The sequence below is a fragment of the Populus trichocarpa genome, chromosome 4, assembly GCF_000002775.5.
Source record: "Populus trichocarpa isolate Nisqually-1 chromosome 4, P.trichocarpa_v4.1, whole genome shotgun sequence".
NCBI lineage: Eukaryota > Viridiplantae > Streptophyta > Magnoliopsida > Malpighiales > Salicaceae > Populus > Populus trichocarpa.
Window position 1 is genome coordinate 23,075,759 of NC_037288.2, and position 138,037 is coordinate 23,213,795.

Below are 138,037 nucleotides of genomic sequence, written 5' to 3' on the forward strand. Positions count from 1 at the left end.
CCTCCTCGACAGACTCTAGGACAGCAACCAAGTTAAATGTTAGAAATTCATAAGATTAGGTAATAATTTAATGAAACCACAAAGTCAAATAAAAACGTGGGACCAGAACACAACAACTATTATTATTACAAGGAAAAAAAAAGAAAGGTAGTAATTTAAAATAATTTGAGTCTGTTCTGTAAAACACAGTTAAAATTATATTTTTTTTAAATTTAAAATTTAAAATTTTAGATTATTTTAATATGTTAATATCAAAAATAATTTCTAAAAATTAAAAAAATATTTTTTTAATATAATTTTAAATAAAAAACACCTTAAATTATATCTATAAAAACAAGCTGCAGACAGCGACCAAGTGAGGTGTTAGAAATTCATGAGATTAGGTAATAATTTAATGAAACCTCATAATCAAATTAAAATGTGGACCACAAGCAACAACTATTATTATTTTTATTATTACAAGGAAAAACAAAAAAAAACAAAAAAACAGCATCTGGTTTCTTATCAAACGAAGGCTTCATTCAAGCTGTGCACATTATATCAAGATCTCCATCTTCCTCGCAAATCTTTTCCTCTCCAAACCCATTTTAGCCTTGAGTCGACCATCTATATAATCTTACATCTCTTTCTTGAGGTTAGTTTTCTTCATGCTCTTCTTCTATCTTGATGCAGTTCCAGATCTTCCAAGTACTGTTTCACAAGCATATATATATATTGCTAGCTAGCTCATGATTCCTTGTATTTCTCTCTGTGTTCTGTCAAGGCTTCATTTATTCATGTGAAGTATGCATCTATGCTGTGATTTCAATTGGAATATGTCTGTCATGCAGTTCACTACAAGAATTCACAGACCACACATGTTCATATCAATCATTGATGTATACATGTGTTTGTATATTTTCAGCTATTTATATCTGGATACTGTCAGAATCAATCAGCGTTCTCTGAACTTTACACATTATCAAATTCAAACATGTTTAGGTCCGGCCCAGTATTTCTAGGCTCGGTAGCATGTCAAGCTTAATTTTTTGAACATGCTAAGAGTGTTTTAAACCCATTAAAAATAGGTTAATCACATATTAATTATTGATGTGTATGTATGTTTGTATCCGGCCATTGGTGAACCTAGTATTACCATGTTTAGGGGTCTTCTTAACTAATTTTGTTTGAGTGATGGATGTTAATTTAAGGTTTGTGAAAATAACTATGAATTAAACTAATTAATAAATCTATTATAATACAATGGAGGTTGCTAGTACTGTTGGGTATGACTGTCGGTGGTCACTGTGAAGGTGATGATTCGAGGATATATATATATATATATAGGTTTTTTAATTTTCTAAAAAACAGATGGTATAATTTGGTACTATTTATTAAGGAAATTCAGCTATGAATTCTACATGCACAAGAGCAAAGGATAAAAAAAGCTCGTTACATGTTAATTTTTTTTTAAAATAAAAAGCATTATGAAAATTTTTAAAATACTTAATTTTACTTCTTCAGGTTTCTACTTATTAAAAGGTTATTGCAACATTTTGTATATAAAAAACTAGAAAACCCTAATAATATTTAATTGAAAAAAATTAAGTAAAAAAAAATTATAAAAAAATTAAAACTAGAAAAGCATAGCAAAATAATATTAACCAATAAAAACATTTATTTTTTCTAAAGAAATTAACTCTTGCATCTTATTTTGATTATCTAAATTGATATTGACTGAATTTCTAGTTATTGCAGGAAAGATGACGGAAAGAAAGATATCAAGGAATGGTTCCGATGAAGAACAAGGAGAACCTTCAAATTCTCCGGCGGATAAGGTATATATGCTGTAGCCAATTGAGACATTGTCTCTGCGTGGTTGGAAGGCTTGTATTGTGTTTGTTAGACTTAAACAAGGTTTTTAGTTGAATTTCTTACAACCTAAACAGATTTTCTTCTGCAACTGCAGTTATTTGAGTTTATAATCGTTTTTTACCCTAAGTATTTGGTTGACTCGGTTTAAACAAAGTCGGGGGGTCATCATAGATGAATTTCATTTTAAAAATAAAATAATATAGTTTTGATTTTTTAAAAATAATTAATCTAGATTTTATCAATTAATCCATAAATACTAACATACACTTCCAACATGCTCAGATTAGGGAGTGCGTCTCAAGCCTAACACACTTGAGTTCAGGCAACACGCCTGGATCCGTTTCTCATTTCTAACAGATCTGAACCCAACACTTGCTATAGATTTTTCTAGGACCCCATGTAGGTCACTCAATATCTTATACTGATCCAATACGTATTATTTTGAATAGGATACAACTTAAAATATCACAAAGGTGAAATTACATTCCAGTCTCTTCCCTCTACAAAAAGACAATATTAATAAGCTATAAATATACCATGAATCATTCAAGTCAACGGTTCACAATCTCTTCATTCTTAATAGTTTTAGTATACATATTTTCAGAATCTATCTCTTTAAAATATTATTGTACTTTCTCTCTCTATGAAGTTATTAACTTTACCATCAGAGAGTCTCACGTCTATCATCAAATAAGATCTTTTACAAGTACTAGCTACCGGTCACCACATGCTGCTACCACAATTACCAATCATCTGTCTTATCAGACATCACCTGCTATCACTTACTAATTCTCTAGACTTTCCGTATCAAGTCATCAAATACCTTGATTATAGAAGATGGATCAGATTACTTGAATTAAAAGATTAGTCAATTATCCAATACATTATTCTTAATCTTCGATTTGAGTACTCATAAAATGTAATTATAAAGTTTCGCCAACATATATAATTATTAGGGTAATCTTTTTTATTATGCTTACTCGAAGACATTAGAATTATAATATCTTTATAGTATTATGTAATTTACTTCTATTTTCTTTCAAGCACTCAAGATTACATGTATGTATATTATGCAATGAACATGGAGGACAGTTCACATGATCACCATAGCTTCTCATCTTTCTTGGTCTCTCCCCTTTTTTCTTTCGTTTCTAAGTAGAGTTCTTCGATACTTAGACCTTTCAATGCTAATCTTGTATATGATTTCTTTTTGAATGTCTAGATTAAGGTTGATCCTGGCAAACCTGCACCACTGACTTGGCAGCGGAGATTAGACACCAGTGAAACTGTCCTTTCACAGTTCACTTTAACTTGGCAAGAGATACTTCGTATGGTAAGTGAGTGTTGTTCCTTCTGCCCTACAGATCCTAACGTTACTTACTATTATGTCCATGCCAAAGCACTGTGATGGAATCAAGGCCCAGGTCTGGAGTGAATCTCTGTAGAAATATTTGAAATACTGTGCGTGCAGCATTGGCAAGTGAAGCAGTGGTGAAAAGTTGTAGATATGCTAACTCAAGAAAAATTAAGTTGAAGGTAGTTTTGAGTCGGCACGCCTGAACAGTTCTCTTTTGTTCTTGTGGTAGTAAGGCATAATCCACTTCATGTAAAGGAGAAGCACAAGGTTGCAGAAGATGGAGGAAGATAGAAGAGAAAAGGGATGTAGTGATGGACAATATCTCTCTTTATGGCTTTGTTTTTTTTTCTGGAATTTTTGGTAGAAGATTTGAGCTTGATATCCCTTTACAAAGTAACATGGAACATAAGGAAAAATAGACAAAAAAAACTATGCAAAACTCGAGGCAAAAGAGGCTGAAAAAACAGAAGAGAGAATAAGGCAGAAGATATTGCAAGATTTTTCAGAACGTCTCCCCTTCAAAACCAGAACTGATCCCGACATTTTTCCTTAATTGCCCGTCATAAAAAGAAAAAAAAAAAACGACACGTGCACCAAAGGCTGTTTATACAGAGTGAAAATCTACACTTCTGAGACTTCATAACATCCCTTGTTATTACTCTATCATCAATATTTTTTAGGTGGGAAATCCTTGTCCTTGGTATCTATATCCATGAAGAGATGGTTTCTTTGTTTTGGCAGGCCCCTATAGGTATTCGGCTATGGCGTTATGTCAGAGAAAATGCCAAAAAAAAGGTAGTAACTTTTATCACAATCGCCTCATTGTACCTCGATATGTTATCTATGGTGAGGAACCACAAAGAACAGACTAATCTTGGCTTTTACCTTTTGCAGAAGGGTATTTTTATCGATCCATTTGCAAAGCGCAATGTTACATCTTCTCATGGCATTCCAGTAGGTGGTGTTGGGTAGGTGCCAGTTCCTAAAAACAAGAAAGAATTCACATTTATGTTTGTTCATTGTATAGCTAGGAACACAAGTATAAAACCAGGCTTGGCTTGGGAAGTCAACTTGGTGATCGGTGGACCTATAACCTATCTCGGGCTGAGTTTTACTTCAAACTGAGTTCCTTTTTTTTTATCAAAACGATGCGATGTCTTTTTATGTGGAAGTCTTGTGTAATAGGCAACATATCATAGGATGTTCATAGGTAAATTTGCACTCATGGTAACCTGTACTGAGCCTGTGGCTTTCAGGAGTTTATCAGAAGATGCAACCTGAAATCAATGCATCATCTGTGTTCATTGTTGTTGTAAAAGTCCATTGATCATTTAATGAATTCTCTTATAATGCCTGTTTTCTTTTAATAAAATCAACAATGTACAGCTCAGGAAGCATTGGAAGGAGTTACAGAGGTGAATTTCAGCGTTGGCAACTGTTTCCCAGAGTAGAAGAAAAACCTGTTTTAGCAAATCAATTTTCTGTAAGTTTAACACGAATCCCTGGAAAAAAGAATTGCCAATGCATCTATTTTACACTTCATCTCTTTGGGAAGTTACATGGAAATTACCCGATTCAGATGGCAGACACAAAATGGACGAGGAGAAGCCATGGTTGTTGAGTCACTCTACATAAAATAGTGTTGTTTTGTTCTCTTAAAAAGATCTCCTTGGAGTTTTACTGGCCAGGTTTGGCTATATCACTAAAAACTTGTTAAGATGATCTGGGTTTCACTAGATCAATGCTTTTTTTGGTTTAACTTAAAATTCAGCCAGTTTAGATCACGGGTTTCTTGGATCAATAAGCCGGGCCGGGCCGGGTCTAATAACTGCGGGGGGAAACATGTTTGTTTTGCCTTTCTATTTTGGGATCAATGACACTGTTAGTAGTTTGTCCAAGTAAGACAAGATGGAGTGGTTGGTTACTTGGTTTTCCTGTGTTTGATAATGTCTAGCTGTCTCAGAACACAGCAGTCATGTTTGTGTCTCTCTATGCCAGACTAAAGACTTATACGCTACAATTCCTGTGTTATCAGACTAAAACGCATAAAACTCTACTTCTTGCCTGCATGTGACTTGGTTTCTTAATTTGAATGCTATTGCGTGCAGATTTTTGTTTCCCGCTCAAATGGTAAAAAATACTGTAGCGTACTGTGCTCAAGGAGTCCAGACAAGCTTGAGTAAGTGATTGCATTATTGCCTGATTAGCTTACAATTGATACATGAATGTTGTTTCTAATTCAACTTGAAAATCAGTTAAGATGAGTTTGAACTTTGATAGAAATATAGACAAAGAAATGGAAAAACAGTCACCGATGTTTGTCCACGTACTCAGAGAACCTGCAGGTTCAGGGATTGAATCTTGGGAATGGAATCTGAAGGGAGATAATTCCAGATATCATGCTTTATACCCCAGGGCTTGGACTGTATACGAGGGTAACCTACATTTGCAAGTAGTATGTATACATCTGAGATTATTATGAACTCTGTTTTGGATATAATATCATATATCTGGATGCCTTTCTCCTCAAGCGCAGGCGAACCTGATCCAGAACTCAGGGTTGTTTGTCGTCAAATTTCACCTGTTATTCCTCATAATTACAAGGAGAGCAGCTTTCCTGTCTCAGTTTTTACCTTCACGGTAGGAACGGGAAACTTGATTCTTGGACATTAAGTACAGTCTGCCCTGTTACTAAGAGTGGAATGTTTATTTCAGCTCTATAATTCTGGAGAGACTGCAGCTGATGTCACCTTGCTTTTCACATGGGCAGTAAGTACTTTGATTTTTTTAACCTCTGCACTGATGCTTTTGTGTTGTTTCTCCTGGTTTCTTTGTTTATTTCATCTGCAAATGAGTGCTAAAGATGTTTCTCAAGATCCTTTAAAACAGTCTGACAATTGAGAAGCAACTGAAACTCATGTAACTTACACCTCTGTGTCGACTTGTGCCGATTCAGAATTCTGTTGGAGGGGTTTCTGAATTTTCTGGCCAGCACCTCAATTCAACAAAAATGTAAGTCGTTGTGTGTGTGTGTGTGTGTGTGTGAATGTTATTGTATTGCTCTAATTTCCAACACTACTTGCTAATACAAGACTTTTCTTTTTTGCTTCTATGTGTATAAAGCATTTGGATGTGCATGTAATGGTTGTAATCAATGCTAATCGGCAAGATAATTGATTTTCTAGGATGGACGATGGTGTGGATTGTGTACTTCTACATCACAAGTAAGTTCCTTTCCTTGGAGAGGAATATTGTTTCTGGATTTGGTGGGATTGATTTGTAAGTTTATGGCATGTGTCAGGATTTTCTTATAATGAACTCGTCTTGTTTACAATACAGGACAGCAAACGAGCTTCCCCCATTGACATTTGCAATCGCTGCACAAGAGACTCCCGGTGTCCATGTCTCAAAATGCCCTTCCTTTGTGATATCTGGAAATTCGCAAGGTCTTACGGCAAAAGAGATGTGGAATGAAGTAAAAGAGGTTGGCATACTCGTACCTTTTGTTTTGTGAAAATGTTCTCAAATGCTCCAGTCTGCATCTTCTGCTAACAAAACTTACCTAAACTTCCACTGATTTGTGTTTTAATAGCATGGATCCTTCGACAACCTCAACTCATCTGGAAAGCCAGTGCCTTCAGAACCAGGATCATCTATTGGGGCAGCCATTGCAGCTACTTCAACAGTTCCACCAGATTCTGTGTGTACAGTTACTTTTTCATTGGCATGGGACTGTCCTGAAGTAATCTTTGCGAGTGGAAGGACTTATCACAGGTAGGTTGCCAAATGCTTTATCTGAAGTGGACTACAAATTGGAAGATTATCGGTGTGCTAAAATGTGTCCATCAACAGGCGTTACACCAAATTCTATGGTACTCATGGAGATGCTGCTGCAAATATTGCGCATGATGCTATTCTCGGTAAAGTCTTTTTCTGTCCTCTTTGATGACACTGGTTGCTTTAAAAAGTGCAATCATGGAACAGAAATATTTTAAAGCCAGACTGTGAATAGGAAGTGTGGAGATTGATTTTACGTTTGGAAACCACAATCCTGCGCTGGAAAGCTAATAAATTCATTTGAATTCCTTGTTTCCTTAAACTATAGGACATGGCCATTGGGACTCCCAGATAGAAGCCTGGCAGAGACCAATTCTTGAAGACAAGAGGCTTCCTGAATGGTGAGCTTCAGTGTGTAGTTTTCTCATTTCATGTAAACCCAGATTCTGAAGTTACTTGGAAGATTCCTTGCAGGTATCCTGTCACTCTCTTTAATGAGCTCTATTATCTTAATTCAGGGGGAACAATTTGGACAGGTATGTGGATGATGGAGCCTCTTCTCTCATAGCCCAACTCATGTTTATGAATGTCTTAAACATACTTTAGTAACATTTTGTTTATTTCAGATGGATCTCCTCCGTTGCATAGTTTAGCAACTGTTGGAGGAAAAAAGTTCTCTCTCGATAGGACAGGTTCTGATTTAGGCCACCAAGGCGATACTTCTGTTGACATTCTTGGAAGGATGACTTCTGTGCTTGAGCAAATCCACACTCCTTTAGCAACCAATTCTGCTTTAGGAACGAATTTGCTTCAAGAAGGAGAAGAAAATGTCGGCCAATTCCTTTATCTAGAAGGGATCGAGTATCCCATGTGGAACACCTATGATGTTCACTTCTATGCATCTTTCGCATTAATTATGCTGTTTCCCAAACTTCAGCTCAGCATTCAAAGGGACTTTGCAGCCGCGGTTATGATGCATGATCCCAGTAAGATGCACCTTCTACTAGATGGACAGTGTGTCACCAGGAAGGTTCTTGGAGCCGTCCCTCATGACATTGGGATTGATGACCCATGGTTTGAAGTAAATGCCTATAACCTTCACAATACTGATCGCTGGAAAGACTTGAATCCAAAATTTGTTCTCCAGGTTTACAGAGATGTAGTTGCCACAGGAGACAAGAAGTTCGCACAAGCTGCTTGGCCATCAGTTTATGTTGCAATGGCTTATATGGATCAGTTTGATAAGGATGGTGATGGGATGATTGAGAATGATGGTTTTCCTGATCAGACATATGATACATGGTCTGTGTCTGGAGTTAGTGCATATTGTGGTGGGCTATGGGTGGCGGCCTTACAGGCTGCATCAGCCCTGGCATGGGAAGTAGGAGACAAGGATTCTGCAGAATATTTTTGGTTTAGGTTTCAGAAGGCAAAGGTTGTGTATGACAAGTTATGGAATGGTTCTTACTTCAATTATGACGACAGCAATGGTAGAAATAGCCCATCCATTCAAGCTGATCAGTTGGCCGGACAATGGTATGCTGCAATCATGCCTTGTTTAATCCTTTTGAACATCAAATTCCTTTAGATCATTAATATAGACTTGATTGATTAAAGTTTCCAAAGTATTTGATAAGCTTGTAGCAAAGATAGAACTAGGGTTTTTATAAGTTTTAAGGTAGCTTTAGCCTTAAACTATAGAGAAAACTTCGATATATTTTGAAATTCAATACTTCATAAATTAATAGATTGAAAACAAAGCACACCAACTGATTATATGGTAGCTAAACCGATTTAGTCTATAAAGGAAAAAAAAACTAAACCGATAATTAACTATCAAGATAAGAAGAAAATCCAAAAATGAAAATGAAAATAAAAAAAAAAGAATCATTTGGGCTTATTTTGTGGATAAAATGACCTCTCATCTGATTACAAAGAGCTGACCCTTTTGAGAAAAAGGCTTGAAGAATGTTCTGACAAAATTTCAGTTCAATCCAATGATTGAATTAAGAGTTATGGTTGTTTTTGTCGGAAGATTGTTTAGCGCGTTCAGACTTATTCTTAGGCTTCGTTGTGTTTATTTGATCCATGAACTTATCCACTAGATGTTCTACCTCAGCCCCCTCTGCTTGCTTCTGAAAGCAGTAGAAATAGCTCTGTGTTCTTTCAAAAGCACAAACGGTAGATAAGAAATAAATTCATATTTCTGTAGATTACTTGCATGACAATGAACCATCCAGGCTTCAGAACTGTAGGTTTCTAATTATGGGGAAACGCATTATTTTGTTACGGTAAAGGTTTAGCTACTAATCGATTGTGGTGGTAGGTATGCACGAGCATGCGGACTTTTGCCGATTGTTGACGAGGACAAAGCACGAAGTGCATTAGAGAAGATTTATAATTACAACTTCCTGAAGGTGCATGATGGGAAACGAGGGGCTGTAAATGGGATGCTGCCTGATGGAACAGTGGACATGTCAGATATGCAGTCGAGAGAAATATGGTCTGGGGTCACTTATGCAGTTGCCGCAACAATGATGCAGGAAGGTTTGATAGATATGGCCTTTCATACCGCAAGCGGAGTCTATGAGGCTGCGTGGGCTGAACAAGGACTTGGGTACGTAGGAAACCTTCACCCTTTCCTTCTTCTTCTGTCTTCATGTTTTTCAATCTGATATCTGCAGACAATTAAGCATCAACCCGGTCAAAGGTTTAGATCACGGGTTCAACTGATCGACTTGTGGGTCAGCAAGTCAATCAAAGCTATGATCTTTAAAAAACAAAATGACATAAAAAAAGGAGCCAAACCAGGCTCCTGGATCAGCCAGTACCTAGCTTGATCTACCGAGCCGAGCCGGGCCGGGTTTTATAACTGTGGAAGTATGTAAGAAGCCATGAACCATGGAATGCTGAGTAACAGGTTGGTGCTGTGTTAATTACAGGTATTCTTTTCAAACTCCAGAAGGTTGGAACACCAATGGCCAGTATAGATCTCTAGGCTACATGAGGCCTTTGGCCATCTGGGCAATGCAGTGGACTTTATCAAGTCCAAAACTTCACAAGCAGGAAATGAACTTCCAAGTCAAGCTGGAGGATTCTCTACTAGGGCACCAGCACCATGCTGGATTTGCAAAAGTTGCTCGTTTTCTCAAGTTGCCAGAAGAGGAATCATCTGTGAGTTACCTGCAGGCCTTGTTCGACTATGCTTGCAAGAAGTTTGGTTAAACTTAGATTTTTCTTCCTCTTTTTAAGTATTGATATGTTTACATACTATCATATTATGCTGCAATTTTTATTGTTTTTTACTGGAAAACAGGTTAAACATCAGAAATAAGAAATTATTAAATAAATTTAGTTTATTATACCATTTATAAATTAAGCCTGACATGATAGCATCCAGTATATTATTATGAAAATGTTCTATTTAATACAATTACGATTTGGATAGAAGATAATAGAATTGTGCTTGAATTGCTAATGTTGTAGTTGATGGTGGACGGGTAGAGTGTTGGGAAATTTTGCAGCCAACACACGATATAATTGGATGATTGGAGGTGCTATCAAACAAGCTTTTTACCATGTATGTTTGTTTTTGTATTATAAAAGTATTTAAAAAAAATTAAAATTGTTTTTTATTTTTTTATTTTTAATTAATATTTTTTTTATTTTTAAATTATTTTGAAATCAATATTAAAAAACTTATATTAAAAAATGACATGCAAAACTTGTGACCTACATCATGAGACCGTAATAAACTCATAGAAAAAAATTAAAGATAATCATAAAATCAATATTAAAAAAAAACTAATTCAGAATGATCGCACGAACCCGAATCCCCAACAAATCAAATGTTGAAAGATGAAATCATGAAAAAAAAATCAATTACACAAAAGGATCTAAAAATAATTAAGGGTAAAAATAACATTAATTAGAGGGCAAATAAAAAATTTCAATTTGAGGGTTAAATTTAATTGAAAAATAACTTTAACAAAAGAAAAAACAAATCAAAAAAATGAGGGTTAAAGTGGTAAAAAAAAAAAACTTTAATTGAATAATAAAATTGAAAGCAAAAAAAAAAGTTCAACAAAAAGGCCAAGAAAAAAAATTAAAATTTTAAAAAACAAGGACCGAAATGAAAAACAAAACATTTGAGAAATTGTAATTGAATGACTAAATTGAACAAAAAAACATCTATAAAAGAAATAAGAAGAAAATAAAAAAATTAAAGAATGAGGAATGAAATTAAAAACAAAACAAATGATAAATTATAATTGAAGAACTAAATTAAAAATATATAACCGAGTTAGGTCTAAAAGAAAATTCGATCATGTTATGTCAGATAAGCATAGTAATTAAACGAGGTCATAATTTTTTATCTAATCATTAAATTAGGTTTAAGTTTTTGCATGAGATTTCTAAGACCAATTCTATAAGGGATTTACTTTTCTTGTCTATCCATCACATGGGTTTTCTTAGATTAGGCTTTGAAGATTCTGATTTGTTATTTTTCCTTGATTGATTATTCCAGATTATATTATTTTTAGCTATGTTTTTTCATGTTTCAGGATTCTAATTCTGCATACCTTGTTAAGGTCGGTTTTTTACTTATATAAAAATTTATAAACCTTATAGAGAGACAAACTTTATCATATCAATATTTCAGAAATAAAATAAGATTTCAGAGTTGTTTGTGTTTTAACCCTATTTCAGCTTTTGCTGCTGTCCTTGATTGTGCTTCCCCTGCATCACAAGGTTTGCAAGGCGAATTAGAGCCTGGAAGAAGCTTTTTTTTTTTTAATTGATGCTATTCTCCAGGTTTTCTCTTGTAAGTGAGTGCTGACAGGTTTCTGCACCCAATTGCTGTTAAGAAATCTCAGAGCCAAGCAAAACGAATCGCCTCTGCTTCCTAAAACAACAATGACTTCATTTTCTTCCCTTCCAATCCGATCATCAAAATATTGACAGATTTTCTTTGGCAGACCCACTCGCACTTTTGGCCTTGGTTTCTTGTATTTCTTTCTTGGCTCTCCCTTCCATACCAGTTCAAATTTATTGACCATGTCCCTCCAACCCAGTTCAAGGTCCTCAGTTGACTCCAAATTACAGAGTCGACAGAGCTCTGCTTTCCACTCATTATCAGCTTTAAACCAGGATGGAAACTCTTCTACAATCATCCATTCACAAAGTGCACGTTTCATTGCAGGCATCTCCTTAGCCATTTCTCCTTTCAGACACATATTCTATTGTTTGTGGGGCCTTTCCATAAGGACTTTGACATAACGATAACAAAAACAAGAAAATTCAGTTTGGGACCAATAAAAGCTCTTTGAGAAAGAACATGGGTGTCTCTGACTGTGTATGTGTGGCCAAGGATCATTGACAGCAGTGAAGCCACAATTACATCATTCAGGGAAGGTATAACTGCAGGGGGACCAGACTAGTTGGCAAAAAACACATATCAAGAAGCTCAACTGGATTTATTGGAAAATCTAACAAGCATGTGGCAGTCACCTGCCAACCAAAAAGAGACAAAAGGGTGAAAAATTTGAACCTTATTTATCGAGAGACAAATTATGGGTATAACTGCAGGGACCGGACTAGTTGGCAAATAACACATATCAGGAAGCTCAACTGAGAAGTGCAGGGCATAACGTCTAGCTAGTTTGGATTGAACTTATTGCAGTTTTGGATGAAACTAGCTTGGAGAGATTGAAGGCAGGTTGGCAGACTCGGTTGCACTTTCGGCCTTGGTTTCTTGTATTTCATTCTGGGCTCTCCCTTCCTTATCAGGGCATAATAATGTATAATCAGGTCCAGGATATAGAAAGGGGGTGTTTTACATCTTGTGAACATAACTAACAGCAGCCTGCATGCATGATCTTTGTGGTGATGCTTTTGACCAGGCAGAGGCAGGCAGAGGCATCTGTGGTATCATATCAGATCAGTTTTGTCTAATAAGCTGAAATTTTAAGGGAAGTAGGAAACCAGAAAACATCCTTTCTGCCTTCTGATTGATTAGGGACTGATTTTTACTGGTTCACGACACAGCATAAAACCCGGACATGAAATTTACATCTAGTAACTGGATTTTGTTCATGAGGATATGCGATGGGACCACAGCACATAAAATAAGAATGTAGAGTAACAACCTGAAATTGCATATTGTCATCTTAAATCATTCTTGAAAGTGCCAGGCTGAATGAAGAAATATGACATTATATTGCCCACAATATACCATGGATCATCTGAATTCTTTCACCATCTTGCAGTGATATATGTATTGTTCAATGCATGGGTCCAGTCATACACTAAATCACTTTATGCATTATATTCACGTTGCAGCCAGCGGACAAAATTTCATCTTCCAGTTAATAATTACGCTTACACAAAGTTGCTCTTCTCAGGACTTCCCTCAGCAGCTTCCTTCCTTAATGCTTGAAGCCTTTCCTTAAGTTTCTTGCTTTGTTCAAAATTCGCCTTACGCTTCACGGCTTTCTGAGAAAAAAGCTTAAGGATTTACTGCCAGATCAAAATGGTATTTTAGCCAGGAAAAAAAAGGACAAACATAATGCTAACTCACTTCCTCCCGAAAACAGCGATCAAGTTTTATTTTGAGTTCTGTGCATTCACCAAAGAACTTAGCAATAGGATGGTCCAAATGACACTTTTGAAACTGCTCAATAATCTGCAAAATATTTTTGTCGCCTGGTTCAGCAAAAAGTTAAGATCACAAGTTCATTCCAGAAAATAGCACACCATAGACATGATGTTATACTGACTTCTCTTCCCAAACATCTGCATTGAAAATTTCGGAAATGGTCACCTTATTCTTAACATATTATGGCTACAATCTTATACCCACCCTCTTTTTCTTTACTAGCCATAGATACCAACTAGTTTTAAGTTTTGTTGTACAAGTCCTCGTTAGCATTCTGCTCTATCCCTATGGTGGCCTTCCATCTACCACAAGCAAGTTGCAACTAGAAGCATCAAAAGATGATGCATGTTACTATGGTGGAGAGACGCGACCATTTCCCAACTGATCTCCACTCCACCACACATCAAAGAACACACGGAAAAAAAAAATCCATCCAAGGATATGAGCATGAGACCCCCTCCCTACTTCAATGGAAAGAGGGAAATAGCTGTTAACAGCCGTTCATCTACAACTAGAGAAATAAGGAATTCCAATTCACATCAACTAAAAGTAGTTCAGGGGATATATCATAGCATATGAAAGGAAGCAAACTCACTTCAACACACATCGGGTGCCTATGTAATGTCAAAGGAGGATGCATTTTCCTGCAAATAATTCAAGCACTTTCACCTGCAAAACACATACAAGCCATTTTTTAGTCTCCCGCAGACATGCAAATTGAAGGAAAAAAAAAGTTAAATAGGGACATGAATATTAGTGAACAGATTGAAACATCACCTGAAATTCATAAAATCCTTGCTACATGCACTTTTACCATGGAATTTTTTTTTTTTTTCTCATTCTTTATAAGCCAATGAAAACTCATTAAACACCTTGGGAGCAGAAGGCAAGCAACCAAGGAGAAAGAAAACTCAAAGCAGACAAGGTTATAAAAAAAAAAAAAAAAAAAAAACAGAGGAATCCAAGAACAGACAAGTAACCAAGAACAAAAGAACTTCAACTAACAACAGGAGACATAACAGACCACCACCGCAATGCACAAACTGCAGAGACCAAACGAAACCAACTAAGAAACCAAAATAATGACAAGGATTACTGACTTTAATTAGAGGTGCCATTCCAGTTCCTTGGCTAGGGTTCAGTTCAGATATTCTCAGGTGTGAAGCAAACAGGATTAAAGGAAAATTATATGGTAACTACCAATTTTTACAGCATAGGAGAGAGTCAGAGAGATACAACAAGGAGAGAAAAGATATATTGTTTTAATTCCCTTTCGCCTGATTTTATCTCCTTATGTCTTTCTCTCCTGAGCTGTAACCATTTACAGCTTGAGCATTTTAAAATTTCTTGAGGATTAAAGCACCAGTCTTTAAGAGGGAAGGAAAAGAAAACAGCACAGCATTCATCCCAAGTGATAAACAGTTAAAAGTCCCACTTACACTCCATCCTCTCCTTTATCGGATGAAGCTTCAAACCCTAATCCCACAAGACATGCTTTAACATGATTAATGAACTAGTATCTTTTTACCCTTAAAAAAGAAATATCTTTTGAACCCTCTTAATTGAATTCAATTCGGAAGTTTTAATGAAATTTCGTGTTTGGAATCATTTTTAAACATTATCATTGAATTTAATTACATTAGAAAATTGATTACAAATGGTCTGTAAATGATTGAATTCAAGAAAAATCCCATCAAAAGAAATCTTCAAAACATGGACTCCATATCCAGCAAGACCAACACTATCACCAGAAAAAAAAAATACAGTTACAAAGAAAGAGAAAATCCGTCAAGAAATGAAAGAAAGAAAACCCAGATCAAGATGAACTCATGATAGATTAACTGTCTCTAAAGTTGATGGTTTGGTAAGAAACGCACCGTTTTCAGGTGATCTGCAGCTGCAAGGGTGACAGCTTCTTCCTCCTCCTTCTTTGGTTGGGAAACTGAGCCAGAACAGCGGCAAAATGAAACTCCAGGGACAGAAGAGCCAGTCGTTATCGCTTAGAGAGTTAATTATAACTTAGTCCCTATAGTTTAAAAAATCTAATTGCATTTATAGCTAGTAATAAAATAAAAATTAATAGCTTAATTATTTATAGCCATTTTTTTATTTTATTAGAATAAAATAAAAATAGAAATCATAAATAAACAAGAAATTACCAGGAAAAAAAGAGTAATAATTTTGAATTTTCTTGGCCTTTTAAAATAAAATAAAATAGATAGATAGTATATATATTAATAAAATTTTAAATCAATTATCCAGCTTAAATAAATTAAAAATTAACATTAAAACTTAATTATTTTTGTATTTTGTCTTTTAGATATTTTTTTTATTTTCTAAAAGTAGATCCAATAGAAGACATGGAAAGTTAAAATTAACGGAATATTAACCTTTGGATTGAAGGATAAACAATACCTTAACATTCAAATTTTAAGTATCTAATTATTAATTTGTAAAAATCATACCACAAATCATCATTTAGTTACTATCTCAAAATGAACATATTTTTTTATTTTAAAATGATAAAAAAAAACTCATTTTAATCTCATTTTAAAATGGTAAAATAGAGAACACAACCTTTGTATTTTAAAACAGAAAAAATTAGTCTAAAATGATTTTAAATTCATATTTCTATTTTCATCATTCCAGCTAAACACCACTATCAAACACAGGTGTATGTGATAATAAAAGTGTTTTGGAAAAGCTTTTGCTCCTGATTTTAGATACTTTTTAAAAGTGTTTTTCTTTAAAAAAAAATATTAAATTAATTTTTTTTAATATTTTTTATAGTTTTTATGTTCTAATATTAAAAATTAAAAAAAATCATTTAAATATATTTGTAAACAAAAAAAATATTTTAAAAATTATCTGCATCACAAATCTCAAACACCACTACCAACAAAGTTTTAAACTCCTTATAACCTAGAACCAAGAATAATTGCACAGCCTTATTGTTGAAACAAGAGATTAATGATAATCAATTGCTCTCTTGGATTTAGGAGTTATTTTATCTGGTTGGAAGAATTTCCCTTGTGAAAAGAACATGAATCTGCTTTAAACAAGAACACGATCATACATCAATATCTATTTTTTTTCTATATATATGGAACATTACAGAACCCTCAAGAAACTTCTGCTCCACAATGAAAGCCGAGCAGAAGGCTGTCAGGGAAATACAAAACCATGTGCAGTCCTTATCTGCATGAATCGAGAGCAGAAGGATTTTCATGCAGCATTTCAAACTACAAGCAAGAGCATGCATTTACAGATTCAGCAAACTTGCTTTCTTTAATAAAGAGGTGTGCTTCCCTCGGCTATCCACAAGAATTCAGTCACTGCTGAGTATACGAGGCAGGGCTACTAAAGTTTTCTGTGAATGGAGGTAAAATCTCGTATACCTTGTGATGGAACTGGTTGATCTCTGATGCGAGATAAAAGAATAGAAACTTGCTCGGTTGCAATATCCAGTCTCTCCTTCGACTTGGCAGATTCAGTTATGAGACTTGATACCATGTTCTGCAATAACTGAATTCTTTCACCATGATCATTGGAACTGTGAAGAAGCTTTGCACTAGATGTGTTAATCCGACGCCAACGCAAAGGAAGGTACCTTTCTGGGATCTGAAAACAGTTTCCTGTGGAAAGAACTCGAAGGGCATGTCGACAAAGAATTCCAGAGAACTCAAACTGATTGCAGCTGCAACTAATAATTCCTTCCCTAGGAACCCAATATACTATCCGGCCTCCCTCACGTTTGGTGTGGTGTCTCACATGAAAACCATCCTCCATCTGGAATGATGCGTAGTGGGCAGCCAAAACAAGTTGTTCTTGGAGCTTCGAGAAGGCATAAGGAGTAAGGACTGTGGCTGCATGGGATTCCATAGGTGCCCCAGTTTTTAAACTTATGTTTTGCAGATTCTGCTGCATTGTTTGCTGTTCAGCCGCTTGATCTTTAAAATCTACAGCTACAGCAACCTGCTTGTGCAGAGATGAGTCAAGAACATGGAAAAGTTTTTCCACAAAAACTATAGTGGGATTTCCGCTGCACCAATGGTTCTAGTGGCAGAAAGTTCCAATGTATCATAAACAATAACTGGAATCACAAAGTGGAGTTTCTAAACCAACAGGAAATCAAGGGAAATTCTAAGTACATATAGAAACCATCATTTTTGGCAAGAAAGATCAATATCCAAATAAGTGTAGATTCACAAGTTAAACAGCTTCAATAGCACATGATTATGAAGATTGTAAGTTTTGAATTTCTAAGATGGAAGACCAACCCAGCCTAGCTGGACTAACTGTATGATTCCATTGATTTATCGAGTGTAAGAAATGATCATGATATTGTGTTAAAATTGGAAATCTAAAGAAACTAGGGGAAATAAACTTGAATATCCCTTTTGACCATTGCTTCAGCAAGCAGCATGTTTCTTTTCAACATCAGCAAAAAAAAAAATCCTTTCTCTCTCAAGGAAACTATTTTTACATGGACAAACATCACTCTCGCATGACATCTCAAGCAAAACAAATTGACAAGATGGCTGATTCCAACAGTTAAAAAAACCTATCATAGAATTGGGCATGTCATCTACTTGGATAAATGATAGATAGATCAAATCACAGCACTGGATTGTTCCACAAAAACTCTTTAGAAAGATAAAGGAGCCCTTTTGTAATTATAATAATAGTTTGCTTTTTAGGACGTCTATACGTAAAAATCATTCCTCATGTCCTGATATAGCAAAAAATATAAATTAAATCTGATGTGCGAAGATATTAGATCCCACATGTGTATTCTGCCTCAAGTAAGAGCAGTCCAAGGGCCAATACATAGCATATTGAATCAGGCATGTAACTTGTAACATACCTGTTCCACAAAGTGTGCAAGCCGAGTTTGAGCACTCAGAAACCTTTGGATGAAAGCGTTAATTGATTTTGAATGACCAGCTGCAGTCATTCCCGCGAAGAAATGGCTTCTCAAGTATGGAAGAGCCCAAAGATTGCGTAAGGCATGCAAGTTGGCAACGTGCCTGTTTGTATGCAGCCCAAAAATATTGACCATGTCCCTCCAACCCTGTTCAAAGTCCTCAATTGACTCCAAATTATAGAGTCGATAGAACTCTGCTTTCCACTCATTATAACGTTCCCCCAAAACAGCATTAAACCAGGATGGAAACTTCGCCACAATCATCCATATGCAAAGTGCATGTTTCGTTGAAGGCATCTCCTTAGCTATTGCGTCTTTCAGGCACATATTCTGGTCAGTTAATATTGTTTGTGGGGCCTTTCCATTCATGAATCCTAAGAATGCCTTTTGACATAAAGATTACAAAAACAAAAAATGTTAATTTGGGACCAAAAAAAGCTCTTTGAGAAAGAACACGTGTGCCTGTGATAGTGTGTGCGTGACCACGAATCATTGACAATAGTGAAGCCATAGTTATATCATTCAGGGAAGATATAATTGCAGAGACCAGACTAGTTGGCAAATGACACATATCAAGAAGCTCAACTGAGTTTACTGGAAAATCTGACGAGCATGTGTTGGTGAATGTCTGGCATACCCCTAACATTCAAAAATGAGTCAAAAGGGTAAGAAAATAGAACCTTAATTTATGTGCTCAATCTGTATTTGTGAATGTTACAATAACCTCTTTGGCCAGTTATTTCAAATGCCTCATCAACTATCCCTTGCCAAACATCCAACTAGTATTGCTATTTAGAATCTATATTCCTCTGCCTCCCCATTCTTTTTGCACCCGTGAATATGAAAAGGAGAGGGGCAATTAATGGACTGGTCAAAGTAAACTTAAAGGCACTACATGTGCAATACAAGGTGATATGGGTAATTAATCGACAAGAGAGATTATTTTTACTCTATTACCTTTAATGCCCATGACAGCGACCTCAAATTTTCCTCTCGTGAAATCACACATCCGAAGAAGCAAGGCATACCATAGTTGTTCATTCCAACCCATATGCCGAGAGGCAAGTCAAATGCAGTTAAGCGATGTGTTGTATCAAATACCACTGCATCACCAAAGATCTCATATGATTGGACTGATGACGCATATGACCAAGCAATGTTCTCTAACCTGTTGTCAGAATCGAGTGTGTATTCAAATTTAAAGTTGGGGTCCTTCTCCTTTATATTTCTGCACATTCTTAATAAGTCTACGCTCTCATCCTCTGGGTCCAGTTTTCTAAATGACTGAAGCAAGTTCCTCACATCCTTTTCAGTGAAGGGCAAATATCCTGGCTCTACACATTTTTCAAGCTCCATGAGTCTCATCATTTGCTGCACTGAAATTCCTGTTTTGGCAAACATGAGGATTCTGCTCTTGTCCGTATCTGATATGGTCCGATATGCAGGAAGGAACCGAACTTGATTCGGTTCTAGAAGTTCATGATTATGGTGATTATCAAAACCTGTGACACGCCATTCTGGTGCTCCTAACTCTGTGACCTTGCTAATCCTCATGTATGCTTGACACCCACATCGAGACGATTTTCTATTCCTTTGAGGTTTATTTTCGTTTGAGGTTTTGACAGGGGTGTTTCCAGCACGGTGGCAGACAAAATAACGTCTTGTTAGCCCTTTTCCAACCCCATCTTTGCCTTCTGTGCGGTGACGACGGATTGAGAATCCACATCTTTTTGCAAATTCACTGTAAAATTCATAGCCTTCATCATGAGTAGCAAATCTTTGTCCAATATATGGAATTGCATCATTAGGTGTTTCTAGTGATAGTCTGGTTTCATCAGGCGATTCCTCTGCGCTGCTTGTATCATCCAACGACAAAGATCGCTGGTCAGATGGATCATCATAAACAACCAACATTTGGCCAGCCTCTTCAGACATCATATTTTCTCATTAACCTATGAAAGATCAGCTTAAGGGCCTGCATCCAATATGCCAAAAATATAAACAACCAATTCAATTCCGATGTGCAAATAAACACTACAGTATAGAAAGCAACAACATACATGTGCCAACACAAGGCTGCAAGCACAAAGGCAAACTGATGAAAACTAAAATTACAATATTCTCATGTTCTACAACCAAATTCTGGGGCATCCATAAAATGATGTAAGAACTGGACAAGTAAACCTGCCCCTTTCAAGCATTGAAAAGCAAGAAAATGTTTTATCCCATCCAATGATAAAAATAGAATATGGTGCAACTTGTAAACTTGACAAGGTCATAGCTAGGGAAGAAGATCCACTCATATTCACTCTAAATTCCCAACCTTCCACAGTGCTCAACACTGGATGCCTATTTCCAAGTTCAGAGATTTCAGCCATTTTCTCTTTCTCCTTTCCTCAGCATCACAGCCATCTCAAGTACAAGAATTATTTACTCCACATGCAAACAAAATGATTCCCATTTTTCCACATCACCTAACAAAAAACACTAATTTCAAGATGTTCCAACCTAGAAAATGAATGCATTAAAAGGTTCCATCTCCATTTTTCCCCTCTTCACTCCCTATGTTACACAACAAGCATTTACACAACATTTAACCCATATGAATCAAAAATATCAACTACCCAATTCACCAAATCACTCCATCATTCCATTCCACCTTGCAATCTCCCTTCTACACTACAAGAAAAATGCAATACAGACATGTGCAGCACAATACAATACAACAAAATCCAATCATATTAGCAATAAATTCTCAAACTTGAACACTACCCATTATCAACAACACTAAAACAAATATGGGTTTCGTGTTTCATTTCAAAAATCACATAAGAAAATTAAAGAGGAGAAGGAGGGTACCAATCAATTGTGGCGTGAAACTACAATTCTGGAAAACGTTTTTGGCAAGTGACCAGCCCTAATTTGCGCAGGGAGGTAATGAGGACACATTTCTATATCGTGCGCACATTTCTTATCCTACGCCTTCTCTGTTTCCAAGCAGATTACCTGTCTGTCCAAGTGAAGGGTTCGGTTACGTGTATGACCAAATACCCTCCTTCGCAGCCCCCGTCCTTTTTAACTCCAGATTTACTCAAATACTAGTTGCATTACCCGCGCGATGTCACGAGTTAATTTTTTTTGTATAAAAAATATTAAAAAGTACTAAGATTTAAAAGTGTTAGGTTTTTCTGCAAAGTTATACCTAAGAGTCTTGAGTTTGGCTGCAACGCCTGACCCAAAAGTAATATTTATAATATTAATAATAACATTAAACTTGCATGACCCAAGTTTAAGTGGGTCTGGCTGCAATATCAGACTCAATAGCCTTGGATGTGGGTCTGACTGCAAGGTCGTGTCATAAAAATATGATAATTAAATAGATTAATTAAAAAAAACAAAGAAAAAAACCAACAGGAAGAAAAAAAACTAATGAAGAAAAAGAAAAAAAAATATGAATTAACTGGGCAAACCCGTCAAACCAAGTTAACTCATCAAATCCGGGATCCGTGTAATGAATGTTTGATAACTAAATAGAAAAAAATTTAACATTAACAAACTAAATTAAACGAAAAAAATTAATTAAAAAGAAAAAAAAACAAAAACAAACAAAAGGCATCAACCTTTTCAATATGGACTGCACTGTGAAGAAAAAGGAAAAACATCTGAATTAACTGGGTTAACCCTTCAAATCAAGTTAACCCGTCAAACCTGAGATTTACGTCATAAAAGTTTGATAACTAAATAGAAAAAAAAAATTGACGGGTTAACCCATAATTAACTTGGTTAACCCGTCAAACCAAGTTAACCAGTCAAACCCGGGATACGTGTCATGAAGGTCTGATAATTAAATAGAAAGAAATTCAACATTAATAAACTAAACTAAACGAAAAAAAAAATTAATTAAAACGAAAAAAAGCAAAAAAAAATTCAGGTTAACTTGTCAAATCATGTTAACTTGTTAAACTCACGATCCGTGTCATGAAAGTTTGATAACTAAATAAAAACAAAATTAACATTAACAAACTAAATTAAACAAAAAAAAAATTCATTAAAAGAAAAAAAAACAAAAAAAAACCTAAAAGACATTAAAAATAAAAACAAAAAATAGAAAAAAATTAAAAACAAAAAAAAACAGCTCAGAAAAAAAAAAAAACTAAAGGCATAGTGTAAAAAAAAAACAAAAAAAAAACTAAATCATCAATGTTTTACTGTGGACTGCACTGTGCAGTCCACAGTAAAACACTAATGTGTTTTAGTATATGCTAGTTACATGCCCCACGCAATGCCGCGGGTCAATTATTTTTTTCATTTCATAAAAAGCTAAGATCTAAAAGTATTAGGTTTTTTTGCAAAGTTATACCCAAGAGCTCTTAGGTTTAGTTGCAACGCCTAATCCAAGAGTAATATTTATAATATTAATAATAACATTAAACTTGCATGGCCTAAATTTAAGTGGGTTTGACTGCAATACCAGACCCAATAGCATTGGACGTGGGTCTAGCTGCAAGGTCGTGTCATAAATGTGTGATAATTAAATAGATTAGTTAAAAAGAAAAAACAAAAAAAACCAACAGGAAAATAAAAACTAATGAAGAAAAAGAAAAAAAATATGAATTAACTGGGTTAACCCTTCAAACCAGGTTAACCCGTCATACGTTGAATTCGCATCGTGAAAGTTTGATAATTAAAAAGAAAAAAAAACAAACTAATGGGTTAACCCAGAATTAACTGGGCTAACTCGTCAAACCAGGTTAACCTGTCAAACCCGAAATCCGTGTCATGAAAGTTTGATAACTAAATAGAAAAAAAATTAACATTAACAATTTAAATTAAAAAGAAAAAAATTAATTAAAAAGAAAAAAAAAACAAAAGGATGAGCCTTTTCACTGTGGACTGCACTATGCAGTCCACAGTCAAATGCATAAAAACAACAAAAAAACAAAAAGAAAAAGTAAAGGCATTAGCCGAGAACTACTTAGAAAAAAATTTAATATTAATAAACTAAATTAATTAAATAAAATTAATTAAAAAGAAAAAACACCTCTAAGAAGAAAAAAAACTAAATAGAAAGAAATTTAACATTAACAAACTAAACTAAACGAAAAAAAAAAATTAAAAAGAAAAAAAAAGCAAAAAAAAAAATTTCAGGTTAACTCGTCAAACCAGGTTAACCCGTTAAACCCGGAATCCGTGTCATGAATGTCTGGTAACTAAATAAAAAAAAGTGAACATTAACAAACTAAACTAAACAAAAAAAATGAATCAAAAAAAATTAAAAAAAATTCGGGTTAACTCGTCAAACCATATTAACCCGTTAAACCTAGGATCTGTGTCATGAAAGTCTGATAACTAAATAAAAAAAAATTTAACATTAACAAACTAAATTAATCAAAAAAAAATTATGAAAAAAAAAAATTGACGGGTCAACCCATAATTAACTGGGTTCACCCGTGAAACCAGGTTAACCCGTGAAACTCGAGATATGTGTCATGAAAGTCTGATAACTAAATAGAAAGAAACTTAACATTAACAAACTAAACTAAATGAAAAAAATTAATTAAAAAGAAAAAAAGCAAAAAAAATATATTTCTGGGTTACCTTGTCAAATCAGGTTAACCCGTTAAATCCTGGAAAACGTATGATGAAAGTCTGATAACTAAATAAAAAGAATTTAACATTAATAAACCAAATTAAACAAAAAACTTTTGTTAGAAGAAAAAAAATAAAGAAAGAAGCAAAAAAAAATCTCGAAAGGCATAAAAAACAGCTAAAAAAATAAGACAACTTAAAAAAAAAAAACCAAAAACAGATCAGTGTTTTACTGTGGACTGCACAGTGCAGTCCACAGTAAAACTACTGATCCGTTTTAGTATATGTTACAATTAATTAAAAAGAAAAGAAAAAAAATTCGAGGTTAACTCGTCAAATCAGGTTAACCCGTCAAACCTGGGATCCGTGTTATGAAAATTTGATAACTAATAAAAAAATTAACATTAACAAACTAAATTAAACAAAAAAAATTCATTAAAAGAAAAATACACAAACAAAAAAGCAAAAAAAAAACCCATAAAGGCAATAGAAAACCAAAAAAAAATAAAACAATAAAAACAAAAAAAAGAAAAGAAAGGAAGAAGACAAAAAAAAATGGAAAAAAATAAAAACAAAAAAAAACAAAAAAAAAACGAAAAAAAAAAGAGGACGGCTCAGCATTTCACTGTGGACTTGCACAGTAAAACACTGAGCAGTTTTAGTTTTTTCTTAATGCTCATATGAAAAAATAAAAAAATAAAAAAGTAATTTTACTCGCAAATCAAATTAATTTTTTTATATAAAAAAATATTTTGATTTTAATAATATGTTTTCTAGTAAATAAATTTAAACAGTATAAAAATTGATCAAATATAACCCGGTTAATTTGACAAATCTAAAGATAACTCAAAAATTATTAAAAGCGTAGTTTGATTAAAAAAAATTTAAATAACATGTTTTTTAAAAAAAATATTAAAACGAAAACATATTGAATAGACTCGGATCAATTTGGGTTAACCTACTAAATTTACGGCTCGGATCATGAAATCAGGATAACCCTATAGAAAGCAAATCAAAATCAAATATAAAACTCAGTTCTCAATTAAACTAATATTGAATCATGAAATTGAAAAAAAAAATCTATTAAAAAAAGAGATAACAAAACATATATCTCAAGTCAACTTGGGTTAATTTGTCAAAACTACAATTCGGGTCATATGACTATGATAACTTTATAGAAAATAAATTAAAACAAATTATGAAACTCAATTTTCAATCAATCCAATATTGAAGGATTAAGTTGAAAAAAAAATATCAATTAAAAAAAATTAAAAAAACATGAGTCAATCAGGGTTAACCAGCCAAACTCATAATTTAGGTTGTAAGCCCTTGAAAAAAAAAGTAAATAAATAACTAAATAACTGGGTTAATGATTAATAATTAAAATTAGAGTTTTAAAGACTAAAAAAACCATCAATTAATATTTTTTAAGCCAAATCACTTTTCAAAAAATCATCTAAAAAAATAAAAGTTGTGCCAAACACGCCTTAAGATCATTACCCTGCCTCGAGCAAAAATTGGCGTTTTACACTAGAAAGAAAAAGAAGGAAGACTTTAAACAGGAGATCCAATTGAGAAACGTACGATACAAAAGAAACCTAATCGAGAAAGTTAATAATTTGAGGACTATATTACAATAAAAATTAGGAAAATGTAAATAAAATAAAATAAATAAAGAAAAACTGGGAGCAAAATAATAAATAAAAAAATCGGTCTTTGTCTCTTCTCCAAACTCTTGTCTGTTAAGTTAGTTTGCTTTGGCTTCTTAAATACGGTGCCGTTTCTGGAAGGGAGAGTAGTTTGTTTTTGGCGGTTGTCGTTTTGCCTTTTTTTTAGCATTACTTCTCTCATCAACTTTCTTTCATTGAGATATTCTTTGCTTTATCCAACTACATAGGCTTCCTTTTTTTTTTTAGTTTATCCAATTGCTAAAATCAATAATTTGAGGACTATATTGAGAATTGGTTCGTAGTTGGGAAATTTTGTATTTTTCATACAAAAAAACTTATCCAAAATGAGTTTTTTTAAAAAATTCATCTAATTTTTTTCCTAAGAAATCATAATTTCCAGATAAAAAAATTATATACAAGAAAAGAATTCTAAAAGCCTTATAAATCGTGTTCTTGGACTTCCTCTAAGAAATAATAATAATTATATTTTTAAAAAGCATGATAAATATCTATTTCATGATTCCAAGCTTTATTTTTTTTCCTCCTTGGACCATGTTCTAAATTAAGATTTAAAGTCTACATTTCCTAGCCATCCACATCAAAACTAAAAAAAAATAACGTCTCATATTAATTAATAAAACCAAACTATAAAATGCAACTAATTATAACTTATTACCATAAATTTTATTTATATGTTCAAAAAAATTAGCCAAGCTAGAAAATTCAAAGACTTTGAGCGTACTTTAGAGGGTAGTTGCGGTTGCTTTTCAAAGTGTTTTTTTACTCGGAAATGTATTAAAATAATATTTTTTTTATTTTTTAAAAATTATTTTTGACATCAGCGCATCAAAATGATCTAAAAATATAAAAAAAAATATTAATTTAAAATAAAAAAAATAATTTAAATTTTTTCAGAAACATTTTTAAAACATAAAAACAAATAGAGCTTTTAACTAGCCCTATCACATACATGCCTAGATGGGCTAACCTAAGCTAACCATCTACCAATTCTTATCAATTATCTTAATTGAGTCTCCAAAGTAGTAGACATTCTTCAATTGAATCCCATCATCAATTCCTTTTAACATGAGCAATGTTGTTTTTTGGAAAAAGAAATAAGAAGCAAGATTTTAAAAAAGAACACCCAATAAAAAATTACATTACACTTTAGGGATTGAGTTAAAAAAATGAATAATTGGAGGACCATATCGATACTAAATTTAAACTGAAGGACTAAATCAAAACTATACTTAAAATGGATTTCCACTACCATAAAGCACGCCCACTACCCCCCTTGCATTCTCTCTTTGCATGATTGTATTTTGGCACTTAAGAAAAACACCAAGGACCACATCGAGACTAAATTCAAGATTGAAGGACTAAATCGAAACTACCCTTAAAGTAGATTTACACAAAAAACGCACGCTTCCCCAGCACTCCCCTCACTCTATCTTGCATGCTTGTGTTTTTGGCACTTAAAAAACCCCAAGGACCACATTGAGACTAAATTCAAAGTTAAAGGACTAAATCGAAACTATCCTTAACATTAAACTCCAATAACGCACGCTTCCCCACCACTCCCCCCTACATTCTCTCTTGCATGTTTGTGTTTTTAGGCACTAAAAATAGCCCCACAATCTCTATTATACTATAAACACGAACACAAAAATCCAAACTTTATTCGTTGGTCATTGGATGGAATCCCATCTCTCTTTCGTCTCCTCTTGAAAGGGAGGCTGCTTTAGGCTTCTCAGACACGGTGGCGGTTGTGAAGGGGAGTTTGACAAAGTGGGTGTGTGTTTGATGGGGTTTAGTTATTGCTGTAGTTACCCTTTTAGCATTACTTTCCCTCGTCAACTTTCTCTCCTGTCTTTGAGAGAGATATTCTTTGCTTTATCCAACTACACAGGGCTTCTTTTTCTTTTTTCTTCTTAGTTTATAAAATAAATCAGAAAAGGGTCTCCTTTTTTCCATCTTTTGGGGTCTCTCCTGCTGCTGCTCTTTTGTTCCATTACAATGAAGACTCTTAGTTGTGTAAGCTCTTTCTATCCCTCATGCACACACGCAGAGTTTGGTGGGTTTCGGATGATTTCTTCCCTTTCTTTTTGTTTAAATTTTGGGAACTGGTTGTGAACTTGACTAGTTGTAACTCTCTCTCTCTCTCTCTCTCTCTACGTGTGTGTGTGTGTTGGTGTTTTCATAGTTGATGATGGTTGCTTTTGTTTTACTTTATCTTAATTAGAAAGGGATAACTGGGAAAGTATGACTTTCTGTCCCTTCTGTGTTTGGTTGCTGAGAAAGTTTGAAATTCTTGTATTTTTATGGTTTTTTTTTTTTGTTTTTTATTACAAGATCCCTTGGAAAAAGCCTCAAATTTTTATTGTCCATGTAAATCCAAATTGAACTTCCAAGTTCAAATTTTTTGAAGGCCAAGTGGTAATAAAACAAAGACCTTTTCTTGTAGCTGTAATTGAGAGGTTTTGCTTGCAATTCTCTCTGTCCCTCTAGTTTTCTTCCTTTCGTGGGTGGGGGATGGTTGGATTCGAACTGTTATCCCATAGGAATTGTAATCTCATGAAGAACTTTAGAATGTTTATATGCTCAGTTGTCTAAACTTTGTATCGTAACTGACTTGTATGCCAATTTCAAATTTTGACAGAAAGACTTGGTCTCTAGCTATTTAGTTTTCTAGTTGATGGAATAATCACAATGATGATACTTGCTATTCTTAGATTATGGGCTTAAAGTTTAGAAACCAGACTATGGATTTCGAGCTTTAGAACAGTCGTTTTCTACTCTGTTATTGAAGTTCTTGGATGACAAGATGAAGTTGTCCGTGATATGCTTCACTAGCTGACCATTTTACTTGATATCAGTTCAAGATATGATTTTTATTTTTCTAACAGTGCATTCCTTTGCTAATATTTTCGTATTTCGGTAGTCTATGGCTTGATGATAGCTTTCTGGTTCCGTTAATTGTTGATTGTTTGGGTATTAAGGCTACCTTTTCTTTTCTTTTCTCTTCTTTTTTCTTTTTCTTTTTTGGCCGTGGAAAAATAGCATGAAAGATTTCCGAGGTCACCTGAACCTCAGTATGTTTCTATCGATTGTTTCGTTACAAGTAGTGTCACTTAGTCACTTAGTATTGATTATATTGACTTTTATATTTGGACACTGATGTTACTCAATGGGTTTGCAGCCAATTTTGGTTCTTATTTTATTTTATTATAATTAAAGAGGGATAGGAAATGGATGACATCTTGTTTGGAAATTAGGAGATGTTTTCTTTGACCTTCTGTTTGGTTGCTGAGAAAAAGGAGGAGACGCGGAGAAAATTGAAAATTTTTGGTCTTACATGTTTGTTGTTTGTGAAGTGAAAGTGGAACTTCTTACAGGGTTACTTTTCTCTCTTTCTTTTATATCAGAGGGTTGAGTGGAAGATATTTCAAGTTAGAATTTCTATTGCTTATGCAAGAAATAATCTTTTTTGGTTTTCTTCACTTTAGATTTGACCAAAGAGGTTTTTGTCTACTATATAAGAAAGAAAAGAAAAGGGGGTCATTGTTTGTAAATTGCCTTGGTGCTTGAATTGAGACGTTTATTTTAGTGACTGGACATTTTTACAAAACTTGTTCAAAGAGTTATGTGTTCAATTCTCTAAACTTGTTCTATGATTGATTACGAGACAATTTCAAATAATTTTGAAAAAAAATATATTTTCATTTGATTTTGATTTTTCTGCATGTGAATGGCTTGGTTATATTTTCATTTTTGGGAGTTGGTGACTTGATGACTGCTTTCTTAAGTTCTTGATTTTCTGGGTGTTAAGGAGACTTTTTTTTTCTTTTGCTTTTTTTCCTGGCCATGACCAAATACTAAGAGAGATATGGAGGTCACCCAAACCTCAATGTGATTTTTAACGGTCTTGCATCATTATATTAAAGCAGACCCAGTGAATTTTGAGTTTGTGTTGATGGACTATCCTCCAGAAAGTATAATGCTGTCACATCAAACATATCTGGAAGAATGCTTATAATTATAGGACTTCTTTTTCATCAACATAACCTCGGTTTAATGCACCTTTTTATCCTTTGCATAGCCACTTACGGCAGTGCTTCTATGAAACAAGATGAGATTATAACTTTTCATGTTTCCATGTTACATTATCTTTTCAGGCTTCTGCACCATCGGATCCCAAGAGGGGATCATACCTCTGCAGTCTCTTAATTGCACTTTCTTTGATATGTAGTGTTTACTTTGTTGGTTCTGCATTTTTTGGGAAGCAATACAAAGAAGTAAGTGTATGTTATGGTGGTGTTTTGTTAAAATTTAATTTTGCATAAAACAATATCATAGGCCTTGTTTAATCTGTAGATTTGCAAAAAAAATTTAATCGTGACATGATGGCGAATGTTCTTTTAAGAGGATTTTAATATTCTAGGGAAGATCTTGAATGAGGTTTACTTACAAATACATGAAAGATTTTTATGTTAGCTTTGTTTTGAAAATATAAGGTACCATTTCTTCTGAGTTTCTACCATTGTTTTGTCCCAAATAGTGTGTCACTTAGTACTGACTCAATCGATTCTCATTAGAAGCTGAAATTGAGTACTTTTGGTTAAAACAGTCAATTGTCATATGACAGACTGTCCTATAAATGAAGAGATAAAATTACATAATGAAGTTAGAAACACTGGAAAGAACTGAAACACTAGAAATTAAAAGCAAGGGGTATTGTCTGGTATCTTATCAATTCTTGTGTAGTTTTTTTTTTTAGTATGAAAGTTACCGGCAAGAGGCTTAGAACTATTGCCTCTATGTAAATTGAAAGCACCTGGGATATGTGAGTTTTGAATTGGGAAATCTAGGCTTGAACTGCAACCATAAAATGGAGTTACGGTAGCTTGCATGTGCCTGTTGTAGACTAAAATTGTGTCTGCTCTAGTTGTAGACTAATCAAGCTGTTCTAGACATAAAGATCCAAGTGATTGAAATTTTATCTAGTCTGGCCTTAGTTTGTTTCAAACGGGACTTCAAATTTTTAGATGATTTAAAAACTTACCTACAAGATGATTTTCTATCCATGCAGAGAATAACTGCATGGGGAGTGATTGAGGCGATGCAGACATCTGACATATGCAAGGTTTGTCCATTTTAGAAAAGTTTAAAATGAAAAGACACTTTAAAGTGGCTTACCAGTGACTTGGATTTCTTTCTGATTTCTATCATTTTTCTGCTTAGGATCGTTGCAGGCCATCTGGAAGTGAGGCATTGCCTCAAGGAATAGTGACCAAAAAATCTAACTATAAAATGCGGCCTTTATGGGGTTCTTCTTTGAAAAATGTAAGTGAATTCCATTCAGATGCTCAATATATGTGAGAAGGAACCTCATGTTCATCAGATTTGTTAGTGGGTGCACGGAAACCCATTGTTAGGTTCATCAGATTTGTTAGTGGGTGCAAGGAACCTCATATTCATGAGTTAGTCTTCATGTTCTGCTCGTCATTTATATCATTGTTTTCTAGTTCATTCTATTTTGAATTGCATTACTCTGAAGGGCCATGGGTATTGTTCCTCTACATGAGAAGTGTGATTTGGTGGACATTGAAGATCTTGCATTGCATCATAGGCCAGGGATATGATATCATGAACTACTCCAAGTTTTATTAGGACACTGCAAGAACAATCAACATGCACAGTGTTTACTTATATTAGCTCAAAACTTAGTTGATTATGTTTTGTTTTTATGGTTGGTCTGATCTTCCAGACTAGATCTGGAACATGAACTTGAGTAAATAGGGCATCCAAAAGTGAGAACGTGGTCCTCATTAAACTGACTCGGAAAAGTAGTCTTTGACTAACTTGTAAAGTTTGTTGAGATCTAAAATTGAAATGAGTATTTTCTTCTAGTAGGCAGAACTAGACAATCAACGTTCACATATGGTTTCTTGTATCCCTGTTGGAAAATCTTATCTTTTGTCCTTATTAAATGTGGCTTTATTTTTTGCCAGGACAATCCACCACCTTCAATGAGCTTGTTAGCAATTGCAGTTGGGATAAAGCAAAAGGCAATAGTGAACCAAATTGTTGAAAAGGTGACTTTCAATCTTGATATATTATTGGCTTCATAAAATTTTTGTGCTCATTTGTGCAAATATTTATCTTTCTCCTGCAGTTCCCTTTAAGTGATTTTGTTGTGATGCTTTTTCATTATGATGGTGTTGTGGATGAATGGAGGGATTTATCATGGAGCAACAGTGCCATCCATGTGTCTGCAGTAAATCAAACAAAATGGTGAGCTTGATTCATCCCAAGTTGATGTTGCCTTGAATCACAAATGGAATTGGTCATGTGCACAGAGACTGGCACATATCTGCCTACATGCATCCCAGGATTGAATTTTTGCTTCCATGCATTAGTTCATGTTGATGTGCATGTGTTTATTTATGCATGGTCCATGCCATCTCATAACATCCATCCTTAGATGAACAATTACTTTGATTGCACAGGTGGTTTGCCAAGCGTTTCCTGCATCCAGATATAGTTTCTGAATACAATTATATATTTCTTTGGGATGAAGACCTTGGAGTTGAGAATTTCAATCCTAGAAGGTAAGCATGCTTAGAAATGAAAATGGTACCGTGTCTTAATTTTGTTTCCTAAAAACAGTACCCTACTGTTTAAAACTACTACTTTGATGACCATCTTTAATGGTCTTGGTGCCTGCCTTTTAAAATACAAGGAGTAAAATATTCACATCTAGTGAAATTCTTAAAAACAGTGAAAACTCTGCTAGATGCATTTTTCCTGTCGCTCTTCTTATTTTCTTCTAGTAATGGACATAGGTGTCTTTTCACTACTGAATGCCCCTGCTACTTAGGTCAAACAAGTTAAACATCTTAATACCAAGTGGTTAAGTGGGTGTCCTTCTATTTTCTTCCTTTTCTTTTTGAATTGGACTACAAGTGGTTTTATGGAGTGTGATTTCATGAACATTATCGAATGTGTTGAATTTCTTGCAGATATCTGTCAATTGTCAAGGATGAGGGACTAGAAGTATCGCAGCCAGCACTTGATCCTTCTAGGTCTACCGTTCATCATCAAATTACTGCTCGTATAAGGAACTCCATCGTGCACAGGTTTGTGGAAACTAGCTTAAATTCCTTTCTGGGATGATTTAAATGGTTACACTGATCATCATTGTATTGCTATTGGTTACCATCAATTTTTTATGAGCAGATGAAGAGCATAAAAAAGGAGTTTGCTTGGATATGAATGTTTTAATCAAATTCTACTTGGCGTCTTTGTTTGCAAAGAGCTTTGATTGTTAATATCCAAGAGTTTCAAGCACACTTGGTGTTGAAATTACTAAGAATCTAAATTATTGCTGGTTGAATCAAACACAAAATTTTCTTGAACTTATCCAGTTGTGTTTCAGTTACCTACTTTTCAAGGTTATCCAGCAATCACATACTGTGGATTTGTGCTAATGAAGGAGGCTTTTAAGATGTGAAGTGTTTTTTCATATTCTTCTTCTTCATCTTTAAACTTCACTCATCTGTCTGTGCTGTTATTTTCCCTGATGAGATTGTTTTAAATGTTAGGAATATCTATGAAAGGTGCAGTCGTTCAATCTTCTAATGCTACTCAGTCTATGAGAATTCAAAATAACAGGTCGATGTTTAGGAACATGCCAATTTTGAAAAGTATTCCACAGTGCAGTAGGGTTTTGGGAATCATTGTAATCTGTTGGGCCAGCTTGATCATGGAGAGCTAATGATTCTGAATTCCTTTGTGCTTTCAGCAACAAAGACTATTTTCTTGACATTGTGATGGTGTTACTGTTGTGTTCTGTGCACCATGAATCCAAAGGGATGATTATCAACTAAGGGGGGGTAGAGGACCTTAGGATCATAGAAAAAATCCGTGTAATGTGTTGTGGTTATGGTTGTACTGCATGATTGCCATAGTATAGAAAAAAATTCTAGCTTAACTGTTTTAGGCTGATTTTTTCAACAGGAAAATATTGAAGTTCAGAGGCAACACAAAGTGTTATGGCAACAGCACTTCACCTCCATGCACAGGGTAAATCTAAAATGTTGACCAACTCTGTAGTTTGCAGAAGGGTAACCTTTCTGTTGGAAAAAAAATATTTTTTTCTTATCAAACTGCTAGAAATACGCTGTGCTAATGTGGTGAAAATACTCTCTTTCTGTGCAGTTGGGTGGAAATGATGGCACCTGTCTTCTCAAAGGCAGCTTGGCAATGCACGTGGTACATGATCCAGGTATTGAATCTTTGAATGATCGAATCTTTTCCAGAGATTGCGTCATGGCACTTGACCAAATTTTGAACTTAGTAGTTAACATCCTACAATAAATTGAAAACTTGACCACTTTGTCACAGTAAGAAGAGCTTATCTTGCTAATTAGATTGAATGCATCGTAATAGGAGGCTGGTCTTCTTTGTTTCTTAATCATTATGTTAGAGCAGAGTGCTTAGCCTTTAAAATGACACCCCATACTTGGCTTGGCCGTATAATTCATCACAATTTACTTTTGTGCTTGACAGGTCAGCTAGTACTTAGCTGCTTCGTTACCTCTAATTTGCCTTTTCACCTGTGCAGAATGACTTAATCCACGCATGGGGTCTGGATAGAAAACTCGGTTATTGCGCACAAGTAACTCTTTAATTCCTATTCAATTTGTGATTCTCTTGGCTTTGCTGCTTCTCAACAGGAAAAAAAATAAAAAATCTGCTTGGCTATGGTAGTGACACTTTTACTATTTTAGGGTGATTGGACGAAAAATGTTGGCGTGGTTGATGCTGAGTACATAGTTCATCTGGGTCTTTCAACCCTTGGCGTCTTCAATGGAAGTGAGGCAAGTATTTCTTATGTTCCTTATGATAGAATAATTGTAGTAATGGATTGCTATAACTGCTTATTCTATCCTGCTCCTCTTTGTTCTTGAACTCATCAGCAAAGGCTTGTCTAGTGTTACTTACTCTTCCGCTGTCCAATTTTACTGGCGTGCCACTTACCTCCTGCATTAGTTAGACCTTCATATGGGTCAAAGCCTCGTCTGGTGTCATGCTTTGCTGTTTTAATGCTGGGACAATATATATATATGTTACATGAATTAGACATCATAACATTTATTTAACATTTCATGTTAAATATTACATGTATAAAATATCAAAACAATCATTAATTCAACATGCTGGATAATCTGCTGCACTGATGTTGAACATACCAGGATTCTCCCTCATGTTGTCCTATGAACTCATTCATGCTGTTAAATTGTGATGCCTGAGTTAATTTTTCTTTTGAGTATCATTCTGAAAACATGGTAGCTTAACAGAGTTGTCTGAACTTGCTGTTGTCCCCCATAATTCTTTGCCATGAATAATGACTGTTCATGTTTTGTATATTGCAGGCACTGCTATCCAAGTCCAAGGAAGTTGATAAAAGACCCGAAGTATGCTTCTTTTTTCTCCTTTTTAACCAACTATAGATCTTGTAACCTTATGTTTCTCCTTCTCAATGTCTATGCTCATGATCTACTTTCCTCACCTACAACCATTTTGCTAAGCAAGCACGGTTCTTGTGCAGGTTAGGACACAGTCATCTGTTGAAATGAATATCTTCCACGAGAGATGGGAAGCTGCAATAAAGGAGGACAGATGTTGGGTTGATCCATATCAACTTATTTCAAACCAAACCAGACACTGAACTTCTGAACTTTGTTTTATTAACCGAGCGTCACACGACTTTCATACATAGCCACAAATGTTAATACTGACACATTTTCTGCACAAGCAAAAGATCTCTGAACCGCCAAGCTCCAGCACATCAAAGCCACTGAGGATCCTGAGATGTGATTGATGATTGTCTATATTATAATGTCGAAGAATGCCGAACGGTTCTCAATCAAACATTGAAACAGCTTGTTGCAATGTTGTGATTCTTCGGTCCCTTCTTCCCATGGCTAAAAGGATATGGAAGATACACCAGATGTGTTTAATAGTTGATTTTCATAGATAGGGGATTGATTCTTTAAATGGTGTAATACAATTGGTCTTGGAGATGCATATAGATTTGGTTTTGAAGGATTGGTTTTTGACATCTTTCTTGATGATTTATTGGAACCAGTCATCTCATTCAAGCCTCTGTGTATCAAACTGTGTTGTTGCTTATATGACCGTGAGGAAAGTGATCTAGCATTTTTTGAGGAATGGCTTGGGGTGTGGCTAAATCCAAATCCCTCGAGTGTTGCAACCCTGTCTGACTAAAGACTATTGGTTCTTTATCAAGATTCAATTTCTTCGGTCTTGTGTGGGGATCTAAAACTAATGAGTCTTGCTCTAATGCTTTTAGATTTTGTGTCAAGATTTAATTTTTTTGGACTGTGCCAGATTCAATGTTCTTGGGTCAGCTTTAGGATTCAGGTCTCACGTCAGGTGCTAATTTTTTTTGGATCTGGTCCAGACTAATGAATTCTATATCAGGATTCAATTCTCTTGAGATCAAGTGTCTAATTTTTTTTGGATCTGGTCCAGACTAATGAATTCTATATCAGGATTCAATTCTCTTGAGATCAAGTGTTAATTTTTTCCGGTGTCAGGATCCAAGGTTTTTGGATCTTAAATTTTTAAATATAATTATTTGTATTATAAATATTATTATAATTAATATTATTAATAAAAAAAATTAATAAATTTTTTAAAAAATTATTATCAATATTAAAAAATAATCATAGACTTCAAATTTAAAATTATTATTATTAATAATAAATTTTAAAAAACTATTATTACTATTAAAGAAAAACTATAATTTTTTTTTAAAGATAAAAAAAATAATTTGACAAACAAGTTAAATATTATTATTAATATTATAAATATTATTGTTGAGTTTAATGTTATAGCCGAACTTAATGTTTTTGGGTCCGATGTTGCAGTTAGATTTAACACTATTAGATATTAAATTTTTTTGATATTTTTTTATGAAAATAAAAAATAAATCCACTATCACAAGCCATTTATTTAATAGATTTCTATTTAGTAATGGAGGGATGAGATGATCCCATATTAAATTAATAAATGAAGAGATATTGAGCTCAAATACAGCTAAAATGTAAACATCAACTCACCACTCAAGACACTGTGAAATTCAAACAGAAGGCAACATTTCAAAATCATTTTTGCCAGTTCCAAGATTGAGAATTTTTTATGGGATAAAAAAGTGATTATTTTTTGAAATGTTTTTTATTTTAAAATATATTGAAATAATATTTTTTTTATTTTTTAAATTTTATTTTTAACATCAATATATTAAAATGATCTAAAAATACTATAAAAAAATTATTTGAAATAAAAAAAATAATTTTTTTTAAATATACTCTATATTGAGTTAAATAACAAAAGAAAAAAAAACTAATAAAATCAACTGGGCTAATTTTACTTGTTATTGTTGAATTTATTTAAGAAACAAGCGAACGACATGACACACAGTGGCGTGTTAATCCCACTTGATGTTAAATCCTCACTTCAGAGTTCAGGGTTTAAGCACTCCTCTCTGCCCCTCCTCCTTCCACCTTCCACTTTTGGGTTTAATTCCGCTTTCACAAAATTCAAACCCCTCACCAAAAAAAAAAAAATGTCCCTCCATCTCCTCCTCCTTCGCCGCTCCTCTTCCACTCTAACAACCACCAATCATCCTCTACTACGAGCTCTCCACCACCTCATTCTCTCTCCCCTCCATCATATCCCAAACCCTAACCCTCCAATTTCCACCACCCCACTCCTGCCATCATCTCGCACATTCTCCTTTTCCTCAGCCGAAGAAGCCGCCGCAGAACGTAGAAGAAGAAGGCGCCGACTCCGAATCGAACCTCCACTCCAAGCAATGCAACGCAACCCGAACCCTCCCCCTCGTGACCCCAACGCTCCTCGCCTCCCTGACTCCACAAGCGCATTAACTGGTAATCGCCTTAACCTCCACAATCGAGTCCAATCCCTAATCCGCGCTTTCGATCTCGACACTGCATCCCATGTTGCTCGCAATTCTGTTTATTCACGTACTCGCCCCACTGTGTTTACTTGCAACGCCATCATAGCTGCTATGTATCGCGCCAAAAGGTACATTCTTTGATTAGAGTGTAAATAAATTGTGAGCATTTGCTTTGTAAGTTGTTGTTTTGAATGTAATTTGTGATGTCGAATTATTGTATTGTGATTGATATGCAGATATGACGATGCGATTGCGCTGTTCAAGTTCTTTTTTGAACAACATCATATAGTGCCTAATGTTGTTTCATATAATAATTTGATTAATGCACATTGCGATGAGGGGAGAGTTGATGTGGGGCTTGAGGTTTATAGGCGTATAATTGAGATAGCCCCGTTTTCACCGTCTTCAGTGACTTATAGGCATTTAACTAAAGGGTTGATTGATGCTGAGAGGATGGAGGATGCGGTTGCTTTGTTGAGGGAGATGTTGGTTAAAGGGCATGGTGCGGATTCGTTGGTTTATAATAATGTGATCAAAGGGTTTTTGGAGTTGGGGAATTTGGAGAAGGCTGATGAGTTCTTCAATGAGTTGAAAGAGAGGTGTTTGGTTTATGATGGAGTGATTAATGCCACGTATATGGATTGGTGGTTTAAACAAGGGAAGGATAAGGAGGCTATGGAAAGTTACAAGTCTTGGCAGGATAGGAATTTTAAGGTGGTACCTGCAACATGTAATACCATTTTGGAGGTTCTAGTTAAATATGGGAAGAAAGAGGCTGCATGGGCTTTGTTTGAGCATATGCTGGATAATCATACCCCACCGACCCACCAAGGTGTAAATTCAGATACATTTAATACAATGGTGAATGAGTGCTTTAGGGAAGGGGAGTTTGAGGAGGCAATTAATACATTTAAAAAGGCAGGGACAAAGCCTGGATCTAAGCCTTTTCAAATGGATGTTGCGGGGTACAACAACATTATCGCAAGGTTTTGCGAGAATGGGATGATGAAGCAGGCGGAGGAGTTCCTTGCAGCATTATCTGCCAAATGCTTGACTCCTGATGTCACGACTTTTAGGACATTAATCGATACATATTTGAAGATGGAGGAGATTGATGATGTTTTGAGAATGTTCAATAAAATGGCAGATGCTGGTTTGAGGGTGGTGGCAAGCTTTGGGACTAGGGTGTTTGGTGAGTTGATCAAGAATGGCAAGGCAGTGGAGTCTGCAGAGATTTTGACCAAAATGGGAAACAAAGATCCAAAACCAGACTCCTCAATCTATGATGTTGTGGTTAGGGGGCTTTGTAATGCTGGTGCACTAGACATGGGCAAGGATATCGTCGACCAAATGATGAAATATGGTGTTGGTGTTCCACCTGTATTGAAGGATTTTGTACTTGAGGTTTTTGAAAATGCTGGACGGGGTAGTGAGGTTAAGAGTGTTTTGGATCAAAGTAAGTGGATTAACAATTCAAGACCTGCTTATCCAAGACAGCCTCAAAGTCAACATGAACCTACTCAAATGGCAAGTGGGTGGCCATTAGGGCCTTCTCCATTGATGGGAAAATCAATTTCAGGTGAACCTCAGATTTCAAGATCACAGTCCTTTGGAGTCCATCCAATGTCAAGACAAACACAATTAGGATCTCCTCAGATGACTGGGCAGCTGCCACTAGGTTCTCATAATAGGCAACAGCCATCAGGATTCCACAATATGGATCAACAACAGCCATCAAAACCTTACCAAGGTAGTGACTATCCAATTGAAGATTTAACTTTTATTGTCTTGTTATTTTCCTTTTTGTTGTTGTATTATGAATAGTGATCTATTTATTTATCTTACTTTATTCTGTTTTTTATTTTTACTTGTTGTTCGTAATTTTTAACTTTTTTAAAAAAATGTAATTCTTTTGTTTTCCTTAAATCTCTTTGAATGCTGCTCATTTCAGCTACAACGAATTATGTTCATTCTGTTTCTTTAATCATTGATTGATATTGGCAACTACAATGGCAGAGCAACAATCTTCATGGTCTTCTCAAGCAGGAGGCCAGCATCCACCATGGTCTCCTCAAACAGCAGGCCAACAGCTATCGTGTTCTTCTCAAACAGGAGGTCAACAGCCGTCATCATGTTCTTCTCAAACTGGACAGCAGCTGTCACAATCTTCTCAGACAGGACAACAAAGTGGACCGCAGCTGTCACATTCATCTCAAACAGGCCAGCATCCTCCATGGTCCTCTCGAGCAGGAGGCCAGCAGCCATCATGGTCCTCTCAATCAGGAGGCCAGCAGCCATCTTGGTCCTCTCAATCAGGAGGCCAGCAGCCATCTTGGTCCCCTCAAACAAGAGGCCAGCAGCCATCTTGGTCCTCTCAAACAAGAGGACAGCAGCAATCATGGTCCTCTGATAGGGGAGGGCATCAGCCATCATGGTCCTCTGAAACTGGGGGACAGCAGGCATTAGGGTCCAGTAATATGGAACATCAGCCACCAGGAACCTCTCATATGATTAAATGCCATCCAAATGAATCTCCACAGATGTCAGGACAGGCAACTTTTCAATCCTCACAGAATGGTGGACAATATTCCTACGGGTCACCTTCAGTGGTCAGAAACCATCCTGTAGGATCCTCACCAGATGCACCTTTTCAATCCTCACAGAATGGTGGACAATATTCTTACGGATCACCTTCAGTGGTCAGAAACCACCCTGTAGGATCCTCACCAAATGCACCTTTTCAATCGTCACAGAATGGTGGACAATATTCTTACGGATCACCTTCAGTGGTCAGAAACCACCCTGTAGGATCCTCACCAAATGCACCTTTCCAATCCTCACAGAATGGTGGACAATATTCTTACGGATCACCTTCAGTGGTCAGAAACCATCCTGTAGGATCCTTACCAAATGGAGGACAATATTCTAATGGATCACCTTCAGTGGTCAGACACCATCCTGTAGGATCCTCTCAGATGGCTGGACAACAACAAGGGGAAGACAACCAGCAGCAGGTAACAGCTTGAATCCTTGATATGAAATCCTCTCTGCTCATTGTTTTAATTTTTGTTTGGACAGAAAATTCTAGATCATTGTTGTTGCTGAGTAGATATTGCTCATTGAGGGGAAGTTATACCTCCCCTATTTGTACCAAATCCTTAGACAAGACCCTGGGAGAGGATTTAGCAGTAAATTTGTCACTTTTAGATGGAGTTTCAATCCGGCCTCGCCAGCCTCTTTTGTTTCAGCCTTCAGACAATTATCTATCTGAAAAGGAATTGCAGATGGATTTGACTTCCTCTATGTGTTCCCTTAACAAAGTCAAACTTCACTGAAAGTAATTATTTTGAGATTATGTGCAAATAGCAAGAAAGACAGTTAAAACATTGTGCTAATTCATTTTCAGTACACTTGTTTCGTCTACTCATCTAACATTTGGTTCATTTATCTTTCTGTAATTTGTTTGTAGTTGACCATAACCATGTTTATAAATATAGCATACAGAATGGTGTATCTACAAACCTCTGTAGAAATTTTATATAATTTGTCATTCACTTCAAAATCTGTAAGTGTAGATGTGCATGCTTAGATTCTCTTAGGTGTTGTGGAAAGTGACCTAAATTTGGCCTGGCTGTTCTTGTATGTTTCCTGGATATTAGATTATATTCCCTCATGCTACTTATATTGTAATGGTTCTTCTTCTGTGCCAGCCAAATGGACCTTCAGATATGGCTGAACAGCATTCATCGGGAGCCCTTGAATGGCAACACAGCCACCAGCAGGCAGCAGCATGATTCCAGGCACGGAGTGACTTGATAAATTTCCTGGTTCTTTCAGGGATTGATCTTGAGTTGGGACAGGAATGCTACATCATCGATATATGTGCAGGGATTGTCCCTGGTTGCTAGTTTCACTTGCAAGCATAAATGGTAGAAGTGCCACTATGCGTTTAGTAAGTGCTTAATGCACGAGTCTTATACGATGATCAATTATTCTTGGTACTTTTTGACCCTTTATATTTATTAAAGATATCCCATTGCTTAGTCAACGTTAATCTACTTGACTAGTGCTAGAGAGACTCTTGTGTAATAATCATCCATGTAAATTTGCAGGTCATCAGGTGAATTGTGCGGCCACTGAATATCATAACAGTTAACTAAACAATTTTGAACCTGTTTCATTAGCTTATGGGAGGGTTAATTTCTCTTTTTTTCTGATTTCATACTATGGAATGTGGGATCATTGGATGTGATGCTCTCCCAAAGTTGCTTCACAGCACTTGAACGCTCTTTGCTTGATGTATTTTCCTTAATGTTATTCTACACCCCATAAAACGATATAAATGTATTGGCTTGCGTATGGAGTTAATATGATGTAAATGTAATGGTTTATTGGCTTGATGTATTTTCCTTAATGTTATTCTCAGCATCAATTGCTGACATCCGTCTCCATTTCACCTCCTGCAGAATGAAAACCAAAAAGTTACAAAGTTCATAGAGATTGTTATAAGACCATATCGGTGTGTGCGCGTGTAGCCCAGATGCATATTTTCAGTATATACACACAGACACCTGGCTTGGATCTGCCTTCCATGGAACTACGAGTCTTCAGATACCTGGATCTTGTACCTTGGATGTGCATGGACATGAATAGAGTAAAGTTTATTGTAATTATAGTTATAAAACATAATAGAGTCAACGTTTAGGTGATTTTTTTTTTTGGACTCAAATGGCTTCGTTATTAGTTTATTTTTCATAAAAAATCATAGTCTGGGATAACTCACTTACTGGTAGGTTAACCCGCAAACTAGATCAACCCGTAAACCAGGTCACAAGGTCCTGAGCTGAGTAAACCAGGACTGAGTAAACTTCTAAATTAGGTCTTATAACTATTCTTGAAACCTTTAGAAAACCTCTCCAACAATGGCAACATTGGCGATGGCCCTCTAGCCAAAAACATGAAAGCCACTTTAGGCACTCTATCAAGGGATGGTCTTCCTTGTATGGATGGCATCGAAGAGGCAGTCCACAGAGTTCTTCATCAGTTGTTGAAAGAATTAAGAGAAAACAATAATTTTGAAACCAAATCAAGTAGATAAAACATTAAGGGAAAAAAAACAAGTAAATTACTATATATTAGTTATAGTTTGAGCACCATAAAATTTCTTGAACTAAGAATACAAGGAAAAGAAAAAAAAATGAAAGAAAGTCAAAGTTACCATATTAGTTAACTTATCCAATGAAATTAGGAAAAATAAAAGATTTCTTCTAGATTTTGTCTATTAGAAAAGAGAACAAAATGTATTTCTTAGATGTTTTAAATAGTATGAATACAAGGGGTTTATATTACTAAAATTTGAAATATAATTAAGAAAATTCTTATAATTAAGAGATTTATGGTAATTCTACCCATATATAGCCACAAATGATGTCCGAATTTGAATATCATCCTGTTTTAAATATTTTTAATCAATATCTAAAATAATTTTACATCCTCTATAGATGTTATGCTATTATTTCTATACACTCATTGGATATTATGGTATTTTTTTCTATATTTTCTTAGTCATCATCATTAACATACATATTGGTAAAGAATTATAAATCAATCAATTTCCTAGAATATTAATAATTTTATGGTGATGGTAATAAAAGAGAATTGAAGGTTGAAGGAGTAGATTACTTATTGTTAGAAATATCTAGAGTATCGAGAGATCTTTTGAATAAAAAAATAAATGAAATGAAGGTAATATAAAAAAACAATATAGAAAATAAATTGAATTGAACTAGTGATAAAATATCTCATCCCATCATGTAAATTTAATTTATTTTCAATTAATTCAATTTAAACGTTATGGTTATATTTAATTTTAATAGTGAATTTATTTCAAATATGCTCTTAATAATTTTATTATTATTTATCTTGATTTCAGTATTATCATGTTGGATAATAAGTCATATTTTTTATTATTTTTTCTTGATAATATTTAATTTAATAATTATTTGCATGAATATAGAGTTTTAATCATTCTTTTATGTATCATCATCACCACCCGATTTTCTACATTTTGATAAGAGTCAAAACCTACAATTCATTGCACAAGAGAGAAAATTATATCACTAGTGATGTTTCAAAGAACTTGCCATCTTAACAATATATTTTAACTCGGAATTTTCAATAAATTCATGAAACACATGATTGATTGACTAGTTTAACACAGGGAAACACATTTGCTAACATATTTTCAAGAAAGAATAAAATGTATTGACAAGTTGTCACTAGAAACTTGCATGTCCAGAGCACCAAAATCATATGTAACAAGAACAAGTTCATCTAAGCAATAAGAGATCAATCAACATTCAAGTGTGCCTTTAGCATTATTATTGGAATAAATGCAGAAAAAATTATTAAATTCTGTGTTGTTGCTGCTTTTCTTTGAAAAGCTGCCTAGTGCTGTCACAAAAATGTGTGGAACAAATTGTAATTTCCTCAATGGTCAAAAACCCCCAATGCTCTATGAAAACTAACTGTACAACGTCCCCAAACCAAAACTTTGTCACATTTGCCTCACCAATGCACAGCAGCCCCACCAATGACTGAGTGCACGTTTGGGAATCAATAATTTGATTGTGGTTGTAGCTTTTAGCTGTGGCTTTTAGGTGTTTATATCACAGCTTCTTTCATGTTTTATTTGCAGAAGCTACAATTTGTAGCTTTTTAAAAGCCACAACCACAACTTTCTCAAATTTTCCCAAACGGACTTTAGAATGCTATAGAAATGGTATCTTAACTCTTCCAAGATACAAAAAGGAAAATTAAAATCCCATTACCGTCGAGGTTAGGTTAAGCAAAGGAACCAATGCACTTGGAGCGAATTTCCGAGCAAAGAGGTAACAAACAGATGTCATCTCTGAATTATAGGAACATTGATTCCCTTTGTTCCGAATGGACTGTATAAAGCCTTCTGTAACATCGATACCATCATATGTTGGTGGGTGTGGTGCAACGATTGACCAATCAACCCATGTCACAGTCCGATTCGCATTAAGTGACCCATGGAACATGTTCAAGTAAGTAGGAATGTAATGCTCGTCAGGATAGCATGCAGGCCTACAATATTTCTTGAAGATGGTGTGGTACTTGGTGTCTGAAACTAAATAAACAGCCAGGTCGCGTTGGATCTCAAACCATTGTGACCCTTTCCTCCATTGATACAGGTGAATATCAGGAAGCATTTTCTGGTTGTAACGACCACGTGCATAGCGGGTAGGTGCATCATATGACTCAACAAAGCTGTGTTTTGAACGAATGAGATACTTGTAGACAATAGAGAATTTGTAGATTGGGATGCAGCTCTCAGACAGGAGAACAAAACGTTCATTTGAGAAATCCAACAGGGCATTGGCTAGAAGGCGCTTCTCAGCATCAACCATTGATATTGATCCCCATTCAACATCCTGGTGAGAGGAAAAATGAATAAATTCATAAGCAAATACAAAATGCAAATCATGTGCGCATCACTTCTATCAGATACAAAGTGCACATGGGAGAACATAGGTGCATTTGTCAAACAAACAAAGGCAATGCTCTGTTTGCAGATAACACAAAGCTAATAACGCAACAATAGCTAGCCCGTAACAAACAATTAGTTTCCAGTAACTACAGGATTTCTTCATAAAAAAAACAACCATCAACCATAAATATTTTTTGGTAAGAATGCATCTTATTAAGCTAACCACTGTGACTGTAGAGTAAATAACTGCAGAAAGCTTCCAATATCACTTTTTCCTATGAATGCAAACTGGCAGACTAATCAATTGCATGCTTTTATATGCTGGCAAGTATCTGTACTGAGCAATAGCATTCATGTATGTGATAATTGGCTTATCATGCACTTTTGCGAAGAGATGCTCCATGCAAAATCCATAGAGTAATTTGACAAGGAAGAAAATGATATGCATGATTTCATGAGCGGCCCATTCAATCTTCGAATTGATGTTTAGTGTGATCCTGATAATTTATTACGCTGTTAAATTCTTAAGAAACAGCAGTTAGATGGCAACGAGTGAAATGGTCCAACTGAAAGGTGATCAATCATATGGTTGTTTTACTCTGACTTGTGCAACACACATGTGCAACACATTATAAGAGATAGTTCTTGTCAGAAAAGGTCCAAAGATTCACCAAGCTTCCATCTACATATTATTTCCAGCAGTGATAATCCATCAACCATCCCAAAATAGTGAAAAATATAGCCCTAGAACAATGAGAAGAAGCTTAAATGAGAAGGGTGTGTATCTATACAAATCGAGCGCATGCGTAAAGAGAGGAATTGTGAAAAATCCATCAACAAACTTTCTCCAGAAAGGACATTCACATGCAAATTCATTAGGAATCTGAGCCTATCCAATTCAATTTAGAAAGACATTACATCTGCGGCATCCATATCATGGCAATGTCAAGTATATTTCCAATAGATATCAGAATAAGCAAGAATAAAGAATTGCCATAACCTAAAAACCATCTGATTTTGGTTCATACCTTACTTGGAATCTTTCTTCCATAGAATGGAGAATCAGTGGAAACATTGAGCTCATAATCTTCAGGAGTATGGACATAAATGGAGAAATAACCGGCATGACCCCTAAAGAACCTCTCCCACAAAGGCAACAGAGGCAAAGGCCCTCTAGTCAAAAACATGAAAGCAACTTTAGGCACTCTATCAAAGGGATACCCTTTCTTATATGGCAACATAGAAGCCCTCCAAAGGACCTCGTCATCAGTCATACTATGAGTCAAATTGTCTGGATGAACAAACCCCTCCATAGTCAAACAATCAACCTTCTCACAAGTCCTCAAAATCGTACAATTATCATCAGAGATCTTAGGAGAAGCAATGTTGTTAGTGAAAGTTAGCTGTGCTAGCGAATCAAAGTATCGGTTGATGTGAGGACTTGTAGCTATGCCTATGATTATACCAGCAACAAAAATAACCAGCAATGACAACATTTGAACCAGTTGAAGCAAACCGATGTGCTTTTCTGGTGCATCTTCTCTGTCCCATCTATTCCTTGCCATCTATAAAGTTTCTCACTTTTCATTCAAAGAAACCAAAAAGCCAACTAATTTTCTTCCTCGATCAGAGTTGAACTCTTCCACCGCAAAAACCGTCAACAAACGATCCAGAGACTATAACTTTCAGCGATGGTCAATGAAAACAAGGAAACCCCACCAACTAAAACACTGATTAAACCCCAAAAATCAAAGAAATCAAGAAATTCAAGAGATGGGTTCTGATATTAGAAACAAGTGCAGGAAGATCAAACAAAAAAAACAAAAGAAAAATCAGGTCTTTGAGATCAAACCCAGATGTGAAAGTCAAAGAAAAGCAAAAGAATCGAAATCACTGTAAAAAGAAATTATTTGAGGGAGATTTATAGGTAAGTGTTACTGCGGAAAGTAATGTGCTGAGGTTGAAAACGATTTGTCGTTTGAAGGGAGAAAGACCGGGAGAATCTGAGTTTTTGTTGTAATTGTATTGGTGGAGACAGGAGAGAAAAGAAACGAGGAAAGGAACCAGGAAAGAGAGAGACAAAAACGACAGACAATTGTGTTTTGTGCTGCTTGTATTTGTAAGTTATTACGGTTAAAAAGATTATTTGTTCTCTTGAAAGTAGTTTTATTTAGGAAAATAATTTATAAAAAATGATAAATAAATAAAAATATCTTTTTTGTTGGAAAGAGGAAAACGTTTTTCTAGTAAAAATATTTATTTTTTAAGTTGACTGAAAATCATTTTCCATTTATTAATTTTTTTAAAAGTTTATAAAACATAGAAAAGTTTAAAAATTAATTTAACAAAAAAACTATTTTCCATGTAACAAACAAAAAGCTATGCTCTTTGTCTTTATAAAAAAAAAACTAAAAGCTCTCTTTTTCTATTTTTAAAAATTCAACAACAAATATTATTAATTTCTTAAAACAAAAAAAAATACAATTATGTTTGCAAATAAGCTTGTGTTTGACAAAGCAGTGGATGGTATTTTTGTAAGAATGTTTTTAAATTAAAAATATATTAAGATAATATTTTTTATTTTTTTTATTTTAGATATCAAAATCATCAATTTGATGTTTTCTCAAAGAGAAAAATAATTTGAAAAGAAAGTTGAATCACAAAAACAAATATAACTTAAATAAAAAAAATCATATAAAAATATATTACATTTACTATTTTCATACTAGAAAGAATTGATTTAGCAGTTATAACTCTTTTTATTTTTTAGATTCAAGCTTAAAATTTGCATTTGAATGTCCGCATAAAACCTCGGAGGATTAATTGAGATGTGCATAAACTGACCCAGACATCTAGGATTACCAACAAAAAAAATGTCTGTAAAACAAAATTAGTTTTAGATGACTTGTAAATTGACTCCATAAATAAAAAAATTCAACTAATTTATATAATTCTTTTGCAAGTTGTTTACATGTATAACATTTTATTTATTTTTATCTTTTTATTAGAGAATCCAATGATTTATATAAAGAAAAATGTAATATAGTCTATCTATGCAATATATGAAAACAAATGTAATTAGTGGTTGCTTGGAAATGTTATCATTCAAATCTAAGCATGTATCCACCCATTCAGGTTTATCCAACTGAGAGCTTCCCTGATGGCAATTGCTTTCATATATTTTGGATTAGCTTTTGATGCAATGAAAGAATAATAAAAAGGTGTTTGGTTAGAGAAATAAAAACAAATATAAAATAAATATGTTTCTTGAATAGTTTGTAATGAATTTAGCTTTATTTGTTAATGTGATTAACCATGGGGTTGACCGTATTAATAAATAAATGAGAATATGATAGATATTGTTTTTTAAAATAATTTTTACTTGGAAATGCGTTAAAATAATAATTTTTTTATTTTTTAAAATTTATTTTATATCAACAAGTCAAAACAATCCAAAAACACTAAAAAAATAATTTGATATAAAAAATATTTAAATTTTAATAATAAAAAAAAAGTTTCATCGCAACTCTATACGAGAACTTTATACTCTTTCCAGACAAGAGGTAAAAGAGAAGTCTTTACTCAAAAAATATTTTTGTATTTTAAAAATATTTTTGAAAAAAATTGAAATTTTTTTATTTTTTTTATTAAATTAATATTTTTTTCTATTTTCATATCATTTTAATATGCTGATGTCAAAAATAATTTTTATAAAAATAAAAAATATTATTTTAATATATTTTCAAGTAAAAATTATTTTTTTTATAACCATAAATATCCGAATAAATTTACATACACTTCATTTAATTCTTCAAGATTTAAATTATTTTAAATAATAAACACTGACACGTTTTCAAACACCGATATCTAATCTCCAGCGGCCTGCCATCGGTGACATACCAAGACCGCACCCTAAAAACTCCATGAGCTGTGCATTGGCCAAGTCAACCTCCAGCTTCGGATTTGGAAGAGCACCATTGCTAAGAACATCGTTTCAACAAGTCAACTTGTTGAGGCAAAGACTTAAAGGAGAGTTCACGTCTTAAGAAAATGGATACAAATAATAAATATTAACAAGAAAGTATTATTTATTGGAATAATATTTTTTTTTAATTTTAGTAGTTAACATTATATTTATTTATAATTTATTTTAATTTATTTTTTTTATAAAATTATCTCAATTTCATGATCTAAATTACAAATTTTGTAAGCCAACACAATTGACTCGAGTTTTTTTTTTTTTTATAATTAATTTTTTTCAATTTTATTATTCAGAAGTTGGATTGATTGAAAATTAAGTTTCATAAATTATTTTGATCTACTTTCTATGAAGTTATTATCGTTTCACGACTCAAGTTAAAGGTTTGACGAGTTAAACCTGTTAACTCGGTTCTTTTATTTTTTTCAATTTCATCATTTTAATTTTGGATTGAGTAGGAATTGAGTTTCATAACTTGTTTTTGTTTGCTTTTTATTGGATTATTCTTGTCTCATGATCAAGATTTGACGGATTAACTAGGGTTGATTCAAGTATTTTTTGTTTTTTTAATTATTTTTTTAATTATTTTTTTAATTTTTATTTTTCAATGAAATTCAATATATTTTTTTTTATTTGCTTTATATGAGGTTATTGCAATCTTATGACTTGGATCATAGATCTTACATATTAATCTGGGTTGACTCGGGTCAATCTAGTATATTGTTGTCTCAATATGTTAAAAACAATATCATCTTGAATTTTTTTAGTTAAACTATGTTTTTTTTTTAGTTATTCGAGTTATATTTGAATCTATTAAGTTGATTAAGTCATATTAAATTAATTTTTATATAGTTTAATTTTTTTCCTATTGAAAATCTATTAATAATATATAAATACTTTTTCAACTCTTAAAAAAGTTATCCAATTTAAAGCGTAGCACTAGTAACTAATCTAGTTAATATTCCTAGTTATTGAGCTTTATGAACTTGGACATGGTTGATATTATTGCGTTGTGCTTGTTCGTTTATTAATATAGAATTGTTTGGTAATATGTTTGACACTGCATTTTCCTCAAAAATTGATGCTTTTAATTTATTTTTTAGGTATTTTTTACAATATTCAAGATATTATTTTGATGTTTTTTTTAGCCAAAAACATACTTTAAAAACATCAAATCCTCGATTTTAAATGGTTGAGAAAATCATGTTAGTCACGAAGTCAATTTTAATTGTCTCTTTTATGAAATCCTGGTTTAGGGTTTTGATATGGGCTCTTAAATAAAATTATATTTGATAAAATACAAAGTTTGATTATTTAAGAAAACACAAAAACAAAGAAAGAACAAGAAAAAGAAAAAAAAAATGAATTTTTATTTTCTTGTAATTTAATGGCTGAATAAATTTTATTATTCTTAAAAATTGTGTTTTTTTCAAGAAAAACTACAGTTCATAATTCTTAAGCATTTTTTATATTTTAATTTCTGATTTTTTTATTCCTCAAGTATTTCAAAATTTTCTAATGGCTGAAGACTCTTGAGTTTTTTTTATTGAGCATCTAAAAAAATATTGCGTCTTTAATTTAAAAAAATTAAGTTTTTTTTAAAAAATTCTTTTCTAGGGTTTTGACAGAACCTCTCATATAATTTTCTCCTTCATTGCAATACAAAGTTTGATTCTTTACAGAAGAAAAAAAATGGGAAATGAGAAATCATGTTCACGTTCCTCTCTAGGGCTTAAATTCCATGTAAAGTAGTAGAGGGAGAAGGAAAAACGGAATGTGGAGACAGAGAGTGTTAGTGTCATCTGGGGTGAGGCTGTATTCAAGAGTTGCGCCTCAAGTTGTCAGAGTGACAGCCAAGAATGTAGCCAAACTGGGTTCTCCAAAAGAGGGGCCAAAACCTCGTCAGCTCCTGTCCTTGCCCCCGTTTCCAGGTTTTCCTTTACCTGGAAAGAAGTCTCTTAATGCTTGTCATGTCACTGCTATCAGCTGGGTCAAATATTATTTCGATGAAATCCAAGATTCTGTCATTCAGTCTCATTTTAACAAGTCCCTTGTGAGTATTTCTTTTAAACGTTTGCATTTCCTTCTGATTTTCTTTGTTGGGATATTTTGATTTATTGCCTTGCTTTAGGTTCAAATAGAGTGCCCCAGTTCTAGTGACTCTGTTGAAATGGAAGGGCTTGGAAAACCCATGAGAAAGGTTTGTTTAAATTTAGGTGGTGCTCGATTGTCAAAGCATTAGATTGATTATAAAGAAGGTTTTTTTATGATTCTTTTATTCCATGTGAGTGAATGTTCTACAACACAGCTCGTGTGCAGATTAAGCCAAGTGATGTCATGGAAGTTGGGGCGAGAATTCATATTCCTGTATCAGTTGCTGAGACTGCAATTTCCAAGAGGTTTGATACCATACCAAGTGGAACTTTGTACCCAAATGCTGATGAGATAGAGTATTTGCAAAGGCTTGTCAAGTACAAGGCATGTTTAACTAGACTGCTTTTCTGTCTCTTCATGTTATTTTAGACTTTTAGTGTGCAAACAAGTAGTTCTGATGCTATATCGTTAAACGCCGGTTACTGCCTTATATTTGTTCCTTTTTGTGCTGCTTATGATTTTGCTAAAACTTCTGAATGTTTTGCCTGTGCTGCTTTTTGCTTGGTCGATACCCATATACAAAGATGTTATGATGCGTTTGTGGTGTTTTTCCAAATATGTTTCTGTTTTTATTTTTTTAATTATTGTCTGGTGAATTTTTAGGACTCTGCTCTCCTTGTGCTAAATAAGCCGCCAAAGGTTCCAGTCAAGGTTAGAATCTTAAATCCCATTGTTTTCTTTAATTCTGGGTTGTCTCGGCATGTTTTGTTGCCATTGATTTATTTCCAAAATGCAATGGCTTTAGGGAAACATGCCAATTCACAATAGCATGGATGCATTGGCAGCTGCAGCTTTGTCTTATGGTTATGATGAGGGTCCTAAATTGGTATGCTTCTAGTTCTAGATAATTGTGTTCATCTAGTCATTTATGTAGTTCAATCTGTGACCTTACATTACAGTTTATCATGTTAATATTTGTAGGGATTCTTTTAAATTCAAGGACAATTGGGCAACATTTAATTGAATACTTGGTAGATGTGGTTGCATATCTAGGTTCAGGAGTTATACGATTCCATGTATAGCTCAGGGATCTGACACTGTACATGAAAAGATAATAGAATTTGGCTAATTCCTTGAGTAATATAGTTAAACAAATGAATTGATGTGTTTTATTTTCAGTGGGTAACTAACCTTCCTGCCTTGAGGTTTAGAGGACCTATATACCTCTTGCCCATGTGTATTTAAAGGTACCAAGGTTGTATTTAAAGTTAGAATTCCCTCCCTCTTGCTCGTGTACATCACAAAAGGGCTGCAGGAGAGAATTTGTCATCTTGATTGATAAAAAAAAAAAAAAAAAAAAAACCAGTGGTCTGCCTGTCCCCTTTGATGTACTAATTTTTTTTAATTACTATAGTATTTATATATATGGATGCATGCATAAATATTTGCTTTATACTGTATTAATGTATATGCAGTTAAATCTCTTGAACATTGTTGAGGCAGTATGAAATGGCATGTTAAACCAGGAAATAATTTTGGGGGAGATAAATCGTGGACGCCTTATCTTCTTGGGTTTCTTGGGTTAGGGCTTAGTGGATTTGGTGTTAAACCCTGCCTATTGCACGATGAAGCTAATTGTGGTCTTGGATTTGTTGTTGAATCACTCACAGTCATCATAAATCTTCTAACTGTACATACTGTTTTCTCATACTTTCATCAGGTGCACCGACTTGACAGAGAGAGCAGTGGCCTCCTCTTAATGGGTCGAACAAAAGAAAGTATAGCTCATCTCCAGTTGTTATTTAGTTACATAAATAAAGCACGATCCAAGTGTCAGGTAAGTTATGTTCATACAGCATGAGGGCAGTGAATGCTACTTACAGAACACAACATAGCAGATGGCTAAATGACTACATCCCTTTTCTTTGCTATGCTATGGTTTGGGAAATTTTAGGCGTGGAATGACGCATGTGAGGCAACATATCAACGATACTGGGCATTGGTCATAGGCTCTCCAAAGGACAAGGAAGGCTTAATTAGTGCACGTCTTTCAAAGGTTCTTTCTCTCTCTGTGTTTTCTGTGTGTTGGCACTAGCACATGCGTGCAGAATCACTGTGGAAACTGCAGATGGAATCTTATGATACATCCAAGTACTTGACCTTTCTATTGTGTACCTGCTGCTACTGATTGTAGGTGCTTCTTGATGATGGGAAGACAGAGAGAGTTGTTTTGGCCCAGCATTCAAGTTTGGAACCGTCCCGAGACGCTGTAACTGAATATCGAGTCTTAGGTCCTACAATAAATGGATGCTCATGGATCGAATTGCGTCCACTTACTAGTCGAAAGCATCAGGTAAGCCTCTTACTTGAGTACTCGCAAATTGAGTAAAGCTTCTTATACTCTTTTTTCAAGTCATGGGCGTAGGGTGGGTAGAAATCTAAAGGTGGAAGTGTTAATTCCCAAAAGTGGCAAATTGAATTGGGATAATCTCAAAGTCAATTTTTTACTTGAAGGGTTGAAAACAAGGTGATGAAACCCCATCTTCACCAGAGAAGGGAGATGGGATGATGAGAACAACCTTTATCATGATGCCAACACGTGACCAAAAGACCGAACAGAATAGCATTTGGGTTACTAAATTCTAAAGTGGTAGAAAAGGCATAATGTATTGGCCACTAAGTTTATTAAGGTGTTCGGTTTCTGATGGCACAAAGGCACTCGTGCACCTCTGATGCATCCATGCTATGCTTGCACGTGATAGCTGTTTGCAGATGTTAGTTGGCATATAGGTACACCTACAAAAATTTATATGGTTATCACCTTGAGCCTAGAATACAAGAATGAATCTACAAAGAACAACCACTATGTTCTGGTTGATTTTCATCATTACTGTTTCTCTTTTATCAAAACAATTTATCCACGCATTGCTTAATTTTACTTGTAACTACAATAGCAAACCATTAGGAAGAAATTTGGCGGTGTCAAATACTTGGTCTGTAATGTCAGTACCTTCAATATTGAAATCAACCCAGTATGTGGGACATGTGTAAGAGAGATAGAATGCCTGCCAACTTTCTGTTTCTATGGTGGTTTGACATCAGAATTTAGAAACATAATGGTTCTATTTATTTCCACACATTCTTTTGTAAGTGTAATAAAGAATGAAGTATGGTTTTGCATCTGAATAATTTCTGATTCTCTCTTCAATATACAGCTCCGTGTCCATTGTGCGGAAGCTCTCGGAACTCCAATTGTTGGTGATTACAAGTATGGGTGGTTTGTGCACCGGAGGTGGAAGCAAATGCCAAGAGTTGATATTGAACCATCTTCCGGGAAACCATACAAGTTGCGGTGGCCAGAAGGTGTGGATATTCAAAAGGGAAGTGTCCTGGCAAAAGTCCCCTTATTGCATCTCCATTGCAGGGAACTCGTGCTCCCAAACATTGCAAAATTCCTTGATGTTTTGGATGGGAAATCAGAAAATGTGCATCCTGCACTTAGCACTAGACCAGACCTTCTAAGGTTTGTGGCATCGATGCCTTCCCACATGAAAATTAGCTGGAATCTCATGTCCTCCTTCTTGGTATAACAAATATTTCAGCTGATTTCGTTAGTCATGTAGACCTGAAAAAGCTCAGAAGCGTTGAATGATTTAACTACTCTAGCCAGCCAGACGCTCAAGTAATTAAGCTGCTATATGTAGAGGATAAATTCTATGAATTAGGTCATCAGTAGTGAAACATGGTTCCCAAATTTCATCCATGATGCATAAAGCTGCCTTCTTTTTTCCTTGTGTGTGTGTGATCTGGGAGACTAACTTCAGATGAGAAGATTACAAAGATCAGATTGGGATCATGGCAAACTCATGATGTTTCAAAATCCAGAGTATATAAATGATGATAGGTTATTTAGTATTTTGGATATAGCTAAATAGAAAGCCTTCTTCTTATTAGATAAGGGAACACCAAATTGATGGTGAAAGCTTTCTGATGAAAAAAGTTGGTATTTTTATGAAGATAATAAATGATTTAAAAGAATTTTAAATTTAAGGAATAAAAATATTTGTTCTTGAATTTTAAAATGATTAATGTTTTGAAATATATGTAAGTTTTTTTTAAGTGATGCTTGAATGGTGTATGAGGTATTTATAATTTTTAAATCTTGTTGTTTTTAGAGGAAAGAGTTATAAAAACCGTTATTTTTGGTGGTATTAATGAGCTGACATCTTGTATAATTTATTAGTGAGAGATAAATTTTAATGAGATGAGACATGTGGTGGGTTTTTTTATGAGACATTTTATTTATATAGGGATATAAGAAGATCTTTAGAAGATATTTTGTATATCCATGATTATTTTTTTGAAAGGGAAACAAACACAGATTTTAGAAAATTACTATAAATTACTATATTTTGTATTTTTTCTCTCTTGGCTTTTTGTGATGCCAAGAGAAAAACTATAAATTCGTGGATCCCTATTAAAATAAAATTTAATAATTGAAGTCGTTGTTATTGTATCAATAATCTAAAAATAATATCAGGTATCAATATTTTTTTTTTGTTAACGTGGGTGTCCGTGTCAGTTTGTGCATATCTCGATTAATCCCACAGGCCCTGAAGTTAATGACCATGTAAGCAACAACATGACTCGAACCTGAGACCACAGGAGAACCAAACCTCTCAATCACAAGTTCTTACTACTGAACCACTTGCTAGAAGGTTTTAGGCATCAACAAGTATTGTGTGGTATGATTTCCTAGTTATAATAATATAAAAGGTCTTTTGAATTTCTAAATTTGATGCCAGCAAATTATTATTATTAAAACCTCAATTTAATCACAACTTTTTTTATATCCGTTTTAAATTATATGTAAAGAAACCTTTTCTGACCAAATAATAATTTATAAAAAGAATTTAGTTTTAATTACTTGAGAATATTCATAAAAAAAATTATTGGTACATCAAATAATCTTGTTTTCATTTTTACTTTTTTAACCAAAAAAATATTCTTGAATTAGTTTATATATTAATCAAGATTTTGTTTTCTTTGAGTGATATTAAAAAATGCATCTTTTTTATTAGTTTAGTGCAGTAAAAAACATAATAAACATAAAAATTTAGGTTGCACAAAGAATAATTATTAATAGTATTCTATTATTATTTTTTAGGATTTATTTAAAAAAATATATAAAAACAAGTAAGAGAAAATAAAATATATGACCCATTAAAAATAATAAGAATATCCCCACCTATAAATTTTATCTCCTACTTGTATGTTTCCAATCTTGCTAGTTTCATTAAATGAGTTAAATAACTTCTTTTTTTTTTAATTTCAAAATCTAATTAATTAATAAACCACCAACAATTTTGATAATATTAACACTAAATTTTATCTGTTATTAAAAAATAAATAAATAACTAAATTTTGTCTTGTAAATGCATGGTTTCTACTACATTTAATACTTTACAATAATTAAATTAATTCGCCTACATGAAAATTTTTTATGTATAATTTGATTGGAAATAAATTTTAAATTAAATTATAAATAAATAAACTTAATTAAATATTGGTTGACTTAATCAAGTTGACACGATCAAATATAATTTGATAAACTTCAAGAAAACTTTTTGTTTTTTTAAAAAAATAAAACAATAATTTTAATAATAAAAAGTGACCCTATGAATTTAATGACTCGTAAGTTAAACTAATAACTTAATAATCCATATTGTTTTTAGATCCACCTTCAAATCATATCCTATACTTAAATAATTATTGTTATGTAAGCTTATAAGAAATTGTTCACAAATTAATGAGAAATTGAAATTGAAATTTTGTGGTCACTATTAAATTTTATTTATAAGATATACAAAAGATAAAGTAAATTTTTTTTTTTGGTAACCCGGGGTGTCCGGGTTAGCTTACGCGCACCACAACTAATCCTTGGACCCACTGAACACCCAGCAAGCCCAGTAGGCAGGTAAAACACCGCGGGGGTGATAGATGTGCATGCTGAGACTCGAACCCAGGTGACAGAGGCAAGGAAACCTTGTCTCTGCCGCTAAACCACAAGCCTCGGTGCGATAAAGTAAGGTTCTTTCTTTGACTAGTGGTTGTTTGGTTGCCCTTGCCTTCCCTCTCGGGTTAACTCAAAATCACCATAAAAACTGGGTTAACTCAAAATCACCATAAAAACCGGTAACACTAGTTTCTATAGCCCTATTAACAAGTATTATTTTCACATAAAAACTTGTAACAATAATTTTTATTTATTAGTTTGAGCAACATTATTTATTCTAGTAATAATTTTTTTCTTAATAATATTTGTTTGATGCAGATTCCATCTATATAAATAAATATCGAACTATTAACAAAATTTGAAATTCAAAATTGTGATTGGTTTGGTGATAAAAAAAATTTTACTTTCTTAATTTTTTTAAATTCAAATCTTATTCTCTGTAGGGGAAATTGTCTTGTTGACAAGGTTAAAATTGTATTTATCAGGCGAAACAAATGTCATTTACAAATTGACCAGGGACAATTTAGTGGGTTTATATTTGTTTTTTTTTGTACAGATAAATTATGGAGATACCCTTAAAATGAAAAAGAAAACAAAAAGGCTAAAAGGGCTTTAGTGTAATTTTGTTTTTTTAGAAACAAGACAGTTATTTCATTATCCTTCAAGTAAAAAAAATTAAAAGATAGGTTAAATAGTGTTTTCATCATGATTTTTTTTTGTTATATTATATTTAGATTATGAGCAAATTAGTATTTTCATATATTTGATATATATAAAAAGTTGTTAGCATGTGAAGCACGTGTCAACAAGTGGACATCGCTCGCACCTTTTAGGTGGCACATTTAGTGTCGTGAGGTAGCCAAAATTTCCTAACTATTGTCTCTTTCGAAGCATCTAGTAGAAACACATATGTTGGGGTGGCACGTGTTGCTCAGTTCTTTGCGATTTAACGGTGATTGAGTTTTTTTTATCTTTCTCTCTCTTTTCTCTCTTCTCTCATTGAAATCCACTTTAGATTATCCAAAAACAAGGGTTGTCCTCCTATTTATTTTGTCTTTCAATTATGGTGTTTTTTTTATTGGTCTTTATTTCTTTTGGATTCTTTTTTGAATTATTTATATTTTCAATTGCATCCCGTTCCATTTAATTTTATTTGGTTTTTAAATCAAATATGATACTCATTCTTTTTATTATTTGTTTTTTTCTTTAAATTTTATCCCTCAATATTTTATTTTATTTTTTTAATTGCTCATTTTTTATCCGTTTCTTAATTTGTTTTTTATTTTAATTTTTTTCTTCGGTATTTAATTGCATTTGTTTTTTTATCCAATTTTGATCTCCTTTCTTTTAATATCTCTTTTTTTTTTTATCATTTTATTATTTATTTTATTTTTCAATTTAGTCCCTCATTATTTTATTTTATTAGTTCTTACACCAGATTTGGTTTCTCATTATTTTGATTTTGATTTTTTTTTATTTTATTTTTTTCTGGTTAAGAATTTTGTTCAAGATTTGTTTTTGTCTTCTGCGGGATCATCTCAGTCTCATGACTCATGTTGTTGATTTCGAAGATGAGCCCGATTTAACTTCGATCGTCTTTAGAAATTATTTTTTTTAATTCATCTTTTAACATTAGGCTATTAGGTATTGAGCTTTCTAGTTTCTTATCTTTCCTTTCTCATGGGTTATCCTAAGTCGTGAGTTAGTCAAGTTAACTTTGGGTGTCATGGAGTTCTTTTCAATGTTTTTTTAATATTTTTTTTTCAATGTTATCCTTTGAAGTTAAGTTATTGGGTCTTGAGGTTTTATGATTTTTTATGCTTTTCCTTCTCATGAGGTTATCTTGAGTCGCGAGGTAGTCAGGTTAACCCAGGGTGACTAAAGTTTTTTTTTCATTATTTTTTTATTTATTTCACTTCGAACTTTTTTTCTAGGTCATTTTTTAAAAAAACTAATTTTTTTTATCCCAATCCCATGCCGTAGGTGGTGGGTTAGTTGAGTGAATTTGTGTTGACTCGTATTTTTTTTCTTCCACATTTCTTTTTTGAATTTTTTTTTTCAGTTTCATCACTTGATATTAGGTTGTTGGGCCCTAAACTTTGTGGTTTTTTTTGCTTTCCATTTTACGGGGTATCTCGATCTCATATCTCACGTGTTAGTCAAGTTAATTTAGATTCACTTAGGTTCTCATTGTTTGAAAATCTTTTTTTTATGTTAGAAAAAAATTTGACCCAACCTATAACATAGCGCGGTAAAAAAATCTAATATAAACTAATTGAGGAGGGGAATTCATTATTCCCCTCCTCACAAGCACTATTGATTTGCACATGATTTGTTTTATTTTTTGCTTTTTTTAAGTTTTATCCTTCAATATTGGGTTTACTTATCCAGGTTTCATGATTCAGGTCGTAAAATTAGCGGGTTAACTCAAGATTTTTTGTCATTTTCTTAGTTGATTTTTTTTTAATTTTATCCTTCAACATTTGGTTAATTTATTTTTTTTAGTTTAATTTCTATGAGGTTATCCCGATTTCATTACCATGGTCGCAGGTCTAGCGGCTTAATCCGGGTTGACTTAGGTAATTTTTTTTGTCATTTTTAATTGAGTCTGTCTTTTAATTTCATCATTTAACATTGGGTTGATTGAGAATAGAGGCTTATAATTTATTTTCATTTGCTTTCTATAAGGTTATTCCAGTCACATAACCCGAGTTGAAACTTTGACAGACTAATCCGAGTTGACTTGAGTTGTTTGTTTTTTGATCTTTTTTTAATTGATTTTTTTTTCAATTTCATCCTTTAATATTGGGTTGATTGGAAATTAAGTTTTTTTTTATTTGCTTTCTATAGATTTATCTCAGTCTCATGATTTGGCTTATGGATTTAGCAGGTTAAAGATTATCTGATTCGAGTCATAAATGTGTTATGTTAACTTAGATTGACATGAGTCGATCCAATATGTTTTTATCTTAAAAAAATTTTTAAAATGTTTTCTTGAATGTTTTTAGTTAAATTATATTTTTAACGATCACATGAGTTATCTTTGGATCTGTTAAGTTAATTGGGTTAATCCCTACACATTTTAAACTTTTTCTACTAGAAAAAAGCAACACCTAAATATTTTTTTACCTTAAAAAAATTGATCTACCGTAAAGTGTAGTGCGAATCAATTATCTAGTGTTGACTACATAGATAAATGAAACAAAAGCTATTAAAGCAATCTTAGCTCATGACTCGGCTAAAGACCCGTGGTCAAAGGTTGAGTGTGTTCACCTGAATTAATCCTAAACTATATCGTTTCAAGATTTTTTAAAGAAAAAATAAAATATTATTTTGAAAAATTATCGAAAAAAGTCAAAATCTAATTTTGAACTGATTATGGTTTGATTTACAACGTCAATCGGGTCATACCATGACAATTTTTAAGTGTGTTTGTTTTTGCATTTAAAAAATAATTTTTAATTTTTTTACTTCAAATTATTTTTAATTTTATTATTTTGAATCATTTTGATGTTCTATTATTAAAAATAAATAAAAAAATAAAAAAATATTTTAATATATTTATAATTAAAAGATATTTTAATAAGACAATCTCAGCCATAACTAAAAAAAGGATAGGAACGGCGTGACACCATACGTGAAGGCGGTTGTAACAACAATGAAAGAAACCACTCAAATACGTGGTAGAATTTGGTCGGCCAACGAGATACGCAAAAGGAGGAAATCACATGACAAAAGCTAAAGTCTGTGTCAATGAATAAACGTCCCCTCCATTTAACATAAGACGGACAGACAACTCAAGCTTCCTTTTATTTGTTCAGAAAAGAGAAAAGGGGTGGTTTGGTCTTGATGCACATAATTTGAACTTGAAAATCTAGCTTGAAAGGAAACAAATTTACTGCTGCCCCGTGTTTAGTATCTTTAGATAGTTGTATATAATTGACATGCAAATACAAAGACAGAAACTTTGACAGAGAGGAGGACAAGGGGGGGAAGAAGAAGAAAAGGGTTGAAAATGGAGGATTATAGTAATAGAGAAAAGAATGATTTAGAGATAGATGATGATAAGGAACACAGTGTGTCAATGTTGAGAGAGCCATTTCTTGTTAGGAATAGAAAGAACAATACTTCACAGATTGCCATTGTTGGTGCTAATACCTGCCCCATCGAAAGCCTTGATTATGAGTAAGTCTCAATATTCTTATTCTCTCTCTCTTTCTGCTAAAGCTTATGTCTTTTTTGTTCCTTTTATGTTAATCTCCATTGTCAATGTTACCCTTTTAGTTTCCATTTGTTTACCAATATTCTTATTTATCAATTATCACTTGGTCTGGTTGATTTTATGGTAGATCACCAGAGAATGCATTGATTTGTTGTTTGTTATATGGAAGGTTGAATTGGTTTAGTAGAAAAGGTATTGATGGCTTCTTCATTTACTGTTTTAATTGTTCCCATCATATCAATTTTCCTGTTCTCGTTCTGGATAGCTAGATATTGAAGGAAAATGGCAAAAAGGAAGGAACTTTTGTATATTGTGTTCTATGTTTTTTTTTGGGCAAAGACAATATAGGAGAAAAGGGAAATTTAATTTTGAACATTTTGTTGCTTGAATTGGGTTTTAGAACAAATAAGATCGCTCTCGAGCGAGTCAAGATGTGGATGTGGTTGCTTGCTCTTTTTATTTGTAGTTGTTGAGAACTAAATTAAATGTGGAGTTAGTTTCAATAAGAAGTATTTCTTGGACTCTTATCATTAGGCAAGTAAAGGTTGACTAGTTACATAGAGGATGACGACCATGATCTTGTGTTTCTTACTGTTCATTGAGTGTACTCAGGCTGTGATTGGTCTTATAGAATTGGGCTGTTAAAGTTATGTGGGGAACACCATTCTTTCCTAGGCTTGCCTTCCCATACTGCAGTTCACCTATGGCTTTCAGTTGGTGACCTTAGTTATCCTTTCAGTAACCTTAGGATGTTCACTGGTGCCTTCGTGCTCTCCTTACTGAGAATGGAAATGCTGAAATGCTTTAAGTAAGGGTATTGAAGGGGGAAAGACATTATTAAAGTTCAGAAGTACTCGTAATAATTTAGTCTTAAATATATTGTTAAAAGTTCTAAGCAGTATGCCATTTGTTCTGGAAGCAATGCTCGATTGCTACTGCATTCTGACCCACTTGTGTCTATGTATTTTTGCAGGATTGCTGAGAATGAACTTTTGAAACAGGACTGGAGATCTCGAAAGAAGGCTGAGATATTTCAGTATGTTGTCCTCAAGTGGACACTTGCTCTCCTCATTGGGTTAGGTACAGGGCTTGTCGGCTTTTTCAATAACCTTGCCATTGAGAATATAGCTGGTTTCAAACTTCTGGTGACAAACAATCTCATGCTTAAGGAGATGTAAGCGTAATCTAACTTAAAGTGTCTTTTTCATCATGCTGAAAGTGCACTAATTTTCAGTTAATTCTCTTGAGATTATACTATGAACAACTTTTTGCTGCATTTGGAGATCCATTAGGCATTGAGAGGGTAGCAATCCTTAGTCCCACACCACACCCGTTCCACAACAGATGACCCCCATTTGGAACCCAAGATCTAGCATTGGGTGTACCTTTGAGGACACAATTCTACAAAGATAACAGTTTTTTTTTCCTTCTATTTTTGTGATAACCTATCCTAGTTTTTGAGCTTGCATTTTAAAAAATTTATCAATCATGATAGCCATCCGAATCCCATCAATCTAAATTGAGTATGATTGTTAATTTTATTTTTAAGTCCACTCCATGCTTTATGTGCCCCGAAGTCTGATTACCAGTATCAGTTTGAAATATCAAGATATATTATTGGGCAGTAATGACCTTACATAGGTAGGCTTGAGTGCATGCACCGCCACGATTGTAAGAGCTATTAAAAGTTGGATCTATTCAAAGAAATTGTTGAACATTTGGTGATGCAGTTCTTGTGCACGAGAACTGTTGTTTTTCCTTCATGTTCTGTTGAATTTCCCCCATTTTTGTTCCTGGTAGCAACATATTTCCATGTTTGGGATACCTTTACTCTTGATTAGCTTTGGCTTCTATCTCGATATTTAACTCATGTCAACATGTTTTTTTATTTTTTTTATATATATGTTACACAACAAAGTTAATATGTGCGCTTCAGTTTTCTGTTATTTTGCAAATCAAGTTGTTATAGACTTTTGTCTTATCTTAGTAGTGATACTTGGCTATATTTTATCATGAAACAAGATACATGCTTTTGTGAGTTTTCTTATAATCAAACATGCTATGAATAATTCTTATTTCAGTACAGGTACTATCAGGCATTTGCAACTTATGCTGGTTGCAATGTGGTTTTGGCTATTGCTGCTGCAGCCTTATGTGCTTATGTTGCTCCTGCGGCAGCAGGATCTGGTATACCAGAGGTTAAAGCATACCTCAATGGTGTAGATGCTCCTTCTATTTTGGCACCTGCTACCCTTTTTGTAAAGGTGAATAACAAACTATCTGCAACTCTCTCTGTCTCTCTCTCCCACCAACTTCAGAATTTATATTGGTTCCCTCTATACAATTTTTTGAATTTAGTGATTGTCTGAATGTCTTACAAGCTGTTTCCTCTAATTATATAATTTATTTAAGTCCTTACCACTGCTAGTTTTTTTTTTGGCCACTTATTGCAAATTTCAAGACGCCAAGTAGTTCATGAAGTTGGGTAATAGCTGTTTAATAGCCAGTGATGTCCAAAGATAAAGAAAAGGCGGAAAGGTGAGAAACTTGCCTGTCAACAAAGCATCAGGTCACCTCTCAGATAGGGGATGATAACAAAGACATAAAGGCCAGATCCAATTCTCATGTTTCCAACAGACTCTAGATAAATCCAAAAATTAGGATCTGCTTGTTACTAGACATGCATCAAAATTAGTCAAATCATTCTAATACTTCATTGGTTAGCCTCCAAACATTACTCCAATCCTAGCATTTTTGTACAAGTCCAAGCTATTCTTTCAACTATTTTAAATGGAAAGCTTGCCAGTCTTCTGCATATTCTAGCCATTAGCAGAATGGATCACTCAAGTTATGTTATATGCAACAACTTGAATATTGTTTTTGAGGCATAAAAAAACATGCAGTTAACAAAGAAATCCATTGATTTTTCTGCATGCAAATGAATATTTGGTGACCAGCCAGTATATGTCTCCTTGAAACCCAATTAAAGTGAAATTGCCTTCCACATTGGTTGGTTTTATTTACATGTTTGATGAGTTTGGATGTGAATACGCTGCCTTGTCAGGATACATGGGGTGAAACTAGAAGTCACAAATCATTTGCATTAGTTCTTCCCATTGACCCTTTCATCAGAACACAAGCAAAGGCTAAACGAAGAGAAGAATTCTGTTAGTGTCTCTTAATCTGAGAAGCTTTTGCTTCAAATAGTTTTTATGCTGAGTGTTTCCTTTATTCATGAAATAATCTACTTTCTTTCATTGCTTTGGAAAAGCTAGCAATTATGATTTCTAACGCAGACAATTTTCCTGCCTTCTGTTGTTGACTGTCATTCCTTACTACTGTTTTTAGTTCATCATGATGAGCTAATTCATCACTGACATGAGTGGGGGCAATCTAGTTTTATAGGGTGGTTAGGGAATCTCTAAATTGTTGGTTATTTACTTTTTTATATTTAATTTGAACTTCTCAGATATTTGGGTCCATATTTGGGGTTGCTGCTGGATTTGTTGTTGGCAAAGAAGGACCCATGGTGCATACTGGTGCTTGCATAGCCTCCTTTCTTGGACAGGGAGGTTCTCGTAAGTATCATTTGACATGGAAATGGCTGAGATACTTCAAAAATGATCGAGACCGGCGAGATTTGATCACATGTGGTTCTGCTGCTGGTGTAGCAGCTGCCTTCCGTGCTCCTGTTGGCGGGGTCTTATTTGCCCTTGAAGAAGCTGCTTCCTGGTACCTCCCTGTTCTTTCAGCATCCTCTCCTTCTCCCCATTTCTCCATCCTTGAATTGGTATGGTAGCTTCTTTAATTTCTTATGTTTATGTTTGAATTGGTGTATCTTCTTCTATGATTCCAATTTACGTGGAAAAAATACATTCTCTTATAGATCCATTCATTTTGATTGACTAACTTGATGTTTTGTAAAACCCCAGAGAACTCTTTTAGCATTCAACAGGTTGCAGACAATTTTCTTTCACAGTTACAAGTGACCTTATTTCTGTAACCCTTGCTTTTCATGATTAGTATTGGGGGTGTTTTGTTTTTTTCAACTTCCACTTTTGAGTGTTCTTTTCTTCCTTACACTACAAAGAGGTGAAATGTATTATTTTCTTGTATCATTCAGGTGGAGGAGTGCCCTTCTTTGGAGGACATTCTTCACAACAGCTGTAGTAGCAGTTGTATTGAGAAGTCTCATAGAATTTTGCCGAACTGGAAAATGTGGGCTGTTTGGACAAGGAGGTCTGATCATGTTTGATGTAAATTCGACAAAAGCTACTTACAGTACCCCAGATCTACTAGCAGTTATGTTCCTTGGAGTGATAGGAGGTGTTTTTGGAAGCTTTTACAACTATTGTGTTGACAAGGTCCTTCGCACTTACAGCATCATCAATGAGTATGCACCAACAGTCTCTTCATATTATTTACTGTTAATCTTTCTTGCCATTTTGTTTGTGAATAGCTATGCTTTATATTTCATCATCCACCCTGATTTTGAACAGTTAAAACGAAACATGGAAAAGTATATTTTTATTCGTATCTACATTTCCAGAAAAGACTAATCCTGCTATTATTTTTAATTTCCATTGTAAAACTCTTTTATCTCCTACATGGACTGTTTGACTTCATCTTTCCAACCTTTATTGTTGCTTTTGATTCTTGCTTTACTAAGACACGATTAATTTTCTGACACAAATTTGTTAGTTTAGTTTCTCAATTATTTGAAATGCATGAATTAGTGGATGACTGACAATATATTTGCTGGTGCTGATGGTTTGAACAAATTACAGGAGAGGTCCTTCGTTTAAGATCCTGCTTGTTATTGTCATTTCCCTGCTGACCTCTTGTTGCTCCTACGGCCTCCCATGGCTTTCACAGTGCATTCCCTGTCCCCCTCACCTGGCTGAGCAATGCCCCACTGAAAGTCGCTCTGGAAACTTCAAGAATTTCCAGTGTCCACCAAACCACTATAACAATCTTGCTTCCCTCTTTTTCAACACCAATGATGATGCCATCCGCATCTTATTCACTTCTGGCAGCGAAAAAGAATTTGACCTCTCCACCCTTCTGGTTTTCTTCGTTGCTATTTTCTGCCTTGGCATTGTTACTTATGGCATTGCTGTTCCCTCTGGGCTCTTCATCCCAGTCATTCTTGCTGGGGCCTCTTATGGCCGTCTTGTTGGAACACTGCTCGGTCCCCTTTCTAATCTTGATGTGGGTCTCTTTGCCCTTCTTGGAGCTGCCTCCTTCCTTGGTGGCACCATGAGAATGACAGTTTCTCTTTGTGTCATACTTCTCGAACTGACTAATGATCTGCTTATGCTTCCATTAATGATGCTAGTGCTCCTCATTTCAAAATCTGTGGCTGATATTTTCAATAAGGGTGTTTATGATCAAATTATGAAAATTAAAGGATTGCCTTATATGGAAACCCATGCAGAACCATACATGAGACACCTTATTGCAAGTGATGTTGTTTCTGGTCCATTAGTTTCATTCTCTGGGGTTGAAAAGGTAGGGAACATATTACATGTCCTGAGAGTAACAAGGCATAATGGATTTCCTGTGATTGACGAGCCGCCTTATTCAGATGCTCCAGAATTATGTGGGCTTGTCTTGAGGTCTCATCTGCTCGTGTTGCTTAAAGGAAAGAAATTTACAAAGCAGAGAGTAAAGACAGGATCAGATATTGTGAGGGGTTTCAAGGCACATGACTTTGCAAAGGCTGGATCGGGCAAAGGGGTGAAGCTGGAAGATTTGGAGATCACAGAGGAGGAGATGGAGATGTATATTGATCTCCATCCTATTGCTAACACATCTCCATACACCGTGGTTGAATCCATGTCTCTAGCTAAAGCTGCTGTTCTCTTTCGCGAACTTGGCCTTAGACACTTGTGTGTGGTGTCGAAGACGCCAGGGGTAAGAATCTCCCATTGTTCATATACATGTTAATAAGCAAATGAACACTTGGGATTTCGTTTCAGATTTGCGTTTATCCATTTTTCTTGCTAATGGTTTGTCTAGAATCTATGCAAATACTCATGCAAAGATTTCCTCAAATTTCTCTATTTTGCAGATGCCTCCTATTGTTGGAATCTTGACTCGGCACGACTTCACCCCGGAGCATGTACTGGGGCTTTACCCACATATTAAACCCCACAAGTAGGGCAAGCAAGCTACCTAGTTGTGTGTTTTCTGCCTGTGAGGACTCGTTCTTATGGAGCTTTTAACTTCCCCTTGCCATTGCCAAACCGAGGGAATTATTGGACAAAGGATTCTCTGCAAGGAATGGATTTTACTATAATGGAACTATGAAACAGTGTAAGGAAAGTTGCTTATCTTAGAATAATAGGATTTGTATTCTAAGATGCGTGGCAAGGGCATTGTAGTATGGTTGTTAAACTCAGGTTGGCTTGACTCGGAAAATCTACGACTCGGAACTCATGACTTGTAGAAGGCATTTACCCTTATGAAACCTGTTTGATCTATTCAAACCTCATTTAGACATAGTTGGGTCAATATCAAAGAATTTTTTTTAAAAAAAAGAGAGAAAAAACGAAATGATTTCATTGTAATAAAAAAAAATGATTAAGCTGAATTGATTGAATGAATATATGGATACAGTGATCTTAGCTCTTTTCTGGATAAGTGTTGGAGCCAGGTCTAACATTGTATTTCAAGCTGTTTTTTTTTTTTTTTTTTTTTTCATTTGTAAGGTGGGCACTAGAGCTTACCACATGCCAGCAGGTTTGATATTGCGTTCCAAACCACACAGCCAAAATGCGAGAACCTAATGGTTGTTGAAAGACCAGCATTAGCAAGCCAATCCGCCCTGCTCTGGCTCGTGTGAATTTGCTAGCTAGCTTCTATGTATCAGACTGTTAAAATGTATGTTTGATTAGCCACTCCTGAAATGGAGGCTAATGACATCGGCATCAACATAACGAAATTGTTGAAAATAAACTTGATTAGCTATTGTGGGTTTGGAAACTAATAAGTTGTATTAGTATCGATATTTATTTGGACTTGATTAATCATTTCTGGTATAGAAGACTAATGATACCAACAAGAATAATTGGTATCAATATTTATTTAAATTTTATTAGTCCTTCATGATATGAGAGACTAATTATACTAATGATGATCATTGGTATCGATATTACTTGAATTTCTTGATGTTAATGCAAACAGATTGACATTAGCATGTACTTGAAAACTTAATTAGCTGTTCAATAAAATAGAAGTTAATGATACAAGGTGGATTAATATCGACATGCCCCTGATAAAACCATACTCGTGGTAATTGTTAATGATAATATAGATAACTAGAGTAATAAAGATGAATTTATTTATATTAATTGATGTAATAATTATTTATTAATTATTTTATTAATTTATGTTTTGTATGTTGTGCTTTTCAGGACTACCATACTTACACTAGAAATAGATTTATCTTGTTTCTTTTGTTCATATACGCCTAAATATATCACGTAAACTTTAATGCTTGATTTTTGTTTGTATTTGTTAGATTTTATATAAACTCTTAACTATTGTAATTAATATGTTATATAATTAGTTTGAGGTGATATTGAGATGAATTGAAATTATTGGTATGAAATAGTAAAAAAAACAATATAAAGACATCTTACACTTATTATTCATACTTAAATATAATTTACAAAAAAATGCTATTTATCTATTTTTTATAAATTAAGATTAATCATATTAATTAAGAAATTATTTTCAAAACTTAAAGTTCACTTTCTCTAGTCTCGAACTATAATCTTCAAATTTAAAAACCATAACATCTATCTTCTTCTTACGACTAATCATTTCCTTATTTTTTTACTTGAAAAATTATGATAATAAATATATTATGAGATAAAAGGATTCAAACCCATTGTCGTTCTTCAATGTCTTGATTTTTTACAAGTTCTTTTTTTTTCCTCTTTTAAATAGCCTTTCTTGGAGAAAACTGAAGTGAACAAATTGGGAGAGAATTGGAAATTTCATATTTATTTAGTGCCTATTTTATATTATAGTGGAGTTGGTAAAAAAACAAGTTGAGTTAAAAGTAGGTGTTTAATAATTATCTTAATGACCATAGTTTTGAAAACTCAATGCACCTAAAACCTTTTTATTTGACAATGTTGAAATTTAATATGTTTTTAAATCATGATTTTAGATGCAAACCATGATTTTGAAAACACAACAAGGGTAGTATGTTTGATATTTTGGTGCATGATATTTTTTAAAATTATTTTTTACTTGAAAATACATTAAAATATTTTTTTTATTTATAACATCAGCATATCAAAATAAAATATACTTGTAAAACATGCCCAAAAACATAAATCATCACACTTCCAAACACTAGTTCATGTGTTCGGTATATTAATGAGTTTAAATTAGTGTAAGTTGATCTGTGTTTTAGAATCATCAAACACCAGCTCATATGTTTGGTATATTGATGAGTTCAAATTAGTGTATACTGATCTGAGTTTTAAAATTATCAATTTGAAATATACTTTTTAAAAATAATTTTTAATTTAAAATATATTACAATAATATTTTTTTATTTTTAATATTAACATATTAAAATTATATAAAAAATATATTTCTCATATGTAAAAAAAGCAGATTGAAAATCATGGAGTTTCGAAATTCAAATTTATATACTTAAATTTCAAAATTGCCATGTAACCACACTCATTCAATATGCCCACCCCCCTATACGTGTCGCCTTTATGCAACGCCATGCGGTTGACTCATTAAAATGCGTGCAAGAATGGTTGCCCACGATGTATCATCCTAATTCCTACACTCAATACACGTTGGATGTAATTGGCTAAAAATATAGATTAGGGATACAATTGAGCTTACACATTGATAAACATGTTCAATCAAAGTAGGCTAGAGCATGGTTGTCATGTCCATTATGAGTTCCAAGGATCACTAAGGTCCTTTTCGGAGTCGTGGTTGGACCGGTTTTTTTATAAAATTTTAATATTTTTAATTTAGTTTTTATAATGTTTTTAGATTATTTTTATATATTGATATCATAAATAAATTTTTAAAAATAAAAATTTATTATTTTGATGCATTTTCAAAAGAGAAGCACTTTGAAAAGTAACCCCAACCACACTTCTAGACAGACCATCGGTTAACACGTATTTATTATTTTTATTTAAAACAAGATTATTTTTTTTAAATTTTTTTTCTTATTTATGATTTGACCAGGCTTGATGAAGTCAATTAAATTTGTTAAGTAACTTGAAATTGATCAAATCTATATAAAAAATTATTTAAAATAAAACATAAACTAGGTCAAGTTTTAAATCATGATCATGTGAGATCAAATCTAATTTAATAACAATGGTCTCAAGTATTAACTAAAGTTACTAAACAAGGCCCGACTCACGAGTCTACTCAAGGTTTGAGTCATGAATTGAGTTGGTTAATTCAAATTAATTCAAAATAATATTTTTTTAAAGTAAAAAATAATGTTATTTTGATTATTTTTTAAAAATTAAGTATGGTTTTGACTCGATCGATCAGATCAGAGGTTTATCCCCTAAATCAATCGAATCTAACCAAGTCAAATCTTACAATTTATTTTTAAATCTAACATAAATCAAGTTCTGGATTGATGAGTCACCGAGTTGATCTACCGGACCGCGTCAGGTGTAATATATATGGTCTCAACTCAAAGATTCCTAATTCCAATTATTGAGATAAAAAAAACACAAACTTAGGGGACCATTCTGCAATACAATAAAACTTCCATCTCGCTCGTTGCCACCACACGGATTGTTCCTGATTTTAATTTCAAACTCAATTCAATAATCACATATCCGAAAAAAAAAAAGGCAAGCACAAACGAACCGTCTCTTTCAAATTTCTAATAATTATATTTTGTTGCATCCCCAATTTTTTGAATCGAATCAAATCTCACTATCCAGATCCAATCTTAGGGTTTCTCGAGATCTCTACAAATCGTCTTTTGTTTCCTCGTTATTTCGAAATCTGTTCAAAATCTTTGAAATTAGTTATGGAGGCGATCGATGAATTGGCTCAGCTATCGGAATCTATGAGGCAAGCATCTGCCTTGCTCGCCGATGAAGATATCGATGAAACGACGTCGTCGTCTTCTTCTTCTCGACGCTCCTCCACTTTCCTCAATGTCGTTGCTCTCGGCAATGTCGTAAGTTCCTTGGATCGTTTGGATCTGTTTGTTTTTTAGGTTTGTGCAATTAAGGCGGCGTTTGGATTCCAATTAAGAAACAATGCCCGTGAATTTCAAAATCCGAAAGAAAGCTTTAGTATTGAGAATTTTGAAGCCTTTATTGCTAACGAGACGTGTTTTTGGACAGGGCGCCGGCAAATCTGCTGTTTTGAATAGTTTAATCGGACATCCTGTTTTGGTAAGCTTGTATTTGCGATGCGCTACTGATGATTTGGATGTTTATTCACCGCTGACAACAATTTTTTTTTTTCCGCAGCCAACTGGTGAAAATGGTGCTACCCGGGCTCCGATAAGCATCGAGCTAAGTAGGGATAGTTCTGTAAGCAGTAAATCGATTATTTTGCAAATTGACAGCAAAAATCAACAGGTTTCTGCGAGTAAGTCCTGGGATTGCTTTTTGTTGCCCAATTGGTGCTGGGTTTTAATGTCATTGAAGCATGCATCCAATGTTGCATCTGCTTCTTTGGATTTGTCTCTGATTATTGTTGGTTTCTGTATATGGGTGCATGATAGGTGCGCTTCGGCATTCTCTACAGGAAAGGCTAAGTAAAGGTTCCTCAGGCAGGAGTCGTGATGAAATATATCTGAAACTTCGTACCAGTACAGGTCGGCTCCTCTCTTAATGATTGGCTGCTCAGATTTTGTAGGAAATGATAGTAAAATGGTGTTATTTAATTCACATATGGCATTTCCTTTGATTTCTAGCAAATTTTATTCAGTTAAGTAGATAGCTTGACCTATCTTGAATTGATGAGGTCCTAGTACAGATTATTAATGCATAGACACAAGGTCAACATTCACCCTTGTTGACAAATAATATATGTGCACTTTCCTTGCATCATTTTGTTTTTTTTAATTAATTTCTTTTTTTTGATATGTTCAGCCCCACCATTGAAATTGATTGACTTGCCTGGGGTGGATCAAAGAATTGTAGATGACTCGATGGTGAGTGGTGTTATCTTGTTTTAGGTTGCAAATTTTTGCAGTAGGTACATGTGTGATTCTTTTATTTTTAGCTGGAGGCCTAGAGCCCAGATGGAAAACACTATTCTCTGAGAAAATCAGGAAGCTGATCATTTCCGTTTATAAGATGCTGTACTTCAAAGGTTAAGCAATATTTTGCTGCTCATTCTGCTATACATAGTGTAAATTTTCTCTTCTGGGAATGGATTTTTTCTATACTAATATTGTTATTGTTTTTGTGGGTCGCAGCTTGTGATACTCTGTTTTTGTATGGGTTGCACCTCTTGGTGCTCTTTAATGAAGTTTTATGCTTATTAAAAATAAAAGATGCCGTAGTTTGAAAAGTCTTTGTTATCTTTCCCTTCTTTTCTAAATCAATGCAATTGGAAGGTTTATTAATAGCTTGTATTTTTTTGCTCCCCCAGATCAGTGATTATGTTCAGCACAATGATGCTATTCTGCTAGTTGTAATACCTGCTACTCAGGCACCAGAAATTTCTTCTTCTAGAGCCCTCAGAATCGCAAAGGAATATGATGCAGAGAGTGAGTCATTCTTAAGCTTGCATCCTATCTTTTTGCTGAAATTATTTGTAATTTTAAATTTCTGAAAACATATTATTATAGCGTAAGTATGTTTTGTGTTGCATTATAGGTACCAGAACAGTTGGTGTTATTAGTAAAATTGATCAAGCAGCTACAGAGTCAAAAGCTCTTGCAGCTGTTCAAGCTCTTCTTTTGAATCAGGGACCACCAAAAACATCTGATATTCCATGGGTTGCATTGATTGGTCAATCTGTTTCCATTGCTTCAGCCCAATCAGCAAGTGCACCTGAGAACTCTTTGGAAACTGCTTGGCGAGCTGAAAGTGAAAGTCTAAAATCCATATTGACTGGAGCCCCACCAAGCAAGCTTGGGAGAGTTGCTCTAGTGGATGCCCTTGCTGGTCAGATCCGTAGTCGCATGAAACTCAGGCTTCCCAATCTCCTTTCTGGGTATTGCTCCTTTTCTCCTGCTGCTGTTTGATCATTGTTTCTATTAACTTCCATGTTTTTTCAGAACTGTTGTATATATCTTCTGCTGTCTTGGCGTTGCTTCCTTCTTATTGGCATTTTCCCTCTTTTAGACAAGAATTAGGAAATTATTATCTACTGACATACAATTGCTGGATTAGGTCTGGTATTCTCCTGTATGATGACACTCTCTGTCCATTAGGCCTTTAATGCTGTTTATATGCTGACAAAAATACAGGCTTCAGGGGAAATCTCAAATAGTTCAGGATGAATTGGTGGGGCTTGGGGAGCAAATGGTTAGTTCTTCTGAAGGTACAAGAGCTTTAGCTTTGGAGCTCTGCCGTGAGTTTGAGGACAAATTTCTTCTGCATCTTATGGGTGGTGAAGTGAGTTGTTTCTTTTTGAAGCATCTTATGCATCATTTTCATTTCTAACTGCAAGAACTAGTGAGAGTACTCCAGATGTTTACCTGAGTTGGGATTGTTATAGTTTTTATGAAAAGAAAAGGGGCTTCTGAATTGCAGTTATATTATTATGATTTGCTTTGGTCATCTAGACTGTCACTGTTTCTATGGTAGATACTATTTGATACTTGAATGTAATAATTTAACAATATGGGAACTATATGTGCTAGAAAATTATAAAATCTCAAATGTCAGGAATTCTTCAAATTTAGAAGGAAATGTCTGAAATTCGAAAGATTACTCACTAATGTGGTGTTTGCATCCTGATGGATGTTGTCCCTAAACCTCCTGGGCTTGTGTTCAAAGAATTTGAACCTGTGTGGCTGTTGAATGTGAATAGGGACTTTAAAGAAATGAAAGTTTATAAATTTAGCTGAGGATATATGTGCTGTAAATATTGAGTTATGGTATCTTTCTTATAAGCCAAAAATAATTCTACACTGCTTGGTTCCAGGGTGTGCATGTTATATATCAATTTGACTCCTAGTTCAGTGCAAGAGCATGACTGTACCCGCAGTTAATTGTCCTGCACTTCTTTAGAGTAGGAGGACCATAATTGGCATTCTACTTATATTGATTTTCTTTGTTGTTAGGGTTTCAAAACCATGTTCTGCTGTACAATCACTATAGTTTCAATAACCCAGCTTATTTACAGGGTAATGGTTGGAAAGTTGTTGCGAGTTTTGAGGGTAATTTTCCAAACAGAATCAAGCAGCTACCTTTAGATAGGCATTTTGACATAAACAATGTCAAACGGGTATTACTTCCCTTCTAAATTGATTCTGTATCTCTTCCTTATTAGAAATGTTTCAAGGTGCTCTCAAATTATCTCCTTGATATCAGATTGTCCTAGAAGCCGATGGTTATCAACCATATCTTATATCTCCAGAGAAGGGGTTAAGGTCCTTAATAAAAGGTGTCCTTGAGCTGGCAAAGGAACCCTCAAAGCTATGTGTTGATGAGGTACAGTTCTTGTGTGCTCCTTTTGGTTATATTCCATCTATGGTTTCTTTTCAAGGAACCAAAATGTTTTACTTGAAATCAAAACTTGTTCAATCCAACAATTAAAAGAAGGGGGAAGTTGCTATTATAAAATGTTAACATGCACGCTTTTATGGGTCTGCCTTTAGCCGTGGTGTTTCAGTCACAGCCGCAACTATTTTGGTAAAATGCTTGTATCTTTCCTCATTGCAATTTGCTGCATCATGGTATTCTGCATAACCAATCTGAATGCATCAGATCATAGAAACCAGGCATAAACAATCTGGGGCATCATAATGGTTTCAAATTTTATCCCCAAGTAAAATTGTTGACATGCACTGTATGTTACTTTATAAACCGCAGGCATTTATCGGTCTCTAACCTTTTTCACTATTATTATTTTTTTCCTTATCAATGCCATCTTTTTTCCTTTTTGATTTAATATTCTGCACACCCACATTCTAAGCAAAACTTTTCTAGGGAAGAAAAGATTTCTAAATTTTGATGATTTAATCTGTTCTTTTGTTGGTATTGCTTAATCCAAATCTATTTTTCAATGGGTGTTTGTATAGTTTTTCCTGCTACCTATTATACTAACGTCAGTTACTTTTATCTGGGTGGCTGCATAATAGGTGCATCGTGTACTAGTGGATATAGTATCTTCTGCTGCAAATGCTACTCCTGGTCTTGGAAGGTATCCTCCTTTCAAGAGAGAGGTACTGCAGCCTTGCTGCTATTTTTGTATACTTTCTGTATGATATTTCATTGTCTAGAATCTTAGATCATGTTTTTAAAATTTTATCAAACAGGTTGTTGCCATTGCAAGTTCTGCACTTGATGGGTTTAAAAATGAAGCTAAGAAAATGGTAGTTGCCCTAGTTGATATGGAGCGTGCATTTGTTCCACCTCAACACTTCATCCGATTGGTGCAGAGGCGGTATGCTTTAAAATTTAAATGTTGATGAAAGTTTTTTTTTTTGGAATTATTATTGTCATTGTTAGCAAAAGATGTGCTTTTGAAAGTTTAACCCTGATAGGTAAGTATATAATGGTTTGTGTCTGTTCTGGCATCTGTATTTGTTGTCTTTTTGTTGTTAAGCTTCTAATTTATCATGTTTGGTAAATGATTGGCTTATGTTTGTCAGTTTTAGTATAAGTTGTCACTGCAATGTGAAACTTTAAATTGTTTTTCTTCTAATGTTGTATTAAAAATTGATACCTTTCCATGTCATTGGTTATAGGTTCTTTAATAACTCACTGTATTTGTTACTGATATGATGTGTCAACTAGACTGTGATGAAACCTGCCTCTCTAATCCAATTGGAAGAATAGACCATATTTGATTATTGGTTAATCAGATTTAAAATTTTAAGGGGATGAATTTTCTCCAGAAGTTCCAAGCAAGAAAGAATCATATTTTGTGATATATTACACATTGAACTTTCCATCCTTTATCAAATGCTTGTCAGCTTATAAAAGAAATATAGGAAAGAGAATAAATTACAGTGGCAAGGGAAGCTCTTTATATGCTTAAATTGAAGCTTTATGTTGACATATGTGAAAGTAGGTTTTATATAAATTTTTTTTCATAATTTGTGTGAATGCACTTTTCTTCCGAAATGATTTATTGTTTTAGTTGTTAAAGTGTGCTTTTGTTGATATGTGGCTGTTTCTATGGATTTTCTGTCTATTCTAATCCTTCATTGCATAATTCTTAACCAGAATGGATAGGCAGCGCCGTGAGGATGAGCTAAAGAACAAATCTTCAAAAAAGGCAGTTGATGCAGAGCAATCTATTTTAAATAGGGCGAGTTATTTACTTTCATGAAATTTAGTTGGTGTTGCATCCATACACACTTCACACAGAAAAGCCTTTATGAGTTTTTCTCATTACATATGCTAATTATCTTCAATGCATCTCATAGGCAACCAGCCCCCAGACAGGTGTTCAACAATCTGGAGGAAGCTTGAAATCAATGAAAGATAAATCCAATCAGCAGGATAAAGATGCACAAGAGGGATCTGCCTTGAAAACTGCTGGGCCTGGTGGTGAGATAACAGCAGGTGTGTGCACTAACTTATTCACACCGATTGTCTTGTCTAAACAATATTGAAATCAACACCCTTTTATTCCAATATTGGATCTGTAACATGCTTGAGTTTGCATGCATGTATATTGTTTGTGTAACATGTGTATGAAGTATGCTGTAATAGTCCTTCAGAAATTACTGTGGACCTATATTCTGGAACATCCTGAAAATGATATTTTGGCCTAAAAAGGGCAGGGAATAGTATTTTTAACAAATTTAGTTCCCTTTTTCTCTTTCCTTTCCTTTTCTTTCTTAGTTTTTCTTTTTGGTTGGGGTAGGGGTGATGGATGTGCAGCTTTTTATTTGTTTTGTTAGCTGCCTATGTTTTCTGCTTTCTGTCGTTACTTGATTGTACCTGCAGCTTTGGTTCCAAAGACTAACACTGGATACCCAATAAAGAAAAGAAGATTGGTGCCAGATCCTTGTGGAAGTACTTTTATATGTTCTTGACTTTGTCGCTTGTCATTGATAATACTCTGGAAATGCAGGGTTTTTGTTGAAGAAAAGTGGAAAAACTAATGGCTGGAGTAAGCGTTGGTTTGTTTTGAATGAAAAAAGTGGCAAGGTTAGTGTATAGAGTTTTGGCCAGCTTAAAGTGATTGTATGATATTTAATTTCCTGTGCACTGAAGTTGCATAATCCTTTACCAAAGAGGGCATTGCCTTCATTCTCTAACTTACAGAAGTGTAGTCATGTACCGCATTAACATATCTATTATTTAGGAGCATCATGTCCAGCTTGAGAAAAGTATGCTTGAGATGAACTTGATGCTTAAAATTTTAAGTAAAAAAAATGCTATCTAGTTTCAATGAGGTTATTGTACAGTGTATTCTCATCTTTTACATTGTACAGTGAAGCCATTTGAATTTTTCAATTGTTATTTGGTGCCTTTGGTAAATGTTGTCACCCATTCAGGAATTGGGTCTTGGATAATGTTTATAGTAGTCCTTGAATTTGATCATTCGTTTTTCTACCACTACCACTCTTTTGTTTGTAAGTTTACTTTCTTTTCCGGCAGGGCTTATATTATTTAACTTTTGTTGCAGCTTGGTTACACCAAAAAGCAAGAAGAAAGACACTTCCGTGGGGTTATTACTTTGGAGGTAAGGACCTCACCAGGAGAGGGGAATTTCAATTGATAATAAAAAGCATAAATCATAATGCTAAGTACTTGTGTTATTGAAGTAAGCTGAACCTAAAATTGATGTGGGATCCGTACATATAAAAATTTGTTATTAGGATGATGCTTGGTGAGGATTGACAGTGCTCTCTTGTCACATCCTGATTTGTTTAAGAAACTTGGATGACACAAGAGATCTACAGAAATGTGTAAATAGTTACAGCCATGTACATCATAACCTTCAAATTATTTGCAATTTTGTTTTAAATATAAAAGGCTGGGCATGAAATGGGAATCTATTTCTAATGTCAAAGTGATTGGCTTTTGTATAATATAAAAGGAAGACTTGAGTTTGAAGAAGATTTTAGGACAGTTGTAATCAATCAAGCCTACATAAGTAACTCTGAAAGGGTTTTCTCAAAACGAAGTTTGAAAGAAAAATAATGTAGCTGTAATAATTTAATCTGCTAGGTTAAAATATGGATTCATTTGACTTGAAAAAGAAAAAAAAAAAACAGAAACTTTACAGGCATGTCCTACAGGAGCAAAAGTTTGTTAAAATATAGGATTTCTGAGAGGTAAAAATCTGACCGGAAAAAACAGAGAGGGAGATAGAGAGGCTTATAGCAAGTGATGGAAGGCAAGTTTTGTAAATAAGATAGAAAAACAACTCCTATGGACATCAGGTGGTATTTCTTTCTAACATAATAAGTTAAAACTAGTTCTATGATGCAAGTTTTCAGGTTGTCCTGCCAGTATAAGTTCTGAAATTCTTGACGGGACAAGTGAATGTATTATCTAGTGTACTGCTTTTGCCCTAATAATTTCAAAGTGACCAAGCTTGAAATCAATGCTAATTTTCATGTTTTCTTCTCTTAATGCATATTGATTTACCCTAATCTTTGGATGTAACAATCAGGAATGCAATATTGAAGAAGTTTCTGAAGAAGAAGAAACCCCATCAAAAAGTTCCAAGGATAAAAAGGCAAATGGACCAAGTTCTGAGAAAGGACCTAGTCTTGTGTTCAAAATAACTAGTAGAGTTCAATATAAGACTGTCTTGAAAGGTATCTTTAGCTTGCCTCTCTATCTTGTTTGCTTTCACCCTCCCCTGAAAAAAAATACACGCTCACAAAAATGCTGATTAATGATTTTTTTTTTCCAGCTCACAGCGCTGTTGTATTAAAAGCTGAGAGCGTGGCTGATAAGGTTGAGTGGCTAAACAAGTTGAGAAATGTCATCCAGTCTAAAGGAGGCCAAGTGATTGGTGAATCTGGGCCTCCCATGCGTCATAGCATGTCTGATGGTTCCCTAGTGAGTTATCCAGTGATGTTTATTGTTTCTTTCCCTCCTCTTTTTTTTTTGTCTGGGGTGACTGGATGCCATTATCACATACCTTCGCTGCTATTTGTGATTGTTGGAATTTTTTGTTTTTTTGTGCATAGTATTTTAGTTCTTAAGAAACAGAATATTAGCACCCCTAAAGTCAAAGTAGTTGGGACTGTTTCTTGGAACTATTCTAATTTGCTACCCTTTAGGATACAATCGCTAGAAGACCTGCTGACCCTGAAGAAGAGCTCCGGTGGATGTCACAAGAAGTACGCGGCTATGTTGAAGCTGTTCTTAACAGCCTTGGTGCCAATGTCCCAAAAGTATTTCTTTTTCTTGAATGCCAATCATCATATTATTTTTAATTGTTGATATAATTTTTTGAAATATTTATCATTTCGTTGTTGTTGAGCAGGCAGTTGTTCTTTGCCAAGTAGAGAAAGCCAAAGAAGACATGCTTAATCAATTATATAGCTCTATAAGGTCAGTGTACTGTTACTTGCTTTTGTAATGTATGGATATCTTCTTCGTTATGCCCTGCGAGTTGCAAACCTTTTGAGTGCATTATATATATTCTTAATGGAAGTTGGTGTGCTGCACATGGCACCGAATACCATCTCAAGTACATTTGAGATTTCTAATTCTTTCTTTATTTGTGTTGCCAATTTTTCTCTCAATAAAGGCTTACTTGTTGCTCATTTTTTGGGTGGCTAGTGCACAAAGCACAGCAAGGATTGAGGAGCTGCTCCAGGAGGACCAGAATGCAAAGAGGAGGAGAGAACGCTATCAGAAACAGTCCTCTCTTCTTTCAAATCTCACTAGGAAACTTAGCATCCATGATAATCGAGCAGCTGCTGCTTCCAACTGGTCTGATGGTGGGGGTGGTGGAGCAGGTAATGGTGGCTACAAACAGTACAGTTCACCTTTATGTTGATGTTTGCTTATGAAGACATTTCTTAGCTTGCATGTTCATAATAATAGAACCAGTAGCATCAGTATTTCCTTTTCATGGTAATTTCATGAAGCTGATTTATAATTTGTTGTCTGCATAATTTTTGTATTTTACTCTTGATGGCGGTGGCTGCTGAATCTAGTTTCATGAAACCTGCTTATCCTAAATGTGGATAGTGTCGGTTGAAAGTAGTTTGTGGGGAGTAATTCATGTTGGTTTGGCATTCCATTGCAAACAGTCATGGCCATAAATCCCACAGTTGACTTTCTCCTGATGACTTTAATTTTCACAGATGTTGCATGTATTAATTGAAAGAGAATCGTTTGCCAGTTGTGCTATGTTTTCAGGTATTTGATCTCTCAATGTACTTTGTAATGTTAAATTATGCAGAAAGCAGCCCAAGAACAAATGGACCATCATCAGGAGAAGACTGGAGAAATGCATTTGATGCGGCAGCCAATGGACCTGCCGACAGTTTTGGTGGCCCATCGAGGTCTCACAGCCGGCGAAACAGTGATCCAGCTCAGAATGGTGATGTAAACTCAAACAGCAGTCGCCGCACACCCACTCGAATGCCACCCGTGCCACCACCGTCTGGTTCATCCTATAGGTACTAGATAAAAGGCCTGTTTCAAATTCATTATTCATGCATTATTATTGGGTGGCCGCATGCTTTGCTGCTCCCACTCAAGACGGACAGAACATTTTCTGAAGCTCACATCATGTTAGTAGCTTTGTAAAAGTGGAATAGGCGTGTAGATATATATTGCAAGTTGCAAGTTCTTGATTTTGAGATGTGTATTTACCTACACTAAAATTTTCCATTTTACCTTTCCAAGTTCGGCTGTCGGGGTGAGGCGATCTGTTTTACATATATATTTTTGAATCAGATGCTACAAATTGACGAATGTATTTGTTGTATTGAATCTGACTAGAAAAGTATTCTTTCTCATGGTTTGTGCTGCAATGGAGAAGTAAATGCTTGAATTTGACCATCCCCCCTCCCCCCTCCCCCATTATCATTATTTGCGTGATCCTCCCCAAATTGACTGATATCTGTGATTTTTAAAGATTAAGTCAGGTGAAAATGTATTAAAATAATTTTTTCTTAAATATTTTTAAAATTTTTAATATCAGTATATTAAAATCATCACAAAATACTCAAAAAAATATTAATTTAATGTTTTTTATACTAAGCATTTTTAAAAAGCATCTAATATACAATCTTAGAACCTGCTTATGTATTTTTGTACGTATCAAATCAAAGTTGAAATGAAAAGCAGCTAAAATGATGCTTTTCATTTGGAAGCACAGTTTGAAATTCTAAGAATCTAAAGGAAAGAAAAACACGCAGACAAACACTCTTAGGGTTCTAAGCAAATAGCAAAATAGAAAACGTAAGTGGGTGAATCAGTTTTTTCTCACTTTGGTTGTGGAGTGTCGCACGCGGTATATGGTATGTTTATTTTCCCTTCTTTTCATGTAATATTAGTGTAAATGCTCACATTCAACTTGCATTATGAAGTCGAGAACCTCCTATCTTTTTGAATAGAAACAATGGTCATCCATAGTCAAAGACTACCAATTTGAAATGAAATTTCTTTATAATCTATTTTTTCAAGGTGAAATAGAATTTTGCTGCTGCTGCTGTCGGTGCAAAGCTTAACCATGGTTTAGCAGATGAGATGACAACACACTTAACCATGGTTTAGCGGTTGGAATGACAACACCAAACCCTTGATATGTTAATTTCCTGTGATTATATACAAACCCTTAATGGTGAACTTTTGGGAGCAGAATAGTGCAGAAAATATATTTACAGAGATTATGGAAACAAGTAGCAAGATATCCTAGTTTTTCAACAACATCAATGCATTTTGATTCTATTTTATGCCCTCCTTAAGGGGACCGGAATCGTGAATTAGTTTCATAACAAGCTTAACCTGCAAAAAAGAAGAAGAAAAGGAATGGTTAATCAGAGATATGCAATGAACTTACTGAAAGCTTATTATATATACTAATGGCAAACAGGCAATAAATTCTTAATGGAACACCATGGGCAATTCCATTTACTATGAAATTTCAGAGATCAACACCATCTAGAGGTCTAAGTCATTAAATAAATGCATTTCAAACTTGTATTATCCCCTGGAGGATAAAAATCTTTCAGGGATGATGGAGAGCCGGATCGGATGTTTCTTTCACTTAAATCAACAGACTAGACAACATTCCCAAATAAGCAAGGAAAGATGCTGGTTTCAAATTCTCTATAAGAAAGGATAGAGATTTCTTATATTATTATTATTGTGTATCTAAATGAATATAATTGCCCTTGATCTCATCAGCATCTTATTTACGTATAAGATGGAGTTTTGGATCACAGATATCAATGGAATTCAGATCATATACCTCACACTAGCCGTCATAAAGGAAGAAAAACCCTAAATTGTCCTGATGCACGTGCTAAGTGGTGAAAGAAAGGAGCTTCAACTCAGGATATTACCATTATAAAAAGCTATGCACGAGACCATACCTGGGTTGATTCCCGCACTAGAAATTCCTCTATAGCTTTCCTGAAAGCTTCATCAATGAGGTAATGGCAGCTATAAGTTAACACTGGCAGGTAACCACGCTGAATTTTATGCTCACCCTGAGCTCCTGCTTCTACTGTGTTCAAGTTAAGTTCAATGGCCGCCTCTATTGCCTGCATGTGATAACCGAGTGTGGATAAATACTCATGTGTCGCTAATGACTGCTGCAAATGATGCTATATAGACTACAGCAATGCCGTGGAAGCTCCAGAAGGTAACTTCTGTCAGTGTCTGTGTCACTGCAACTGCTTACATGCAATGACACTCGCTATCCTTGGCCAGGAATATCACAGCGAAAGATTGGAGCGAGGATTCCCCAAAAATAATTTGGTCCCCACAGCTTATTATTAAGAAATGCAGAAGATCAACAAAGTCAACAGGCTTGGTTGCATAGCCCACATGAAATTAAAGAACAGGGTCCATAGTTAAGTTTATCGTGCTTAAAACTTATGATTACTGTTGTATTCAACATGGCATCATTAACAGACAGCTCTATTATAACATACAAAGTAAGCAGGGGGTTGATAATGCAGTTCAGCACAGAAAATGAAAAACAAAAAACTTCAAGAAATCAGATCAAAACCTGGTAATAGCATGCTTCAAAATGCAAGCTTGGATAGTAGGCTTTTGGATGACATCCCCATAGACGTCCAAATAGAGTATCTCCACCAATAATGTTAAGAGCTCCAGCAACAAGCTCATCTCCTTCTTCAGCAACAACAAGCAGCACCTGATCTCCCATCTTTGACCCCATGGTGTGAAAAAAATCCCTCGTGAGATAAGGAGTACCCCACCTATGGAAAAACAAAACCATATTAACAAGGTGGCGATTCAAGCATCTAATATGATTTGACTAAATTCTATGATGATGTGAAGTACGAACTAATTGTTTGTAGTTATCTATATCAACAAAATTTTGGTGGAAAGAAGGGAAAAAAAGGTTTCAATGATGAGATCAAACTTGTTATCAGTCGTGTTCCTGTAGAAGCTATAGAAGGTATCCCAATGCCTAGCCTGCCAAGACATGAACAAAATACTAGGGTAAGAAATCCTTCTTTTTTACTCTAGAAAGGGAGTGGAAAATCAACAATCAAATTCAAGTAGCCATAACAATGCATGAGCTATAATTTTCTGAAAGAAGACCTAATTACAGAGTGTTAAAAACTCAAAGCTATGCATTCATTATTCATGAGTGATGGATGAATAAGCACAACTCCTTCTGGCCTAGAGAGAATCTTGGATGGATGTCATCTCTTTGGCACCATTCAAGCTAGATAACAACAGCAGAACTAGGAAGTAGATATTTAAAGCAAACACTCAGGCACCACCTGTGTTTTGGGTTTGTTTTCAAACTCTAGAAATAACACCTGGAACTGACAAAACATTGAAAACTTTGCTTCAGATTCTATAATTCAGAGTGGTCAGTATGGCAACATGGAATGACTCTTTATGTACCATTCCTAGTAGCTCCGTCCGTATGGCAACATGGAAAAAGGTTAAAAAATAGATGCATAATTAGAGTACACTTTCAGCTTTCAGCTATTCAAACAAATACAATTTCTCCTTTTCATCTCTCTCCTCTCTCGCCTCTCCCCCTCAGCCTAAATCCCAGTACACAAAATTTTTTCATGACCTTTTTTTACTAATTGACAAGTTTAGTTTATTCTTTATTTAATTCAGTTTTGGATTCAGATACTTTACAAAACAAGACAATGTTAGAAGGCAAATGTCTATACATATGGTCTGTGTGTTTTGGGGGGGTGGAAGGCAACGTCATAATTTCTTGGGCGTACACTTCTCTTCGACAAAAATTGATACAGTTGAGTAGTGAGATGCTCGAACCTCCAAACATCATTTCAAATAAATTTAATGATTAGGAAAAGCTCAAGGAACTTGAGAAGCTTGGTCATGTTCATTTTGGAACCCATTTTGTTTTTCATTTGTTCATGTGAAGGTAGATTTAACTGCTCCATTTATATGCCTATTCCATTTTTTAACCAGGCATAGGCATGCTCAATTAAAATATAGTTTAATTAATCTTTCTGCTTTGATCATAGAGCTTATTCCCTTTGTATTCTTTTTATATAGATATTCAGAAAGTAGCTCCTGTAGGGCACTTTCGTTTTCCATACATAAAATTGAATCTTATCAATGCATGTCAGTTCAATGTGATTTTAATTATTCTGTATTTTAAATTCATATCTTCCAAGATTTGATTCATTTGATAATATTTCTACAAATCTAACAAATATCAAGAGGCACCACTAATGTAACAGAGACATTATATTCAATGCTTATGCAATGATAAAAATGTCAAATGACAAGTTGCTTTGCTATACATTATGAACTCCATATGAAGAAAATCAATCACGTTGAAACAATATTACAGCATGTTTAAGACCATATGATATGCAAAACAATAAAAAGAAAAAATAGAATCTACAGACTAAAAAATTACGTGATAACATATATTACCATTAAAATTCATCACTAGCAGATACAATTACTAAATACCTTTATTTCATAACCCCGAAGACGTTTCATACTCAAGTTTTGAGTAGAAACCTGCATTAAGAAAGTTCAGTCAGACAGCATCGTCAAAATAAATGTTACTACCTGATTACGGAAGCACTCAGGACCTAAACCTAAATTAAGCCAAGGAAACAGAGTAAACAGAGTCCAAATCATATGTAAGTGGGAAAGAATAATCAACTAGGACAAGATTCTCAAGACCTAACAAATCACGTTCAATGTTGATACAATGCTTTTTGAAAGTAGGCAATGCATTGTGTCTCCCGCTGAAAGATCAATAACTATCATCATATTAAGAGAGTGCAGAGGAAAATGCTATCACATATAACTACAGATCATTGATCATGATGAGTTTCACAAAAAAAACATTAGAAGTCAGCCCCAATTTGGTCAATTTTGCTTCCATGAGTTTTACAAGGTCTATGAAATGTACAGCATGAACGAGAAAGATGTCACAAATGCATTCTCTCTTCTCTGCTATTTTTTTACCTATTTCTCTTATTGAGCAAAATATCAGGCAGGCGGTTCAGTCCAATGCCGTATATGTGTCAGATATGGATTTCCTCCAATATATTAACATTATCTGATTCAAATGCTGGATTTTCCTGAGATTTTCTATGATTTGAGATGCAAACTTTAAGGGGAAAAAAAGTTTCATCCTCTGTCAAGATATGTGCAACAAATAACCATGACCAAGATTTAAACCATGTAGTGTAACTTAACCAACAATAGTATATGTTGATCCTTTTAGATCACAACAAAGAATCCAAATGTAGGACCAATAAGAAAACTTTCAAGTTCTTAATAATAAACTAGCATGCCTCATCATGCAATGGTGCAAGCATTGTGTGCTTCCTGTAGCACTCAGATCAACAGACATTGGCTTTACAAGCCAATGTAAAGAGGCACAATTCAAACTCATTTGAGTGAGCGTGATGGGACTAAGGAAGAAAAGGAGATGAACCTTTTTGCGTTCTTGACGAATATTTTTTCTTTTACTTTGCTTCATATCCATCAAGAATTCATCAAAACTGCAGCAATGTAAGGAAATTCTAAACAAAATTTTATCCGTATATAAACAAGAAAAACAAATTAGATCTAGCATTAGGTCAAGACGAAGTGGCTGGGTGATTGATTCTGCTGAGAGGAAAAAAAAAAGCACTTCAAGGACTTGCTATATAAAATCATACATGATATTTAGAGCAAGATGAGTTCATGCAGTCAGAGACTATGAGATCTCAAGTTTGACAGGTATTTCAAACAGGGGAACTTAATTAACTAGCGCATACTCATTGGTGCTGTTTAAGTATTCATGAGCCACGGGTTTATGAAAAACATGAAGAGCCTTAGCTGTCAATTTGTAAAAATGTAGGCTTAATTTCAAGTAAAGGAAATTTGGTGGGACTGTGAGGTGGCTGGGAACAAGTTGTCATAATTAGATTTATAATATTACCTGAAAAAAGTTTAAGCTAACTGACATAGGTTTAAGTTATTGATTTCCTTTTTCTTTCTGTTGTGAATAAAAGGCCCTTGGAAAGGGGATGTATTACTGTACAAGTTCACATAAAAAGACCAGGGAAACTAAAGGCACCACCATCAAAGGTGAGATAGATAGATCAGGCTTTACTCAGATGGAGATTTATGAGCAAACAGAAAATGTAGAGATATTCTCGCTTAATATGGAAATTATGTGCAGATGACAGTGTAGCATAATTGACAAAAACAAAAGGTTGTCATAGTCATCCTAAATTGTAAGAGAGGTGGGTGTTAAACAAGCCATAGATTTCTTGACATTATTAATGGCATATTGCACAGCATAATCTCAGACACACTCTATGAACTGCAGTACAGGAAGGCAACAAGTTTCCGGACACTGTTGAGAAAACCATGACTTGTCTTCCCAAATCAACTTTTCACTGATTGCTTGGTAGCGGGGCTTTTCCTTCCTTTGATGCAATTCATAATTAGATATTGCATCATAATTGTATAAATTCTGAAATTATAAACTGCAAACTTACCTTAAAAGAGAGTGCAAGGAACTTTGACTGGACTAGAACTTTAAATGAGCAAAATAATTCACTTTACATGGTACCTCATGGAACACTCACTTTTTATAGTTACGATTTTTCCAGTGATACTGCATTCCAATCCTCTGCAGAAATCCCTTTTCCTTCAGCATGTGCCACTCTTTTTCAGTGGGGAAGGTGATGTGCAGTGATGAGACCTGGGACTATGAAAAGAAATAAAGCAATCAGAAAATTAATTCCAGGTTCTGTGGAAAGTGAATGGTCTTCAGAAGTCCTTTGCTAGTGATCCAAACATCTTAGACTGGACAGTTCTTCTGATAAAAAAAAAAGGTAACAATCACAAGTGCATCTAAGAGTAACAGATTCCTAGAAACTGAATTAAACTAATAATAATATGTAGGAAGTTGTGAACAAATGGACAGATCTTATAAAGTTAAAGTCAATCACGAAATGAGATTTAACTAGAATGATTGATATTAACACTCTTCAAAATCTTTTCAAACCCATGATAAGCATTGCTTGTGAAAGTGTCTCTGCATTTGAAAGTGTCTCTGCATTTGAAAATGCAGAGACAGATGACAAACAAACACAGAATCTCTCACCACCTCCACCAAGGAAATTTTCTCTTTTCTCAAGTTGATTGCCTCCTCTCGTTTTTCTTCTCCGGCCTTCTATCAACAAATGCAAGCTTATTTAGATAAGCTCCAAGTCACAACCAACCCCATCCTCTCTCTCTCTCTCTCTCTCTCAAATTTAAAAAAAAAAGGAAAGAAAGAAAGAAAGCAGGTGGCAAAAAGAGTTCAAAGTATTGTATTCTTCCACTCAAAACTGAGAAAAGATCATTTTTCATGATTGTGAAAATTTCAGCTACCAGTTTTGTACAATAGTCTATCATGCTTGATCTCTGAGAAAAGAACATTTTTCACAATTGTGAAAATTTCAGCTACCAGTTTTGTACAATAGTCTATTATGCTTGATCACACGACAAAACAATATTCAGTGGATAGTTAAGGTTGCATGATTATTGATTCCTTTTTTCCTAACTACAATTTAGTATAATTGAAAACTAATTTGCATCTGTAGACGATTTTGGTGATCAGAGAATAACAATAACATCAATTCTCCTACTGAATGATGTCATCAAGGCCATGGTTTAACCAAACTACCACAATTATAAAGCAATATTTTTCTAACACATCCTACTATAGATCCACAATAAAGTTCCCACCTTCTAGAAACATCAGTCTACCTGAAACAATCCAATCACATTGGAACAGGAGAGTTGATGCCAATGACACGGATGAACAGTGAAAATCACTCAGTCTTATGGCTGGTTTCTGGATTTATAAACCACCATCAGGTTTACATGAAAGAGCCATTTACAGATAAAATACATTCTTGAAGAGTATTTTAGAAAAGAAACATAGAGTTGATTGTGAAATGGAAACAATAACTCCACTCACTTAACCATCTTACAGAAATACATTTGGACACATTCCTTGAAAATAAAACCCCCATTAATCACTTGAGTTAAAAAATTATTTAGATAGAGTTAGAAGAATAAAATTGAGAAAGAATCCATGAGAAACCAGAAATATTTTCTCGTGACCTTGCATGTAATGGAAAAGGGAATAAAAACATGCATGAAACAGCAGTATTAATATATCAATTTAATATCACACCTTGGCTGCCAGATCCTTCAGGGCAGAGACTAGAACATCAAAAAGTTGATCTCTGAAGGGGGTATTGCGGACCAGAATCCTTGGACCAGTTACTGGAGTGAAAGGCACACAACACTGAAACTTTGGATAATACCTTGATCCGAAACCATAGTAGGCATCAGCCCAAGAATGGTCAAAAACAAATTCGCCATAGGAATGGCTGCACATCCAAGTAAAAGAGATGAAACAACAGCTAACCAATAGAAGTGTTTAAAATTGAATTGTTAAAAGGATTGTAGAACAAGGTAGATAAGAATTGGCAGTATGGGCAGCATAGAAGATGCAGAACCTTTTAAGATAGAGTGGAACAACACCCAAAACATTATCAGATTCATCCTTAGCAACAATGTGGCTAGGCATCCATCCAGTCTCCTGGAGTTGATTCAAAAAGAAAATTAACACAGCAGCAGAACATTCAAGCTTAATTTTATTATTCTAGTAGTTTACTACCCATGTCACACAATTTCCAAAAGGAGATAAATTTCTTAACCAAGATGTTAAAGTATTTCAGTTTCATTATCATCCGGTCCAACACTAAGGAAGACCAGACATAAATTGAACTCACATCCAAGATGAGACCAGCAGTCCCTGACTCAAGAAAAAGGTAAGATGGCAACTCTTTCTAATAAGCAAATCCAATGTGGTGAGGAAGGACAATTTTGGTGGCCCTTTGATCAGTGCTGTCCTTCACGAATCCAAGGTGAGTTTACAGCTTGAAATGAAATTTTCGGTATTTCAAGCAGGAATTTCAACTGCTATAACATAGCTCACAAGAGATCTGTTGTTTGGGAATATTTTGTAATTGAAAAAGGATTTACACCACATAAAATGGAAATCAGTCAAAGCAATATATCCACGACCAACAATTTATGTTAAATTGGAAATGAAGAAGCAAAACAGACTCATTTTTCAGGGCTAACTGAAAGACAGCCAATTATATTACTCTCAAGTGATGTCCAAGTGAGACCTATGCTGATTTAATGACAGAACTTGGAGAAGCTTAGAGTGAAGCAATGATTCTTAACCTTAACTGCCGAGCGTGACTCTTCCAAGCTTGAAAGAAAACCATGGCTAAGAAATGGATTAAACTTGTCAGGGCCAGTAGCATCCAAATTGCAGGCATCCCATTCATGCGACGAAACTTCTGAGATTGAAGAAATGATGGAAAGTGAAATCCTCTTAGGTGTTATTTGTTTTTCCAAACCACCCCTGAATTTAAAACCAACAAGATTGGAATTAGCTGCTAACACAAGAAGGAAAAAGATTCCGAATTCTGTGGGACCATCAAATATAACCTCCAAGCCTGACCCTGTTAGAATGGAATCTTGTAGTGAAACTGAAACATCCAATTCTTTTGGCTGCACAGACTTCTTCGATCCCCAAAACAGTGCACTGATTTTAGATTCCTGAACTGCAGTCCCCGCAACCTGTCTGGATGATGATTTTGCCTGCAATTACAAGAATTAGATGCATATGTTCTCATCATCATCTCTTTGCACATCCCCAGTTACAATGATAGCAGCCTAAGACAAAAGTAGTAACAGACAGTAGTTGATGTGCACAAACATATTCAACCAAGACATAGAATTCAAGCTTTAACCAGACAACTTAGATTCCTAGTAAAATTTCATTCAAGGTAATGCATGACTTCAAGACCATCTTCCTTACTAAGAAGAAACACGAAACATGGATCATCATGTACACTTTTTGAAGACAAAAACAAATCAGTTAGCTTACAAATGACCTGAGATGTCAAGAGAGAAAAGTAAAAATCACGAGAAGAAGACTTACAAGGTAAGATGGGAAGTGGCCCAGAAATGGCGAAGGCTTGCAGTAGTAGCTCATTACTACTGCTGCCATGGCCACAAAATTCTTGGCTCTCTCTCTCTTTCTGAAACCCGGAAAAAATAGAGAGAAAGAAAGAAAGAAAAAAATCAGTAATAACTTCATCCACGTTGCCAGTTACAGCGCCATATGTTCTTTTAGATTCATCAATTCTTCCACTTTCATCCTTGTTGTTTCCAATTTCTCAATACCATTCCTGTTTTTTCAAAAAAAAAAAACAAAATACATACTTATAAGAGCCGATTCAAGTCCCACTCACATATAGACCTAGTTGATTTATTATTTTTTTTATTAAAATAATATTATTTTGTTTTTTTTAATAAAACATGTTATCTTATTTTATAAAATAAAAAATTAAAATAACATTATTTTAATAAAAAAAATTTAATTCAAAAAACCCAACTCCAATCAATTTACGAGTTGGCGATGCTAAAAAAATATATTTTATTTTATTTATTAAAAGTAAAATAATATTTATATTTATATTTATATATAATTTTTTTGTATTTTAGATTAACATTTTTTTTTTTCAAAATGAAATGATATGAATAAAATCCTATCCTTCTCTTTTATTTTTACATTTTCACCAGGTGACCCCTCACGGGCTAAATTTTATAACTACACGAAAAACTCCTTTCGCGTAAAAATACAAGTATAGTCTAGTCCTTAGATTTTGTAATTTTGCAAGCTATACACGGGACTAAAATCTTCTTCCAGCAAGTCTAGCACAAGTTTGGTGTCTTTAACCCTTATTGTGGACTCGAACACAGAATTCTCCATGTTTGTTTAACTGTGAACAGATTGATTAAGAACTGTCTTGGTTCTTACATTTTACAGCACCTCTGTAGAACTAATTCTATGGTTGTGTGTAGCATATAATGTGATGGGCTCGAGGTTTACACCTTATGCATCCATGCAGTCTATAAAAGTTAAAAAATAAGAAGATTTCAGCTAAGATAGCTGAGGGGGAGTTATTTTATTCAATGTTGACATTCCAAGCAACCAATGATTTTATACAGGAACAAGATTGGCAAGAAGACCACTTTTTAATTCTAACATCAGAATCGTGCAACCAATACTTCCATGCAAGTGCAAGAAAAAACTGTTACTTTCTTTAGCTGGACAAGAACAAATTCTTGACAAATCTTTCAGCATTGAGAAAAGCTAAAACATGCTGAAGAGAATAAACAGATTTCATTCAAACTCTCATGCCAATATATGTATCATGCCCGTGAAAAAATCTCATCGGTTCTCGATGCCTCGTCAGTTCTAGGTAGACATCTGATGTCCTGAGAAAAACTCTCCCGTTCCATCCATGAAAGTAACCAACTGTTGCAGGTCAGTGATTAGTTTATATTCGGAGGCTGATTAGCCAGAATTGAAATAAGAAAAGGATAATATTGTCATTGACCTCATGACACGACTACAAGCCAATTTCAACACTGAGGGGATAAAATATCCTTGATTGAGAGGCCAGGGGTATCCAATGCAACAAACAAGTGCCCTGAGTGCTGATTAGGAACTTGTATCACACAGTGAGAGATGCACCATTATCTGCTTCTGTTAGATTGAGTATCATTGTGGCTGCTTTTAGGGCCCTGATAATCATGGACAAAGGGTTAGCCGGTTAAGTGAGAAACAGGATGGTCCCTGGGATATTCATAACAAAGAAAGGGAGCAAATATAACAAGTAAGGTTGGTGCATGCGAGACAGTTGTGTACATCAATTCAGTACATCACCCTGCTTGGCATGAGTTTGTGACTAAGCACGAAAACCAATATATTTTTATGGTTGCAGATAAACAAGAAATATGCCTGTTTATTCTGTTCCTTCTTCAAATCTCTTCTGTTCTTTTTGTCTATGCACGTATGAGAATCAAACAGTACCAAAATCTGGCACAAGACTGTGGTAAGAGGATTGTCTTTTCATCTTTTGACTATCAGTGTCTACCAGAGCATTTTGTGTCAAATTAAATCAATAAATAATACATCCTGAACATAGTTTTATGTTATACAGTGACAAAATAAGATTTGAAAAATCAACATGCAAGTTAACTTAACCAGGATATTGAGCATCTTCGCCTGTTACAGGGTTGCTTCAACAACTTTCATAAGAGATTCCTACTTCTATTGTTTTAATATATACACTTTCTTTTTCTTCTTTCTTTTTTTGTTTTTTTTTTTGCAATTGTTATGTATTCTGATTTTGAACTGGCAAATCTTGCACTCGTTCACTACAATTTGAGCATTAGATTAAATTATTCAATCACACAAAAATAAATATTTCAAGACACTTGTGTTGTGCCAAGTTGATTCACTACTAATTTACTTAATGAAACCTTCACTTCAGATGTTCAACATGTCCTTAGCTACATCTCCTATGCTATATTTTTTATTTCTTCGTAGCACGTGTTGGAACCTGAGGAAGACTATATCCATCCAAAATAATTATGAGAAGAAACTTGACAGGAACAAAAGACTGAATTTTAATACCATTTCAACTATTACTGTATTGGCCTTTCAAACCAGTTCTCAAAATTTTAATATAACCTCTTGCAAGATATATGTAAAGGACAAGATAACACATTTAATTTCACTACATTACCAACAGAAACAGAAACAGAAACAAGTTTTTCCTATAAAATTGATATAAATATATAATGCACAAATTCATAGAGCCATTAATGGCAAAGATGATCTTATAGGGAGTAAACTAGATACCATGTATCAGGATCCTGGTACAGAGAAGCTGAAGTGCCAAAGCATGACGTGAGCATGTCAGTATGTATCACACCAGGATTAAGAGCAACAATTGCCATTCCTTCTGGCAACTCCTTCGCCACTGATCTACTTAAACCCTCCACAGCCCATTTAGATGCACAATAAGGTGCAACCTGTAAAAGATAAAACTGGTCAAAAACTAAAAAAATGCAGTTCAGAAGAAGTGCATAAGGCCACTTTGAAACAGAGACTTCACAAAAAATAAATAAATAAGAAACCCCACAATCCCAATCCCAATAAATCAATGCAAGCAGATATCTACAATGCATGGAATAAGCCAAACTATATCACTTTTCCAAGGGTAGGTTTGCTTTAGGTCCCAACACTAAATTTATGTTTTGGATCTTCCCTTCATTAAAATTTGTTTGCTCTAAGATACCTTAACATCGATGTTTTGATTAAATATAACAAGATGGTTCCTTTTCAATTCTCAAATATATCAAAAGGTCTACAATTTTTCAAAACATGCAAGATTTTTCTGCCATCATTTCCTAAACTTTTCTCCTTTAATTCTTAAGGTAATGTTAAGTTGTCGAGGACACATGCCGTTAATGTCCAAAAACAAACAAAATCTTAAAATTCATTAGCCTCCTAATTGATATAACTATAAGGGAACATGAGCAATGCAAATCAGCCACAGGAAAACAACAAAAGAAAGTAATCTTTTTGCGAATTTACTTGCTTTCTACTCACTTACCAGCGCAGCGCCGGACCTTCCCCATCCAGAGGACATGTTAACAATAATCCCTTGCTTGTTTGGTATCATAAGAGGGATGAAATGGCGCAACATATTGGCTATCCCTTTCACATTTGTATCAATAACACTATCAAATTCTTCTTCACTGACCTCCCAAATCTTCTTGTTTTGGTTAATTGTACCCGCATTGTTCACTACATACCCAACAAACAATACCCGGCCGAATCAATTTTACTACAAATCCTATACAAAAATAAATAAATAAAACTTTAAAAAATTAATTAATTAATCTTACCTATGATATCAGGAACGCCTTTCTTCTCAACAACAACACGCGCAAGCTCTTCAACACTGCTATTTGATTTCTGCGACCAAAATTAATTATTAATTGATTGATTTAGAAAATTAAAAAATAAAAGATAGAGATGATAGTATAGTACCACGTCGGCGTCGAGGAGGAGGTGCTTATCGGAGGAGAATTGAGACTGGAGAGAATTGAGATTGTCCTGGGAACGGGAGCAGCCGATAACAATGTGACCTCTCTTGTCTAATTCTAGGGCTAATGCTCTCCCTAGACCCTTCCCCACTCCTGTTATCATCACCTTCTTGCTGCCTCCTCCTCCTCCTCCTGCTGCGGCGGTTGCCGCCGCTCTGCTCACTGTCCCAAGCGCCGTCGTTGTTGGAACCGTCATCCTGCTCTGAAATTGCTCTGTTAGTATTGTTACAGGTAAAGAATAAGATATGTCGCGATAGTTGGGTGCAAATTGCAGAGCTACACCACGTGTCTTGTGGTGGGGGTTGTTTTGTCTTTTGCTGTGTGATGTGGAGTGTTCTGGTCCTCTGGACTCTGGTTTTTGCGTTTGCAACAGTGTCAGCTTCAAAAAAAAAAACATTTTTAAGTATTTTTTTTTATAGTTGTTATGTATTATTATTAAAATATATTTTAATAGTAAATTATAATTTTTAAAAATATATCGCAACATAATATCAAATGATGTGAAGTGGCATGGTTTTAAAACTTTATCAGAAATTATTTTAAGATAAAATTTAGATTACGGTAATCAATTTGTATTAATTTAATTCAATAAAAAAAAATTAAAATTAATGTGTTTATGATAAATGTTTGATAAGGTTATCAGATTAATTAGAGTTTTTGAATAAATAATTCAAGTTTTTTTTTTAATTTATATCAATTAAGGCCTCAACTTGATTAGGTTTTGAGTTTATTTGTCAGCCAAATTAGATTTTAAAATAATATTTTATATGTTTATTCTTATTAATTTAAAATGATTTTATTTTAAATATTTTTTTAAGATGAAATGATATTATTTAATAAAAAAAATTAAGTTTATCATCTTATTAATTAAATCAATGATTAACTTAATAAATTAATTGATTTGATTCTAAAATAATTAAATATTTTATTGTTTTAGCTTTTTAAAAATTAAATATTAAAATAATATTGATTTATATTGATTTTGAATGATTTAGTCATCTCTAAGTTTTAAATTAAATTATGGATCGGGCCTAGCTTTATAATTATGTTTTATAATAAGTTAATAATTTTATTAAGATAGTGTTTGATATTATAATAATAATTTATTTTCAAAATAATATTTTTTATTTTTTAAAATTAATTTTTTATATTCATATATTCATATTCCCTGTTTCAGGTACAAGTTAAATTTACAAATTATTTCAAGAATTATTCAAATTCATAAATTCACTACGAAACAAGGCTGGAGCCAACCCTGTGGAAAACCGAAAGAACTAGAAAGACGAAAAAAAAATGTTGAAGTTCCTCTCAAAGGTAAAAATTGAATTCAACGCACTAGACCCACGCGTAGCCTCATGTATGGAGTTCTTAGCTCAATGCAATGCCCGCAAGGCCAAAGAATCCAACCCTGCTTGCCAGCTTCTTGTCAAGCGCCGCACCGACGATTTCCCACCACAGATCACTGTCACTTTCGTCAACGGCGTCGAGGAAGCTTTCGATGCCACTTCCACTCCTGCACAGGCCATTAGGACCATGATTTTGGAAAAGGGTCAGCTTCTTGAGACCGAGCAAATGTTTCGTGAGGCTGGAGAGAAGTGGCCTGTTATTATCCCTGAAGAAGAGCTCCACCAGTTTGCTCCCGGTACTAAGGTTAGTGCTTGCTGGTTGTATTTGGTTGTTTGATTAGGTGGTTTTCTTGCTCTCGTTTGGACATTTCGTCGAACAGGTGGTGTGTTTTGTTGTTACTCCATGGTAGGACTTGACATCTTGACATCCATTGTGATTTTCATCCATGGGTCAGTTCTAGGTAAACATCTGATGTCTCGAGAAAAACTCTCCCGTTCCATCCATGAAAGTAACCAGCTGTTGCAAGTCAATGATTAGTTTATATTCGCAGGCTGATTAGCCAGAATTGAAATAAGAAAAGGATAATATTGCCATTGACCTGATGACATGACTACAAACCAATTTCAACACTAAGGAGATAAAAAAATCCTTGATTGAAAGGCCAGGGGTTTCCAATGCAACAAACAAGTGCCCTGAGTGCTGATTAGGAACTTGTATCACACAGTGAGAGATGCACCTTTATCTGCTTCTGTTAGCTTGAGTATCATTGTGGCTGCTTTTAGGGCCCTGATAATCATGGACAAAGGGGTTAGCCGGTTAAGTGAGAAACAGGATGGTCTTATTAATAAAACAGCTGGTTACTCTCATGGATGGAACGGGAGAGTTTTTCTCAGGACATCAGATGTTCTTGACTTATTGGGTGCTTGCCAATCATCCTCACTGGTATTCTTTATTTCTTTTAATATTATTAATAAAACTGCTTAATTCATAAGATTATAAAAGAAAAGAAAAGGAAAAGGAGCAGAGCCAGCCCACTTAATTGGCCAAGTTTAATTGCATTGAAAAGGAGGCTCCAATAACTCATGCTTTCATTTAAGTTAGGCAGTCAATCAGTGGTGTGAATTGCCTTCTAACCATCCAGTTTGAATCTTGTTGTGCCTTGATTGCTCATTATTCTTTCTGAAAAAAGGGTTGCTTATCAAGAAAAAGATGAGGCAGGAGGTTGTGAAATGATAGAAATAGGAGTTGGTGCTTAAGGGCGTCATTCACAAAGCTATGCCTTTTCTTACTGACCAATTGTTCCGTTCCCCTTACACTTGGTAATGAGGTGATAATGAGATTGCATCTTCTTTCTGCACTTCACTAGAGCTTGCTAGCCATGCTTATACTCTCCTAGTTTCCAATGATCTATGCTTTCTTTTGCATATTCACATGTTACCACCTCCCTCTATTTTACTTTTTTATAATTCTCTGTTTTTTTTCCTCACAGCCAAGGAAGGCAGAAGAGAAGAAGCAATAATTGTATGTTGTCTGTTCTACTTGCTGCATTGGAGACTCTGGATGACCATAAGCTCTGCCGGAGCAAAGACAGAACTTAATTTTTTGCGAGTTATACCCCCTTTGTAGGCCATGATTTGAACTATGCTAGTGCTGCTATCTACATAAGTTTTAATTCTCCATGGAAGTGTTTCGTATGTCTTGATTTTGAAACAATATTGCTTCTTTGTTGATGCGTACTTGTGCTTTGATATTGTTGCTGGATAAAATGCAGCATGCTGTATTTATTATCTGTGCTTGCAGACCCGCTGTGTATTTTTCTTCATTATCAGTGCGAGAGTGTTTGTTTTTGCGGCTCCTTCAGCTTTTGAAGCAGTCTACATAAATAAACCATTTGGTTAATTACTAAACGTAATTTACTATTTGTGAGACCCATTATTATTTACGTTTAAAATGCATGCAGGGTAACCGAAAGCAAGTTGAAGTTGTTACTTCTTTTTCTGCCGTTTTCACTGTTCACTTTGCATTTTTTGTAAAGTAAACGGTGGAGAGTTTATTCACTCTCTGCTATTTACTTTGCAAAAGTGAATAGTCTTCACTGTTCATATGAACAGTGGAGAGCGTTTCAATTGTTCATATTGTTCATAGTCTAATGCAGCTTTACGCAGCTGACTTTTTTTTCAGTGAAGATTGATCTCTGCATTTGTTTTTTTTTAGAAGAAGATTGGTTCATGCTTATTCTAACATCAATTGGCGTCAAAATCATTCAAGGGAGAAAAAAGACGAAGAAATCTAACACCACCTCGAAGAATAATGATAATAAAAGAGAGGAAAGCGTCGGTTTTTAAATTTTCAATTGCGGTTTAAAATATTTTTTATTTAAAAATGTATTAAAATAATGTTTTTTTTTATTTTTAAAAAATTATTTTTTAAATCAGTACATCAAAATAATTTAAAAATATAAAATAAATAAAATAAAATAAATAAAATTTAAAAGAACACAATTTCATGGTGTAAAAAAAAAAGGAACGTTGAATGTAGCTGTTGTATTATCGGGTCAGTGTAAAGCCTACAGATGCTTGGGCTACTCTTAGCTTTTAGTCATTGGGCAGCCAAGTTTCAGGGGTGGGCTTGGTTAAGCATATCCATGTTCTTTCCTCTTAGGCTTATGGTGAAAATGGTTCTATCTCTTGACCTTCAATCAATCAAGGGGACGTTCCTTTTTGCGCCCGGTTATGTTTCTTGAAAATATTGATTTTTAAAAATATATATATATTTTTTTACTAAATCTCCATTTATATAACACATGGGCTGTGTTTTGATATACCAACTACTTTATTGGTTATGGGGACCAAAATATTTTTAATGCTCTCTTCATCGTTTCTTTTTTGATGCTACTCAGGATCATACAACAAAGTAGCTAAGGTTCTCAATATATATTTGATTTAATGATATGAGATATCTTCGAGTTAATTTATGTGTCTACCGCGCCAGCAACATTCCCTCGAGCCGATCTCCTCAACCAAAGTGGGCAAAGGTGGAGAAGAAGAAGGCGCACCTGATCTGACAGGTAAGCTCCTGTCATTTAATACCTCCATGTCTTTCCGATAAACCTAAAAGGATTCGCATTCGTAGCTAAAAGAGGCAGAATAAGCCACCTGAAAAGAAGACATGAAAGATTTGGAAAAGGAAGCCATAGAACGCATGAAACAAGACCATTGCATGCCCAGAAAAGATCAGTACCATAAGCTTAAAATAGAGCTTGATAGCTTAAAAAACAACAAACCAATACCATAAGTAAGTGGATAGCATAGTAGCAACTCAGACCAACGTTGGCAACATCAAAAGAGGGCAAGACACTAGTGCACTATATAGATAGGATAGCTCTTCTGTCAGTCACCTGACCTTTTGAGGAGATAAATTTTAAAATAGGATACAGCCCAGTAATGTTGTTGTCTGAAATAAACGAAGAAATAAACAAAAAGACAGAGAAAAATACCAACCATATAAAAGAAAACGAAGGAAAAACAATAAAAAAGGTTGTTGTCTGACTTTTTTTTATCTGACAGAGTCGCAAACTAGAGTTTGAGAGGAAGTATTTTGTTGAGAAAAGCGAGAGAAATAAATAGAACTCCAGGTTATTTGTTTTCAGTGATATAAGACATGTCATAATTTCTTACTAGAAGGAAAGAAGAAGAAAGCTGCAACACTAACTGAAGTTGAATCTAATAGTAGAGCTCACAGCAAAGCTGCATAGGAGAATGAAAATGACTCTACAGGAGTTTTATGTCTTATAATTAATTTATAAGTTTTCAATAAATAAATTTATTTATTTAAAAAACATGTGGGTAGAAAGGGATATGTAACTTCCGTGAGACTTCTTTATAATTATTTTTTATATGAAAAAAATATTAAAAAAATATTTTTTTTATTTTTAACATCAAAATAATCTAAAAATATTAAAAAATATAATAATTTAAAGTCAATAAAATTTTTTTAATTTTTTTAAAAAATATTTTTAAAATACAAAAATAAATAAAATTAATTTTTTAGTTGTTAAACTTATTTTCAGATTGACAAGTAGAAATTAATGAACTTTCAATAAAAACTAAAAACGATTAATTTATTAAGATGTATCTAATCAAACTCGGTCCAAACACGATCACGTTAATTTTAGGAATTTTCTTTTTTTTTTAAATAAAAACAAAACGACCCAATTTCAATAAAAATAATTGACCCATGAGTTGACCCGATTAGCTAATGACCTGGTTCCTTTTTCAAACCGGTCTCCAAACTGGGTTTGACAACTAAGTTAATACTATTGGATTAACACTAGATATTTATAAAATAAAAGGGTCTCATGCGCGGCGTGGCTTTATTGAAACAGTTCAGATTGAAGAAACGGCAATAGAGGCATAGCAAATCAACAAGAACAAACCCTAAGATTTCTCTCTGAGAATTTATTTTCCAGGAAAAGAAAATAAACAATGACTTCTAAAGAAGAAGAAGAAGAAGAAGAAGAAGAAGAAGAAGAGGAAGAGAAAACGGCGATGAGGAGGAAGGCGAAGAGGAAGGAGAAGAAGAAGTTGAAGAGAAAACAAGCGAGGAGAGAGATAGCGGAGAAGGAGAGGGAAGAAGAGGAGAGGAGACTCAACGATCCTGAGGAACAGAGGCGATTGAAGGAGATGGAGGAAGAGGAGAAGGAGAGAATGGAAAGGGAGAGGAAAGCGTTTGAGGAGAGAGAGAGGCAGTGGATGGAAGTTATGGAGAGGAAGAGGAAAGAAGAAGAAGAAGAAGAAAGAAGGAAGGTTCTAGAAGAAAAGGAAGAGGAAGTTAATACACTACTTCAGGTTCTTTTTTTCTTTTTCTTTTATGAATTTGTGAATTGAAAATTGTAGTTTTAGAAGTGATGCTAAATCCTATATCATATTTAGTACTCTGTTTGGTTTCTGAGAAAATGAGACAAGAAAATGAAGCGGATAACTAGGAACTGGGATACAAATTGTTTGCTACTGATTTTATTTTATTTGTAAAGTTGTGTTGAATTTTATTTCTTATTTTGAAAGAATTTGTGCTGCAAGGGAAGACATGGATTTTAGTTATGTATGTGAATGTGCGCGCGTGTTTTTTTTTTTTAATTTAAATGTTTGTCAAATGTGACAGGATGGAAAGGAGAATGGGTGTGATGAGGATGATGATTGGGAATACATAGAAGAAGGGCCTGCGGAAATTATTTGGCAAGAAAATGAGATAATTGTTAGGAAGAAAAAGGTCAGGGTTCCAAAGAAGATTGCAGATCGACAGGGTACAAAAGAGGTAGAGATACATGTGTTCAATGCTTAGTTTTAGATTGTTGACATACTTTAGCATTGTTAGCCCTTTTGGTCAAGGAAGGGGTAAGATAGCAGGTGTTATTGTTTGCTTTGCAGGATGTTGATAGGCCCACATCAAATCCTCTTCCTCCACAATCTGAAGCTTTTACTGAGTATCAGAATGCGTCCGTTGTTTCAGCACAACAGATGCTTGAGAATGTCGCTCAACAAGTACCAAATTTTGGAACTGAACAGGTATGCTTGGATGTTGATTGGTTTATTGTGCTTAGCTTGATTGATTCTGGTAGTTCTTGCACTTTATATTTGTAAATGTGGTTGTCATTATCATGCTAGAAGATGATTTTATCTAATATCCTGGTTTACATATGGCAGGATAAAGCTCATTGTCCATTCCATTTAAAAACCGGAGCTTGTCGGTTTGGTCAACGCTGCAGCAGAGTTCATTTTTATCCTGATAAAGCATGCACATTGCTTATCAAGAACATGTATAATGGTCCTGGCCTTGCTTGGGAGCAAGATGAGGGGCTTGAGGTCTGTTAAAAATGCTGCCTTCATGTGATTCTTGTATCCTGATGACAAAATCTGGCAAACTTGTGTGAAGTGGCTGGATTTTCTAAATCAAACTTTCGTGTGTTTCTGTAACCTGAATTAGGGTGAAAATTTCATCAATCTATTCTTAAAAAAAAATCATCAATAAATTTCTGCAGAAATAATAGAGATAAAAACCGGATATCCTTCAGTAGTCCTGCACATCTAAGAGAGACATACTGTTATTTATATTAATTTGCTGGACTGTTATCTTCAAAGTTGGTACATCTGAAGTTACTGTTGTTGATTATTCTAGCATCTAAGTTGAAGTTAAGTTTCGGATGGCCTTATTGATTCTTAAAACACATATTAAAAAATAATTTCTCCATTTTTTCATCTTAAAATAAACGAGCTTGCTATTGACTTGGGTAAACAAGTTTTCAACATCTTGCTGCATGCCCCTGAAAAGTTTTCCTCCACTTAGCATTCTACATTGCTTTGCATGAGATGATTGAGGGAGTGAGTTCCACTGTAATGCTGCCAATACACCTTGGATTAACTTAAATTTTTGCTTAGATTAGTGAATTTGGTTTTATCTTTATTTAAAACTTTTATGTTCATATCATTCTTTTTGCAGTTTGGTTTTATATCGTGTCAGGAATGTGTAGTAATTTTTTTCTTTTCTACTTGAGATTGTTATTGTTGCTCTTGACATAAGTTAGCAGAAGTTCTTCACAAGATTTGCTTCAATGGAGGATCATGGTTTTGGCTTTTTTAGTTGGAGTTAAAAGATTTTTGCTGTTCTGTATCCTATATTCCTACTGGATGGACACGAGGATGGCTATTATAAAATTTCCTGTCATTTGTTTATCTTCATTTTGTTGTTATGCCTATATATAATGCAACTTCCTATCATACAAATGTTGCCATTTCTAATCTCATCCATCCCTTTCTTTTCCTAGTGTCACTTTTCTTACAGATTGTAGCAGAAATATGATAACATGCTTGCCTTATTCTGTTTTTTCTTTTTAATGATTGTTTATTTTTAATCATGTTTTTCAGTTAGCATACCTTACTTTTCTTCAAAATAATACCTCATCTAGGCTAAGCATGAGATTCTTTTGAACATTTGATAGTTTCATGAGGCACAGGTTTATTCGATAAGATTTCTTGATCCTTAACAATTAGTAGTATGTTGGGAATACCAGGGATGTTGAAGCTGTGTTCTGCTGACAGTTGTTACTTTCCAAGTTTTCAGATTGAAGGCAGCAAAATCTATTTGTATGTTGATGCTTTTGGAGGTCTTTTACTGACTAGAATGTGTCAAGAGGAATTGAAAGTTGAATGGACTTGCTTTTGCTTGATGCTGTTAAGTTAGATAATGACTCATGACTACAATATATAACCATATAAAAATATTCCTATAAAACTTCTTCTGGCAAAACATGGGTTCTTTTGTTTTCATGGTCTTCTACAAAAGATTCTTCTTTTATGCCAAGAGAAGGACGTGCATTTTTTCGCTTACCCCCATATTTAATTTGATTTTTTTACTTAATTCATAGCATTTAGGATGATGGCCCATTTTTTAGCTTATGCAATCAGTCACAACCTGAGTGGATTGAAAGTTAAACCCTTTTGTACTGTTAAGAAGCCAACCATTGCAAAAGTAGAACCTGTTAAGTGTGAGGGCCAACATGTCTGGATCAAAGGTAGTGCTCACCTTGTGCCACCAGGGAGCCCAACATGTTTGGATCAAGACAAGATTTTGTTCTTTATCATGCTAACTAACCACTCAAAAAGCCTAAGCTATTTCATCTTTATACTTAGCTATTGGTTTTATGTTGTAGAGGATTTAGGGCTTATGCAATATGCTTCTTGAGAGTCTAGTCTTAAGATCCATGATCTATTCCTTTGATCCTATGCATTTGTATATATCTCTGAACTGAATGTTTGTTCTTTAACTGGTTTATTTTCTCTTTTCAGTATACAGATGAGGAGGTTGAATGCTCTTATGAAGAATTTTATGAGGATGTGCATACAGAGTTCTTGAAATATGGAGAAATAGTTAATTTTAAGGTCACTAACTGCTTACTGCTGTCTATTCTTTCTACTATCCAATGATTTGTTACCTTGTTTCAGAGTCTTCTTTGCCTTTTACCATTGAGGAATTTATTAAGTTGCTTTTCCATCTTGAACATTCTGTCAAGTCAAGTTTTATGGATTTTTATTTTTCAAATTGATAAACATGGAGCCCAATGAGAAGGAAGCAATCATTTTTGTAAATAATATGAAGTTGATTTTATTTTTCTTCCAGAGATATAAATCAGGACAGAAAATATGACGCTTACTTTTGCAGCATATACTTGTTCAGTATCTCTGAATTTTTGTGTCCCTTGGAATCATGAATTTGATATAATCTCAGGTCTGTAAAAATGGTTCATTCCACTTGCGGGGAAATGTATATGTACACTATAAGTCATTGGATTCAGCCATACTTGCTTATCATTCTATCAATGGTCGCTACTTTGCCGGCAAACAGGTATTAAATATTTTCAAAAGTCTAGTCACACTGATATGTATCAATCTTCAAAGATATTTACTGTGGTTCCCATGATGGTTATTGACAGGTAAAATGTGAATTTATCAATTTGACCAGATGGAAGGTTGCCATATGTGGAGAGTTTATGAAGTCAAGGCTGAAGGTGCAACTAGCTCGCTTACTTTTCTTTGTTCTTACTTTCCTGGGTGATTTTCATTCTACTGTCCAACAGGGGGGTTTCCTCTGTACATTTTAGTTAAATAGATGACTTCATATTTGTTTTGGAGTAATGAAACAATTTTTTGTTTTTCCTGTACATATGAAGCCATGTTCTGGTAATAAAGTATTATGTTCCTGCTAATTCAAGGTTTATCTTCCTTAGCATTTAACTATTTTTCATGCTTGCATTTTAACAGACATGTTCTCATGGATCGGCTTGCAATTTTATTCATTGTTTCCGCAATCCTGGTGGGGACTATGAATGGGCTGATTGGGATAGACCACCACCAAGATTTTGGGTGAAAAAAATGGCCTCTTTATTTGGCTACTCTGCTGAATCTTCGTATGAGAAGCAGACAGTGGAAGAAAAGCTGAGGCAAACAAGGATGTCTAGCAATATGTTAACAGCAGATAGAGACAGGTGTGCTCTTAGTTCTGGCACAAGATCTGAATATGGTTCCAGGTGTTTCTAAAATCTGTGGTTATAATCTGTGCTTTTTGACTGAAGATTTCTTAATAGTTTATTCCATGATTCTAAACTTCACACACCAAAGTTAGAGGGTAGGTAAAAGCTCTATATGTAAAATTCTGCTCCTGAGCTCTTTGTTCAATCATCCAAGTTATTTGTGGCATAATTGACCCTTGTTTGTAAAGCCCTTGACACATGTTCTCCTTTCACTTTGTTTAATTAAACTTCATGTATGCCAAATGCAAGGTTTTATTGTATGATTTATTGAGATCGTGTGCTCCTTTCACTATAATCTTTTAAAACAGACTTTTACATTTGCACTAATCTTTCTGCACTCGAGATTATGTGGAGGAAAAGATTCCTCATGCCTTTCCCCTCTCTTCTCTCTTTACAGACATGTAAATGGTGTGCATTTCAGGTTTCTCCTTCCTCCCACTTGATCTTAGAAATCTTGTCCTTTCCTCATTGTTCTCTAATTTTTCATGTCAGGCATGATCGAATGCGTAGATCTAGATCTAGAGACATGGATTGTGCAATCCATAGCTCTCATAAAAGTGGTGACATTGAAGATGATTTTCCAGAAGTCACTCACTGGAGAAGCCATTCAAAAGATGATGGATCTAATTCTGATGGGCGTCAGTCAGATAGAGATACAGAAAGAGACAGGGACAGGGACAGAGACAGAGACAGAGAAAGATATAGGCATCATTATCATGCAAGGAAAAGGTCAAAACACCATAGCAAAGTGTCAGAACGCTCAACTGATTACGGGGAGAACAATAGCAGGTCCCATGAGATTGATCAAAATGAGTTGTCAGATGATGGCAGAAACAGGCATGAGCATTTTGGTTCCACCAAAAGCTCTGGAAGGAGGACATTTATAGATGATGATAAAGACAGCAAGGATGAGGCTCATCGAATGTATGGATACAGATTGGATAGGGACATAAATAGAGAAGAAAGCCGTCATCGCACTGGGAAAAGCTCAAGACACCAGAGCAGAGTAAGGTCCCCTGATGATCATGGGGATGGTGAGAGTAGAACGCTTGATAGTGGTTCCAGCAGAGAGGGGTCTCCTAGGGACAGAGACAGACACCATCATCACATAAGCAAAAGCTTAGGAAACCAGAAAAATGTCTTGGAATTCCCCGATAATCATTGGGATAATGGACCCAGAACTTATAGTACCAATTCCAGTAATGATCTGTTAGACAGGGACAGGGTAAGGCACTTTGGTCGTGGAAGGAAACGTTCAGAGCACAGTGAACCGGAGTTTTCAGATGATGAAGGTGCAATTGTGAAGAGGTTGAAAGACAAGTCTCTTGTTGGCAAATCTGACATAAGAAAATCTCACCTACAAAGAAAACCAACAGGTGGTCACTCAACCAGAAGAAATTATTCAAGCAAAGAGACTGTTGATGTGAATTCTCCTGTTGAGAGTCATAAACTAGACGGAAACACTGTTTATGGCCAAGTGAAACAATGTAGTGGAAGATGGGAATCAAACAGTCCTGGTTCAAGATACAACTTTTCTGAAGAAATTGACGAGCAGGATCGTTGGGAACCTGAAAGCTGAGAAAGACCAGAACTTTAAAAGAACATCTGTTAGTGTTGGCGGTTACGAGTCTGGCAGTCAGCGCGATAGGAGATCTGAATCTCATGATAAGAATTCAGGTTACTCTTATGATTAAAAGATGGAGATGGGTGCTTGGGAATATGAAACAGGTGCTTCTGGGAAACACCTCAAATCTAGAAGTGATCTTACAGTTGGCGATGACAGTATGCTGGTACATCAAGCTTCTGGGACAAAACCTCTTTTGAACTTTATAATGAAAGTAAATCTAGGAGCAGTAAATGGACAAGGCATAAGAGATACCTGAAATGCTTGGAAGAGGGAAGAGATTCTCCAAAAGAGAACCCAGAAAAGGAAAAGACGACCAAGAATCAGCATGCAAAACTAAGATCCCATTGCCATAGACAGATTGACAAGGAGTGCAATTCATAATTGTAGGAAGCTACAACTCTCGAATCTAAACTTTATAGTTTGGCTCTGGGCTGTAAGAATAGCCTTTCTTGCTGCACAGCATCAGCAGAACGTGAATTTTACTATGGGAGTCTGTAATGATGTTTTGGCTATCTGGAAATGCAGCTGTTGTAATGATGGAAAGGCAAATGTTAAAAACAGCATTATCCATCAGAGGTTCTTACAATGTGCAGGTATGTTTATGATGTTGGATATTGCTTTTCCGTACTTGTAACTTGTAATCATATTCATCTGCTTCTAATTAATGCAACATGTGAGGTTTCATAAGAGCGTTGGTCTCATGTCTCTTGACATCTTTTACGGTCCAAATCAGCTTGATGAATCTAAACTAGAACTGTATCAGTTTTTAATTGCAATTTCTTGGTACTAATTATGATTACACATCTGGTATTATAAGTTGAGTCATGAAATAACCTGTTAGAATTCAAAACTTTCCTTTGGATCCCACATTTTCTCTCCCACCATGCTTACGGATACTGGATAAGGGACTGCCATTATTAATCGTCTACAATTTAGGCACTGTATCCTGAACTATAACTACTTATCTGAATGTTTAGACAAGGCCATGGTGATCTGTCTACCTTTCTATTTCCTGACCGTCCATGCATCCAGACAGACAATTGTTCAAACAATACAAATACATGTGCATGTGTAATAATTAAGTTACCGATGGTAAGAAGATCCAACATGAGTGAAGTCGTGCCAGACATCTGAGGACTTTGAAAACATGCTAGAGCTTACAAAGAAGTGGGCACACAGCCAATCTTCCAATTTTTGCTCACCACACCTTGTCCTGAATTGATCCCGTATATCCTTACATTGACGATTCATGCCAAAAAAAAAGAATATATATCATCATCATCATCATCATGCATGCATGCATGCATGCCTTGATATTAGATCATGTTTATTTTAAACTTCTGACAGAGAAGGTTCCCCAGCTTAGGAATCCATCCCAGAATCTATAGCCCGTTGATGAGATCCTCCATTGACATTATGGAGAACAATGTTTTTCATCCTCTTCAGTGCATCAAAAACCAAGAGGACGGGTGAAAATTCTGTTTTTGACATTGTATCATTCCAAGTAAATTTGCACCAACATGCTGTTGTCCCCCACGCATAAGGAACAAAAGAAAAAGATTATCCATAAGGGATATCTGTTATTTTATAGTCAAAGAACATTGTCCTGCAATTAGTTATCATGGTTACTCTGCTCTGTGTTTCTTTGATCACAGTCACAGAATTTCTCATCCTTCTAAGGACACAGCTAAGTATTGAATGTGTAAGACTTGACTTGCTGCTAAAAATTGCAGATAATTGACAGCAACTTCTACCACTGTATTAGCTGCATTACGTGTTAATACATTTGCACAACTAATTTTTATTCACAGTAAATGCGTTAGACTTTCAGCTTATTCGCTGAGTTTGAGAGAAGGGGGCAGGTTGATCTGAAATTCTGTGGTGTCATACTTGATTTGAACCAAATTTCAAGTTGAACAGAAAAAGACACGAGTCTAACTTGGTTGACTTACTCTGTCAATTCTAAGGGGTTTTTTTTAATAAAAAACAAAATGATAGTAAGGTTTGACTTGGTGATTTGTGATTTGTTTTTTTAATAGTTTTTTAAAAAATGTTTTTTTTGTTTGGAAATATATTAAAATAATTATTTTATTTTTTACACTAACAATATGTGTGTGTGTGTGTGTATATAAATTAATTTTTTTTTTATCACCTTAGTCTAACAAGGTATTCATAATCCATTTTCAATTTTTTTTTTTTAAAGCAAGCTCTATCAACAGAACCTAAAGGCTCTTTTTTCCCCGTAAATGTAACATGTGTGGCTGGCCTATAAGAGACCATCACTTTGTTTGAAGTTCTTTTTATTTTTTTGGGTGAGAAATATCAATATCTAGCATAGTTGTAAAATGAAACTCGGTAGTTGATCCAGGGGCCTTGAGGTTGGGACATAAGTTAGGAGTGTCGATGCAAGTTGTTCTTAAATTTTTTGTTTGAAAAAAAAAACAACATTGTTTTGATTAAAATAATTAAATATTTTTAAAAAAATCAACGGGTTAAAAATTGGGTTGATAGGGTCAATGGATCAACCTGGATTTTGATTAGGCTGGTTGGGTTTTTTCCTTTTATCTTTTCTTCAACTCAGATTGGTTTGGGTCTTATGAAGCGATTTCTAATTAATTCAATGTTGAAAGATAAAATTAAATAAAAAATCAATTAATTAAAAGGAAAAAAACCACTTGAATCAATCGAACAAACCCATAAATCGGGTTATGAGACTGGGGTATTTTTACAGAACACAAATCATAATAAATTATGAAACTTAATTCTTATTTAACCCAATATTGAAAGATGAAATTGAAAAAAAAATTAAAAAATAGACTAAAAAAACCCAAGTCAGCCACAATAAAAAAGATATGAGACTCAATTCTCAATCAACTAAATTTTGAAAGATTAAATTTGGAGAGAAAAAAAATGATCTAAGTCAATCTGGGTTAATTTACCAAACTCAAGTCAAGAGAACATGATAACTTTATAGAAAGTAAATTGAAAAAAAAATTATAAAATTTAATTTTCAATAAACGAAGTATAAAATTGAAACAAAAACAATTAAAAATAGACAAAAAAAATCTAAGTCAACTTAGCTAACTCGTAAAACTCGCAATTCGAGTCATGAGATCATGATAACCTCATATAAAACAAATAAAAAAACTATTATGAAGCTCAATTATCAATCAACTCAATGTTGAAGAAAAATTAATTAAAAAAAGGACAAAAAAAACTCGAGTCAACATTGTTAACCCGTAAAACTCGTGACTCGGGTCATGAGAACGTGATAACTCCTTAAAAATTAAATTATGAAATTCATTACCCATAAAAGCCCAATGTTAGATGAAGCAATTGAAAAAAAACTAAGATTTAAATAATACAAAAAAACATCCCTAAAATGTTATGAGGACAACAGTGAAAAAGGACTTAGCATTTCATTATTCATTATTACAGTGAAATGTCAAAACCTTTTAGTATATATTAACTAAATAATTGTTTGTGCTACGCTGCGGGTCAAATTAATTTTTTTTTTACATAAAAATATCCAAGTATTGTTAATGTGTTTTTTCAAAAAAAAAAATTAAACTATATGAGGATTGACCTGATGTAATGTAGCCGACTTAATGGGTCCAAAAACAACTCGAATAGATGATAAAAATTTAGTTTGACTAAAAAAACAAGATAATATTTTAAAAATAATATTAAAATGATAATATATTAGATCGACTCGGATAAACTCAAGTTAATTTATTAAATCTACTACTCAGGTATGAGACCTTGATAACACTATAAAAAAAAAATCAATAAAAAAAGTTATTAAATTCAATTATCAATCAATACAGTATTAAATAATGAAATTAAAAATAAAATTCAACTAAAAAAATAAGCTGAGTTAATCCGAATTAACTTGTCTAACTGTGATCATGAGACCAGTATAACCCCATAAAAAACAAATCGAAATAAATTATGACAGTCAATTCTCAATCAATCTGATGTTAAAGGGTTATATTAAAAAAGAACATAAAATACCACATGAGTCAATCGATTAAACCTGTTACTTTAGTCATTGGATAAAAATAACCTCATAGAACACAAACAGAAAGAAATTATGAAAACTAATTCCCCATCAACCCAACATTAAAAGATGAAATTGAAAAAAAAAAAACATGAGCCAACTAACCTAAACCGCAACCCGGGTTATAAAATTATGATAACCCCATAGAAAGAAAGAAAAAATATGAAGCTCAATTTTCAATCAACTTTTTGTTGAAAGATTAAATTGGAAAAAAAAATAAAAAGACAAAAAAATAATATGAGTTAATTTAAGTTAACTACTAAACTCGAGTCAGAAGACCATGATAACTCTATAAAAAAGAAATTGAAAAAAATTATAAAGTCCAATTCTCAACTAACCCAACACCGAAGGATGGAATCGAAATAAATTAAGAAAAGAAAAAAAAACCCAAATCAGCCAAGCTAACTCGCAAAACTCACAACACAGGTCATGAGACCTTGGTAAGTCGATAGAAAGTAAATAAAAAAATAATTACGAATCACACTCGATCAACCCAATGTTGAAGGATAAAGTGGAAATAAATAATTAAAAAAATAACAAAAAATAGATACACATCAACACAACTAACTTACAAAACTCGCAACTTAGGTCATGAGACCAATATAACTTCATAGAAAGCAAATCAAAACAAATTACGATGTCAAATGCCTAGTAAACTTAATGTTAAATGATAAAATTGAGAAAAAAAATTAAATTAAAAAAAATCCTTGAAATTTCAAGGATCAAAGTGAAAAAGGCCTTGGCATTTCACTGTTCATTACTAAAATGAAATACCAAGATCTTTTAGTATATGTTAATTAAATCATTGTTCGATGTTATATTACGAGTTAGATCATTTTTTTAACATAAAAAAATATTTAGGAGTTGCTAACATGTTTTATAGTACAGAGAAATTAAATTGTATAGGGGTTGACCTGATATGATATGGTCAACTTGACAAGTTCAAAAACAATCCGAGATGATCATTAAAAACATAGATTGACTACAATTTTTTTAAGGCTTTGTCTTTTTTTAAATATTGAGACGAAAATATATTGGATCAACCCATGTCAACCCAAGTTAACCTGTCAAAACTGCGACTCAGATCAGGAGACTATAATAACTTCATAGAAAGTAAATAAAAATAAATCATGAAAGCCAATTCCTAATCAACTCAATATTGAATGATAAAATTGAAAAAAATACAAAAAAAAATATGATCTGGTCAACTTGACAAGTCCAAAAACAATCCGAGATGATCATTAAAAACATAGATTGACTACAATTTTTTTAAGACTTTGTCTTTTTTAAAATATTGAGACGAAAATATATTGGATCAACCCATGTCAACCCAAGTTAACCTGTCAAAACCGCGACTCAGATCAGGAGACTATAATAACTTCATAGAAAGTAAATAAAAATAAATCATGAAAGCCAATTCCTAATCAACTCAATATTGAATGATAAAATTAAAAAAAATACAAAAAAAAACAACTCGAGACAAGATAGGTTAACGTACAAAACCCGCAACCTAGGTTATGTGGCTGATATAATTCTATAAAAAACAAATCAAAACAAATGATAAAGTTCAATTCCCAATTAATTTAATGCTGAAGGACGAAATTGAAAAACAAAACTCAATTAAAAAAACACAAAAAATAACCCGAGTCAACTCGGGTTAACCCGCTAACCTCGTGACCTAGGTAATGAGATCAAAATAACCTTAAAGAAAGCAAATAAAAAAAATTATGAAACCTAATTCCAAATCAATCAAATATTGAAAGATGTTACAGGGAAGAAAATTCAACTAAAAAAATAAAAAAAATATAAGTGAACTCAACAAATATGCAATTTGGGTCATAAAACAAAAAAATAAATCCATTAAATGATAAAATTAAAAAAATAAAAAACTAAACCTAAAAAAAAACAAAGCATTATTAAAATGAACAATGCTATATAAAAAGGACAATAATGAATTTTCCTTCTCAATTAGTCTTTGTTAAATATTAAGATCAATAATATTTTTTAGCTATTAACTTATAATTTTTGTTAGATTGGGTTTTAATTAATTGAGGGTTAACTCCAATAATTAAATAAGTCAATGTATATTATATTAACGATATTTGTTGTTACAAAAAGTTAGGTATTATTTGATATTATCATATTATGATTCAACTGTATTTTTTAAAAAAAAAAATTTAATTTTTTTAATTTTTTCTTATAGTTTTGGTTTGTTGATATAAAAATATAAAAATATAAAAATTAATATTATTTTAATATATTTTCAAATAAAAAATATTTTGAAAAGTATATTTTATAGGGTGAAAATTTTAACAAGGTTAAAGAAAGTTAAATAAATAAATTATTTTTGCAATAATTAAAATTTTCCCAATAAAAAGAATACTAAAATCTTCATTAAAAACAAATATAAAAGTATTAATGATAAATATCCATAGAAAAAAAAGAAAGAAAAATAACATTTTCAAACACCCTTGACTGACAGGAAACGCCGTCGTTTCCATACGTTCCCTGCCTCCAATATCAAAACGCAGCCTCCTCCTCCTGTGCTAAAGCTTTGAATTAGGGTTTAGGGTTCTCTCTCTCTCTCTCTCAGTTTTTCCCAAATCCAAAAATTGAAATGGCTTCAGTGAAGAGAAAATCCATTGAAAGCCAACAAGAGGACCGTCCTCTTCTTCCTCCACAGAAACAACTCAGAGAAGATCACAGCAACAACAATAGTAGCAGTTCGAAGATTATTGGGCATGGCGAAGCAGTTGCGTGTCTGCACGACGTGTCGTATCCAGAGAATTATGTCCGTCCTTCTTCATCTTCAGTTACTCAAATTCAAAAGGACTCAAAACCCGCAAAGGAATTTCCTTTCACTCTCGACCCTTTTCAGTCTGAAGCCATCAGTTGCCTTGACAGTGGCCAATCTGTGATGGTAATCTTTTTTCCTTTTCCTTTTCTTTTAATTTTTTTAATGGAGTGATTAATTAATTATTTTATTTGATGGGTTGATTGACAGGTCTCAGCTCATACATCAGCTGGGAAAACAGTAGTAGCATTATATGCAATAGCTATGTCTTTGAAGAATCAACAAAGGGTTGTTTACACGTCACCCATCAAAGCACTTAGCAATCAGAAGTTTAGGGAGTTCAAGGAGGAGTTTTCTGATGTTGGTCTCATGACCGGTGATGTTACCATTGACCCTAATGCTTCTTGCCTGGTGGGTTTTTCTTTTTTTTGCATTGGAGATTTTGTGTGATTATAGGATTTGTAAGATGTTCAAGCTTGTTTTTCAGGTGATGACTACGGAAATTTGGCGAAGTATGCAGTATAAAGGGTCGGAAACTACTAGGGAAGTAGCTTGGATTATCTTTGATGAGGTTCATTATATGCGTGATCGAGAAAGAGGTGTGGTTTGGGAAGAAAGCATTCTCATGGCTCCCAAGAATGCTAGATTTGTCTTCCTTTCTGCCACTGTTCCTAATGCCAAAGAATTTGCTGATTGGGTTGCAAAGGTGAGTTGGTTGTTACTTACACTTGTTAAATTCCAGCTTTCTTGTTAAAGATGAATAAAAATGCTGCTCCTGGCATTTTGTTTTACTGAAGTAGCTTCTAATTAAAGACAACTAAAAATGATGCCTTTTACATTACCGTTGATGACACCATGCTGAATGTTTGAGAATCTTGCTATCATTGTAGCTTATTAGTATCGTGGTTTTAACAAATTTAGTGGTTTAGTTTTTATACTCGAGGTGACTACATTGACTATTTTCCTTTTAGCCTTGTAAAATAAAAAATGCATATGCTAAAGCATAGCAAGTTTACAAGCGCAACAATGGACAAAAGGAAGTATTTCTTATAACAATAAATAATCATCTGTTTCCACAAATTAAATTAATTGATTAATGATTCAGATGAATTTGAGGGGCAATTCTGGACTAAAATTCTTTCTGATTGCTATTGTCCTTTGTCTTTTCATGTTATATGTGCATATCAGAGATTGTCAAAGACCTACTAAAAATGAGTTCGCAGCTCAAGCCCCCTTTTTTTGTTATTTGTTAAGAGTTAAAACTGAATGTCAATACCAACAAATACATGGCTCTCCACAATAGTTTGCAGTCTCTGCTTAATTCTCTAGATATTGTGAGATAAGAAAAACGAGGGGTGCATTTTTTGGACGTTATCCCAAGCTTTGTACATTAGCATATATTATTCTTGTGTGATTGTTGGATCCCCTTTTTCTGTTGGCAAAGAAACAAAATAAAACCAATTTAATTTCCTAGTGGAGAAATATGCTTGATTAACTATATGGTGTTACCCCAGGTCCACCAACAACCATGTCACATTGTTTATACTGATTATCGACCAACACCCCTCCAACACTATATTTTTCCCTCTGGAGGTGAGGGTTTGTACCTGGTGGTGGATGAAAAGGCAAAATTTCGAGAGGACAGCTTTCAGAAAGCGGTGAATGCATTAGTTCCTAAGGCTGAAGGTGAAAAGAAAAGGGAGAACGGGAAGTGGCAGAAAGGCTTAAATGTGAGCAGACTTGGTGAAGAAAGTGACATATTTAAAATGGTAAAAATGATCATTCGCCGCCAGTACGATCCTGTCATTCTTTTCTCATTTAGCAAAAGAGAATGTGAATTTCTTGCCATGCAGGTAGGTTCCTTTGCTGCTATGAAACTTGTAGCTTTTATTCTTGTCTCCCTCACCCTCTCTGGTAATTCTGTGCATCTGTTCAATTCTACAGATGGCAAAAATGGACCTAAATCAGGATGATGAGAAAGCTAACATAGAAACCATCTTTTGGAGTGCCATGGACATGCTATCAGATGATGACAAGAAGCTACCTCAGGCAAGTTGTCCACCTCTTCTTCTTTGTGTCAAATGAGCTCCCATGTATGGGAGAATACTAGTAATTTTGTTATTGATGTATTGACGTATTCATCTCAGTTTATATTTCTTGGTTATCTTTTTTAACCTACACACTCTCTCTCTCCCTGCATATTCATGAATGGAATATTTAATATTTCCATCTGACTTGTTTTATTTTTTTATTTTTGTTGTCCTCACCTTGGATGATGTCTTGTTCATCTTTCTGTAATTCAGCTTTGATTCTCTTCTAAAGGTTTTTTTTTCTTTTATCAAAAAAATAATTTTCATATTTCTGTTCTTACCATTTCTTGTGGTTGAAATGGCTATGTAGAGTGTTTGTGGCCTTATGACCCAAGCAGAGATTTGATGTAGCACAACTTTGGATTTGTGCCCCACAAATGTTTTGTGGTATGCTAGGTTTGGAGAATTATGAATTTTAGGTTGTCGCTGCAGCTGTGAATTGTAACCCGAGATTCCTGTAGCAATAAAGGAATAGAAGAGAAAGGAAGAAGAAGAAAATTACACTTAGAGAAAAAAGAAAGAGAGAATTGTTGGCCACACCCCCCAAACTAAACCAAAATACACGTGACTTCATAATCAAAATCCTTATGATTATCAAGAATTAAGTGCTCCTTTTATAGGCACAAAGGCCCTAATAGCTTTAAAATAACTTAGAAAGAAAACGAAATAAGAAAAGGAAATCATGTATAATAGAAAACTTCTTAAGTAATTTTCCAACTTCCTAAATACATCATGTTTCTAAATAGTATTAAGATTCCTAAGACAAATTCCTAAATATTCTAGATTCACAAGAAAAACTTAAAACAAACAGAATTAAAAATCAAAATAAAGGATTTTATAAATCTCTGTTTCCTTGGCTGCATCATGATTCTTTTCTTTTGGAAGCTATACAGGGGAAGCAGAAGACTTTAAGTGCATTCATTGGCTTGCTTTCCTAACATGCCATTATTTAAATTAACTTTGTTTTCCTTTTCTCTTGCCATTTCTGTGATTGCAAAACTTTAGAGACTAGAAGTTTAATTGTCATTGCACCAATTTGTATCCATTAATAGATTATGAACGATAATGTGCTGCATCTTGATTTTTGAAATTGAATTCCTTCATTTATCATTTCCAACATTTCATTCTGAAGAATTGTCAGTCTCTCACAAGGGAAAGATATAAAGGACGCAGTTTTCATATTCAGTTAGAATCTCTTGCTCTCTTAAGAGACTTATGGGTGTGATACTTGATTGCTTTTTGACTGGTACAGTATGAGTCTATAAGATGCAAGGTTTAATATAAGCAATGTTATGTGTTTGTAAGCCTGACAAAAATGCATGCATTCACTCCTTGTAGATCTCCTCTCTTTTTTTCCAAGCATTTTGATGTGCTGGTATTGTATTCTATATTAATCTACAATCTAAATTGTTGTGTGCAGGTTTCAAATATGTTACCCCTCTTAAAACGAGGTATTGGTGTGCATCATTCTGGCTTGCTTCCCATCCTGAAGGAAGTGATTGAGATTTTGTTTCAAGAAGGGCTGATCAAGGTTGGGAGATAAATAATTTATTATTTGTGGTTATGCTTTTCTTCCAAGCTTTAATGTGTGTTGCTATACATTTCTTACATAGTTCAGCTTCATAGCTTCATGAAAAATCTGCATCTAGCCATTGATGAATCCCCTGGCTGTTCTGAAATTTTTGCTCTGTAATAGCAGACTATCTCAGTTTGCCGGTTATCATTGGCTACTTATGGATCTGGTGCTCATTTTTTTGTCTTGAGATGCCATTAGGTTCTTTGAATGCTTATGCTTTCCTTTTGCTCATTAATTTGGAACGTAATTTTTAATTACCAAATGCTATTTGGTACATGTGATATTTTTGTCCTTTTCCAATCTTTTTTGTTTCTTGTTTCCAACCTGTTTCGCAAGCACAGTGATGATTGAAATTTCTTTCTTTAGTGTTTGTTTGCTACAGAGACATTCAGCATAGGTTTGAACATGCCTGCCAAAACTGTGGTATTTACAAATGTCCGTAAATTTGATGGGGACAAATTCAGGTGGCTATCTAGTGGAGAATATATACAAATGAGTGGCCGGGCTGGCCGTCGAGGAATTGATGATCGTGGGGTATGCATCCTTATGGTGGATGAGAAGCTTGAGCCTTCAACTGCTAAGATGATGCTTAAAGGAAGTGCTGATAGTTTGAACAGGTACTTGGGGTGCTTTTGGCTCTGCACACCTTTGCAATTCGCTTCTTGTCTCTCTAGTTGCAATTCGCTTCACATTAACTCTATAATGGTTTTATGCTATCAAGTGCTGGGAATTCCTGCATCTGCGAAAATAGTGTTGGCTTATTCTTAAATACTCATTATGCATTTTCTGAATGACATTGGCTGGTATTGGATCTGAGCTGAGCATTTGACTGCAAGTTAATGGTTCCATAACCTGAACTTTGTTTTTTATGCGGATGGAAAGCTAAAACTTGGCTGTTTTCTTCTAAGAGAACAGTAAAAAAAATAAAAATGAAAAGGGAAATCTAATATGAGTTCTGTTGGCTTAAGCTTCAATTGCTTAGTGCTATGTTGTTGCTCCTAACTTTCTTGAAGTTTTTTGTGTTGATCTCCTTTTCTATTGAATTCCAGTGCCTTCCATCTAAGCTACAACATGCTTTTAAATCAAATGCGCTGTGAAGATGGCGATCTTGAAAATTTGCTCCGCAATTCTTTCTTTCAGTTTCAAGCAGACAGGGCCCTTCCTGATCTTGAGGTCAGTTGATTTTCATAGAAGATCAAAGTTGTGAGATTTTATGGATGATCTTTTTTTTTTTTGTCCCAGAATAAGCACTCAGTTTTAACCATTGACAGTAAAAATTAAAGAATCACATAAAGATAGTATACAAACAAATTTATCAAGAGGAAAAAAAAGAGTACAATATCTCTAGAGTTTCCGACTTTTGTTATTTCTCTATCCAATATTCAAAGTGATTCTCGAGAGCTCCCCTTTTGGTTGTTCCCGACTTTTGTTGTCTTTTTATTTCTTTCTTTTGGAGGATGACTCCTCCCTTTTGTAAACATGAATTCTGGTTTTCTTTCCAATTCTTTTATCAAAACAATTTCTGGATAATGTTCAGGGATCTAGGACATAGCAGGAAACTAGCTGAATACCTTTGCTTTGTAGATAAAAGAGACCTAGGTCAAATATTGAAGGAAAACAATGTGTGCAAAGCCACTAACTTTTTCACAAGCTACATCTGGAAAAATCCCTGTTATTTGCTGAAGGCCAGCCTGATCATGATGGTTTTTTCCATTTACAGTGGCCTTATCTATGCACTGTTTCAATCTCCTTTCAGAATCAAACAGTGACATAAATGACCCTTTAATTAACGGTAAATGTTATGTTTGCAGAAACAAGCAAAAGTCCTTGAAGAAGAGAGGAATTCAATGGTAATTGAAGAGGAAGAAAATCTGAAGAATTATTATGATCTGATACAGCAGTACAAAAGTTTGAAGAAGGATGTTCGTGATATTGTGTTTTCTCCAAAGCACTGCCTGTCCTATCTGCAGTCTGGCAGACTAGTGTGTATCCAGTGCACAGAAAGTGATGACAAGTCCCCTTCTTTCTTGATTGAAGACCTAGTCACATGGGGAGTGATAGTCAATTTTGATCGAGTGAAAGGTGTTTCAGATGGTAATAGTTCTTTTTATTGTCTCTATTTTGTTGTGCCATTAGAAGTCAGATTTATTTATTATTAGTAGTTGATGTAGATGATGCAATTAGAAAACCAGAAAATGCAAATTACACCGTGGATGTTCTTACAAGATGTGTTGTGACCAAAGATGGAGTTGCCAAGAAAAAAATCAAGGTTGTCCCATTGAAAGAGCCTGGAGAACCTCTCATTGTTTCTATTCCTATTGATCAGGTAGGCCCTATTCATTACTCTGCTGTTTAAACTTGTTACCAATATCCACCTTGTTTATTCTGTCCCTTAATGTTGTGGTGAAATCATAAATTATATTTGAAATTTCAATCTTTTAATTTTTCTGTGATGTAGCTCATGTAATTTTCATTTTATGTTTCCAGCTGACATTTTCTTTCAATAGTACATTTTTTCCTGACATGGTACAGTGCATTCTAAAAATATCAGTTCTTTGCTTTAATTTTGAAAATCTTATTTTATTTCATTAACCAGTGACCTGATTATAATTTTATTAAAAGAAAATCATGCCCTTGGAAAGACTCTTCTATCATTGTTCTTTGTGGCGTCCTTAATTTGTCTTTCTCATATATGTACTTTAGTGAAGGAAGAAAATACTCTCTCTTAATTCGTCGAAGGAGCCCGTAAAACAGTCAGGGAAACTTTAAGATTGTAATCTACTTGCTTACAAGCTCCGATCTCCAATTTATTTATTGTTTGTATTGAACATTGCAGTAATGGACCTGAATCTGTTTCTCTAAATTTTTCTAGTCATGGAAGAAAGATACCATAAACTGAAATGGCTGACTTTTCTTGATAAAAAAAAAAGATTTTATTAAAACTATTTTTGCTGACTAAGTTAATCCAGTAATAAAAATCTGTTAGCTCCAAAATTCTTGGTAATTAAAGGGGTGTAATTTGAGTGTCAGAACAAGCATTCAGTGTGAAACTAAATAATAATTCCACTGTTGAATGTAGAAGACTGTCATAGTGTCATACTTTTGTCCAGTAATGAAATAGTTGTGATGTTATATGGGAAAAAACATTTTTGTAAAATAGTTGTTTTCTGATGCTTTTTTACTTATTTGCTTCTCTGAAATCATTGATGTTACACTGCAGTGAGAATGATTGTTTCACGTTGTTATGTCTTGGACAGATAAATATTTTGAGCAGTGCTCGCTTGTATATGTCAAAGGATCTTTTGCCATTAGAAGTTCGAGAGAACACCCTGAAGCAGGTTTCAGAATTTCTTTCTAGAAAACCTAGTGGGTTGCCCTTGGATCCTGAAGGAGACATGAATGTATTTCCTATATCTTTTCTGCTTTTTATTTTCCCATTTACTTTGCTTTGGTTTACATATATAAGAAACTCAATCTTGACCACTTTTTTGTTATTCTTCAGATTCAAAGCAGCTCATACAAAAAGGCAGTTCGTCGGATAGAGGCTTTAGAGCACCTGTTTGAAAAACATGAAATTGCAAAATCTCCACTTATCAAGGAAAAGCTCAAAGTCTTACACACGAAGCAAGAATTAACAGCCAGGATCAAGTTAATCAGGAAATCAATGCGCTCTTCCACATCATTGGCTTTTAAAGATGAACTTAAAGCTAGAAAACGAGTTCTTCGGAGGCTTGGGTAAGAAAAGTTTCAAATATTCACTTCTACAGCTGCATGATGTAGAATTAGGAGATGCCTAGGTCCCATGTACTTGAAGTTAAGTCAGATAGAAGGATTTTTTTTTTAATATTATTATTTCTGTCTTGGTTTGGGGCCTAATGTATCTTTAGTTCTGTCTTTTTTTATTATTTTTTTTTTCCCTTCAAGTTATATTGAGAAGAATACGAGAGTTGGGTTTTATGAATCAACTCTCACATCCAACCTTATATGAATAAGAAACCTCTAGCCTCTTTCCTTATATGAATAAGAAACCTCTAGCCTCTTTCTTTGTGCTTATTGTCTGCACTGCATTTGTAACTGGCTCTATGATCATTTGACTTATTGCATTTTACAATATCGGGGATAAAAATTCTAGAAGTTCATATCTCAATGACCTAGGGATTGTGTTTCAATGAAGTGTGTAAAAGACATTACTTCTTGAAATTTGTGGCACAAGCAATCCTAAAAGAAAATGTTTGAGCATGATATAAACAGTCTAGCAGGAGTTCTTTACAAGCAAAAAGGAAGAACACAAGTTCTTCAACAATCTATATACTTGTTCATCTCTTTGTACATATTGGCTGTGTATTTATTGGAAAACTCATTGTTTGGGTTCTGGAATCTTAATACGATATATCATTGAAAGAAACAATAAATTGCACATGGCATTTGATGATTGTAGAAACCTGATCTATTCAGGAGATTTCTTTCTTCTGCATTTTGAATGGTGTCTAGTTGTCTTTAAATTGTTTCATTTTGCTGCAAAACTACAATACAAGTCTGCAATATCATCCTTTTTCTATTTCCATACACAACTAGACTGTTCAGCAATGACACTAGATTTCTGGTATGGGATTTACTGCAACTGCAGGTATATCACAAGTGACGACGTTGTGGAGTTGAAGGGGAAAGTGGCTTGTGAAATTAGCAGTGCAGATGAGTTGACCTTGACAGAGCTCATGTTCAATGGGGTTCTCAAGGACATAAAAGTGGAGGAAATGGTCTCTCTTCTCTCATGCTTTGTGTGGCAGGAAAAACTCCAAGATGCTGCAAAACCAAGGGAAGAACTTGACTTGCTTTTTACACAATTACAAGATACCGCTCGAAGGGTTGCCAAACTTCAGCTTGAATGCAAGGTACATATGGAACCTTTCCTGAAGGGTTTTTGTTTTCTTGATTCTTGTGCTTTGTATGTAATATGGATATTCAGGATAACATTGAAGTCATGATTTATATAGATGAATTTTGGAAGTCTGTTTTCGAAGTTACAATCTTAACTTGTTCAAACAACAGGTAAAAAAGGTAGAAATTAGTCAGCAAGCTTGTCGCTCCACATTCTAGAATCACATGGGAACGGGGGGGTGTTAAGCAGCATAGAATATTGAAGCATACCTGGTTATAACAATGCCCAGCTAATCCTTGGTTTTTCCAATTTTTAATCCAAATCCCATCTGGCACTAATTACTGCTGAAACATTTTCCAGTGAATCTGAAATCTGTTTGATTATCATTAAAATTTTCTCATGGGGTCCGTATATTTATTCATTTTTGTAAATTTTAATTAGAAATTGACCTTCCTTCATGATTACCTTTGGTTGAACATGCAGATTGGCTGATGATGCCATCTACCTAGATGGTGAAGTGTGTCCTTGTAGCCATAAGGCAGCTGCCTCTTGTATAAGAACATCACCGTTATCTTTTTAAAATGAACTCCTGGTAGTCAAATTTCAAAGAAAAATACACAGAAAGCAAAGTTGAGTTGGGCCTTCATCCCCTGCTTGTATGAATTATTGATACCCAACTTTTCCAGACTACTACATGTTTTTATGCTTAGCATTGGTTACAGATTCACCTGCATTGTGCCTCACAGATTTTGGATTGAGTTTGGCCTTTATGCACATTTTATGCCCCTTTTCTAAAATTAGTATGATGCATGCTACTGTATTTGAAAATTGATTTTCTCTCCTCATTGTCGTTTGATTGAGTGTTCCATTTCTTTTTTCCCTTCTATTTTTTTTTAAACAAAATGACAGGTACAAATTGATGTGGAGAATTTTGTGAGTTCATTTCGGCCTGATATCATGGAGGCTGTGTATGCCTGGGCAAAAGGATCCAAGTTCTATGAGATCATGGAAATTACTAAGGTTTTTGAGGGCAGCTTGATCAGGGCAATTAGGAGACTAGAGGAAGTTCTTCAACAGCTTATAGAAGCTGCAAAGTCCATTGGTGAGACAGAGCTAGAGGCCAAATTTGAAGAGGCTGTTTCTAAAATCAAGAGAGACATTGTTTTTGCAGCATCACTATACTTGTAGTGGAAGATTTTGGCTTCACTGTGAGCGGGGATAAACGGAGGGGAAAACTGGAAGGATCAGTTTTTCCCAGGGAGTCAAAATTTCTTTATGATGCACCCAGACAGGAGGGAAAAGATCTTTGTTGTTATGAAAGCAAACTAATCTCCAATAGATGCACGTGGGAAAGCTGCGTTAAAGAGGGGAACAAAGATGGCTGAAGAATTCAACTGTGCAGTCTCATGTTTCCAATGCGCATGCTTCTCGGAGGTGTCATGCTCCTACTGATCTTGTGCATCAGAATTGTGATGACAAGAGTGCCATTTGGAGAAAGGAAAGATGAAATGAAACAACCAAGCTGTAGCTCTCATATCCTGAACCAGGAATTTTGAGCCTTTGTTGGCTAATCTTCAACCCTTTTTTTTTATTTATCTCATGGAGCACAGTAGGTGTACTATATAGGTAGTCAATCAGCAGTTTTGTTTTTGACCTGCACTTCTCAATTTTGCTATGAACTCATGGTTCATGGAATAGAATTGACTGCCTACTAAGACATCTTTTAGTTAGGGGATCGTTGATTAAAATATGAATGCATCGGTTATGATTAAGCTTGATACCATGATTCCTTTCTTTGTTTTGTTTGGTTGTTTAATGATTCTCATGATCCATCTATATCATAGTTATCAAACTCAACCTGATAATTTGTCACTCAGAGTTGAGTTTACTTTTGAATTGTTCATGAAGACGATGGATTAGCCCATGAATTAGTTGACTTTGCCAATTTATAAATTTTTTTCCTAAAATGATATTTCTAGTTCTTTTGTCATTTTGAGATGACCTGCATGTGGTTTGACTCGTTGACACTTGTTCAAGTTGAATCCCGAGCTAATTATGATGATATTTTCCACTGCCTACCGGTGTTATCAATCATTAGGGGTGTATTTTAATTAATTAGGTTTTAGGTTTATTTTTTTAAAATTACTAGTTTGAGGTCTATAAATTTTAGGGTAATTAGAAGTTTATATAATTGTTAATTTCAGAATCCGTGAGATTAGTTGAGGTATACACAAGCTACCCGAACACCCACGTTAGTTAAAAAACAAAATGATATTTTAGACTTGTAAATTATGTATGATCCATGGATCGTACAGAACTGTCCAATTAGGACAATATGTGACAAAATCCAAAGCTTTCAAGCCACTACAATCTCACTTGCTTCCCTGATGCGAAAACATGGACACAAGCAACGAGTTGTGGTGGCACCAAAGTTGACAACACATCCGAAAAATGTAGCCTACTTATCTCTTATAGGCTTTTGCTCAACAGGCACCCCCAATAAACAGGATTTTGAACTAGATATTGCTGATACGATGACAATGTAGTAGGTAGGATACATGGGACTTGCTTCTGTAACGATTTTTTGTGATGGGACTAGGACTTGATTGGATAGGCCAGCTCTGGCAAGGGCTGCACCCCAGCCCCATGTGCAGAAATGGCCTCATAGGTCAGTTGAGGCTCGAGCCACGGTGGCATTGTTGGAGCTGAGGGTTGAGCTGGTGTGGTTGGGTATGAGCAACAACAATGACATGAGGGTGGATGGTGGTAAAAGGGTTCATGATACTGATGGGTCTTCTTTCTTCTTTCTTGACCACAACTTCTTGAGCTTCTTCACTGCTTTTATCATATCCTCCTGGTCCTGGTGTCTTTACTCTAGGAGTGCAATTTTCATGAAAAAGGGTACCATTTGAAAGAGGGAAATCGGCTAGAGGATCAACAAAAAAGCAACCTGTCACTTTAATTGAAGTAATTACACCCAACTCAAGAATTTTCAAATCTAAGGACCGTTGCTCGTCCACTACTATTTCTTGAAAGAACTTGGTGGAGCTAGCACTAGGCCAGTCATGAACAATCTGTTCCCTATTTATAACGTTTTTGCTGTGAAGATTGCTCTGATGGATCATGGAAATGGGGTTTTAGCATTCACACTTTCACCATCGAATCCTTGACCCAAAGTGATGGTTGTCCATAACATTTCATAAATGAAGGCAGAAACTACATAATTCCGTGATGGACCAAAAATAAAAATAAAAACAATCAATGGCGCAGCATTTTGCAGCATTGCACATGGTTTCTCTGGCAAGTTTGAAAGCCTCAGAAACCCGCCACCCTTGTGGGGTCAACATTATAGATTCACAAGAAATAACCTTCTGGTTTAGGGTTAGGTTTAACCCAAGAAACTGGCAGTATTTTAAGTGATACCATACACCGGCCACATAAAACACAGTCCATTCAACCACTCCCTTGGAGTGAGTCTGCAACTGGCAATGCCTCTATACTTGTAACAACCGGCACAACACAAATATTTACTCCTCTTATATGGGAAGAAAAGTATCAGATTTGTATAGAAGACCAAATAAAAAGAAAAACATTGCATGATGCACAAGATATAAAGGTATATTAATTGTGTTTTTAGGTGGAGCAGCTTCTGAATTGATATGGATTAGAACAAGCAGCATCATTCAACAATCACTGTGAGCTTCTTCCACAGAGAAAACTAAAAAGACACCTGCACTGCGCAGCATCATACAACAATCACTAATATGAGCTTCTTCCATAGAGAAAACTAAAAAGACACATGCACAACAAAGCGAGACATGAGAAGGCTATATATATTTATATACGAAAGGCAGATGAGCTAGTGTAAACCAGAAAACAACTCAAAAGGAAACTGGAAAAAAAATGATAGCTCATTTTCTATTCTTTCATTTGTTGAGAAAAAGAGGTGGAATGGACAACTTTGTGGCTGCTTTGAATCCAAACAAACAAGCACTATAAGGTTAGATTCTCGAAACAAAATGATAAACAAAACCCAAAACCTACTCATAAGGACAGTCTCATTCTCTACAAATGACAGGATTGATAAACAGTCACCCACCAACTCACCATAATTTTAGTGCTGCGTGTCTAGAAACTGCACTGGCCATTCCTTGTAACGCTGCAATAAACAAAGCCTTGACTGCTGAGTTCTCTCTTCATCATTCCTTTTTATATTTCCATTCCAGCCATTTATGGCAAAACACAAGCATATTGCAGTATCAGCATCCAGGTCCAATAGTGGATGAGCGGTCCTCTGTGTTAACAGCTGCATCAGCATTGTCGCCAATTCCTTTGACCTCTTCTTCGGCTAGAAGTTTAATCTTGGGCGACAGCCTCTTGACTTCTTCAGATGTATAGATGAAAATCTTCTTCACCATGCCGCAGAATTCACTGCAATCAGATAGCAAACCAGTCATCATCCAAGCAATAAAATTCTCTAATTTTTTATGCATGGTTTAAAATAATCATCCGAGACAATTTTATATTTAAGATGACTTTTGTTTAAAACAAAAATTTGTAAAGGAAGACAACTTGAGAATATAGAATATCAGTGTAGAATGAACTTACTTCCATGGATCATCCCCAACCTTCATCATGTCATCTTCATTATCAGTGTAGACAACCTGCCATTTTTTTGTGGATCCACTGAGCTCACCTTCAATATCAAACATTTCCTCTAGTTTCCTCAGCAGATCTTCGTAGCGTTTAAACTGTGTCAAATCAACAGCTCTTCCAACAGCAACCCCTTGCATGTGAACCTGTAAATGATACATAAATCATCAAACATTCATAGCTGGAGTAGAGAACCTACATACAGTACAGGAAATCATACTCCATATCCACATTATCAATCCAAAGCCGTGTTTCAATTTGCTGTAATGATAGTGTCATGGAAAAAGTCTTAAGACAACTAATTGCTTTTGACAAAAATGATGGATTTTGTCTGAATTCCTCTCAGTAGAGAGTTCCTTCCATTATATAGAACCAAATAGCATAATACATCCCCAATTAGATTTCCAGCTCCAACCTAGCTAAATATGAAAACCATTTATATAATTATATAATTAGCATACAATTAGAATCATATAATTAATATGGCCTTAAATAATGTCAGCCCATATATGACTGGCATCAAGAAATTGATGTTGGTTGATCAAGAAGCATCAATTTGCCAGAAATTGATGGCGCTGTCAGGTCATAGCCTTGGTAAATATGTCAGCAAGCTGAAGATCAGTGGAAACATGCAGAACAGTGACAATCCAAGTATCCACAGCTTCCCGAATAGAATGGCAGTCCACTTTAATATGCTTTGCTCGCTCATAAAAAAAGGAATGGTCATCGTGTTGTCTCCATGAAGAGGAGTGGGGTTAAGCTGAGAGAAGTCAAGCTCAACTAGCAAACCACGTAGCCAAACAGTCTCAGAACAAGCAACAAACATAGCACGATATTCGGATTCTGTAGAGGATTTGGACATGCATGCCCTTTTCTTACTCTTCCAAGAGATCAAGGAGTCACCAAGAAACATGCAACATCCAGTAACAAAGCGACAAGTATTGAAGCATCCAACCCAATCAGCATCACTAAATGCAACAAGGTGAAAAGGAGTACCGACAGGAAAAAACAATGCACAATTAAGTGAGCCTCAAAGATATCAAATGATATGACAATTAACAGCTAAATGTAGATGACATGAAGATTGCATAAACTAGCTAACTTGCTAAATTGCAAAAAAGATATCAGGTCGTGTGATCGTCAAATAATTCAGGCTCCCAACTAGTTAACGAAACACAGTAGGATCAGGAAGGAGGTCACTTTCCTCATGACGATGTCATCTTAACCTCCAAAGAAGTATCCTGAAGACCTGCCAAAACAATCAAATCCTACGTATATTTATGCTAATTCAAAAATATACCAAAGTGATCAGTGCGAACCTCCAACCCCAAGAGGTATGTAAGCGGACCAAGACCCTTCATATGAAACAAGTTTTGAAGATGCTACCAAACAGGTAATCAAGACGAAATTTGTCCCAGTAATAACAATATCAACAACATAGACAAGGAGAAGAACAATACTTGTAGATGCCTTGCAAAGAAACAAGGAAGAGTCATACTTGCTTTGCTAAAAATAATACTAAAGCAAGGTGGCTCAAAATTTGTCAAACCATGCTCGAGGAGCCTATTTCAGTCCACATAAAGAGCACTTGAACTTACAGACATCCAAGGAAGAGTTAGAGATCAGACCAGGGGATAGTGTGTCATGTAAACCTCCTCTTCAAGATCACCAAGGAGAAAGGTGTTTTTTACATCCATTTGACAAAGCGATCAACCTTGTTAAGCAGTAATCGAAATAACAGTCCGAACTGTAATCATCTTAGCGACCAAAGCAAAAGTCTCCTCATAGTCCACCTCATATTCCTATCTGATACCAAGAGCAACCAACCATGCTTTATATCAATCCAAAGTCCCATCAGAATGGAGTTTGATCGAGCAAACCCACTTACAACCAATAACTTTAACAATCAATGGGCAAGGAACATCCTAGGCATGATTATCTTTAAGAGCGTGAAGCTCGTTTACCATGGCCTCCCACCAACATTCAAGCTTAGCTGTCTCAGAATAACATGTAGGAATTGCAATAGATGACAAAGTAGCATGAAAGGATGTAGGAGAAAAACAATACGGATCACGAGGACGAGAAAGTCTAGTAGAACAGCGAGGAATAGGGCCAAAACCTAACTCAAGCAATGTTTGGGATTGCGGCTATACCGCACTTTTAAAAATTTTGAACTTTTTTTTAGCTTCAAATATATATATTATTTTGTTTTTGTGTTTTTTGATCGTTTAAATATGCTGATGTCAAAAATAAATTTTAAAAAATAAAAATATATATATTATTTTGTTGTATTTTCTAGCGAAAAACAATTTCCGTCTACCACAATCTTTATTGGTGCCATATTTCACTTTTATGATTTACAGTGGTACAAGCCATAAAAATAACTAGAGGAATGAAGGGGTGCAAAAAAAACAAGTGTCCAACTTTAAACCCCTTCACGAGTATCTTCCCCAACACTTGATCCTGCACAAGACAACTATAATGAAAAAACAAAACATCACAGTCATCATCAACTAACTAGCCTACTGATATAAGACTAGTGGAAGGTTAACATAGGAATTAACATCTCCAACATCATGAATAGGTAACTGACTACCATTAGCGATCATAGCTTGTAATGAGTGAGAAGAGTGTCAACGGAACTAGTCATATGATTAGACGCACCAGAATCAACAAGCCAAGACTTTAATGGTAGGAAATTGTTACTTTGAAGTCCAAAAGTTGAAAAAGCATAAATAATCACCTGCTTGACCATCTCAAGAGTAAAAACAGATGAATCACTAGCAATGGAAGATGAAGAACCAATTTTAGCCTAAAAGACATTAGCCTAACAATTCCGAGGAGGGGTAGGGCAATCTCGGATAATATGTCCAAGCTACTTGCAATAATTACAATACTTCTTCACACAATAGGTAGCAATATGTCTATATTCCTTGCAGCTATAACATTGAACTTCTCACATGTCTTTACCTTTCCCTTTCACTTGAGCAACATAGACGACATTAATGGGTAATTTATCTTGCTGGAAGCTAGCCTATGTAGCAAAACGTTGCTCTTCACAAAGTAACTCCCCGGAGCACATATCTAAAGAAGGAGAGGGATCATGATTCATCAAATTAGACCGAGAAGCCTTGAACTTAGGTCGCAATTTCATCAAAAACTGATCTCTTGCTCTGCTCATGAACCTCCAAAAACTATAGCGAGAGAACCATCATGTACTTTTGCATAAATTATATCAGCAAATTCTACCTATAAGATCTGAGATCCAGTAAAATACTCCTGAATTGAGAGATCTCCCCGAGTATAATTTGCAATTTCATACTCTAATTGAAATCGTCAGGCCATGTTTTTCTGACTATAGACTTTCTTAAGATATTCCCACATACTCTTAGCAATCTTATACGACCTCAGATTTAGAACAATCAAAGGGTCAACAGAGGCTAACATCTAGGTCATGATTAGCATCTTTGATATTCTACTGAGCCAACTTTAAATCCTTAGTAGGAGTTGGATCACTTCCATCTAATTGGCCCCATAACTCTTTCCCTGTAACAAATAAACGAAATTGGAATTCCCAGGCATAATAATTCTTCCTCGTGAATTTCACCCCAAACGACAGAATTACTAGTGGTCATGATACCAAAAAATAACAAGTCCAAAGTCTAGTAATTAAACAAGAAGTCAGCAAGCCCAAATCACAAAAACACAACAAATCACCAAAATAAAATGATGACAACCCGAAGAAGCCCAAGCCACTTTGACACCAGATACCAGCAACAACACCTTCTGAGATTGCACCAACAACTAAAAAGGGCTACAAAATTTGCTGACAGCCAAAAAAAGATCAATAGAATGGTCTCTTATCACCCTCCTAGCAAACACTCAACAATTCTAACCCTCTTGACAATAACTACAGAATGAGACAGCCCTAATTTCAATGTTTAGGCTCTGATACCATGACAGAAACAATGGGTTTTGTTTGAATGTCTCTCAATAGAGAGTTCCTTCCATTATATAGAACCAAATAGTATAATACATTCCTAATTACAAGGCTAATTTCCAACTCCAACCTAGCTAAATATGAAAACCATATATACAACTATATAATTAGCATATTAGAATCCTATAATTAATATGGCCTTAAATAATACCAGCCCATATCTGACTAACAGTGTTTCCACAGAGAAGAGGGGCAAAAGAACTAAAAGATAAAGTGCATAGCATTCTAATAAAAAAATAAAAAAGTCAAAAGGGAGTTACCTTTGTGCAACTCCTAATTTGCCTACTTTGCAACTCTTGGGAAGATCTCAAACATGATTTCTCAGGCTCGGAATGCTGATCAGACTCGGCTTCCAAAGACAGAACTGGGAGATCATTAACCACCGTTCCAGACACAACGACTGGTGAAGTTCCTTCTGTGTTGGAATTCTCAACAAGTTGAATCCCAAATAGTTTGTAGCCAATTCCAGTGCCCTGTCTCCTTTCCCCAGAATCTTTGTTTACAACTGGAGCAAAAGAGTCTGTGACACTTTCCACTCGATTAGGCCAATGCATTGAGTTATGGGAAACACTAGCCACTTGACTATTGCCTCGGAAGCCAAGAGAATTGACCTTAGCAGTGGTAGAGAAATTGGGTGATGAATAAAGGTCTCGTCCGCGTTGTGAATCACCATATGATAAAGCAGAGGACTCAACAGGGGATTTCCACATACCTAATGCACAAGGTAACAAGAAGCTTATCACAAGAAATCAACACAAGCAAATGGAACGAGGAAATACAAAATGGAACGTCGACAAACCTAGTGCAGAAAGATCTGCGGTTGGTGAGGGTATGACATAAGGTCGTGCCCGCTTGTTCCTTTGCACAGGTTGGGAGTTTGAAGGAGTAGTTGCAACAAGCGGTTCCAATTCCCAGTGTGATACCCTCTCTGGACGCATGATGGATGAGGGTTCATCCCACTGGACCTGGCAGACAATATGATACCAATCATGAACAAAGGCAAATTTACTTCTATGTTGGAAATTGGAAGAACAAACTATGTTTCATCATAGGAAAGCCAAAATAGAGATGTAATGAAAATATCAAATCATGGAAAATAAATTGGAAAAAAACAAGAAAATACAGGTGGTACTCAATACCCAGAATCCATAATTAATAAACTATTAACCAAACAACCTTCAAGGACCTCCAATCAGAATCAGCCCATCCTGATGATATATTATCTCCAACGCCGACAATTGTACCACTAAACCTGTAGCATAATGGAGCATAACTATTTGAATGATGTAAATGAATTCTTGAAACAAGTGTTTTAATTTAGAATAAGATAATACCTTCGTTCAGGAACTTCCTCGCCCTCAAATCTCATCTTAAACCTCATCCCTACAGAAAGCTTGTGGTTTCGAACTTCAAGATACTTGTTAAGACTTACAATGAACTCAGATCGACTTGTTCTGAAAAAAAAAAGGGGGACTTTATTCAGAAAAAAAATATCATGTAAAAATCTCAAACAAGAATTACATATATGAGAAATCATACACTCAAACTGGTCCTGAGCTACAACAATCGACCCAAAAATGGACTGATAAATGTTACTAATTGGAAAGCAAGAATTAAAGGAAATTGTACAGTTTAAGTATTTTTGAAACATTCAGGAAAACACCTAAAAATCAGCAGTTGCTAAAATATGAAGCAAAAACATATCAGTTTAACAATTCTCCTCAATAGCACATTAATGCAACTGACATGTTAAAATGATACTCCTTTCTAAAGGTTGCTGGCAATTAGAAAGGATTGACACTTATAGTTTCTACATAAACCATTAGGCACATTATCATGCACAGTACTGAACTTTCTTAGGAAACAACAAAGTACAAATGACTTCAACACAAAAATATAACAAGATAATTGGACAGATGAACTCAGTAATTGGATCAATAGAAATAAACACATAAAAACCTTGGCTTATAGAAGACAGAAAAAAGGGTTCCAGTCGCAATGGCATGAGAAGCAGTAGCAAGAACCCCTAGATGCATGCTTTGGCTAGATATAACAGAAGATGGCATGTTCGTCTGTTGCCTCATCAGCCTCCTTACTCCCACACGAAGCTCACCATTTTCTCCTCTGCAAGAAAATTTTCAATCTATCATTGACAATTCTTTTCAGCAAGAAAATTGCTGCGAAAAAAAAAGACCACCATGAACAACATACTTACCTGAGGAAGATGAATGCATCACCCGCAACTAACTTTTTGGAGCTAACAAAGACACTCCAACCTGTCGTGAGCAAGTGACGCCTTGGTTGGCCTGCAAATTTATCTTTTAATCAGCATTCTAATGGTTAATACAGAATATTTTGCATACTTTCTAACAAGAAACCATGTGATAAGGGAAAAAAACTGACATCAAACCCCACACATAGCAAATGATAAAAAATGTGAATATAGCGGAACAAGTTATATCACATAACAATCTCTTTCCCAAAAACCCCTTTTCCTTCTCATAAATATGCATGATGCAAGGGAAAGGTTAGAGAAGGAAGAGGAAATCCCTTTCAAAAACCTTAGGCACACTTTCTCTGAAAAACTGGCTTTGGAATTAATTGCCAAAAGGCTTGTTGAGTTGGAAAATGTTGGAAATAAAAGAGGTCTTTTATGTGTTATGAAAAACAATAATAACAAAGCCTTCATATGATCCCACAAACAGGTGCTCTCTGTTGGATCAGGCTACAGCATCAAAGTTACACAGATGCTCACAACAAAAGGCTCAAAAGGAGGGACACAAACCATATCTCCTTATATGTAGATACAAATTCTACATAAACCAAGTGCCATACCAAGCACAAAGACCTTCTGAGACATGTACAGAACAGAACAAGTTGCCAACTATAACTACATGGTGTCATATCAAGTAATCACTACTTTCTAACCTCGAAAAATGTGTCGAAAATGCCATTCATTGCCATGCAGATCAGTTGCAACCAATTCCTGCCAGGGTGGCTGCTGAGACATATCCTGAATGAAAAGGAGAATAGCATAAGCTAAAAAGGGACATGAATAACCATACAGTGCATATTAGGTATGGCACAACATTAAAATTTAGATGCTAACCAAAGGAGGCAGACAATCATCTGCATGCCTTCGAAGAACAGAGAAACCACCATGAGTGCTTGTGTCAGAAGCAGTAAGTGTCTTGCAAAATGAATGGACTGTGCATCTTTCAGGTTCTGGGAGTGGAGGATCAGGACTAGTAACCTCACTTTGCTGATGCATGGAGGAAATGATGACAATGGCAGATTTAGCAAAAAAACGTACAAAATAAAAATGCACTCGGAAATCTTGTCTGCTACAAAAATAGAGAGCTTACATCTGGTTCAGGAAGTAGTGTTATCTGGGCATAAACTTCATCTGTTTCGGGTTCAGCCTACAATCCACGGTGAAAATAGTAGATGAACCAATATGTAGAAAATGCAGAAAAATAATAGAGATTCTCAGCATGCTAAACAGAAGATTTGTTAGGATTCATCAAAATTAAAATGTAAGATTATCACCAGCCAACTCACCCTGCGCTGAACATTAACTACTTTACACAGTATTTTAGATGGAAGATTAAACAATGGCATTTGCGGCTCCATCCCCTGATGCATTGAAGCTTCAAGCTATATACAAAACAGATATGAAAACTCTGTCAGAAAACAGCAAGAGAGAGTATACAATAGAAGATATACGAAATAAAAACCTCACTACATATCTATGAGTAGAATATTTTAAGAATGACAACAAAGATATGGCACAACATTCATTGGTCTGTACTTTATTGGGAATACCTGTTCCATGTGACCTTGTGGAAAATAATAAACTAGCTCCCCTTCACGAGGAAGAGTGACAAGAGGTCCAGCACAGGCATGCCATAGTTCTTTGTACAGAGCATCATTGCATCCCCCTATTTATATGAGGGCACCGGATTAAATTTCATTAAGTGACGAACAAAAAGCAGACAGGCAAATAGAAAGCCAGTAACACAGATTTCCAGGAACAAGTTAAACTTATATATATCCAATTACAAATTCAGCACGTATCCTGTCATATAAACACATATTTAGCCCAGTTTTCCATAAACCAAAAAATATCCACAAGATTATAGAAACTGTAAAGTGGAACTACAGAAAACTCAAACCTGCATGGGGATTTCCTCCGGAGGTATGATTCATAGCCGCAAATGCCATAAGAAAACCACACAAACCCCTGAATTAGCAGCGAAGTCAATTTAGGGAAACCCTTCTATAAAAGTAGCTCCGTCAACAACAGAAAGGAAAAAAAAACAGTAGCAATAAATTATCTCACCAAACAAAAACAAACCCATTACAGATATTGCATTTACTATCACTTAATGATCATGCAGATTGATTCAGTGTTGCCTAATTAAAAGGAAACAAAAGCCTGCGTTAATTACTAATCATTTGTCAGTGCCAAAGCTATCTCTTCTTTTTGCCTTAAATGAAGCAAAAAGACTTGGCATTTATTTCTACCTCATTTTTTCAAAAAAAAAATCAACTTTAACTCCCAATATTACAAAAAGCATGGACCTTTCACAAGTTCGAAAAGCCCTTCACCATTTTCACAGATCAAAACCCACATTTATTTCAGCACAACATGTATTTTAGCTACTGTAAAATGAAAATATAAACAAAACCATTCAAAATTCTCACAGAAAATTAAAATAAATCCATGATCACATCCTAAAACAGCATGATTATCTGCCAATATCTACAAATATCGTACACAAACAAAAATAGTAGCTCTGATTACAAAAAGAAAAACCCTTCATGCTTGGACACAGAGAAACCATGAGAAAATAAAAACCCTTCTCTTAATAAACACTAGAAATGGCCAGGGATCTGATGATAAACAGATTGCAACACCACCTACTTACTTCACTTACAAATTCACTAAAAACCCCTCTTAATCTCTCCAAAACTAAAACCCCAGAAGAAGAAGAAAACATGGAAACCATAGCACTTTCACCTTGTTCTTGAGTCAGACAAGAAGGACCCGGGAATAGAAAGTAGTAAAGAAGAAGGTTGGGGCTAGCTTCGAGAGAGGAAAGGATGAATCAAGAAGAAGAATCGATTGGATCGAGGAAGCAAAATATAGATAGAAGGTAGATTACACAGTATAAGAACAAGTGCTTGTGTTTTATATCGTCAATGTTTCGTTGAAGCCGACACGACTTGGCTTTGGCTCTCTTGTCGGCTTTCCATCTCATTTTTTGAGTGTGAATGATAAAAGTTATTTTTAAAAATATTTTTTATTTTAAAATATATAAAAATAATATGTTTATTTTAAAAAATATTTTTAATGTTAATATAAAAAAATTAATTTTTAACAAAAAAAAATTTAATTTTTTAAAAAACACATTTTTAACTTGTTTCTAAACAACCCCTTAAAGAGTATTTGGTACAATAAATATTATTTTTCATAATATATTTTTGCTTGTAAATATATTAAAATAATATATATTTTTTATTTTTAAAAATTTATTTTTTATATAATTCAAAAACACAAAAAAAATTAATTTAAAATATTTAAAAAACACAATTGCATCACTCTCAAACAACTTCTTATACTCTCATCTCTCTCTTCCTTGTTACTAATAATTTTTTATTATCTCTAATTTAACTACCACTACCGCCATTGTATTCCATTTCAATTTTTACATGATTAGCATAAATGTATATATTATATGTTATTTTTGTTTTAAAATAATAAAGATTTTTTACACAATAATCTAAATGGTTTTAAGATAATACTTGATGATGGTAGGAAAAAAATAAAGGTAACTAAGATAAAAGGTAGATATTATTTATCATTTAAAAATAAAAAAAATAAAAACTCACTTTAAAATTGTTGTGGAGAGTGGAAAAAAATTATTCTATATAAGTTTATGTATTTTTTATATTTATTCCTTTTATCATAAAATACCAATGAAAGATAATTTTTCATGTTTCTACTTTTGTCCCTCCAACAAAAATATGTTTTTGTTTTTTTATACCTCTATTTTTTATTTTAGAATATTAACAAAACACTACCTTGAGTTCAAAATTTAAAATAAATATTTTAATGAATTTATTATTTTTTTCTAAATAGACCAAATAAATATAAGGATATTCTTTTAAAATCATCTAAGAAAAGACTTAGTCTCAAAAATTATTTATTTAAATAATAATTAAGTGTAAATTTACACGAGTCTTCCACGTTACTTTGACTCTTGAGAGAGAGTAAAGGCAAAGGCAGGGATACCCTTCCTTGTCTTTTTCTCATTTGGATTATTTTATTTTTATTTTTATTTTTTGTTTTTATAAACGTGAACACAAAGAACAGTACCCCCGAAATCCCTGCAACCTCTCTACCCTGTCTGCAGGA

At 34.5% G+C, this 138,037-nt stretch overlaps 15 protein-coding genes and 1 long non-coding RNA gene across 46 annotated transcripts; 9 read left to right on the top strand and 7 right to left on the bottom strand.

The window, feature by feature from the left end:
* Nucleotides 1-463: 463 nt before the first annotated feature.
* LOC18098347 (uncharacterized) lies at nt 464-10,363 on the top strand. Of its 6 annotated transcripts, none has more exons than XM_052452043.1 (20): nt 464-634; nt 1,729-1,817; nt 3,077-3,187; nt 3,953-4,006; nt 4,106-4,179; nt 4,598-4,694; nt 5,320-5,390; nt 5,546-5,646; nt 5,748-5,851; nt 5,927-5,980; nt 6,168-6,223; nt 6,397-6,435; nt 6,551-6,695; nt 6,804-6,985; nt 7,064-7,131; nt 7,317-7,389; nt 7,463-7,524; nt 7,615-8,524; nt 9,315-9,605; nt 9,931-10,363. In XM_052452043.1, exons 2-20 carry the CDS (start codon nt 1,743-1,745, stop codon nt 10,211-10,213), a joined length of 2,850 nt encoding a protein of 949 aa, XP_052308003.1. In that variant the 5' UTR covers nt 464-634; nt 1,729-1,742; the 3' UTR covers nt 10,214-10,363. The 6 variants fall into 6 exon arrangements, with proteins under 6 accessions (XP_052308003.1, XP_052308005.1, XP_006385066.3 ...); XM_052452045.1 differs by having other exon boundaries at nt 3,083-3,187; XM_006385004.3 differs by having other exon boundaries at nt 1,738-1,817.
* A 2,825-nt stretch (nt 10,364-13,188) lies between these two features.
* On the bottom strand, nt 13,189-15,686 carry LOC18098350 (uncharacterized). Its single transcript, XM_006385007.3, has 4 exons — nt 15,524-15,686; nt 14,242-14,315; nt 13,569-13,673; nt 13,189-13,483 (listed from the first exon to the last, which is right to left on the bottom strand). The coding sequence occupies exons 2-4, from the start codon at nt 14,284-14,286 to the stop codon at nt 13,370-13,372; spliced, it is 264 nt and encodes an 87-aa protein (XP_006385069.1). The 5' UTR covers nt 14,287-14,315; nt 15,524-15,686; the 3' UTR covers nt 13,189-13,369.
* A 1,033-nt stretch (nt 15,687-16,719) lies between these two features.
* Nucleotides 16,720-21,622, bottom strand: LOC18098351 (protein FAR1-RELATED SEQUENCE 11). 2 transcript variants are annotated; one of them, XM_006385008.3, is made up of 4 exons: nt 21,433-21,622; nt 19,531-20,548; nt 18,514-18,957; nt 16,720-17,621 (listed from the first exon to the last, which is right to left on the bottom strand). In XM_006385008.3, the coding sequence occupies exons 2-4, from the start codon at nt 20,509-20,511 to the stop codon at nt 17,007-17,009; spliced, it is 2,040 nt and encodes a 679-aa protein (XP_006385070.1). In that variant the 5' UTR covers nt 20,512-20,548; nt 21,433-21,622; the 3' UTR covers nt 16,720-17,006. The 2 variants fall into 2 exon arrangements, with proteins under 2 accessions (XP_006385070.1, XP_024455672.1); XM_024599904.2 differs by lacking the exon at nt 21,433-21,622 and adding an exon at nt 20,897-21,415.
* Nucleotides 21,623-27,423: 5,801 nt separating this feature from the next.
* Nucleotides 27,424-35,998, top strand: LOC18098352 (uncharacterized). Of its 2 annotated transcripts, XM_024600076.2 has the most exons (14): nt 27,424-27,866; nt 30,008-30,127; nt 30,922-30,975; nt 31,074-31,175; nt 31,844-31,927; nt 32,008-32,126; nt 32,342-32,443; nt 32,855-32,971; nt 33,852-33,917; nt 34,053-34,119; nt 34,459-34,512; nt 34,625-34,714; nt 35,270-35,311; nt 35,446-35,998. In XM_024600076.2, exons 1-14 carry the CDS (start codon nt 27,849-27,851, stop codon nt 35,563-35,565), a joined length of 1,155 nt encoding a protein of 384 aa, XP_024455844.1. In that variant the 5' UTR covers nt 27,424-27,848; the 3' UTR covers nt 35,566-35,998. The 2 variants fall into 2 exon arrangements, with proteins under 2 accessions (XP_024455844.1, XP_024455845.1); XM_024600077.2 differs by lacking the exon at nt 30,008-30,127 and having other exon boundaries at nt 27,432-27,866.
* A 1,389-nt stretch (nt 35,999-37,387) lies between these two features.
* LOC18098353 (pentatricopeptide repeat-containing protein At1g10270) lies at nt 37,388-42,561 on the top strand. Of its 11 annotated transcripts, none has more exons than XM_052452430.1 (6): nt 37,388-37,970; nt 38,079-39,592; nt 39,859-40,443; nt 40,534-40,623; nt 40,714-40,856; nt 41,553-42,240. In XM_052452430.1, the coding sequence occupies exons 1-6, from the start codon at nt 37,489-37,491 to the stop codon at nt 41,634-41,636; spliced, it is 2,898 nt and encodes a 965-aa protein (XP_052308390.1). In that variant the 5' UTR covers nt 37,388-37,488; the 3' UTR covers nt 41,637-42,240. The 11 variants fall into 11 exon arrangements, 8 of the variants coding, with proteins under 8 accessions (XP_052308390.1, XP_052308389.1, XP_052308388.1 ...); XM_052452429.1 differs by having other exon boundaries at nt 37,389-37,970; nt 39,859-40,488; nt 40,579-40,623; XM_052452428.1 differs by lacking the exon at nt 40,534-40,623 and having other exon boundaries at nt 37,389-37,970; nt 39,859-40,533.
* A 1,635-nt stretch (nt 42,562-44,196) lies between these two features.
* On the bottom strand, nt 44,197-47,453 carry LOC18098355 (glycosyltransferase BC10). The gene is made up of 2 exons (XM_006385012.3): nt 46,384-47,453; nt 44,197-45,299 (listed from the first exon to the last, which is right to left on the bottom strand). Exons 1-2 carry the CDS (start codon nt 46,918-46,920, stop codon nt 44,658-44,660), a joined length of 1,179 nt encoding a protein of 392 aa, XP_006385074.1. The 5' UTR covers nt 46,921-47,453; the 3' UTR covers nt 44,197-44,657.
* A 3,465-nt stretch (nt 47,454-50,918) lies between these two features.
* LOC18098356 (RNA pseudouridine synthase 3, mitochondrial) lies at nt 50,919-55,218 on the top strand. 2 transcript variants are annotated; one of them, XM_006385013.3, is made up of 9 exons: nt 50,919-51,387; nt 51,466-51,534; nt 51,654-51,812; nt 52,092-52,139; nt 52,234-52,314; nt 53,149-53,265; nt 53,383-53,484; nt 53,623-53,781; nt 54,644-55,218. In XM_006385013.3, the coding sequence occupies exons 1-9, from the start codon at nt 51,109-51,111 to the stop codon at nt 55,016-55,018; spliced, it is 1,389 nt and encodes a 462-aa protein (XP_006385075.2). In that variant the 5' UTR covers nt 50,919-51,108; the 3' UTR covers nt 55,019-55,218. The 2 variants fall into 2 exon arrangements, with proteins under 2 accessions (XP_006385075.2, XP_024454600.2); XM_024598832.2 differs by lacking the exon at nt 52,234-52,314.
* A 5,982-nt stretch (nt 55,219-61,200) lies between these two features.
* LOC18098357 (chloride channel protein CLC-c) lies at nt 61,201-68,162 on the top strand. The gene is made up of 7 exons (XM_006385014.3): nt 61,201-61,629; nt 62,640-62,840; nt 63,753-63,930; nt 65,136-65,398; nt 65,790-66,059; nt 66,454-67,582; nt 67,740-68,162. Exons 1-7 carry the CDS (start codon nt 61,460-61,462, stop codon nt 67,827-67,829), a joined length of 2,301 nt encoding a protein of 766 aa, XP_006385076.2. The 5' UTR covers nt 61,201-61,459; the 3' UTR covers nt 67,830-68,162.
* A 3,335-nt stretch (nt 68,163-71,497) lies between these two features.
* On the top strand, nt 71,498-81,813 carry LOC18098358 (dynamin-2A). Of its 2 annotated transcripts, XM_006385016.3 has the most exons (22): nt 71,498-71,867; nt 72,037-72,087; nt 72,166-72,286; nt 72,423-72,515; nt 72,793-72,854; nt 73,298-73,415; nt 73,525-73,864; nt 74,121-74,268; nt 75,002-75,103; nt 75,190-75,309; nt 75,960-76,043; nt 76,137-76,264; nt 77,050-77,134; nt 77,253-77,391; nt 77,906-77,982; nt 78,464-78,520; nt 79,457-79,604; nt 79,703-79,851; nt 80,076-80,189; nt 80,282-80,349; nt 80,581-80,759; nt 81,209-81,813. In XM_006385016.3, the coding sequence occupies exons 1-22, from the start codon at nt 71,715-71,717 to the stop codon at nt 81,433-81,435; spliced, it is 2,763 nt and encodes a 920-aa protein (XP_006385078.1). In that variant the 5' UTR covers nt 71,498-71,714; the 3' UTR covers nt 81,436-81,813. The 2 variants fall into 2 exon arrangements, with proteins under 2 accessions (XP_006385078.1, XP_024455234.1); XM_024599466.2 differs by lacking the exons at nt 71,498-71,867; nt 72,037-72,087; nt 72,166-72,286; nt 72,423-72,515; nt 72,793-72,854 and adding an exon at nt 72,991-73,015.
* Nucleotides 81,814-82,539: 726 nt separating this feature from the next.
* LOC18098359 (uncharacterized) lies at nt 82,540-91,679 on the bottom strand. The gene is made up of 12 exons (XM_024600002.2): nt 91,481-91,679; nt 90,998-91,137; nt 90,715-90,898; nt 89,979-90,061; nt 89,651-89,849; nt 88,050-88,171; nt 86,906-86,972; nt 85,924-85,974; nt 84,371-84,423; nt 83,993-84,203; nt 83,352-83,522; nt 82,540-82,761 (listed from the first exon to the last, which is right to left on the bottom strand). The coding sequence occupies exons 1-12, from the start codon at nt 91,637-91,639 to the stop codon at nt 82,702-82,704; spliced, it is 1,500 nt and encodes a 499-aa protein (XP_024455770.2). The 5' UTR covers nt 91,640-91,679; the 3' UTR covers nt 82,540-82,701.
* Nucleotides 91,680-92,471: 792 nt separating this feature from the next.
* On the bottom strand, nt 92,472-95,857 carry LOC18098360 (NADPH-dependent pterin aldehyde reductase). 3 transcript variants are annotated; one of them, XR_002979849.2, is made up of 6 exons: nt 95,453-95,857; nt 95,308-95,377; nt 95,013-95,206; nt 94,256-94,428; nt 92,966-93,132; nt 92,472-92,863 (listed from the first exon to the last, which is right to left on the bottom strand). XR_002979849.2 is itself a non-coding variant. In XM_006385018.3 (5 exons), exons 1-5 carry the CDS (start codon nt 95,702-95,704, stop codon nt 93,063-93,065), a joined length of 759 nt encoding a protein of 252 aa, XP_006385080.2. In that variant the 5' UTR covers nt 95,705-95,857; the 3' UTR covers nt 92,472-93,062. The 3 variants fall into 3 exon arrangements, 1 of the variants encoding a protein (XP_006385080.2); XR_002979848.2 differs by having other exon boundaries at nt 92,946-93,132; XM_006385018.3 differs by having other exon boundaries at nt 92,472-93,132.
* Nucleotides 92,472-98,176, bottom strand: LOC127905241 (uncharacterized). Its single transcript, XR_008059096.1, has 2 exons — nt 97,454-98,176; nt 92,472-92,945 (listed from the first exon to the last, which is right to left on the bottom strand). It is a non-coding gene; the product is annotated as an uncharacterized LOC127905241 (long non-coding RNA).
* LOC18098361 (uncharacterized) lies at nt 96,706-98,781 on the top strand. Its single transcript, XM_006385019.3, has 2 exons — nt 96,706-97,158; nt 98,345-98,781. Exons 1-2 carry the CDS (start codon nt 96,802-96,804, stop codon nt 98,372-98,374), a joined length of 387 nt encoding a protein of 128 aa, XP_006385081.1. The 5' UTR covers nt 96,706-96,801; the 3' UTR covers nt 98,375-98,781.
* Nucleotides 98,782-101,205: 2,424 nt separating this feature from the next.
* LOC18098363 (zinc finger CCCH domain-containing protein 5) lies at nt 101,206-108,251 on the top strand. 2 transcript variants are annotated; one of them, XM_024599383.2, is made up of 9 exons: nt 101,206-101,684; nt 102,016-102,168; nt 102,282-102,419; nt 102,558-102,716; nt 104,697-104,789; nt 105,136-105,252; nt 105,341-105,415; nt 105,669-105,892; nt 106,430-108,251. In XM_024599383.2, the coding sequence occupies exons 1-9, from the start codon at nt 101,340-101,342 to the stop codon at nt 107,514-107,516; spliced, it is 2,391 nt and encodes a 796-aa protein (XP_024455151.2). In that variant the 5' UTR covers nt 101,206-101,339; the 3' UTR covers nt 107,517-108,251. The 2 variants fall into 2 exon arrangements, with proteins under 2 accessions (XP_024455151.2, XP_024455150.2); XM_024599382.2 differs by having other exon boundaries at nt 101,207-101,702.
* Nucleotides 108,252-114,159: 5,908 nt separating this feature from the next.
* On the top strand, nt 114,160-124,741 carry LOC18098364 (DExH-box ATP-dependent RNA helicase DExH9). Of its 4 annotated transcripts, none has more exons than XM_024599495.2 (14): nt 114,160-114,544; nt 114,629-114,829; nt 114,906-115,124; nt 115,933-116,271; nt 116,363-116,467; nt 117,929-118,039; nt 118,451-118,701; nt 119,134-119,257; nt 119,896-120,178; nt 120,247-120,410; nt 121,342-121,485; nt 121,587-121,819; nt 122,712-122,976; nt 123,447-123,694. In XM_024599495.2, the coding sequence occupies exons 1-14, from the start codon at nt 114,242-114,244 to the stop codon at nt 123,453-123,455; spliced, it is 2,751 nt and encodes a 916-aa protein (XP_024455263.1). In that variant the 5' UTR covers nt 114,160-114,241; the 3' UTR covers nt 123,456-123,694. The 4 variants fall into 4 exon arrangements, with proteins under 4 accessions (XP_024455263.1, XP_024455261.1, XP_052308268.1 ...); XM_024599493.2 differs by lacking the exon at nt 123,447-123,694 and adding an exon at nt 123,873-124,741 and having other exon boundaries at nt 114,161-114,544; XM_052452308.1 differs by having other exon boundaries at nt 114,161-114,544; nt 120,256-120,410; nt 123,447-124,741.
* Nucleotides 124,742-126,478: 1,737 nt separating this feature from the next.
* On the bottom strand, nt 126,479-136,829 carry LOC18098365 (auxin response factor 1). 6 transcript variants are annotated; one of them, XR_002981426.2, is made up of 16 exons: nt 136,640-136,820; nt 135,792-135,859; nt 135,442-135,557; nt 135,178-135,273; nt 134,982-135,038; nt 134,726-134,878; nt 134,545-134,629; nt 133,832-133,922; nt 133,576-133,740; nt 132,951-133,070; nt 132,793-132,868; nt 132,416-132,581; nt 131,877-132,328; nt 127,572-127,762; nt 127,071-127,394; nt 126,479-126,698 (listed from the first exon to the last, which is right to left on the bottom strand). XR_002981426.2 is itself a non-coding variant. In XM_006385025.3 (15 exons), exons 2-15 carry the CDS (start codon nt 135,838-135,840, stop codon nt 127,223-127,225), a joined length of 1,989 nt encoding a protein of 662 aa, XP_006385087.1. In that variant the 5' UTR covers nt 135,841-135,859; nt 136,640-136,820; the 3' UTR covers nt 126,857-127,222. The 6 variants fall into 6 exon arrangements, 4 of the variants coding, with proteins under 4 accessions (XP_006385087.1, XP_024455395.1, XP_024455396.1 ...); XR_002981427.2 differs by having other exon boundaries at nt 126,479-126,693; nt 136,640-136,819; XM_006385025.3 differs by lacking the exon at nt 126,479-126,698 and having other exon boundaries at nt 126,857-127,394.
* Between the last annotated feature and the right edge of the window lie 1,208 nt (nt 136,830-138,037).

Excerpts from the sequence above, each read along its gene's own strand:
- LOC18098347 (XM_052452043.1), top strand. The coding sequence starts at position 1,743 with ATGACGGAAAGAAAGATATCAAGGAATGGTTCCGATGAAGAACAAGGA. Across the intron at positions 5,647-5,747 it reads GGCTTGGACTGTATACGAGG|GCGAACCTGATCCAGAACTC; the intron begins GTAACCTACATT and ends CCTCAAGCGCAG. Across the intron at positions 7,525-7,614 it reads AGGGGGAACAATTTGGACAG|ATGGATCTCCTCCGTTGCAT; the intron begins GTATGTGGATGA and ends TGTTTATTTCAG.
- LOC18098350 (XM_006385007.3), bottom strand. The coding sequence starts at position 14,286 with ATGCATCCTCCTTTGACATTACATAGGCACCCGATGTGTGTTGAA. Across the intron at positions 13,674-14,241 it reads GGCACCCGATGTGTGTTGAA|ATTATTGAGCAGTTTCAAAA; the intron begins GTGAGTTTGCTT and ends AATATTTTGCAG. Across the intron at positions 13,484-13,568 it reads ATCGCTGTTTTCGGGAGGAA|AAAGCCGTGAAGCGTAAGGC; the intron begins GTGAGTTAGCAT and ends CTTTTTTCTCAG.
- LOC18098351 (XM_006385008.3), bottom strand. The coding sequence starts at position 20,511 with ATGATGTCTGAAGAGGCTGGCCAAATGTTGGTTGTTTATGATGATCCA. Across the intron at positions 18,958-19,530 it reads CGCTGTCATGGGCATTAAAG|GCATTCTTAGGATTCATGAA; the intron begins GTAATAGAGTAA and ends TTATGTCAAAAG. Across the intron at positions 17,622-18,513 it reads TTGCACACTTTGTGGAACAG|GTTGCTGTAGCTGTAGATTT; the intron begins GTATGTTACAAG and ends CTGCACAAGCAG.
- LOC18098352 (XM_024600076.2), top strand. Across the intron at positions 31,176-31,843 it reads GGGGTTCTTCTTTGAAAAAT|GACAATCCACCACCTTCAAT; the intron begins GTAAGTGAATTC and ends ATTTTTTGCCAG. Across the intron at positions 35,312-35,445 it reads AAGTTGATAAAAGACCCGAA|GTTAGGACACAGTCATCTGT; the intron begins GTATGCTTCTTT and ends GTTCTTGTGCAG.
- LOC18098353 (XM_006385010.3), top strand. The coding sequence starts at position 37,489 with ATGTCCCTCCATCTCCTCCTCCTTCGCCGCTCCTCTTCCACTCTAACA. Across the intron at positions 37,971-38,078 it reads GCTATGTATCGCGCCAAAAG|ATATGACGATGCGATTGCGC; the intron begins GTACATTCTTTG and ends ATTGATATGCAG. Across the intron at positions 39,593-39,858 it reads GCCATCAAAACCTTACCAAG|AGCAACAATCTTCATGGTCT; the intron begins GTAGTGACTATC and ends CTACAATGGCAG.
- LOC18098355 (XM_006385012.3), bottom strand. The coding sequence starts at position 46,920 with ATGGCAAGGAATAGATGGGACAGAGAAGATGCACCAGAAAAGCACATC. Across the intron at positions 45,300-46,383 it reads GAAGAAAGATTCCAAGTAAG|GATGTTGAATGGGGATCAAT; the intron begins GTATGAACCAAA and ends TCCTCTCACCAG.
- LOC18098356 (XM_006385013.3), top strand. The coding sequence starts at position 51,109 with ATGTGGAGACAGAGAGTGTTAGTGTCATCTGGGGTGAGGCTGTATTCA. Across the intron at positions 51,535-51,653 it reads TTGGAAAACCCATGAGAAAG|ATTAAGCCAAGTGATGTCAT; the intron begins GTTTGTTTAAAT and ends GCTCGTGTGCAG. Across the intron at positions 53,266-53,382 it reads AAGCACGATCCAAGTGTCAG|GCGTGGAATGACGCATGTGA; the intron begins GTAAGTTATGTT and ends GGGAAATTTTAG.
- LOC18098357 (XM_006385014.3), top strand. The coding sequence starts at position 61,460 with ATGGAGGATTATAGTAATAGAGAAAAGAATGATTTAGAGATAGATGAT. Across the intron at positions 61,630-62,639 it reads ATCGAAAGCCTTGATTATGA|GATTGCTGAGAATGAACTTT; the intron begins GTAAGTCTCAAT and ends GTATTTTTGCAG. Across the intron at positions 65,399-65,789 it reads CTTGAAGAAGCTGCTTCCTG|GTGGAGGAGTGCCCTTCTTT; the intron begins GTACCTCCCTGT and ends TGTATCATTCAG.
- LOC18098358 (XM_006385016.3), top strand. The coding sequence starts at position 71,715 with ATGGAGGCGATCGATGAATTGGCTCAGCTATCGGAATCTATGAGGCAA. Across the intron at positions 77,392-77,905 it reads TGGTGGTGAGATAACAGCAG|GGTTTTTGTTGAAGAAAAGT; the intron begins GTGTGTGCACTA and ends CTGGAAATGCAG. Across the intron at positions 79,605-79,702 it reads ATATAAGACTGTCTTGAAAG|CTCACAGCGCTGTTGTATTA; the intron begins GTATCTTTAGCT and ends TTTTTTTTCCAG.
- LOC18098359 (XM_024600002.2), bottom strand. The coding sequence starts at position 91,639 with ATGAAGTTATTACTGATTTTTTTCTTTCTTTCTTTCTCTCTATTTTTT. Across the intron at positions 89,850-89,978 it reads GTTCCACTCTATCTTAAAAG|CCATTCCTATGGCGAATTTG; the intron begins GTTCTGCATCTT and ends TTGGATGTGCAG. Across the intron at positions 88,172-89,650 it reads TGAAGGATCTGGCAGCCAAG|TCCCAGGTCTCATCACTGCA; the intron begins GTGTGATATTAA and ends TTCTTTTCATAG.
- LOC18098360 (XM_006385018.3), bottom strand. The coding sequence starts at position 95,704 with ATGACGGTTCCAACAACGACGGCGCTTGGGACAGTGAGCAGAGCGGCG. Across the intron at positions 95,378-95,452 it reads TCCTCCTCGACGCCGACGTG|AAATCAAATAGCAGTGTTGA; the intron begins GTACTATACTAT and ends TTTTGGTCGCAG. Across the intron at positions 94,429-95,012 it reads GAAGGTCCGGCGCTGCGCTG|GTTGCACCTTATTGTGCATC; the intron begins GTAAGTGAGTAG and ends TATCTTTTACAG.
- LOC18098361 (XM_006385019.3), top strand. The coding sequence starts at position 96,802 with ATGTTGAAGTTCCTCTCAAAGGTAAAAATTGAATTCAACGCACTAGAC. Across the intron at positions 97,159-98,344 it reads AGTTTGCTCCCGGTACTAAG|CCAAGGAAGGCAGAAGAGAA; the intron begins GTTAGTGCTTGC and ends TTTTCCTCACAG.
- LOC18098363 (XM_024599382.2), top strand. The coding sequence starts at position 101,340 with ATGACTTCTAAAGAAGAAGAAGAAGAAGAAGAAGAAGAAGAAGAAGAG. Across the intron at positions 102,420-102,557 it reads CAAATTTTGGAACTGAACAG|GATAAAGCTCATTGTCCATT; the intron begins GTATGCTTGGAT and ends TACATATGGCAG. Across the intron at positions 105,416-105,668 it reads TTATGAAGTCAAGGCTGAAG|ACATGTTCTCATGGATCGGC; the intron begins GTGCAACTAGCT and ends GCATTTTAACAG.
- LOC18098364 (XM_024599493.2), top strand. The coding sequence starts at position 114,242 with ATGGCTTCAGTGAAGAGAAAATCCATTGAAAGCCAACAAGAGGACCGT. Across the intron at positions 116,468-117,928 it reads ATGACAAGAAGCTACCTCAG|GTTTCAAATATGTTACCCCT; the intron begins GCAAGTTGTCCA and ends TGTTGTGTGCAG. Across the intron at positions 121,486-121,586 it reads ATCCTGAAGGAGACATGAAT|ATTCAAAGCAGCTCATACAA; the intron begins GTATTTCCTATA and ends GTTATTCTTCAG.
- LOC18098365 (XM_006385025.3), bottom strand. The coding sequence starts at position 135,840 with ATGGCATTTGCGGCTATGAATCATACCTCCGGAGGAAATCCCCATGCA. Across the intron at positions 134,879-134,981 it reads CACTACTTCCTGAACCAGAT|CAAAGTGAGGTTACTAGTCC; the intron begins GTAAGCTCTCTA and ends TCCATGCATCAG. Across the intron at positions 127,763-131,876 it reads AAATTAGGAGTTGCACAAAG|GTTCACATGCAAGGGGTTGC; the intron begins GTAACTCCCTTT and ends TATCATTTACAG.